Raw genomic sequence first — 107,256 nt, 5'->3', positions numbered from 1 at the left:
TGTGTGTGCACGTTTGTGTGTGTGTATTGTATATACAGGGAAGACTTGCTGGAAGATAGGATATTTGAGCTGAGTCTTGATGTTTGCCATGTGGCACGGGAATGGGGGTATGGGTGCAGCGGTACAAAGAAAGGAAGGCCGTGCAGAGCACTGTGTGCAAATGTGAATACTTACTGGAGTAAGTCATAAGGCTTAGATGTGATCTGAACCCTTTATTGTACAAATGGGAAAACGGGCTCAGGGAAGTTAATTGTTTGAGGTCACAACCAACCATACTTACAGAGAAGCAGGCTAAAATGTTGGAGGCTTCTGGCTTTTTTTTTTTTTTTTTTTTTTTGAGACAGAGTGTCGCTCTGTCGCCAGGGGCCAGGCTGGAGTGCAGTGGCACGATCTTGGCTCACTGCAACCTCTGCCTTCCGGGTTCAAGCAATTCTCCTGCCTCAGCCTCCCGAGTAGCTGGGACTACAGGCGTGCGCGCCACCACACCCAGCTAATTGTTTTGTATTTTTTAGTAGAGACGAGGTTTCACCATGTTGGCCAGGATGGTCTCGATCTCTTGACCTCGTGATCTGCCCGCCTAGGCCTCCCAAAGTGCTGGGATTACAGGCGTGAGTCACCCCGCCCAGTCAGCCTTCTGGCCTTTTAAAGGATGCCAAGACAGACAAAGGAAATGAAATCTACTGGAGTGGGGGAGGGGAAGTAGGGGACAGCCTAAAATCAGAAAGAGGGAAGGCTGCCACTAAAAATCAGGCTTAAAGAAAGAAAGAAAAAGAATAAAAAGAGTAATCAGGCGGGCGCAGTGGCTCAAGCCTGTCATCCCAGCACTTTGGGAGGCCGAGGCGGGTGGATCACGAGGTCAAGAGATCGAGACCATCCTGGTCAACATGGTGAAACCCCATCTCTACTAAAAACACACAGAAAAATTAGCTGGGCATAGTGGCGCGTGCCTGTAATCCCAGCTACTCAGGAGACTGAGGCAGGAGAATTGCCTGAACCCAGGAGGAGGAGGTTGCGGTGAGCCGAGATCGCGCCATTGCACTCCAGTCTGGGTAACAAGAGCCAAACTCCGTCTCAGAAAAAAAAAAAAAAAAAAAAGTAATCAGGTAAAGGAAGGTATGGACAAATGCACTCAGGAAGTTAGGAGCTTCCCATTTGGGAAAGGTCCTTCTTCCATTGAATTGCCCTCCCTCAATGCTGATCTATGGAGAGCTTGTTGTCCTGTTTTTAGCACCTAATATTTTCATGGTTTTTTTTTGTGAGGGATGTCTGTCTCTGCTATGGAACTCTGAGGTCCTTGACTTCAGTATAGCTGGCACAGTTCCTGGTGTAGAGCATATGCCCACTAGATGTTTGCTGACTTATTGAATGATTGAATAAATGGATGTTTTTTGGTTTTTTTTTTTTTTTTTTTTTTTTGAGACGGAGTTTTGCTCTTGTTACCCAGGCTGGAGTGCAATGGCGCGATCTCGGCTCACCGCAACCTCCTCCTCCTGGGTTCAGGCAATTCTCCTGCCTCAGCCTCCTGAGTAGCTGGGATTACAGGCACGCGCCACCATGCCCAGCTAATTTTTTTTTGTATTTTTAGTAGAGATGGGGTTTCACCATGTTGACCAGGATGGTCTCGATCTCTTGACCTCGTGATCCACCCGCCTCGGCCTCCCAAAGTGCTGGGATGACAGGCTTGAGCCACCGCGCCCGGCCCATAAATGGATGTTTTATAAAGACCTCCCAAATTCACAGGCGTGATAATGATTACAGTGGGTTAGGAAATGATTTTAGGTTAGGGTGCATGTTGGGGGAGGGATAGCTCTGAAACCTATCAATCCTGTCAAAATTCTTTGAGCACATTTGTACCTCGCCAGTGACCTCTGTGCAGTATGTGATCCTTGAAGGGCAGCAACCAGCATCCAGCACAGGGTTTGGAATAGATTAGATGTGTAGTTTACAGTTGTTGAGAATAAATGACATTATTTCTTGATTCAATCACTGTAGTTACCTAGTCTCTTCTGGACCACAGGCCATGAGTAAGGTCTGTGCCTTAGACTTCTCTCTATCATGGCTGTCAACCCATAATTCTAGCACAGGGTTGCTGGGTGCCCTTTAAACATTTATTATAGGTATTAATGAATAAACAACCAAAGTCAGTCTTTCAGGGCGTGCCACAAATTTGGTAGTACTAATACACATACTACGTTTAATCTGCCAACCTCCAATGGCTTCCCATTGCACAAATATCTTATCATGGCTCACAAAACCCTGCACCATCTGGAGCACGCCCCTTCTTTATTACACTGTAGCCATCCTGGCCTTTTTTTCAGTTCTGCTCATGCGCTTCTTCATATTTCAGGGACTTGGCACAACACTGTTCCCCTCTGCCTGAAATACTACTCCTAACTTAAAGTGGCTAACTTTCATTCATTCTTCCAGTCTCAGATCAAATATTAACTTTCTCAGAGAGCCCATCCCTGGCCTCCCAATCTAAATGAGAAAGCCCCTGTTAATCTCCTGCTCTCTTTCTTCATAGCTTCTTTGTAGCTATGTACTATTTGCCTCCCCCACTAGACTGGAAACTCTTTGAAGGTAGACTATATTTGTCTTGCTCACGTGTATAAACCCAATGCCCAGTATAGTGCCTAGCAAATGGTATTTGTTTAATCAATATTTGTTAAATGAAATGAAATGAAAAGCAAATACTTACAGGCTTGGTATCATGCTGGTTACAGTCTGAAAGCAGGAACCTAGCTTGTTACCTGCTACCTCTTGGTGTCCCAAGCCTTTTAATGGGCTTAGGTTGATGGGCACAGTGCTCAGGCAGAGGGTCAGACCAGAGAGCCCTGGCTCCCTTTCCTAAGGTCCACATCATCCTATTCTTGGTCTAGGCAGCTGCAGAAACAGGGGCATGAGGAGGGCCAGGTACCTGGAGGTAGAAGCCAGTTCCTCTGGGACCTGTCTCCCAGGCTTGCCCCTCACCACAACCCATTCACAAGACCTTTTTTTAAAAGATAATAATAATGGATTTATCCCTGCAGAATACCCCTTCTCACATATACACCTTGGTCCTCTCACCCAGTGTAAGAGTCTCCCTGGCCTGTGCCCTGGACTCCTCTGCTGTTGCTTCCTTATCACCCATAGACAGATGGGACATCTCTGTCAAAGATTAACATTTCCTTCCAGGCTCACAGGATCACAGCAGGGTCCTGAAGGAAGCTCCTGTTATGGTTGAGCTTGGGACAGGACTGATAGGTTTCAGAGCTATCCCTCCCCCAACACACACCCCAACCTAAAATAGGAATGACCATCTGGATCCACTTATGGGTTTGGCTGGGGAGGGAAGCATGCCAGAGCTGAAACTGTCAAGCTGGGAAACCTTTGAGGGTAAGATGCTGCTTGTTTGAAGGGTGAGCTTGGGGCACTTCCTCTCTTGGTGGGAGTCAGAGCACTCCCTCAATTGGCCCCATGTATAAGTTCCCAGGACTCACAAATCTCCTCTCTCAGGCTATCTCACTCTTGGCACTCAAGGCCCCTTATGGTGCCCTCAAATCTTCTTTCCAGCCTCATTTCTCATAGTCTCCTTTGGGACTTGCATGGAATTAGCCTCACTGGCCTGTTTGCCCTTCACAGAATGAGCCCTGTGCTTCATACCTCGTGTGTTTGCTCACACCGTTCCCTCATCAGGGATGTCCTTCCTCTCCTCTTCTACACTACTTTCAAGGTTTCAGGCAAATGCTCCCTCTTTGCTCCCAGAGCACGAAGTCTGTGTTTCCACCTATTGAATATTCATGTGTACTTGCATTAGCATTAGCTGTTTACATGTCTGTTGCTCCGAAGAGACTGTGAACTCCTTGAGAAGGGGACTGACTGGATCTATTGGTCCTGTATCCAACCAGGCAACTGGCAAAGAGGAAGTGCTCAGGTAATGTCACTGGAGTTATTTGTTGACTGTAGACAGTCTCCTTAAGGGCTCTGGGGAAGAATCACCTCAATCCAGGGAAAAAGCCTGAGTCAGGGGCATGCTGCAGTGTATGTAGCATGAGGGAGGGCAGCATCCTCTCTTCTGCTCAGCTCCATCATTGCCCTCTCTGGCCCCTGGAAACTGGGCTTCTCTCCATATGACTCCAAACCTTCCCATGGTGGGGAGGAGATCAAGGGGACCAACTCAATGCAAGAAACCATTTCAGAGCAAACCCACTGGCCCTTTAGACATCAGAGTTCACAAAACAACTTCCTTTTCCATTCCACTTTTTATTTTTCTTTTTGGAAATGGAGTCTCCCTTTTTTGGCCAGGTCACTGCAACCTCTGCCTCCCAGGTTCCAGTGATTCTCCTGCCTCAGCCTCCTGAGTAGCTGGGACTATGGGCATACACCACCAAGCCCAGCTAATTTTATTTTTTTCTGAGATAGAGTCTGCTCTGTCACCCAAACTGGAAATGCAGTGGTGCTATCTCGGCTCTCTGCAACCTCTGCCTCCCAGGTTCAAGTGATTCTCCTGCTTCAGCCTCCCAAGTAGCTGGGACTAAAGGCATGTGCCACCATGCTTAGCACATTTTTGTATTTTTAGTAGAGATGGGTTTCATTGTGTTGGCCAGGCTGGTCTTGAACTCCTGACTTCAAGTGATTCACCTACCTCGGCCTCCCAAAGTGCTGAGATTATAGGCGTGAGCCACTGCGCCCGGCCCCAGCTAATTTTTGTATTTTTAGTAGAGATGAGGTTTCACCATATTGGCCAGACTGGTCTTGAACTCCTGACCTCAAGTGATCCACCTGCTTTGGCCTCCTAAAGTGCTGGGATTACAGGTGTGAGCCACCACACCCGGCCTCCATTGCGTTTTATAGATGGGCTAGGTTACCCAAGGTTATAGAAAGCACAGCTAGGACCAGAATCTAAGTCTCTCAATTTGGGGTTCCAGTAAAGCATGATGGCTACACATGTGGACTCAGGAGTCAGCCAGCTCAGTGTTTGAACTTTAGCCCTGTCAATGTCTGTCATACCTTGGGAAAGTAGCAGCACCTGTTAGGGCATCAGTTTCCTCCTCTCTAAAATGAGAAACAGGCTGTGTGTGGTGGTTCACAACTGTAATCTCAACACTATGGGAGGCCAAGAGGGGAGGATTGCTCAGGAGTTATGAGTTTGAGACCAGCCTGGGCAACATACCAAGGCCTCATCTCTACTGAAAAAAAAAAAAAATAGAAAAAAAATTAGCTGAGCATGGTGGCACATGCCTGTAATTCCAGCTACTCGAGAGGATGGCTTGAGCCTGAGTGGCTGCAGAGAGCCATTATTAGTTTTATCATCCAGGTATTAAGCCCAGTACCCAATAGTTATCTTTTCTGCTCTTCTCCCTTCTCCTACCCTCCATCCTCCAGTAGACCCCAGTGTCTGTTGTCTCCTTTTTTGTGTTCATAAATTATTATTATTATTATTATTATTGAGACGAAGTCTTGCTCTGTCACCTAGGCTGGAGTGCAGTGGCACAATCTTGGCTCACTGCAACCTCTGCCTCTTGGGTTCAAGGGATTCTCATGCCACAGCCACCCAAGTAACTGGGTTACAGGTGTGCACCACCATGCCTGGCTAATTTTTGTATTCTTTTATTATTTTTTGAGACAGAGTTTCGCTCTTGTTACCCAGGCTGGAGTGCAATGGCGCGATCTTGGCTCACCGCAACCTCTGCCTCCTGGGTTCAAGCAATTCTCCTGCCTCAGCCTCCTGAGTAGCTGGGATTACAGGCACATGCCACCATGCCCAGCTAATTTTTTGTATTTTTAGTAGAGACGGGGTTTCACCATGTTGGCCAGGATGGTCTCGATCTCTTGACCTTGTGATCCACCCGCCTCGGCCTCCCAAAGTGCTGGGATTACAGGCGTGAGCCACCGCGCCCGGCATTAATTTTTGTATTCTTAGTAGAGACGGGGGTTCCATCATGTTGACCCGGCTGTTGTTGAACTCCTGGCCTCAAGTGATCCTCCTGCCTCAGCCTCCCAAAGTGCTGGGATTACCGGTGTGAGTCACTACACTTGGCCTGGTGATGACCCCTTTTAGGGCTTACTAGAGTGATGAGGGGAAGACCAGCATGAGAGTCTCTAAATCACTGTAAAATAGGTGTAAAGTATGGTCGCATTAGGACCAGGACCTTATGTAAAAAAGAACTGGGTGGGAGCAAGAGGCTGACCAACCAAGTGGCACATTCCTTCTTGGGGCTGCCACCCCTGCCAGACATGTTAATATCCCTAGACCTGACAAAGAACCTGGCACATGATGAGGCACTAAATGATGGCAGAATATACTGGGGAGGACTCATATTTCACAGTAAAATCCAGTGTTCAGCAACCATGCACAATCCCTGTATTTGCTATTCCTCCAGATAATCTAGAGGCTCCAGGAAGGCAAGGAATATGTTGTGTACAATTTTATTAAGCCAGTGCCTGGCTCAATCCCAGGCACAGAGTAGGAGCTCAAAAGTATAATGGGCCAGGCATGGTGACTCATACCTGTAATACCAGCACTTAGGGAGGCTGAGGCAGGAGGATCACTTGAGGCCAGGAGTTTCAGACCAGCCTGGGCAACATGGGGAGATCCTGTCTCTATTTAAAGAAAAAAAAGTATTGTGACCTATTACATTATAAGAAAATGGTTTAAAAAGAATTGTTCTAGGCTGGGCATGATGGCTCACACCTGTAATCTCAGCACTTTGGGAAGCTGAGGCAGGAGGATCACCTGAGGTCAGGAATTTGAGACCAGCCTGGCCAACATGGCAAAACTCCATCTCTACGAAAAATACAAACATTAGTTCGGCATGGTGGCACACACCTGTAATCCCAACCACTCGGGAAGCTGAGGCAGGTGAACTGCTTGAACTTGGGTGGTGGAGGTTGCAGTGAGCCGAAATCGCACACTGCACTCCAGCCTGGGCAACAGAGAGAGACTCCATCTCAAAAAAAAAAAAAAAATTGGACTAGGAATTAGGGATCAGGGATCCAGTCCTGGCTTTGCTTCTAATCCACAAGGGGCCTCAGGCAAGCCCATCCCTTTTCATGCCCATCTTTGAAACTCATTGTCCCATCTGTACAATGTGGAGATGGAACTAGATCAGTGGTTCTCAGCTCTGGCTGTATATTAAAATGAACCTGGGATGATTTGAAACAATGGATGCCAGCCCAGGTCAGAAATGGAGCAAGACAAAACTCCCATGCTGTTCAGTAGTGGGAGCACCTGTGAATAGCCACTGCACTCCAGCCTGGGCAACAAAGCAAGACCCCATCTCTTAAAAAAAAAAAATGGATGGATGCCTGGGCTCCACCTCAGACCAATTAAAACAGAATCTCTGGGTGGGTCATGGAAAGTTATAAGAGCATCCTGGGTTGATTCTGATTTACAGCTAGGGCTGACAGCCTCTGAGCTAGATGACTTCTCATCACCTTTTAAGTTCTGCAACAATATTTGCGCATGCTCCTAAGCAGAGACAAGAGCAGCTCTCTGGGGCCACACTTGCCCTCCACAAACACAGAAGCCCCAATTTTCAATCTCTGCTTTACTATACATTCACAGTATGGGCTCATCTGAGCCCCAGACTCTCTCATCAGCAGGGTTGGTGAACGCTTTGGATGAGTCACAGATGTGGACACTCTAAAAATGGAGCACCACTGATCTTTTTGCTGTCTCTGTAGTTTCACCTTTTCCAGGAAGTCGTATGGTTGGAATCATACAGGATGTAGCCCATTCAGTCTGGCTTCTTTCACAAAGCAATAGGCATTTAAGTTTCCTTCATTATCTTTCTGTGGCTTGATAGCTCATTTCCTTTTATCATGAATGATATTCCATTGTTTGGCTGCATCAGTTTATCCATTCACCATTTTTTTTTTTTTAATTGAGATGGAGTCTTGCTGTGCTGCCCAGGCTGGAGTGCAGCCGGCATGATCTCGTCTCACCGCAACCTCTGCCTCCCAGGTTCAAGCGATTCTCCTGCCTCAGCTTCCCGAGTAGCTAGGATAGCAGGCTCGCGCCACCACACCCAGCTACTCTTTGCATTTTTAGTAGAGACGGGGTTTCACCATGTTGGCAGCTGGTCTCGACCTCCTGATCTCAAGTGATCTATGTGCCTCAGCCTCCCAAAGTGCTGGGATTATAGGCGTGAGCCACTGCATCTGGCCTCCATTCACCTTTTGAGGGGCATCTTGGTTGCTTCTAGTTTTTGGCAATCATGAATAAAGTAGCTATAAACAATCATGTACAGGTTTTTACATGGTCATGTTTTCAACTCCTTTAGGTAAATAAAAGGAGAGTGATTGCTGCATTGTGTGGTAAGAGTATGTTTAGCTTTGTAAGAAACTGCCAAACTGTCTTCCGAAGTGGCTGTACCATTTTGCATTTCCTCCAGCAATGAATGAGAGTTCCTGTTGCTCTACATCCTTGTCAGCATTTGCTGTGGACAGTTTTTTAGTTTAACATTTTAGCCATCCTAGTAAATGTGCAATGTGCAATGGTATCTCATTGTTTTAATTTGTAATTCCCTAATGACATAATGTTAAAAATCTTTTCATATGCTTATTAGTCACCTGTAAATCATCTTTGGTGAGGTGTTCAGATCTTTTGCCCATTTTAAAATTGGGTTATTTCCATATTGTTGAGTTTTAAGAATTCTTTCTGTATTTTGGATACAAATCCTTTATCTGTGTTTTGCAAATATTTTCTCTCATTCCTTGGCTTTTCTTTTCATTCTCTCCACCGTGTCTTTTTTTATTTTAATGAAGTCCAATTTACCAATTTTTTCTTTTCATGGATTGAGGTTTTGGTGTTTTATCTAAAAACTCATAGCCAAACCCAACAAATTAAGTGGCTGGGACTACAACTGGGATTATGTTAAACCTATTGATCAAGTTGATTTTTTTTCCTATGTTATCTTCTAGAAGTTTCATAGTTTTTAATTTTAAATGTAGGTCTGTCATCTATTTTGAGTTAACTTTTATAAACAGTGTTAGTTCAGTGTTTAGATTTTTTTGCATGTGGATGTCCAGTTATTCCATCACTGTTAAGACTATCCTTTCTCCATTGAATTGACTTTACTGCCTTGTCAAAGATCAGTTGACTGTATTTGTGTGGGTCTATTCCTGGGTTCTCTATTTGTTCCATTGGCCTATTTGTTTATTCTTTTGCCAATACCACACTGTCTTGATTATTGTAGCTTTATAGTAAGCCTTGAAGTCAGCAGTGTTAATCTTCTGAATTTGTTTTTCGTTAAGTATTATGTTGGGTATTCTGGGTCTTTCTTCTTTTTCTCCATTTTTTTTTTTGAGAGAAAGTCTTGCTTTGTCACCAGGCACCAGGCTGGAGTGCAGTGGCGCAATCTCGGCTCACTGCAACCTCTGCCTCCCGGGTTCAAGCAATTCTCCTGCCTCAGCCTCCTGAGTAGCTAAGACTACAGGCGTGTGCCACCACGCCCAGCTAATTTTTGTATTTTTTAAAATAGAAACGAGGTTTCACCATGTTGGCCAGGATGGTCTCGATCTCTTGACCTCATGATCCACCCACCTCAGCCTCCCAAAGTGCTGGGATTACAGGCGTGAGCCACCGTGCCCAGCTTTTTTTCTCCATTTTTAATAAGAAGTTTATTAAACAACAAGATGCTTGACTTGAAGGGAAAACTAGGATTTTTTTTAAGAGTAATTTATCCCTACTTAAAGACAGATTGCCCTACATGTAAGAGCTATATACAAAAAAAAGTTATAAAATTGTCCTTGGTTTTACAATGATAAATGAAAAACATTAAAATTCTCTAATTGAATAAGCTTGTTTTAATCTATTTTAACAACAAAAAAAATGCAAGGATTTTTTTGTTGTTAAAATAGTGAGAGCAAAATAACTTATTGCAATATAAAGAAAAGAGTTGAATGAGCATGCCACTGATGGAGAAAGGGAGGTAACTTTCATAGAATCAGTATTTTTCCCCACGGATATGTTTTGATTGACATCCACTTGATGTCAATCAAGTGGCCACTTGGCCATTTAATATTACAAAAAGCAATATGCTTGTGCACATACACCTGTTACTATGTACAATAAAGGAATGGGTAACGGAAAAATAAAAGAATAGAGAAAACTATACTATAGTAATAGTCATAATGTGGCGGAACCAAATTGCAGTTTTCTAATTGAGAATGTAATCTTGGTCTAAGAACAAAGTTCTAAAGTAAAGAAGCAGGTTCCTTTTTCAGTAGACACTTCTTGTTTGCTGCTGAAACACATCAATTGTATCTTCATCCTCCATTTCCAGCTGTGCAGGTGTGTCTGTTTCATGGACTGGTTGCCTGTCAAACTAGAATCTGATCTGCCTCACTGACAACTCTGTCACTCACGATAGGCTTTCATTATTCTACTAAGTGGTATATGACTTATTTTTTTTTTGAGATGGAGTCTCCTTCTGTCACCCAGGCTGGAGTGCAGTGGCCCAGTCTAGGCTCACTGCAACCTCTGCCTCCTGGGTTCAAGCAATTTTCCTGTCTCAGCCTCCCAAATAGCTGAGACTACAGGCACATACCACCACGCCAGGCTAATTTTTGTATTTTTAGTAGAGATGGTGTTGGTCAGGTTGGCCTCAAACTCCTGACCTCAGGTGATCCCCCCACCTTGGCCTCCCAAAGTGCTGGGATTACAGGCGTGAGCCACTGCACCCAGCCAGTATATGACTTTTTTTTTTTTTCTTCTTCTTTTTTTGAGATGAAGTTTCGCTCTTGTTACCCTGGTTGGAGTGCAATGGCGCGATCTTGGCTCACAGCAACCTCCGCCTCCTGGGTTCAAGCAATTCTCCTGCCTCAGCCTTCCAAATAACTGAGACTACAGGCGTGCGCCACCACGCCCAGCTAATTTTTTTGTATTTTTAGTAGAGACGGGGTTTCACCATGTTGACCAGTATGGTCTCGATCTCTTGACCTCGTGATCCACCCACCTCGGCCTCCCAAAGTGCTGGGATTATAGGCGTGAGCCACCACACCCGGCCAATGACTCTTAATCTTAAACTGCACCACAGAACCATCCTGCCCTATTACCTTCAAATTAATATGATTGTTGTTCTCAGTCTTGATTCCCTCCTTGGGCTTTTCATTGGCCGTAGCGAGTGCTGGAGTCTCCTCAGCTGCTGCTTCACAAATGAGGTACCAGGTCTTCACAGAATGAATGAGCACACAAACAGCACCAGGAGCAGCAGGAGGTGTGATCCATGGGACTATTCTGAGTCTTCTACATTTTCATGTAAACTTTAGAATCAGTTGGTGATATTCACAAAATAACTTGCTGGGACTATGACCAGGATCACATGGAAGCTATAGATCAAGTTGAAAAGAAGTGACATTCTAATATTGAGTCTTCCTAACTGTGAACATGGACCATCTCTCCATTTATTTGATCTTCCTTGGTTTATCAGTTTTGTAGTTTTGCTCACACAAACCTTGTACATATGTTGTTAGAGTTATTTCTAAGTAATTTTTTGGGGAGATGCTAATGAGGGCTGAATAGGTGGAGGACAAGGTGCTTTTCTTAGAACAGTGAAACTATTCTGTATGACAATGTAATGGTGGATACAAGACATTATGCATTTGTTAAAACCACAAAGAGTGAACCCTAATGTAAACTATGGACTTCAGTTATCATAATGTATCAATATTGGTTCATTAATTATAACAAACAATACATTAATGCAAGATGTTAATAACAGGGAAAATTGAGATGGGAAAAGAGGGGTATATGAAACTCACTATACTATCTGCTCAATTTTCTGTAAGCCTAAGTCTGCTCTAAAAAGTAAAGGCTATTAATTTTTTTGAAAAATGGAGTATAGAGGCCGGGTGTGGTGTCTCACTCCTGTAATCCAAGCACTTTGGAGGCCAAGGCGGGCGGATCACCTGAGGTTGGGAGTTCAAGACCAACCTGACCAACATGGTGAAACCCTGTCTTTAAAAAAAAAAAAAAAAGAAAAATGGGAGTACCAACTCCAAATAAAAAGGAGCCCTTGGTAAAGTCTTTCAGTGCCCCGCTTGCCTACAGGATCAAGTCTATGGTCTCTCACCAGGCACAAGAAGTCCTTCACAATTTGACTGCTCCTCCAGTCTACCCTCTATAATCCGGCCAAATGGAATCACTCAAGGTTCGTGAAGGAACCTGAGACTCTGCATTACTCTCTGGTCTGAACATTGTCCCTCCTTTGCCGGGTCTGGAAATGCCTTCAAGAAGCTTCTGCAGACTTTAATTGGGGTACACAGAGGAATGATACCAGCCCACAGTACCTGCTTTATAATACCACCTACTGTTTCTGGTAGGACCTCTCAGTAGTTTCAGTAGTGAAACTACTATTCCCACAGACTAAACTCCAGTTCCCAAACTGTGCATCAAGGTACCTGAGGGCACCCATAGCAAATTCACAGGGAGCAAAGTAGGATATTTTGAGACATACTCAACATCTTTGGTTAATGAGAGAACTGCTAGCTCAAGGTAGTTCATAGTTCCATTATTAGATTATGCTACAATCTTTTTGATTATGTCATCTTTAAGAAGCTGGGTTTTTAGTGGTTGTTGTGATAAAAAGCAAATGAAATTCAATGTGGAACAGGAAATGAAGGTGGCAGTGTCTGCTTTGATTAGAAAATTTAACAAGTTGTTCAGTGTACAATGGGCGGCATAGATGCCATTAGTAATTGCAGTTATTTAAGAATGAAGGCCAAGTGCAGTGGCTCATGCTTGTAATCCCAGCATTTTGGGAGGCTGAGGCGGGTATATCACCTGAGGTCAGGAGTTCAAGACCAGTCTGGCCAACATGGTGAAACCCCATCTGTACTGAAAAAAAAAAAAAAAAAAAAAATTAGCCGGGCGTGGTAGCATGTGTCTGTAATCCCAGCTACTTGGGAGGCTGAGGCAGGAGAATCTCTTGAACCCAGGAGGCAGAGATTGCAGTGAGCCAAGATCACGCCACTGCACTCCAGCCTGAACAACAGAGCAAGACTCCATCTCAAAAAAAAAAAAAAAAAAGAAAGAAATATTGTTTCTTCCAATTTAGGTATATTTTTTAAATGTCAACTAACTTGTTAGGACATAAATATTTTTAAGTGATTTGGGCTTAATTACTTAATAAATTGAACTGTTAGGTATTTCTTTTGGCCTAGAGTTTCCATGAAAAAACTACTGAGATGGTAATGATGCTGTGAGCTAAGAAAGTTCAGGAACCTCTAGTCTAAGAGATCATCTAATCCAGGGCACATCAAAAAACTGCATATGTGAAATCAATTTAGTGGGTTATAACCAGTATTTTTTTCCCTAATAAAACAGAAAGGTAAGCAGAGCACATTGCATGTAGCAAGGGTAAATATTATTGTGTAAAACTTGTTCATTATACACACACACACACACACACACACACACACACACACACATATATATATATATATATATATATATATATATATATATATATATATATATACAAGTAAGCATGTGTATATTGGGTCACAATGTAAAACGGTTTGAAAAACCACTAAGACTCCAAGCCCCTTATTTTACTGATGAGAAAACAGCTGGAGAGTGAAAGCTGATGATTACAAATCACAGCCATGAGAGCTGGGCTCTGCACTCAGCCCTGGGCTGGGCTGGGTGGCCACTGCTCACAGTGACCCTTCAAGGCTGGCCTCACTCTGCCCAGTAGAGGTGTGGTTACTCAAAATCATATGCCCAGGTGCCCTCACTTTGATTCCAAGACCCATCTGTACCCCACAAATGCCACCAGCCACACCTAGAACAAAATGGTTTTAATCAATTGCGTCACCCTCACTCTCCTGGGAGCAGAGCAACAAAAAGGCTCGGCTCCTGCCCCCAGAGGACAGTAAGGCTTATGTGTCTCTCCATACTGCAGGGCCCAGACTGGGCAGGCAGGGGGTAGGAGGCAGGGAGTGGGGGTGGGAGGCAGGGAGAAAATGGCAGGTGGCTGGAACACAAGAAAGCAAAGGGGACCGAGCTGGTCCATGAGCCCCAGGGCCCAGCCCCAATACTCCTGCTTTCCCCTCCCTGGCTAGAGAAAGGTCATGGAGAAGAGACAGGGGAGCAAGTCCCAGCAGCAGGAGAAGCAGCAGCAGCTGTTTCCTTCACCAATAAATATACTTCATTACCAAGCTAGAGGAGAGGGGTGAGAAGAGGGACTGGGGTGGGAAGGAAGGGAGAGAAGCTGCCACCTGTGTTGCTGGGATTAAAGCAATGAGATGGTGCCAGACCCCCCACCACTATCCTCACCCTCCCCTTGTCTTCTTAAAACTGTGAAAAAGCTTTTAACATGGCCCTCCTGTCTCTAGGGCTGCTCTGAAGCCTGACTGAGAGGAGGCACCTGGCAGAGACAGGGGCTGAGGGAGGGAGGGAGGGAGTAGCGGGAGAGAAGGGAGGTTGCTTTTCCCCAGGGGCTGCAGCTGGAGGGCTGGAGCCAAGTAAGCACTGAGGGGAAGCAAGGAGGGAGAGAGAAGGAAGGACGAACCAACTACTTGGAAGAGCTGGAGCTAACAGCCAGGGGGCAGAGGGGAGGGAGGCCTGGTGAGTGGTGGGTTGATCGCTGCATCCAGTGTAAAGCTTGGGGCTGCTGGGGAGGAAGGGAGGGGCTGAGTAAGGGACTTTCCAATCTGAGTGGCTCAGGAGACCCACCCCTCTACCCTCAGAGCAGCAGGGGACAGAGAAAAGCCATCACTTCTTTGGTCTTTGTGGCGGCTCAGCATGTGGGTGGGAAGGAGGGCAGAAAGGGCAGAGACGGGCCCTTAGCAGGAAGCGCCACCTCAGCAAAGTAGGCCTGGCTGGGAGCTCTGGCAGAAAGGTCACAGTGAGGCTGAGGAGCGCCCAAGAGGAGAATGGCCGTAGTGCAGAAGTGCTGGCATGGATGGGTGGGGTAGGGTGCAGTGCCCCACCCTCTGCCAGGGCCCTTGGGAAAGACAGAGCCCCCAGAGGTGGCCAGTGAGAGTAGGTGCAGGGCCAGAGCTAGTGACCAGGAGAGGAGCGAGGCTGCTCCACTGCGACTTCAGCAGGTGGCCTGGTCTTGCCTACTCCAAGGCTCCCATCCTTCCTACTCCAGGGCTCCCATCCTTCCTTTTGCTTCCTCTCTAACACTGGTGGCTTTGGAGGGAGGGTGGGACCCATCCTTTTTCAAAACCTTTCCTGAAGACCACAGGGGAGCTAGCCTTGCAGGCTAGGGAGCAAGAGTGGCAACAGGCCAAGGCGAGCCCTTACCAACTGGGAATCCCACTCCCTCTCCTGCTGCCAGCTGAAGGGCAGGACAGTCCCTGAAGACAGTTCAGCTTGTTCCTCCCCACCTGAGGCAGAAGGGGTTTTGAGGCAGGCCAGAGCCCTCCAGAGACATGGAAGCAGGAGGTGGGGGGGGCATATGGAAAAGTGTCCCTTCCTGCTCTTTTGCTCAGGGCTGGGGATAGTCAGGGGACAATCAGCCCAAGAGTCTCAAAGCCAGCAAGTTGTAGCAACCTCCACCCCCAATGCCAAACTAACAAACAAAACAGGGGAAAGGAAAAAATGGCGGGTGGGGAAGACAAATCAAAACAGAACCCCTGACCTCCTGCCCAGGGCAGAGGGTCCAGCCAGTAGCAGGGGTTGGAGACCAGAGCTGGAGGGTCTAGCTGGGCCGGCACTGCACCTGGCCCTCGGAGCTGTCCTCATCATCAGAGGCCCCGGCACCCCCACTGCTCAGGCCCGTGATCCGGTAGCCCATGTTGAGCAGCATCACCTCCAACGGGTCCGCATTCATGCGTCGCTGGTTGGCCTGTGAAGCACCCTCCATATCTTCCACGACTCGGCCTGTGAGGTCTTCACTCTGTGGTGGAGAAAGGGGCAACACATGTGGGGCTCAAGGAGGAGGAGACACCAGGATACATGCATAGGGTCGTGGGAGGGAAATACCCAGACTAAACTATCTATTGGGGGAGGTACAGGTACATTCAAGGAGGTGTATATGAGTGGAGGGGAACACACAATCTTGGTTACATATTGTTGGTGCTCACAGTGGAATATATGTGGGGGGACATGCCACATCAGGATATACAGGCAGCTCATAACATGCTGGGATATACATGGGGGACAGTACACACCAGGGTATGTTGGACACACATACTGGGATACCTGGGGCAAAGGGCAGATACAACTCCCCCACCCCCTTCTGTTTTGTTGCCTTAACAACTCTTCCTTCATCTTTCTTTCTCCTCTCCCCTCAAGGGGAATCCTATAGGGGTCCCCTCTTTAAAAGTCACAGCTGGGAATCAGACATACTACTTGACTTTTGTTTTGCTAGTTGGGAAGAGGGAGGCAGTAGGGCAGAGGGGAAGGGGAGGCACCAAGTCAGCTTCCCTGGCTACCCACACTGGGAGTGGAGGGGACTACACTGTTCTAAGCGTCCTTGTGGGCCGGACACTTCACAGGCATCGCTTCTTTACTCGTCACCACAACCTTTCAAGGTGGTGCTGTGATTCCCATTCCCAATGTACAGATGATTAAAAGCCTGGGTCAGAGATGGTGAAGTCTCTCAGCAGTGAGTGAGGAGACTGGATTCAAACTTAGGCCTACTGGATGCCAAAGCCTGCATAGTTCCCTTGTGACCAGGGCCTCTGCACAGCTTCTGGTGAACTGCCACTGCATTTGGAGCTTCCAGAACCTGAGGACACAGCCTTGGGCCCCAGGAGAACAGCTTACTCTTCTTAGCAGCTTCCTCATTTCTCTTCCAAGCCCTAGCAGGCTCCCTAGGAGGCTTTCCACAGAGTCCCTGCCCACCTCTCTGCTTGGCTTTGGCCACCATGCCTGCACCCTCACCTCTGGTCGGGGGTTCCAGAGCCGCACAACAGGATCGATGCCGCTGGTGGCCAGGAAGCAGTAGCTGGGGTGTGGCTGCAGGCAGTTGACAATAGACTCATCCCCTTGGAGCACACGGACCAGGTTGGTCGTCTCCTTTTCCCAGATGAAGAAGGAGCCATCGTCAGAGCCACTGACGATATACTGAGCGTTGCTGGCAGGGGGGCAAAGGGCAGGGAGGTCAGGTGGGGTACTGTCCTACAGCCTCAAGTAGAGGCTGCATGGCCTAGGTAAAGGGGGAATAAAAGTCTACAGCCACTCAGTCCCCCACACGCTGGGGTCTGCACTTGACCCAGAACTCCATGTACATAGCAATCCTCTCCAGACTGCAGAGCCCTGGTCACTGTTCTCTTAAACCCAGGGCCAGCGACTGCCTGGATTTCTCCAAGGCGGTCTCCCCCAAAGTTCACTGTTACCTCCTTGGGCCAGGACCATCTTACATCTCTCAGGTCTCTAAAATACCCTGTTCTAAGCCTTCCCTGAGCAATCTCAGGCTTCTGACATCCAGACTCCCAAATCCTAAAGGACACCTCTAGGATACTACAGCCCCTCACACACCATTGACATTTAGAGGGCATCTTGATGGAGAGAGTCTTTTTTTTCTTAGAGATAGGATCTCTAAGTACTGGCTGGAGTGCAGTGGTATGATCATGGCTCACTGTGGCCTTAATTGGTCCTCCCATATCAGCCTCCTGAATAGCTGGGACTACAGGTGTATGTCACCACACCCAGATAATTTTTAAATTTTTTTGTAGAGATAGGGGTCTATGCTGTCCAGGCTGGTCTCAAACTCCTGGGCTCAAGCAGTCCTACTGCTTCAGCCTTCCCAAGTGCTGGGATTACAGGCGTGAGCCACTGTGCCCAGCCTATGGAGAGATTCTTGATTCATGTTCATGTGTCTCACCTACCCAAAGAAAGTGCAGCTACAAATGAGGGGTGGGGGTGATGGTGTCTGAAACACAGAGTTTGTCTCTTAGTACCCAGGGCAGTTTTAAGCACACAACAGATGTGCCAAGATTCCCAGCCTTGGAGGGCTGCTGCCTCATACTCCCAAGCAGAGGGAGGCTCCTTGAATGCAGATAAAGAAACCAAGCTCTGGACCATGCAGACAGAGGGAGAAGGAGGTAGGAGATAAAGAAGTAGTCCAGGCACTGTGCTGGAGGTTCTATTTGGATTATATTCTTAGTCCCTGTTATGGCCTCATAAATGGGTATGGTAGGTTGGTCACTTCATAGATGAAAAACCTGAAGCTGACAAAGGTGAAGCCATTTGCCCAAGGGTACAGAGGCAGAGCAGGGATTTGAGATTCTTCTCTAAAACCATTATGCCCCAACACTCCCCACTCAATCTCCTGCTGCCAACTGGGCTGCCCCCTCCTTCTCTTCAGGGCATCAGACCTGCCAAAGAAATTGGCCTCCTTGATATCCGTGGTGGTGTTACAGTGGCCACAGTAGCGGAACTGATAGTCGTAGCTTCGCTCCCGCAGCACCATTTCATCCTCTGAGATGGAATCCTTGCGGCTTGTGCTTCGGAGGCGGACTGGGCCACCGCCACCAGGTCCCTTCTTCTCCTCTGGGGGCAGATATCCAGAAAATATAAGAGTCTTGTTCCTTTCTCTCCTTCCCTATTTTCCCCACCCATGGCTGTTTTCAGTCCAAAGTCTGACAACATAGAGCTACCTGCCTCCACCCTTATCCTGGAAAATTAGGGAAAGGTTGTGAGGAAGATACATCTTTGAATCCAGCCTCTGAGGATGTTCAAGAGGAGAACTTTGATGCCTTCTCTTTGATGCCTCCTGGTTCAGGTCCCTAAATGAGGGCCTGGAAGCCCCAAGGATGCAGAGACTCAAGGTCTGTTTCTGTGGAGGTGAGAGGCAGGGCAGGGTACAGAGTAAGGCACTAGCAAAGACAGAATGGGTGCCTTTTTTTAAAAATTATTTGTTTTGAGACGGAGTCTCACTCTGTCACCCAGGCTGGAATGCAGAGATGCAATCTCAGCTCACTGCAACCTCTGCCTCCCAGGTTCAAGCGATTCTCATGCCTCAGCCTCCTGAGTAGCTGAGACTACGGGCGTGTGCCACCACGCCAGACTAATTTTTGTATTTTTAGTAGGGACAGTGTTTCACTATGTTGGGCAAGCTGGTCTTGAACTCCTGACCTCAGGTGATCCACCTGCGTTAGCCTCCCAAAATGCTGGGATTACAAGCATGAGCCACTGTGCTCGCCCTGGGTGACTTTTACAAACAGATTCATAGTGCTTAAGGCAGTAAGGATCATGCCCTTACCCTCTGGAAGACAAGTTATTAGGGTCCCAAATGAGACACTGATCAGTTAAGTGACAGGCAAAAATCACACAAGTTTTCTCAGTTCCTTAAAAGTGACTCACTCCTGCCTGCTTCAGGGCCTTGGAGTATGATGGTCTGTATGCCAGGAGCTCTGCATCTCCCACAACTATACTTTGTTGTTGTTGTTGTTTGAGACAGGATTTTGCGCTGTCACCCAGGCTGGAGTGCAGTGATGTGATAATGGCTCACTGTAGCCTTGACCTCCTGGGCTCAAGTGATGCTCCTGCCTCAGCTTCCCAAGGAGCTGGGACTACAAGTGTGTGCCACCACCACTGGCTAATTTTTTAAATTTTTCTTTTGTTGAGATGGAGTCTTTCTATGTTGTCCTGGCTGATACTGAACTCCTGGCCTCAAGCAATTTTCCCACCTTGGTCTCCCAAAGTGCTGGGATTATTAGTGTGAACCATTGTGCTAAGCCACACAGCTATATTTTATATCTAGTTAATGCTTCCTTTGGATCCTTTAGATCTTAGCTTAAATGTTTCTTCCTAGAGAACCCCAGAATGCTATTAAGCTCCCCCCAAAACCTATACCATTCAGGTCCCCTTGGCACTTGTCATACTTTTTGTTTCTCTTTTATCACTTGGTTCCTTCAGTAGGCTGCAAATGCCATAAACACAGAAATTCCATGTGACTTAGTCACAGCTCTGTTCCCAGGACCCAGCACAGTGCCTGGCACATGGCAGGTTTCTGATAACTATTCATTAAACAAATGAATTGATCACATGGCTGGTAAATGGCAAAGGAGAGAGGTGAAGATCCATGTCTGCCTCCCATGAATTCACTGTTCATGTTTACAGACAACACGCCAACGGCCCAGTTCATTCTCCAGCACACTGAGGTAAGGTGGGCAGGGCTTCGTGCTCTTTGTGTACTAGTACACTTGGAACAAACACAACGACCAGTTCTGCCTCTCAGATGCCCACGCGGAACCACCAGGGCCCTGTTTGAGCAGGTGAGAATGCCTAGCGGGAGTCTTACTGAGCTTAGCTTCCTCCTATCCTGGACACCAGGCACTCCCCCAGTGCTTTCAACATGCCATTTAAACATGCTGATTCTCAACAGAAATGCTCAACGGGAGGTGTTGGCCTGTCTCCTTTTCAGACAAGGAAACAGAGAGAGATCAAGTAACTGCCCCAAGGTTGCATAGTTTCTGAGTCAACAGCTGAACCCAGGCCTCTCCAATCCCAGAACCATGACCTCTCCAGAATGTCATGCAGCACCTCAAAGAGAAACAGTAACAGCACCCCTCCTCAGTGCCCACTCACCACCATCATTTTTGGAGAAGAGGGCAGCTGTGATGTCGCGGCCCAATGCATCACAGGCGCTGCTGTGGGCCTGCTCCGGAAACTTCCCTTTGAAGTCATCCAGGCACTCCAGGGCTTCAGCCACATACTTGAGCTCAAAGAGGCAGCGGGCCAGGCGAAAATGTGCCTTCAGGTGGCATGGGTTTAGGGAGATGGCCTTGAGGCAGTCCCTCAGGGCATCATAGTGGTCACCATCCCTGGGAAGGCAGGGAAGAGTGGCTCGGAGGTGGAGCAAGGGGTAAGCGAGGGGTCCCCACTCAGTTTCCTCTGCTTCCTGTGGTCACCCCAGCCCACCGCTGACAAGTCTCATGGCAAGGGGACTTGGGGATGAAGACAATCCTGGCTCAACCCAGGCCTCCCCCATCAGGAGACAGTATGTTAAGGAGCAAGCCAGGAAACCCTAAGGTCTTGAGGGTGGCAAAAGCTGGTGTCAGGCTGCCCTCTGCTGGGCACAGAGTGCAACTGCATACTGGCTCACCCCAGGCACCCGCAGCTCTGCAGCAGAAGGCCTGGCACCTTGCCCACCACAGGCTCCCCAAGCCTTCCTTCTCTCTTCCTCCATCCACCTCCTCAAATCACCCCCAGCTAGCCTTCAAAGCCATGTCCAAGGCAGGGGGCCCTCAAAGACAGTTCTGTGGTCTGGGGAAGCCAGAAGTGCCAGGCTGGGGACGAAGGGTCTGACCAGCAGGCAGCAAGCCCTCAGCCAGACCCCCCTCTGTCCTGGCTGACTGATCCACAGCAGCTGTGGCCTCTACCTCCTGGGGCTGGAGGATGGGGCCTGACAGTCTGGCAGAGTCAGCTCTCTGGAAGCTGATGGTGAGGGGGGTTGTGCACACCAGGAGCTCCAAATCGTCCCCACTCACTTCTCCAACCTCCTAAAGCATGGATGAAGGGAAGTGGGAGTGCTTTTGATGAGGAAGTGGGGAAAGAGGAAGTGAAAGGAGGTCAGAGAAGCCCCTCCTTCTCCCACCCTGTGCCAGAATATAGGAAGCACACTCCTCCAGCACCCACAGACCTGTCCTCGCCTCTTGTCTGGAGAGCAAGATGGGCCACAGGAGCTGCTTCTTCAGAAACCATTGTTTTTTTCTTTTTTTCCAGCTGGGCTGGGGTAGGCCTAGGACCCAACTATGCCAAGCAGCAGTAAGAGGCACTCCCTAGAGCTAATGGCCCCTCCACCAAAGGCATGGCTCACAACAATCCAGCATGGCTAAAGCAGGCCTGACATGGGAAGATCCTTCCTGAGCCTCCTTCTCCTGCAGCACTCAGAGGGAGCACCCAGTCCTCGGAGCAGCCATGCTTAGACCAGGAACCAGCAACTCAGCCCATGTGGGGGCAGGCAGGAAACAGAGCTGCTTCAATGGCGTGGCCTGCGTCAGGATGAGTGGCTGTGACGAAGGAGCAGGCACTGTTTGGAAACCCAATTACTGTCTGCAAGGTGCCCCTCTGAGCTCCTGGGGAGAGCCAGACCAGAGGCCAGCCAGGAGCCAGAGGGTGACAGCTCCCACTGCATCCAGGAGCAGATGGCAGCCCTGGGGAGACTGGCCTAGGACAGAATGTGACATTCTAGGGGTCACTGGCAGGCATGTGGGATGGGGGTAGACAGCAGGCTGGCCCCAGGGCTCACCCTTCCTAGACTCGCTGCCAGATCAATCTCCCTGAAAGGACAGCCCTCGGCACATCCCTCTCCTGCTCAGAACTCTCCAGTAGCTGCCCATCATGCACTGAATCGAGGCCAACGTCACCACTCTGCATTCCAAGCCCTCCCTAGGCCGGCCCCAGGCTACCTCACAGACTCATCTCCTGCCAGTCCCTTTCCGAACCCTCTGCTCCAGCCAAATGGATTTGCTGTTCTGCAAACAAGCTCTCAGGCAGTCCCCCGCCCCCACGCCTTTGTTCACACCATTTCATCTCCCTGGAATGTCCTTCCCCCACAGGCCCCTCCTCTCCTTCATCTCCTGTCTAAGCCTGCCTACACTTAAAGCCCATTCAGACACCATGTCTTTCTGATGCTTCCCTGCTCCCCAGCTAAAGCGACCCAACTTTTCTTGATGCCCACAGCCCTTTACCTGACCATTCACAAGATTCACTGCTTCCTGCCTCTTTAATGCTGAACTACGTCCACCACTTTACCCCGTCCAGAGGCTGGGTGGTCAAGCACAGGAACTCAGAGTGACAGAACTTTGTGTTCCTAGTACTTAGCACATAGTAGGAGCACAGAGAACATGCTAAGGGCACATATGGATTAGGAAATCACCAACCTCTCTTAGCGAGAATGCAGGAGTAAAGCTGAGCTCTCAGCCTACAACCTGGATGAGGACTACTGAGTTCTACCCAACTGTTGGACAGAGAGGTAAATCAGCTCAGGATTCTCCCAAAACAGTCATCTTCTGGGTTTGGCTGCCACCTGAGCCCCTGGCCAACTCCTGATGCTTCAGCTAAGGTGGGGGGATAGCATCTTCCCCACCCCCACCTAGCACTACCATCCTGCTGACTTGGGTGGGTTTCTTAAGCTTCCCTCTCTGGCCTGCCTAGTTGCAGCCAGACGATGGCACACCAGCTGGCCTGTCTGTCTGGGCAGAGCCGACGGATGCCAGACGGAGCAGAAATGGCTGTGGGCCCAGCTCTATCCATCCTCAGTCCTGGCCCTGGCTGGGGGGTGTGTGGGGGGGTCTGTATGTCTGCTTGCCTGCTGGTGCTGCAGGCAGAAGGGCTGGGGGCCCTGATGGTCTCCAAAGATGAGGGGTTCTTTAGGATATGGATCTATTTCTTTATTACCAGGCACCATACTCTAGTGTGACCCATAGCCAGCTTTGGATCTCCGGGATCTGGTTTGTATTCAGTCCAAAGGGTCTAAGTACACAGAAAGCAAGCCTTAATGGGGCAAGGGACTGCAGAATATTTTAGACACATACTTACTGAATTCACCAAACACCTCATTTCCACTTAGCAAGATTCCACTGCTCTTCAAAGTCCAATTCTCTAACAGTTGGGACTAACAATCCTCAACTCCTACTTCCCCAGGGGCCACAGCAACTTTATAATAATATGCCATGTAGGAACTAGCTTTGAACATGCTCCACATAACTGTGAGCTTCCTTAGTGCTTGAGACTTCCTGATTAATGGGTCAGGCCCCTGCCCACCATTAGCCTGGAGGTGGGGAGGAGAGGCCAAGAAGCCCTAAGAGGCAGCAGTATGTTTTTGCCACCTTCCCTGGACGCCTTGGCAACTTGGCTCCATCAGGCCCCTGCCTTTTGGTCCAGTCGCTTTGTCCCTTATCCTGACCCGTGTCCCCCCTGCAGTGGCCACTCACCACTTGCGCTTCATGTAGGCTGCTGCTCGGTTTCCATAAAGCATGGCATTGTGAGGGGCCCTCTGCACAGCCTTGCTGTAAAGCTGAATGGCTTGGGTCCACTGCTGGCAGGCAAAAGCCTCATTGGCTTGCTGTTTCACACGTTCCAGGTATGGGGGTAGCTCTACTTGGGGGCTGCAGAGGAAATACAGCCAAGTCAGAGCAGTCAAAGAAGGTCAGAGCAGCCCCTCAGGGAGTCTGTAACATGGCCTGAAGGCCACCCAGGTTTTCTTGGCCCCTAGAATCTGACTGCCATCTGGAAGAGGGGATCACTGCCTTGGCCTGGGCTATTACCTATTGCTGTGATAGGGAATAGGTGCCACTACAAATACTCTCAGTCAGTGAAAAGAAGAAGGGCAGAAATGAAGCTGTACTTAAACTCCTGGGCATGACAGTAGCTGACACCACCTGCCTCCATGCTGAGCTGAACTTTATGACCACTTGAGTCCCTCCTATGGATCGCTGTCTAGAGAATTCTATTTCTCTCAAGGCTAGGGAATTTGAGTGCCTTTGTATTCAAAGCCCAGCAGAGTGCCTGGCAGAGAATAGAGGCAAGGATCTGCTATAGGATGGGGAATAATATATGGGAAAATCCATTCATATGCAGCCCTTTTTTGGAGAGAGCTCAGTGCTAAGAGGCAGCTAGCCCCTGGGTCCTGACCCAGTTACTGGTACCAAGAGACTAAAGCTTCAGTCTGAGCATGACTAGTGTTCTGCCAGGCAGAGGGCCACTGGAAACACTAGCCACCCTCCTTGGTCCTTTCTCTCTGGGATGCATGACTAGGTGTGGGTCAGGAAGATTTACAGGCTATGTCCCTCCCTCCAGCCTATATGGTATAACTGGGGCTTGGAGGGCTGGACAAGGCAGTTGACCTTACCTGATGTGTCCCCTACTCTCTGGCAGCCGGAAGCCATTGCTATGAAGGTGCAGGCCATTGGACACACCGTTGGACACACCGTTGGTGGACATCTTGCCATTCTGGACTTCTGGCAGGAGATAGAGAGAAAGTGAAAGCAACAACTCAGGAAGAGGTCCCATTTCTTCTTGGCAGCCCTCCAGCTTCCACCATGGGGTCTGATGGTTCCATTGTGGGATTATTCTCCCAGAATAAGATCCATTCCCAGAAAGCAAGTTCTGACATAAAGAAAAGCCTATGCGCCCTCTGCTGGCTTGCGAGGGACACAACTTCACCGTGGCATTACTCAGCTGGGGCTGGGGGTGGGAATGGAGTGAGAAGGTGCCTAAATCAAGTGTAGGCCCCAGGAAGAAGTCAGTGAGAAGACTGAGCCAAGATACAAAAGGGAGGGGAACTACTTCAGGTTCTCAAGAGCCAAGCCATGGAAGGAGCCTGTCTTTTCAGAGGGAAGCAAAAAGGGCAGTGATGAAAAGCTCTTGAAGAGATCTCTGCTCTACTGTCATCTTTCTTACTGCATAGACAGGGTTATTTCAGAGACCCGCTCTTTTTGGAGGATCACAGTCCAGAGTAAGGGACAGGCTTCTCAGCAGGTGTAGCACACACTGAAGCTCCCCTACACCGCCTCAGCAAGATACCCTAAGGGAGAACTTACCCCCTGAGGAGTGGCATTTTCTAGGCAAGAGGAAGGTGTATGGCCGCTGCTTGTAAGTCAAATCAAACAAATAGACCTAGAGTTGAGGGGGCAAAAAAAGAGACAAAGGCTGTGAGGAAAGGATGTGGTTGGACCAGTAACCAGGCCTTGGTGGCTTCTCAAGAACCTAGCTAGGTCTTGGAACACAGTGAGTGTTGAGCATGGAACCATCAAGCTACCCCAGGAGGTGTCTTCCGCAAACCTCAGGCTGGAAAATCTTCCTAGCTCTGGCATTCAGGGTGGGCTTTCTGATCTACCCAAAGCCCTGCTTGAAATACTGTCATTAATTAGAATCACATTTGGTTGGGCATGGTGGCATAGCCTGTAATTCTAGCACTTTAGGAGGCCAAGGTGGGAGGGTGGTCACTTGAGCCCAGGAGTTTGAGACCAGTCTGGGCAACATGGCGAAACCCTGTCTTTACAAAAAATACAAAAATTAGCCAGGTGTGGTGGTGTGTGCCTGTGGTCCTAGCCACTCAGGAGGTTGAGGTGGGAGGATCACTTGAGCCTGGGATGTCAAGGCTGCAGTGAGCCAAGATCGCACCACTGCACTCCAGCCTGGGTGACAGAGTGAGACCCTGTCTCAAAAAAAAAAAAAAAAAAAAAAAGAAGAAGACCGGGCACAGTGGCTTATGCCTATAATCCCAGCACTTTGGGAGGCCGAGGTGGGTGGATCACCTGAGTTCGGGAATTCAAGACAAGCTTGACCAATGGTGAAACTCGTTTCTACTAAAAATACAAAATTAGCCGGGTGTGGTGGCACATGCCTGTAATCCCAGCTACTTGGGAGGCTGAGGCATAATTGCTTAAACCTGGGAGGCGGAGGTTGCAGTGAGTCGAGATTATGCCAGGCACTTCAGCCTGGGCAACAAGAGTGAAACTCTGTCTCAAAAAAAAAAAATCACACATCATAGGTTTAAGGTGAAGAAGTCCTCAAAGGTCACAAAGCCAAATGTCTCATTTTACATTTACCCTAGCACTACCCTGAGCTTTTAATGAGTCCTCAGAAAGGTGCAGGAATGTCTGGCTTATCCTCATCTATTCTGCTTCCCATTTCCTTTGTATGTATTCAGGCCTTGTCTTGTAATGTCATTAACTGTTTCATTTGCCATGTCTCCTATCAGCCTGAGGATGAATCATATTTCCCATTTGTCTTTCTTATGTTTATAATAATGCTAGTCTCAGAGTAAGTGCTCCGTGTTGGTAAATAAACATATGCCAGGCTTATGAAGTACCCAGAGAACACCCAAACAGAAAGTTTAGCAACCCATTATTATCAAAGAACACTTCCCAAAGCTGGCCCTAACCCACAGCTTGCTCTGAGCTGCATGCTCTGAGCCCCAGGGATTTCCTCCTAGGAAAATAGCAGATGAGGAAACTGAGGCTCAGAAAAATAAAGAGATTTGCTCAAAGTCACAGTAAACACCTAGTAAACAGCAGGCCAGTATTTGAACAGAAGTCTGTCAATTCCAAAGTCTATATTCTTAACCAAAATACCATACTATCATATTTCTATCTATATCATTAAAGAAAAAATGAAATAAAAAGACTGAGCTAGGACACCTTTCTGGGAACTACAATGATACCACATCACCCCCACATTTCACTGTAACATCATTTGCCATAAGGCTCTTGTGTCTTGTTTGCCTCAGCAGTGAATGTAAGGTACACGGCCCTGGCTGCTAGAATGGTGATAGGGTAGAGCCACCTTATGCTGTGCATACCTGTTCCCCTCCCATGTTGACTAGCAGCTCTGTGCCATTGGGGCTGAAGGTCACATAGGTGGCAACCAGCACTCTCAAACGGTTGTTGTAGTCAGGAAGCTTCACTGGCAGATGACCTATAGGGAATAGCCCAGTCATACTAGGGTCCCAGTCCCCCTGAAAGGGACATGAGATTGTGTGAAGTCAGACATATCAAAAATGATACCAATCAACTTTATCATAAAAGCAGCTACAAGTGTTGAGCCCTTGCTATATGCACTGGGATAATTGCTTTATATACTTTATCGCATTTAGTCATTATGACCTAATTTTACTTAACCTTAATGAGTTTCTTTTCTGTAATGTGCTGAAGGTCACATAGCTTGTCAGTGGTAGAGCTGGGATTAAAACCCAGGTCTGCCTGACCCTAAAACCCTTGCTCTTGATCACCATGCCATGCTGTCTCCCTGCACTGCCCCCAAAAGAGTCAGCATCTAGCCATAAGTTTGGGGCCAGAGCTGTGCTGAGTCCTACCTGCTACGTAATATTGGGCTGCACCATCTGGAAGGGGTTTCTGCCGGTCACAGAAGGTGTGCACACCTGCTGAAGGGCTCTGCTTCATGCTCTTTCTGGTGGGAAGGAAAATCATAGGTTAAAGTCCCAGCACTGCCCCTGGTTAGACCAGACCACACTCACTAGAAGAAAACTTATATTTGTATCTGAGAAACAGGAGGTATTTTTCTTCCTTACCTAAGCAACCCTAAAGGCCCACCAACTAGACAGCTATACAGTGCTTTACCAAGTAGGTCCTATAAGCTCTCTGGGTCCTCATGATCACCTTATCTTTCCCATTTTACAAACAAGCAAGCTAAGGCTCAAGACCCACTCCAAGACATGCAGTGTGTGTGGGGCAGCAGTGGTTACCAAGCCCATGAATGAAAGTAAAGCAGGTCAGACATTCCTGCATCCATCACAAGAATCATGGAAAGCCCAGGCTGGAGAGGCAACTCAGGTCTGGGAGTGCTGTGGGGGTTCTGAGTATTATAAGAACTAGCAGGAAATATTACATCAGTGATTTCTTTCAGAAGGACACTATAAAAGATTTATGTAAGAAATTATAAGAATATACAAATATAAGGAAATTATAAGGGATTTATATAAAAGATTACGGGTAATTTCTTTATATTTTATGTTTCATATTTTCCAACATAAGCAAGGATTAAGTTTTTTAAAAATCACAAAATTAAAGAAAGCCCATTTCATAAAGAAGAAAGGGCCAGGCTGGTGCAGTGGCTCATGTCTGTAATCCCAACACTTTGGGAGGCCAAGGCGGGTGGATCACCTGAGGTGAGGAGTTCGAGACTGACCAACATGGTGAAACCCTATCTCTACTAAAAATACAAAAATTAATCAGGTGTGGTGGTGGATAACTGTAATCCCAGCTGCTTGGAAGGCTGAGGCAGGAGAATCGCTTGAACCCAGGAGGCAGAGGTTGCAGTGAGCCAAGATCACGCCACTGCACTCCAGCCTAGGAGGCAGAGTAAGACTCCATCTTAAAATAAAAAAATAAAAAAAAGAAGGAGCCAGGCACAGTGGTTCATGCTCGTAGTTCCAGCACTTTGGGAGGTCGAGGTGGGAAGACTGCTTTAGCTCAGGAGTTTGAGACCCAGCCTGGGCAACATGGAAAGACCCCACCTCTACAAAAAAAATTTAAAAAGTAGCCAGGCAAGGAGGCATGTGCCTATAGTTCCAGCTACTTGAGAGGCTGCGGTGGAAGGATCGCTTGAGCCTGGGAGGTTGAGGCTGCAGTGAGCTGTGATAGAAGAGGGCATTGCAATGGCAGTGAAGGAAAGGTGCAGCAGGTTCTCCAGGTCTTACCCACAGGAAACAGGAGGCTGAACTATTCATACCTGTGGTTATGGATCATGCGGATGTCATAGAGCCTCACAAAGGGTCCGCTGGCCCCGACTGCAAGGCAGTTGTTGTCCTGGGGGTTGACGGTGAGGCACTTGGCCTCCACCAGCTGGCCACAGTACTCTGTCAGGTCAATCAGCACTTCCGAGTGCTTGCTATTCTCTCGAAGGTCATACTGGCTGTGAGAGAGGACAGAGTTAGGGAATTGGGGTTTGGGGTCTTTGTGTGGAAGGCAGGGGAAAAGACAAGTTCTTGTTATGCAAGAGGATTGGGAGGGACTTTGGACATATTTCTAAATAAGAATGTGAAAAAACCTCCCATTTCTTGAGTGCCCACAGTGTGCTAGACACCTGTAGTAGGCTTCTCACACATTGCATTTTATTCTACTAGAACTCCTAAGGTAGATACTACTGTACCTATTCTACAGATATCAGTATTATTGCTACTATTATGCTACTACTGATTACCAACACTTAGTGAAAATGTGCTTTATGTACAGTATTGTCCCTTAATTCAATCCTAATGTCATCCCTAGGTATCATTAGAAACTGATGTTCAAAGATGTTGAATAACCTCCCTGGGATAACACTGCTAGTAAGTGCAGAGCTGGGGAAGCTTTCTAAGACTGTATCTTCTAATGTAGTTTTTTTCATGAAGCAAGGTATGGAGGTGACAGAAAAGAGAATCTGCAGATCATCTAAGAGCTATCTAGATATACCATGGGCCAAGGCAAGCCTAAAAGTCTCATCCATGCAGTAAAGATAATGCCAAAAAGTCAACCAAACAGCAGCAAACTCCCACTGCTCCAGACGGGGAAACTGTGCTGCCAATACACAGGTATCCTCAGAGAGTGGTGGGTAGGGGGACATCACTCATATGCTCACGCCTCGTGCCTAGATATCTGTTATCACCTCTTTGCTGTTCACCTTGTCTTTCTAAGCCATCTTCACCAGGTTGCTCTACCTAAAATATTGTTTTACATCACTCTCCTGCTCAAAAAATTGCAGAGATTCCTCAATACTTTTAGCACAAGTTTACTTTTACCAAACTCCTCAGTCTGGTTTTCAAGACTCAATTTCACAGCTCTCTCCAACCTTATTCCTCAGTTTTCTAAATGTGGGTCAATTATAACTACAGAATTCTTTATCCTGCACATGCCATGTTTATTTCTGCCTTTGCAAACTCTGCTCAAGCTGGGGAATACACTCTGCTTTTCCTTGCCCATCCAAATCTTGTCTGTTCTGGAAGGCCCAGCTTATGTTCACCTTCTGCTAGGACACCTTCTCTGACTGTGCCTATGCCTAAGCACTTAGGATCCTACCCGATGCGCTAGACGCTCAGCTTCTACCAGCTGGCCCTGGCACAATCTGGTCAGCCAAGGTCAACAAGTGCTACATAGAGTTGGACCTGCCACTGACCAAGTGCATTCTGTCTTCTGAGGTTCAGGGATGAAGTGACTTGCACCAGTCAAAAACTGAGGGAGAGAGCTAGGATTTGACCCCAGGTCTATCTGACTTTATTGCCTTGCTCTTGACTACGTTATACTTTATATATGACTTAGATATTCGTCATTTGTAAAAGGAAAGAGGGTACAAAGTCCTACAGGCACTCAAGGGAGACAGATTAAAGCAGGCTGGGGAGATAAGGAAGAAGTTCTAAGGCCACATCTGAAGAAAGGAGTTAAAGAAGGGCAACGACACCATTTTAGAATGAAGGGAAGTAGAGGCAAATGTGTAACAATGCAGGGCGCTGGAAAAGGAGACAGTCCATTTTACCATTTCCATCTGGCTTGCCCCGCCCAGGCATATGGCCGCTGACCAACTGTTCAAGAGAAATGTATCAAGTGCCTCTATGTGCCAGGCATTGTGCTGGGTTCTAGGGACACAACCAAGAACAGGACAGACATGGAGTTGCTCTAACAGAGTTTACTTTTACTATTTAGTGAGGATACAGACAAAAAAGTAAACCAATAAGTAAAAATAAAATAAGGCCAGGTGTGGTGGCTCACACCAGTAATCCTAGCACTCTGGGAGGCCAAGGAGGGAGGATCACTTGAGCCCAGGAGTTGAGACCAGCCTGGGCAACACAGAGAAACCCCATCTCTCTCTCTCTCTATTTTTTTTTTTTTTTTTTTTTTGCTGCTACTGTTTGCCAACTCACTGAGCAGAAAAACCCCATCTCTACAAAAAAATAGAAAATTTAGCCAAGCATGGTGGAGTGTGCCTATAGTCCCAGCTATTTAGAAGGCTGAGGTGGGAGAAATACCTGAGCCCAGGAAGTTGAGGCTATAGTAAGCCATGATCACGCCATTGCACTCCAACCTGGGCAATGGAATGGATTGAGAACCTATCTCAAAAAAAAAATTAATAAAAATAAAGTAACTACAGGTGACGATTAGAGTTATAAAGGATACAATTAGTGTGTTAAGACAAGGAATAGCTCTTTTCCGTGGTGCCTCAGAGGCATTCAGCTGCTTCAAAATGAAGTTGAACATCTCTTTCCCAGCCACTGGCTGCCAGAAACTCATTGACATGGAAGATGAACGCAAACTTCATACTTTTTATGAGAAGCATATGGCCACAGAAGTTGCTGCTGATGCTCTGGTGAAGAATGGAAAGTTATGTGGTCCGAATCAGTGGTGGGAATGACAAACAAGGTTTCCCCATGAAGCAGGGTGTCTTGACCTATGTTTGTGTCTGCCTGCTACTGAGTAAGGGGCATTCCTGTTACAGACCAAGGAGAACTGGAGAAAGAAAGAGAAAATCATTTTGTGGTTGCACTGTGGATGCCAATCTGAGTGTTCTCAACTTGGTTATTATAAAAAGGAGAGAAGGATATTCCTGGACTGACTGATGCTATGGTGCCTCGGTGCCTGGGGCCCAAAAGAGCTAGCAGAATCCACAAACTTTTCAGTCTCTCTAAAGAAGATGATGTCCGCCAGTATGTTGTAAGAAAGTCCTTAAACAAAGAAGGTAAGAAATCTAGGTCCAAAGCATCCAAGATTCAGTGTCTTGTTACTACACGTATCCTGCAGCACAAATGGTGGTGTATTGCTCTGAAGAAGCAGGATAGGAAGAAAAATAAGGAATAGGCTGCAGAATATGCTAAACTTTTGACCAAGAGAATGAAAGAGGCTAAAGAAAAACACCAGGAACAAATTACAAAAGACGCAGACTTTCCTCTCTGTGAGCTTCTACTTCTAAGTCTGAATCCAGTCAGAAATAAGATTTTTTGAGTAACAAATAAATATGATTAGACTCACAAACACAAAAAAAAAGACAAGGAATAACGTCTGTCTACTTTAGACAGGATGGTCAGAGAAGGTGCTTCTGAAGAGGTAACTCAAGCTGACCTCCTCAAAATAAGAAACAGTCTGATATAGGAAGAGCTGGGGACAGAGAATCTCAAGTAGAAGAAATGGTAATGTGAATGCCCAGAGGCAGCACAGACCCTGGAAACCTGAGGTGGTGAGAGGAGGCTTGTGGGCCTAGAGGTAGTATAAGGGAGGGTAAAGAGAAAGGAAGGTGAGGGCAGGGTAAGCAAATGTTACCAGTGGAATTTGTACACAGACAACTGCCCTTGACCTACAAAGGAGGCTGGACCTCTGCTGGGGGTAAAGAGCTAGGCCTGTAGAAGGAAACACTACAGTATGATGGGATGGGGGAGCCACAGGCCCCATTTGATGCACCAGACTCTTACCGGATAAGCCCATCCTCAGCAGCACTCCAGAATGTGTTGGGCCACATGGGCGCTGTGGCGATGCGCTTCACCCGGTTTGTGTGGTCTCCAAACATGTGGATGGTCTCTTTTACTGTCAGGTCGTGCACATGCACCTTGGAGTCAGCTGCCCCCGTGATCAGGATGCGGTCCCCAGCATGAGGCAGGAACTATTCAGGAGAAATGGAGGAAGGGGTGGGTGGTGAAAGTAGAAATGGCCACGGAAGGAGGATAGCCTTGATGTCTGTACCATTTTCTCTTTCCATGTCATATAAGAGAATGAGCCCATTCAGGCTGGGCGTGGTGGTTCATGTCTATAATCCCAGCTGCTTGGGAGGCTGAGGCAGGAGAATCACTTGAACCCAGGAAGCAGAGGCTGCAGTGAGCCAAGATCACGCCACTGCACTCCAGCTGGGTGACAGAGTGAGACTGTCTCAAAAAAAAAAAAAAAAAAAAAAAGAGAAAATGAGCCCATTCAAGACAATCCACCAAAAAACTTTGGATGCTGAGCAGCAGCCTATAGGCCTAAAGGTCAAAATTGAGACACACATCTTTACTTTGCCAGAGTGGTCCTGACCTATGCCAAGTCAAACTAGCTGAGGAACCCTTTTCCTTTGTGTCTTCCCCAAGTAAGAGCTCGGTGGATGAGAATCATAGCTATTATTATTTATTAAACACTTACCATATATTTGACACCAGGGCAGCTACTTTATCTTATTGATACTTAAAACAACCCCATTAAAAATTGAGGTTCAGGTTAGCACACTGGCTCACGCCTGTAATCCTAGCACTTTGGGAGGCTGTGGCGGGTAGATCACGAGGTCAGGAGTTCAAGACTGGCCTGGCCAGCGTGGTGAAACCCCATCTCTACTAAAACTACAAAAATTAGCTGGGCATGGTGGTGTGTGCCTATAGTCCCAGCTACTTGGGAGGCTGAGGCAGGAGAATCGCTTGAACCTGGGAGGAGGAGGTCACAGTGAGCTGAGATCGTGCCACTGCACTCCAGGCTGGGCGACAGAGTGAGACTCTGTCTCAAAAAAAAAAAATTGAGATTCAGGCTAGGTGTGGTGGCTCACACCTGTAATCCTAGCACTTTGGGAGGCGGAGGTGCGGGGATTATTTGAGGCCAGGAGTTTGAGACAAGAATGAGCAACACAGCAAGACCCCTGTCTCTAAAAAAATAAAATTAGCTGGGTGTGGTGACACACGACTGTGGTCCAAGCTACTTGGGAGGCTGAGGTGGGAGGACTGAGCCCAGTAGGTTGAGGCTGCAGTGAGCCATGACTGCGCTACTGCACTCCCTCCTGGGCAACACAGTTTTAAGACCTTGTCTCAAAAAAAAATTGAGGTTCAGCAGTGATAAGTAGCAGGACTGTGTTCAAGCCCAAGTCTATCTGACTCCCACATGCCCTACTGCCTCATGATGACTATTTAGTAACCTAGAGATTAAGTAACAAATTAGTCCTAAGGTGAAAAAGACTTTCAGTGTTTTAAGGGAATGGGCGTATTTTTTTTTGGCTTTTTTTTTTTTTTTTTTTTTTTTTGATAGAATCTTGCTCTGTCTCCCAGGCTGGAGTGCAGTGGTACAATCTTGGCTCACTGCAACTTCCACCTTCTGGGTTCAAGTGATTCTCCTGTCTCAGCCTCCCGAGTAGCTGGGATTACAGGCGTGCACCACCGCACCTGGCTGATTTTTGTATTTTTAGTAGAGATGGGGTTTCACCATGTTGGCCAGGCTGGTCTCGACCTCCTGACCTCAGGTGATCCACTTGCCTTGGTCTCCCAAAGTACTGGGATTGCAGATGTGAGCCAGGAATGGGTGTTTTAAATTAGTTTGATAGTTTGTGAAAAACAATCTGGCAATAGTAACAAAGATTAAAAATAATTTCTATCTTTTGACTCAAAACTTCCACTTCTAAGAAATAATCCAAAAAGAAAAAAGGGACCTGGTCAGAAATGCTTGAATGCTTCTTATAATAGCAAATATTGGAAACAGCTCAAATGTTGGACTGCAGGGGAGGGCTGAGCATTGAGAGGATACATCTCTATGCAGGATTTATGAAAAAAAAAATAATAAAGGCTTGGTGCAGTGGTTCATGCCTATAATCCCAACACTTTCAGAGGCCAAGGTGGGCAGATCACCTGAGTCAGGAGTTTGAGACCAGCCTGACCAACATGGTGAAGCCCCATCTTTACTACAAAGACAAAATTAGCTGGGCACGGTGGCATGTACCTGTAATCCCGGCTACTCGGAAAGTTGAAGCAGGAGAATCACTTGAACTCAGGAATTGGAGGTTGCAGTGAACTGAGATCACACCACTGCACTCCAGCCCAGGCAACAGAGCAAGACTGCCTCAAAAAAAAAAAAAAAGCCCACCTCATGCTGATAAAGACCAACAACAAAATGCTCCACATGACATCTGATAAGAACAAAACAGTGCAACCATAGCTTCAAATAATGAAAAAAGGAAGTATGCAATTCTGGGCCAGACACTGTGGCTCACACCTGTAATTCCAGCACTTTGTGAGGCCAAGGTGGGCAGATGACCTGAGGTTGGGAGTTCAAGACCAGCCTGACCAACAAAGGAGAAACCACGTCTCTATTAAAAATACAAAAAATTAGCTGGGTGTGGTGGCACATGCCTGTAATCCCAGCTACTTGAGAAGCTGAGGCAGGAGAATTGCCTGAACCTGGGAGGTGGAGGTTGCAGTGAGCTAAGATCATGCCATTGCACTCCAGCCTGGGCAACAAGAGCTGAGACTCCATCTCAAAAAAAAAAAAAAAAAAAGAGAAAGTAAGCAGTTCTATCACATAGCTTTGAGGATGAAAAATATTTGGGAATGGTGTTACTTGAGTTCTTCTGTGAGTTCAAAAGATTGAAATATCTTTTTTTTTTTTAACTGAAAAGTTCCTCCCTACCCACAACAAGGCTGAGTGGTAGTGTTGGGGGAGGGGCATTATTCTATATTCTCCACTGAAACAGCTGACTTCCCACTTGAGTTTAAATGTTCACAAAGAGCAACAATTTACTCTTTCCACATAAGCTTCTCTAAGGGCTCATTAGAACAAGGTCTAGCTGGGTGCGGTGGCTCACGCCTGTAATCCCAGCACTTTGGGAGGCTGAGGTGGGTGGATTGCCTCAGGTCAGGAGTTACAGATCGGCCTGGCCAACATGGTGAAACCCTGTCTCTACTAAAAATACAAAAATTTGCCAGGCATGGTGGTACACACCTGTAATCCCAGCTACTCAGGAAGCTGAGGCACAAGAATCACTTGAACCCAGAGGTAGACATTACAGTGAGCCAAGATTGCGCTACTCACTGCACTCCAGCCGGGGTGACATTGAGTAAGACTCTGCCTTTAAAAAAAAAAAAAAAAAAAAAGAACAAGGTCTAGATGAAATAGACACGATTTCATCATTTTTAGGGACAACCAGTAGGCCTTAATCCTGTCTAGAGACAGCATACACTCAATGCACAGCAGAAATAAACTTGGGAGCCCTTGTCACGATCCTGTGGCTGCCGCCACACTCATCACACACCATAGTCACCACCAGGGGGAGCGCATGAGTTAAACACATATATATCAGCGGTGTTTCCACTACCTGAAGAGAGAGGAATCCTCTTCCATTTTTTTTTCTTTTGTTTTCTTTTCTTTTTTTTTAACAGAAGAGGAGGCTGAGAGTCTGCGTGTAAGTGCCTTTCCCAAGGTCTTACCATTAGGGAGTATCAAGACCATTGTCAAATTCTGGTATCAGAACTCAATGTCTTGTGCTCTGGTGTTAAACTGATGGCTTAGGTCCCCTTCCCCAGGTCTGAATGTATGACTAAAATTGGACCTAAATGCTTTGCAGGGGCAGAAAGCAGTTTCTTTAGTCATGTAAGAGGTAAATCATCATTACCCTGTCTCTAAAGGCGAGAATCACAGCTTGAGAAAGAAGGGTTTAGGAAAACAAGGTTTGGAGTTATTGTCTGGTTCATTTTGTAATTCCTCTTGATATTAATTAGGAAAATATTTCTTAGAATAGTGAGGTTTTCCAAAGGACAACTTCATTCTCACATCCATCAATTATAGAATCTCAGAGCTGGAAAGGCCTTTCCTTACAGGCCATTTCTTCCAACTTTAAACTTGGGAGATAAAGCACCTAGTGAGTGGACAAGTGCAGGGACAGGACATTTACTCATCTCCTCCAAAGGCCGATTCTACATTTTTCAGATAGCTCTAAGCATTAGACAATTCTTTCTTTCCTCAGGCCCACATTTAATTCTATGGACTTATAGCCACTAGTCCTAGGTCTGTTCTCCGCAACAAAAAACACGTCTTGGCTGGGTGCGATGGCTCATGTCTGTAATCTCAACACTTTGGGAGGACGAGGCAGGCGGATCACGAGGTCAGGAGTTTGAGACCAGCCTGGCCAAGATGGTGAAACCCTGTCTCTACTAAAAGTAGAAAAATTAGCTGGGCGTGGTAGAGAGTGCCTATAATCCCAGCTACTCAGAAGGCTGAGGCAGGAGAATCACTTGAACCCAGGAGGCAGAGGTTGCAGTGAGCTGAGATCCCGCCACTGCATTCTAGCATGGGCGACAGAGCAAGACTCCGTCTCAAAAAAGCAAACAAACAACAACAACAAAACCCACGTCTCATATCACTTCCAGGGCTTCAATAGGGCTTCAAAGGTCTGAAAACACTTGTAAGTCTCCTTCCCACCTCTCCTCAGCTCAAGTCTCCTCACAACAAATCAAAATATTAATTTCCTATGAAGAGGTAGAACAGATAAAAGTACTGCACATAGGCTTTAGTTTTATCAATTATCTCACTGAACTGTCACATCAATCCTGTGGATTGTTACTTCCTTTTTAAAAAAATCATTTGTTTACAAATCTAGGAGTTTTTCCTTTGCTATTTCCTTTTTACAGATGAGCAAACAGGCTCAGAGAGGTCAGGTGATTTTCCCAGTTCACACAATGCCAAAGAAGCAGGTAAGACAGTCAAACCTGGGTCTGCCTGCTCTCTAAGTTCATGTTCAGAACTATACCCCCCACCACTACTACTCACATAAATTCATCTAGAATTAGCCTCTTAGCTCTAAAAGAAGAAGAACAACATGGAAGAGAAGTGAGGTTTCAGGAATTACCAACAGATACTTAGATCATAAGGCTGTCTGTGACCCTAGGTGGTATATGGGACATACACATATCAACATGGCGCGGCCACAGCGCAGTCACTCTTGTGCTTGCTCTGTGGCTTGTCCTGCTCACCTTGACAGAGAAGATATTTGCAGTGTGTCCTGTGTGCATGGAGAGCAGCTTCTTGTGGTGCAGTGGGTCCCACACAATTGTGTGTTGGTCGTCAGAACCAGAGGCCAGCAAGCTGAAAGCAGAGTGAGAGATTGTGACCTCTCCTCCAATTCCTAGGCACCCTTTCCCAATCCCATGTTCTCAGTTTATAAGGAGTTAGGCCACAAAACTTGAAGAACAGTAGATGTCACAGAATTTAAGGTTATCTCGTAAACAGCTGATTCTCTTCTATTTTGTCCTGAGAAATTTCCATTATTCTTGAACTCATTAGCTTATTTAAAAAACAGGATTTTGTGCTGGGTATGGTGCTTCATGCTTGTAATCCTAGCACTTTGGGAGGTGGAGGCAGATGGCTTGCATGAGCTCAGGAATTTGAGACCAGCCTGGGCAACATGGCAAAACCCCATCTCTACTAGAAATACAAAAAATTAGCTGGGCATGGTGGCATGTGCCTGTAGTCCCAGCTACTTGGGAGACTGATTCAGGAGAATCACTTGAACCTGAAAGGCGGAGGTTGCAGTGAGCCGAGATCACATTATTGCCCTGTAGCCTGGGTGACAGAGTGAGACTCTGTCTCCAAAAAACAAAACAAAAGAAAACAAACAAAACAAAAGAAAACACAGGGTTTGGATGGTCATCCAACTTTCCTTCTGAAATTAATTAATTGTGTTGAAAATTATGGGCTAAACTGAAGAACAGCAGAAAGCAGCAGTCTCTCTTCACTTGGGTCCACTCTTCCTTGGATCCACTCAGGAGGAGCCCTGTCTTCCACCCTCCTCACTTGCTTCCGCAGCACCCTTCAGGTGCTCTAGCTCATACTTACTCTCCTTTCTCATTCCACTCCAGACAGTTGACACATCCTGAGTGACCCTGGGGGAGCAAATGAAAAGAGACAAGAAGAGAGTTGGTTAGGGGTTCTCCTGGGGAACTCAACACTAAGAAGTGGAACTGAACAGGCAAACCAGTCTTTCCATTTTCAATATTTTCCAAGTGCATGTGAATGGCCAGAGTGGACTTAAACTGACTAGCGTCTTACAGCATATAAAGTATATTCATATTCATGATATCATTTGATACTGGGCACTTCTGAGCCATAAAGGTCAGGTTTAATTGATCCCATTTTGCGGAAAAATAAACTGAAGTTCAGACAGTAAAAAGTAGTAAAAGTGAGATCCAAACAAATTTCTGCTTTTACCATTAGAAGGGGTATGTCAGCCAGGCACAGCAGCTCACACCTATAATCCCAGTGCTTTGAGAGGCTGGGGTGGGCAGATTGCTTGCACTCAGGAGTTGGGATCAACCTGGGCTACATGGTGAAACCTCGTCTCTACAAAAAATACAAAAACTAGCTGGGTGTGGTGGCATTTGCCTGTAGTCCCAGCTACTCAGGAGGCTGAAGTGGGAGGATGACTTTGAGCCTGGGAAATGGAGGTTGCAGTAAGCCGAGATTTTACCACTGCACTCTAGCCTGGGCAACAGAGCCAGACCCTGTCTCAAACAAAACAAACAAAAACAGAAAAAGAGATATGTCTGAAACAGTACCTTCAAGGGACATCCTCTCAGCCATAGAAAATTCGCCTAGAAAACATTCAGTCCAAGGGCAGCCAATTAACTAGAAGGCTAATTTTTTATTCACCCAGCATATTGTTCATCAAGCACCTACTGCATTCCAGGTACTGTTCAGATGCTGGGGGTACAGGAGTATAAAAACAAAGTCCTTGGATCTTCTAGAGCTTACTTCAAATAGGTAGAGCCTAGTAAAGTAAGTTAAATTAGGTCAGAGTCTTTATCTTGGGGATTTGAATTGAGAAGCATGAAGAGACTGAGACAGTTAGCAGATGCTGAAACTGTAAGCGTGCACAGAGAAAAATCATGGCTGGGGTGCAGGATCCATGAATACACAGGAGATCTGAAGGAGCAGAAACGGGTCTTACATGGTAGAAGAGAATAAGTCATGAGGCATTCCTACATACTGTTCTTTCTGTTCCTTCACCCTCTCCTCATTCCCAACAGCACCTTGATTTACCTTTAATTAACTCCCCGCACCAGATCAGACCATGTGTTTTAGGACGCATAAGTTCAGTCTCCTTCTTGCCACAGTGAGAAGTTCAGGAACTTAGACTTAGACCAAATAGGACGTTGCATTCACTTGGCCACAGGGATTGGAAATGAGCCTGTGACCCCAATCAGATGCAAGGGGGCACAGTTGCTGGGAGCTTCTGGAAAAGGAGTTTTCTCTTTCTTAGGAGAGAGTCTGTGGAAGAGATGCCTTTCTTTCTCTGGATGAGCCACCTGGAATTGCTGCACAGTTTGCCACAATGAGAGAAGCCAGCCTGAGAGTGAAATCAATACACAGAGAAGAGCCCAGCCCAGAGAATCACACAAAAATGGAGCCAGAGTGACCAGAGTAACCAATCCAGTCACCTACCCTATTCTCGCACTTCCAGTTAAATGAGACAGTTAAGCAAGTCAGTTCATTATTGTTTAAGGCAATTTGAGTTGGGCTGTTATTTGTGGGCCATGGCATTCTAACTAATGAATTCCAACTCATTCTTCAGGTCTTGGTTGACAGGCATTTCCTTTGAGATGCCTTCCCTGCCATGTAGATTTGGAAGGAAGGCGTGCCCTTCCCATGGGATTCTACTGTCAAACTGCATTACAGTACTTTGTCAGTGTGATTGCTTTCTTTCACCAGACCCAGCCCTGAGAAAGCAGACTTTGTGGATCATAATAATTGTATCTCCAAGGCTAGGTACAGTGCCTGGCATGTATCTGTTGCCTAAATGAACAAATAAGTACAGTGAAACTACTGGGAAAAGCTGAGAGATATGAACCTATTTACTTTCCCAACTGTTTAGTCAGAAAATGCCCCACCACCACTCTTTTTCAAACCTCAGTACACACCACAGGATTTGTTTTTGTTTTTGAGAGACAGGGTCTTACTATGTTGCCCAAGCTGGCCTTGAGCGCCTGGGCTCAAACCACTGCCCCTCCCACCCCAGCCTCCCAAGTAGCTGGAACTATAGGTGTTTACCACTGTACCTGGCCTCCCTCCCTCTTTACTCTTTGTCCTGTAAAGACGCTCATCTGAGGTGAAACTCATTTCTTCCCAGGCTATCTACTTATATACATTACTGCTTTGTCCAAACCTGCCTGATTGCTTACTGACCTAAGGTCTTTTACCTTCCCACGGCACTTGGATCAAACCTCACACATGACTTAACTTTATTAAATACTGATTATAATTACTATTTGGTGGCTCATGCCTGTAATCCCAGCACTTTGGGAGGCCAAAGCAGGAGGATTACTTAAGCCCAGGAGTTTGAGACCAGCCTGGGCAACATAATGAAACTTTGTCGCTACAAATAAAAAAATCAGCTGGATGTGGTGGCATGCGCCTGTGGTCCCAGCTACTTGGGAGACTGAGATGGGGGAGGATTACTTGAGCCCAGGAGGTTGAGACTGCAGTGAACCCTGATCATACCATTGCACTCCAGCCTGGGCGTCAGAGGGAGACCCCATCCCCCTGAAAAGAAGTTTTTCAGAGTTCTGCCTAGAGTTTTCCAGGTAGCATTGTGTTAGGGAGAAAGAGGAGGCAGGGAGAAGTATTTTATCACTGACATTGCTTAGAATTGTAGGTGCATAATGATGGTAAAAGCAGATGGACTTTTAGTTGGTTTTATTACCACCTTTAAATTCCTTATAGACTATGCACCCCCTTAAAGCCTGTACTACTGTACCCTCCTTGGTATGATACTACAAGGTAGAATACCAAATATTTATATATATTATGTTATTATTACTCCCTTTTAAAAGGTAAGACCCAAGTCTCAGAGATATTAAATAACTTATCCAATATCATACATATTTTAAATGCTGTTACCTTGATAAGAACCCAGGTCAATTTGGCTCAAAGGGTTTCTGTGCTGGTCTACCGCAAATACCACCCTTACTCTCACCTGTATTAAGAGAATATCTTGGCCAGGCATAGTAGCTCTAATCCAGGCAAGGTAGATTACACCTGTAATCCCAGCACTTTGGGAGGCTGAGGTGGGTGGATTACCTGAGATCAGGAGTTCGAGACCAGCCTGGCCAATATGGTGAAACTCTGTGTCTACTAAAAATACAAAAATTAGCCAGGCATGGTGGTGCATGCCTACAGTCCCAACTACTCTGGAGGCCAAGGCAGGAAAATTGCTTGAACCTGGGAGGCAGAGGTTGCAGTGAGCAAAGATAGTGCCACTGCAATCAAGCTTGGGAAACAGAGCAAGACTGTCTCAAAAAAAAAAAAAAAATGAGCTGACTATGGTGGCTCACACCTATGGTCCCAGGTACTCAGGATGCTGAGGCAGGAGAATTGCTTGAACCTGGAAGGCAGAGGTTGCACTAAGCTAAGATTGTGCCCCTGCACTCCAGTCTGGGTGAGAGAGAGAGAGAGAGACTCTGTCTCAAAAAAAAAAAAAAAAAAAAATTAAGAAAAAGAAAAAGGAGAGAGCTATCAAACAAACCCAGAAGAAGATAGGCATGTCGGGCTTTAGGAACCAGCTTAAAGGATCTTTGAGAACATTCTGATTTTCAGGCGAAGCCTGTGATCCAGTTTGTTGCGACATATAAGGACACTCTCTTAACTACAACCCCATGAGATTTATCATATACACATTTAACGTACCTGCTAACTTCAGACCTAAGCCCTTGTGTAATGAGGCTCAACCTAAAGGGTCAATGTCAAAGGGCATGAAAGTTACAGATGTTTAACAACCCTCCACAAAACAACGCCAACTAGGAAAGATAGGAAACAGACAGCCAAGTGCTTCTAACTTCTTAAAAAACAGCATGAATGAGTCTGAACAAGCAAGATTTAGATTAAAGTCCAACAAAATTAACAGAACACTTACTAAATGCCAGGGTAGATGCTACGCTTTCACATTTGTCAATTCATTTAAGCTTCACAATACACATTAATTTCCATGTATTAAGGTTACGTAGGTGCAATATTATAACAGAATCAAGTAAGTTCTGACAGCAAATAAAACTCTTTAAAAAATTCCTTACTCTAATAAAAAAAGAGAGAAAAAAAATTCCTTACTCACTATCCATTCACTTAATGAGATGTTGTCTTAAAGGCAGAATGATTTGAATATCCAGACACTTCCACAAAAGTTTTCCTTTTGTTCCTTCTTTAATCTAGCTCAATGGCTTCTCAAATTTTAGTATGCCTAAGAATTACTTATATGGAGCAGTAATAATTATAAAAATAGCTAAAACTTAGCTTACTATGTGTCAGACCCTGTCCTAAGTACTTCACATAATTACCCTGGAAAATCCATTAAGTTGTCCATAAAATACAACAAATACAGTTTTATGCATACAAGCTGTGTTTCCTTGAGCAAGTTCTTTAACCTCTCTGTCTCAGGCTCTACATTAGAAAAAAAGATAATAACTATACATAGCCTCATAGGGTTGTTGTGGGAAACGAACAGTATTTGTAAAGCACTTTTGAGTGTTTACTTTGATAGCTAAGTGGCAGAATCAGAAATAAAATCCAAATATGCCTTTTCCATTGCACCAAGAGTTCAAGACTTATAGCACAGGTTGAGCATGGTGGCTCACACCAGTAATCTCAACACTTTGGGAGGCTAAGCAGGAGGACTGCTTGAGCCCAGGAGTTTGAGACTAGTCTGGTCAACACAGTGAGACGCTATGTCTACAAAAAATTTTAAAAATTAGCCAGGTGTGGTGGCGTTCACCTGTAGTCCCAGCTACTGGGGAGGCTAAGGTGGGAGGATCACTTGAACTCAGGAGGTGAAGGCTACTGTGAGCCATAATCATGTCACTGCACTCCAGCCCGGGGAACAGAGCAAGGCTCTGTCTCACAAAAACAAAAACAAAAACAAAAAAAACCCAATTAACAAAAAACATACAGAAATCTTCCTGCTGGGCATGGTGGCTCACACCCAGCACTTTGGGAGGCCCAGGTGGGCGGATCATCTGAGGTCAGGAGTTCAAGACCAGCCTGATCAACATGGAGAAACCCCATCTCCACTAAAAATACAAAACTAGCTGGGTGTGGTGGCAGATGCCTATAATCCCAGCTACTCAGGAGGCTGAGGCCAGAGAATTGCTTGAAACCGGGAGGTGGAGGTTGCGGTGAGCTGAGATTGCGCCATTGCTCTCCAGCCTGGGCAACAAGGGTGGAACTCCATCTCAAAAACAAAAGAAAAAGAGGCCGGGCGCGGTGGCTCACGCCTATAATCCCAGCACTTTGGGAGGCTGAGGCGGGTGGATCACAAGGTCAAGAGATCGAGACCATCCTGGTCAACAAGGTAAACCCCGTCTCTACTAAAAAATACAAAAATTAGCTGGGCATGGTGGTGCACGCCTGTAGTTCCAGCTACTAGGGAGGCTGAGGCGGGAGAATTGCTTGAACCCAGGAGGTGGAGGCTGCGGTGAGCCGAGATCGCGCCATTGCACTCCAGCCTGGGTAACAAGAGCGAAACTCCGTCTTAAAAAAAAAAAAAAAAGAAAAAAGAAATCCTCCTAAAAGTCATGAAAAGGAGCGATTATATTTCTGGTAAGTATCCAGCGGTCCTCCCACCTCAGCCTCCCGAGTAGCTGGGACTAGAGATGCTACGTGCCACCACACCTGGCTAATTTTTGTATTTTTTTGTAGAGATGGGGCTTTACCATGTTGACCAGACTGGCTGGTTTGGAACTCCTGAGCTCAAGTGATCTGCCTGCCTCAGCCTCCCAAAGTGCTGGTATTATAGGTGTGAGCCACTATGTCCAGGCTTAATTTAACCTTTTAACAATTATTTGAGCACCTATTATATACTAGGCTTTCTTACACATGCAAAGGTTGTTGTGGTAAATAAGACAGAACTCTAGTTAGGTACGAGAGAAAATAAACAAACATATAAATGGGTAAGATGAATTCAGATGGTGGTAAGTGTGATGAATATAACACAAGTGGTAGTATATACTTTATTTATTTTTATTTTTATTTTATTTTATTTCTTGAGACAGAGTCTCACTGTGTCACCCAGGCTGGAGTGCAGTGGCGCAATCTCAGCTCACTAGAACATCTGCCTCTCAGGTTCAAGTGATTCTCCTGCCTAAGCCTCCCGAGTAACTGGGGTTATGGGCATGCATCACCATGCCCGGCTAATTTTTGTATTTTTAGTAGAGACGGGGTTTCGATATGTTGGCCAGGCTGGTCTTGAACTCCTGACCTCAGGTGATTCACCTGCCTCGGCCTCCCAAAGTGCAGGGATTACAGGCATGAGCCACTGAACCTGGCACGATATACTTTAGGTATAGTGGTCAGGGAAAACCTCTCTGAGGAATTAATATTTGAGGTGAAATCTGAATGCTGAGAAGTAGCAAGTTACACAAAGATCTGAAGGAAAAGCATTTCAGGCATATGGAAGAACAAGGATAAAAATAAGAACAGGCTTGATAATGCTGAAGAAACAATGAAAGCCAATGTGGTTAGAGCATAGGGATGAAGGGACAGAGTAAGATGAGCAAGATGAGCTCAAGGAGGTGAGCAGAGGTCAGATCCTAAGGGTGTTTTACAGGCCATGGCAAGAAGTTCATGGGGCCAGGAACTGTGTCGGTCTTATTCACTGCTATATTATTTTCCCAGTGTCTAGAACATTTCTGTCATATAGTAGACATTTAATATTTGCTTGAAAATATGACTGAATTAATAAAGAGCTCCTAGTTCTGCCCTCTGGTACTTCAAAGCATGAGTTTACTCCATCATCTAAAGCAGAGGTTAGCAATCTTATCTGTAAAGGCCCAAACAGTAAATATTTTAGGTCTTACAGACCATATGGTCTCTATCACTACTACTCAATTCTACCATTGAATCACTAATGCAAACATAAGCAATACATAAATGAGCATGCTGTGTTCCAATAAAACTTTATTTATAAAAACAGGGGGCAATAAATTTGAATTTAAAGCTCATATGGGCCGGGTGCAGTAGCTCACACCTGTAATCCCAGCACTTTGGGAGGCCGAGGTGGGCTGATCATTTGAGTCAGGAGTTCAGGACCAGCGTGGCCAACATGGTGAAACCCCATCTCTACTAAAATACAAAAAAAATTAGCTGGGTGGCATGATGCGTGCCTGTAATCCCAGTTACACGGGAGACTGAGGCAGGAGAATCCCTTGAACCCAGGAAGCAGAGATTGGGGTGAGACACAATCATGTCATTGCACACCAGCCTTGGCAACACAGTGGGACTCTGTCTCAAAAAAAAAAAAAAATTAAAATAAAATAAAGCTCATATGGAAATACCAGAGACTATGAATAAAAAAAAATCTTGAAAAGGATGAATGAAGTTGGAAGACTCCTACTTCCCAACTTCATAACTTACTACAATGCTACAGCAATCAAAACAGTGTGGTACTGGCATAAGGACAGACATTTAGATCAATGGACTAGAGTTGAGAGTTCATAAATACATCTTTAAATTTACAGTCAATTATTTCTGATACGAGTGTCAAGACAGGCTGGGCACAGGGGCTTGCACCTATAATCCCAGTTATTTGGGAGGCTGAGGCAGGAGGATCACTTGAGACTAAGAGTTTGAGACCAGCCTGTGCAACACAGCCAGACTCAGTCTCTTGGAAAAAAGAAAAAAAAAAAAAAAAGAGTGTCAAGCAATTAAGTAGAAAGAAAAAAATAGTATTTTCAGCAAATGGTGCCGGGACAAGTGGATGTTCATATGTAAAAGAATGAAGTTGGGACCAGGCGCGGTGGCTCAAGCCTGTAATCCCAGCACTTTGGGAGGCCGAGGCGGGTGGATCATGAGGTCAAGAGATCGAGACCATCCTGGTCTACATGGTGAAACCCCGTCTCTACTAAAAACACAAAAAATTAGCTGGGCATGGTGGCACGTGCCTGTAATCCCAGCTACTCGGGAGGCTGAGGCAGGAGAATTGCCTGAACCCAGGAGGCGGAGGTTGTGGTGAGCCGAGATCGCGCCATTGCACTCCAGCCTGGGTAACGAGCGAAACTCCGTCTCAAAAAAAAAAAAAAAAAAAAAAAAAAAGAATGAAGTTGGATCCCTACCTCACACCATACATAAAAATTAATTCCAAATGGATCAAAGACCTACATATAAAATCTAAAACTATAAAACTCTTAGAAGAAAACATAGGTGTAAATATTCATGACCTTGGATTAGGCAATGTTTTTTAAGACACAACACCAAAAGCACCGGCAACAAAAGAAAAAAAGTTTAGTCGGGCATGGTGGTGTGTGCCTGCAGTCCCAGCTACTCAAGAGGGTGAGGCGGGACGAATACATGAGCCTGGGAGGTTAAGGCTGCAGCAAGCCATGACTGTGCCACTGCACTCCAGTGAGGGTCACAGAAAGAGACCCCATATCAATTTTTAAAAAAAGATAAAAGATAAATTGAATTTCATTAAAATTAAAACTTTTATGCAAAGGCACCATTAAAAAATGCAAAGACAGCCAGTCGTGGTGGCTCACACCTATAATCACAGCACTTTGGGAGCTGCAGGCAGGCAGATCACGAGGTCAGGAAATCGAGACCATCCTGGCTAACACAGTGAAACCCCGTCTCTACTAAAAATACAAACAATTAGCCAGGCATGGTGGAAAACACCTGTAGTCCCAGCTACTCAGGAAGCTGAAGCAGGAGAATCACTTAAACCCAGGAGGTGGAGGTTGCAGTGAGCTGAGATCATGCCACTGCACTCTACCCTGGGTGACTCTACCCTGGGTGACAGAGAGAGATTCTGTTAGAAAAGAAAAGAAAAGAAAGAAGGAAGGAAGGAAGAAAAGACAACACACAAAGGAATAGAAAAAAAAATTAAATCACACACATCTTAAACTCAACAACAAAAAGACAACCCAATTAAAAAATGAGTAAAGGATCTGAATAGACATTTCTCCAAAGAAAATACAAAAATATGGACAATAAGCAAATGAAAACACGTTCAACAACATTAGTCATTAGGAAAATGAAAATAAAAACCACAATAAGATATCACTTCACACTCACCAGGAGGGCTATAATCAAAAACATTGATAATAAGAAGTGTTGGCAAGGATGCAGACAAATTAGAACCCTCATACATTTCTGTTGGGAATGTAAAATGGTGGTGCCACTTTGGAAAACAGTTTGGCATTTCCTCAAAAAAGTTAAACACTGAGTTACCATATAACCCAGCAATTCCACCCTTGAGTATACACTAAGACAAGTGAAAAAAACATGTCTACACAAAAACTTGTACACGAATGTTCATAGCAGCATTATTCATAATAGCCAAAAAATAGAAACAACCCATGTTCCACCAACTGATGAATGGATAGACAAAATGTGGCATATCCAAATGATAGACTGCTATTTGGCCACAAAAAGAAAAGTATCGATTCACGCTATCACATGGATGAACCTTAAAAACATTATGCTAAACAGCCACATATTTTATACTTCCATTTACGCAAAATGTCCAGAATAGGAAAATCCATAGCAACAGAAAATAGATTAGTGGTTTCTGGGGTAGGGCCAGTATGGAGAGGGGAGTGACTGCTAAGATGGGTAAGACGTTCCATTTTGGGATGACAAAAACATTCTAGAATTAGATAGCAGGGATGGTTGCAAAACTTTGTGAATATAGTTTGTGAATAGTCAACACCACTGAATTGTACACTTAAATAAAATAACAAACAAGCAAACAAGTGGCATTCTGAATTTGGCCCACTGGCCGTAATTTGCTGATCCATGATTTAAAGAAAGTCCTCACAAAAGGAACTCTCTCACAAAGTCAGATCTCCGATCCATCTTTTTCTTTTTCTTTCTTTCTTTTTTTTTTTTTGAGATGGAGTCTTGCTCTGTCACCCAGGCTGGAGAACAGTGGTGTGCTCTCGGCTCACTACAACTTCCACCTCCAGGGATTAAGCAATTCTCCTGCCTCAGCCTCCTGAGTAGCTGGAATTACAGGCGTGCGCCACTGCGCCCAGTTACTTTTTGTGTTTTTAGTAGAGACGGGGTTTTACCATGTCAGTCAGGCTGGTCTTGAACTCCTGATCTTGTGATCTGCCGGCTTCAGCTCCCGAAGTGCAGGGATTACAGGTGTAAGCCACTTTGCCCAGCTTTTTTTTTTTTTTTTTGAGATGGAGTCTTGTTCTGTCTCCAGACTGGAGTGCAGTGGCGTGATCTCAGCTCACTGCAACCTTGGCCTCCCGGGTTTAAGCAATTCTCCTGCCTCAGCCTCTCGAGTAGGTGGGACTACAGGCATGCGCCACCACACCCAGCTAATTCTTTTTTGTATTTTTAGTAGAGATCGGGTTTCGACGTATTGGCCAGGCAGGCTGATCTCGAACTCTTGACCTTGTGATCTGCCTGTCTCGGCCTCCCAAAGTGCTGGGATAACAGGCATGAGCCACCGTGCCTGGCCTATTTTTTTTATTTTTTATTGAGACAGAGTCTCACTCTGTTGCCCAGGTTAGAGTGCAGTGGTGTGATCTTGGCTTACTGCAACCTCTGCCTCCTGGGTTTAAGAAATTCTCCTGTCTCAGCCTCCTAAGTAGCTGGGATTACAGGTGCCTGCCATCATGCTCAGCTAATGTTTTGTATTTTTAGTGGAGACGAGGTTTCACCATGTTGGCCAGGCTGGCATCCTTTTCTTTAAACATGACTGTTTAATGAACTTGGTATCTAGTTTATTTCTCTAATATGTTATTATTTTAAAAAAGTGCTGACAAGTGTTCGTTAGAATCAGGTTACACTATGCCCATGGACCTGCTCTGGTCTACCAATGCTATTCAAAAAGGAAATCAGTCTAGTTTCATATGACTTGTTTCCATAAATTCATAATTTGAATTTATGCTAAAATGATATAAGAAACAAAATGGAAAAAGCAAGCAGGCCAGACTGTAAAGGTGAGATACATAATGTTTGCAATTGTTTAAGGATAATATTAAGAAAACTAATAAGGCAAGAGAATAAATCCACCAAGCCAGGAACTATCTATTAAGCCCTTTTTAAAATACACACATGGTTGAGGGGGAAAGAATAGGAACTCTGGAGCCAGATAAGCCTGATATAAATCTTTTAAATCTTATTCCTACCACTTATCTGACCTTAGAAATGCTCAGTTTTACTCTGATTTGTAAAGTGAGATTCCTTTCCTCTTCTCTCTACCATGTGTCTAATACTGTGCCAAGAAATCCCACAAGTGAATGAAATAGGAGGTATCAAAGTGTGATCACAACTTCCAAGGTGATCTTGGAAGATCCTTGGTGACACATATAAAATGAAAACAAGCAACTCCCCAAAAAAGTGAGGACTGCAGGCCATGGCTGGAATCCCAGGATATGTGGCTCTTGTCCAGTTGTGACAATAAAACTCATGAGATGAGCTGGCACATGTAACTAAAGAAGGATGTGGAACGCTCAGCAAAAATGTCCAAGGAAAGTGGAAAACTGATTGGGTCTTAAACACCAGAATGGATTAAAATTAATCCTAATTAATTTAAATTTAAATTGTTTAATCTCAGCCTCCCTTCTGGCTCTCTTACTTGGTTGCAGCCACTACAACAGTTCTTTGTATTTTCTTTTACTTTTAAAAAATGTTTAATGGAGATGGGGTCTTGCTATGTTGCCCAGGCTGGTCTCAAACTCCTGGCCTCAAACGATTCTCCTGCCTCCCAAAGTGCTGGGATTATAGGCATGAGCCACTGTGCCCCAGCCAGTTCTCTGTGTTTTCTTTTTTCTTGTTCTTTCTTTTCTTTTTTTTTTTTGAGACAGGGTGTCCCTCTGTTGCCCAGGCTGGAGTGAGTGGTATGATCACAGTTCACTGCAGCCTCAATCTCCTAGGCTCAAGCAATCCTCCCACGCCAGACTCCCTAGTAGCTGGGACTACAGATACACACCGCCACACCTGGCTTTTTGTATTTTGTAGAGATAAGGTCTTGTTATGTTGCCCAGGCTGGTCTCAACTCTGGGCTCAAGTGATCCTCCCATCTCAGGCTCCAAAGTGATGAGATTACAGGCATGAGCCACTGCGCTCAGCCGTTTGTTATTTTCCTAATGAACAATTTAAACTTTCTATTTTGAAACAATTTCAAACATAAAAAAGTTTGCAAGAATAGAAGAATGCCCATATATACGTTTTACTTAATTCATAAATTAATCTTTTTCCCTCCCTTTCTCTTTATACCTACAGACACACACACACACACACACACACACACACACGTGCAAAGTACTTTTTTTCCTGAACCATTTGAGAATCATAGACTTCAGGACCTCTTACACTTAACTACTTCAGTATATAATTCTTGAGAACATTGGTCATTCTTTTATTTAACCAGAACATATTTATCAAAATCAGGAAATATAACACTGACACAATACTGTTGTCTAGCATACAGTCCATATTTAAATTTCACCAACTGTCCAATAGTGTCCATTTTATTTTCCTCATTCAGAATCCAATCCAGGATCACACACTGCATTTGGTTTATGTTTTCTTAATGTCATTAAGAAAATTAGTCATTTTCTCTGTTTCTTTTAATCTGGGAGAGTTCCTCAGCCCTTTTTTGTTTCTTATGACACTGACATTTTTGAAGACTGTATCAATTTTGGCCCCTTCCCAGCCCTAGAATTAGTTATTTCTCCAAGGATCCCTGGTTCCTTTTAATAGAGAATGGTATTTAGAAACTAGCAACTCATAATTACTAAGGCATCACTGTTTCTAAATTACCTTTGAGTGGACAGAGCTGGAAATAATAGATAAATACAAATTTCTATATATGTGGTTTATTTTTATTTTTTTTAGAGACAGGGTCTCACTCTGTTGCCCAGACTGGGGTGCAGTGGCACAATCATAGCTCACTGCAGCCTTGACCTCCCGGGCTCAACCTCCTGAGTAGCTAGAAGTACAGGCAAGTGTCACAGTGCCCAGCTATTTATTATTTTTTATTTGGAGAGATAGAGGTCTCCCTATGTTACCCTGGCTGGTCTCTAGCTCCTGGCCTCAAGCTATATGTGTTTTTAAAATCATGAGTTTACATTGAAACAGGCTAATTCTAATCCAGTACCTCAGAGTTCTTCCTTGTCTTTCCCTATTCCATATTTGAATTCCCCTTCTACAGTGAGAACTCTGGCTCCTAACAACATTGACTTATTTATTCAATTCTATGACATATACAAAGAGTTACAGAATTGCTATGGCAATACTACTACAAATGATAATTCTACTAAGTAGTCACACCTGCAATCCCAGCACTGTGGGAGGCCGAGGTGGGTGAATCACAAGGTCAGGAGTTTGGGAGTTGCCTAGCCACATGGTGAAACCTCGTCTCTACTAAAAATACAAAAAAATTAGCTGGGCATGATAGAGGGTGCTAGTAATCCCAGCTACTCAAGAGGCTAAGACAGAAGAATTGCTTGAACCCAGGAGGTGGAGGTTGCAGTGAGCTGAGATCACGCCATTGCACTCCAGTCCTGGCGACAGTGTGAGACCCCACCTCAAAAAAAAAAAAATTGGCTGGGCATGGTGGCTTATGCCTGTAATCCCAGCATTGTAGAAGGCCAAAGTAGGATCATTTGAGCTCAGGAGTTTGAGACCAGCCTGGGCAACACAGCAAAACCTTGTCTCAGTCTTTTAAAAAAATAAAAAATAAATTACATGAGTTAGTTGGCATCCCACTTCCCAACTTTGTTGATTTAATTTTACTTTTTGAAAACGTTAAGGCTCAATGTGGTTCTAAAAGTAAAAATGGGCCAGGTGCAGTGGCTTGTATCTGTAATCCCAACAGTTTGGGAGGCCGTGGCAGGCAGATCACTTGAGGCCAGGAGTTGAAGGCCAGCCTGGGAAACATAGTGAAATTCCGTCTCTACTAAAAATACAAAAATCAGCTGGGCATGGTGGCGCATGCCTGTTGTCCCAGCTACTCAGGAGGTTGAGGCACAAGAATTGCTTGAACCCAGGAGGTAGAGGTTGCAGTGAGCCAAGATCACGCCACCGCACTCCAGCCTGGGTGACAGAGAGAGGCTCTGTCTCAAAAACATAAAAGAAATAAAAGTAAAAACTACAAAAAGGTCCAGAGAAGAGTTACTCACCTTTCTCTACCCTTCCACCTCATACCTCCTGCCCGCTGGAGTGAACAATTTCATTAGTTTCTGCTTATCCATCCTGTGCTTCTGTTTACAAAAACCATGCAGGTACACATTTCAATTCTTGTTCTTCCTCCTTTGTTACACCAAAATTGGCAAAAATTATACCAAAATGGCCCTCAAGCATATGGAATATATATTAAACTTCATGCAAAAGAGAAATGTAACTTAAAACTATACTGAGACACTCTTCACCAGTTAGAAGGATAAGAAACATTCAAAAGCTCAACCACACAGTCTATTGGTGAGTTATGGAGAAACAGGCACATTCATGCATTGCTAGTGCTAGTGGGAAGGCAAAATGGTGCAACTCCCATGGTGGAGAATTTGGTAGCATTTTTTTTTTTTTTTTTTTTGAGATAGGATCTTACTCTGTTGCCTAGGCTGGAGTGCAGTGGCATCATCTCAGCTCACTGTAGCCTTACCCTCCCAGGCTCAGGTGATCCTCTCACCTCAACCTCCCAAGTAGCTGGGACTACTGGCACATACCACCATGTCTGGCTAATTTTTATGTTTTTGTAGAGATGGGGTCTTGCTATGTTGCCCAGGCTGATCTTGAACTCCTGAGCTCAAGTGATTCCACCCACCTTGGCCTCCCAAAGTGCTGGTATTACAGGTGTGAGCCACTGTGCCCGCCCAGCAATATCTAAAAAAACCACATATATATTTACTCTTTTGACTAGTACTCTTTTAAGTTTTTTACCCTTAAGACATATCTCCAGCAATACTAAACTACCTATGTAATTAATACAGGATATTATTATAATTACACACTCTTAGAAACACACTACATGCCTACACATGGGAAATTCAATGAATACATCTTGGTGTATCTACACAATGGTGTGTGTACTCTACAGCTGTAAGTTGTAGAGTATGTTACCCTGGCTTGCTATGTTACCCTGGCTATTTTACCATTTGTGGTAAAATAAGGAAGGGCCGGGTGTGGTGGCTCCCATCTGTAATCCTAGCACTTTGGGAGGCCAAAATAGGACTGCTCGAGGCCAGGAGTTTGAGACCAGCCTGGTCAACACAGCAAGACGCCATCTCTATTTTTTAAAAAACACAAAAATTAGCCAGGCATGGTAGAGCATGCCTATAGTCACATCACCTTGGGAGGCTGAGGTGGGTGGATTACTTGAACCTAGGAGGTCAAGGCTTCAGTGAGCTGAAATCGTGCCACTGCATTCCAGCCTAGGCGACAGTGAGACCTTGCCTCAAAAAAAAAAAAAAAAAAAAGGAAGAACTCTGTGAACTGATACGAGATGATTTTCAAGATATATTGGTAAGTGAAAAAAACAAGCAAAGCACAGGCAACCTTTCTCTCTCTCTCTCTCTCCCTGATCCTCAAAAGTTCACCAAGCCCAGTCCAACCCATCTACTCTCTCCTTATATGCAACCTCACGTCTTTACTTGCTTCCCTATCCAGCTAAGGATTGATGATTCATTATTACAATTGCCCTCTTAACAATATTCACCTGACAAATCCCCACTCTGGATGATCTTGCTTTCCTGTGTCTTCAGCTTTCCCTTTCTATACCAGTTATTTCCTCTTGAGATTACACATGCTTGAGTTCTTTTCTTTTTTTCTTTTCTTTTGTTTTCTTTTTTTGAGATGGAGTCTCACTCTGTTTGCCCAGGGTGGAGTGCAGTGGCACAATCTCAGCTCACTGCAACCTCCAGCTCCCAGGTTTAAGCCTCAGCCTCCTGAGTAGCTGGGATTACATGCACACACCACCATGCCTAATTTTTTTGTATTTGTAGTAGAGATGGGGGTTTCACCATGTTGGTCAAGCTGGTCTTGAACTCCTGACCTCATGATTCGCCCACCTCAGCCTCCCAAAGTGCTGGGATTACAGGCGTGAGCCACTGCACCTGGCTGAGTTTCTTCAGTTTATAAAAGTCCTTCCTTGATGCCAACTTCATACATACCTAGCTATGGCCTACCATTTCTCTCCCCCTTCCTTCATAGCCAGACCGAGAGAGTAATCTATTCTTGACATTTTCACTTCTTCACTTTCCAATAATTCCTCAACCTACTTCTATCTATCTATACCACATTCCACAGAAATGGCTCTTGCCAAGGTTACCACTATAGTTTCTTTGCTCTAAATCAATGAAAACTTCTTGGTCCTTATTTTACTTTTCCCCTGGCAGTAATGGCAGTACTGACCATTTCCTTCTCAATCAAACTGTTTCTTCTGTGTTCTGTGACACCACCCTCTCTGTTTTCCCTCCTACATCTCTGGCTGCTCTTTCTTGATACCCTTTTGCATACACATTCCTCTTTGTCCTTGATTGGTGGTCTTCTTTACTTACCTATGTATTTAATACATATGTGTACCGTCCTAGATTTCTTACTCCATACATTCCCCATGCGCAATCACAACTCACTTTCAAGGCTCCAATCTACATGCTGCTCACTAATCCCAAACTGACATCTCTAGTGTCTACCTCTATCCTAAGCTCAGACCCAAATATTTTACCTCTCCAGACAGTGCTAACTGGACAATCTACAGCATACAGCTCCAAAATATCCATACCTAAACTAAACTCATCACCTTTCCCCTCAAATCTATTCCTTCTCCAGTGTTCCCTAACTCACCAAATGATACCATCTATCCTGTCACCCAGGCCAGAAGCTTGATCTTCATCCTTTTCTCTTTTTTTTTTTTTTTTGAGAAAGGGTCTCATTCTGTCTACCAGGCTGGAGTGTAGTGGCATGATCAGAGCTCAGTGCAGCCTCAACCTCCCTGGGCTCAGATGATCCTCCCACCTTAGCCTCCCACGTAGCTGGAAATATAGCCGTGCACCATCATGCCTGGCTCTATTTTTTCTGTAAAGACCAGGTTTTGCCACGTTGCCCAGGCTGGTATCAAACTCCTGGGCTCAAGGGATTTGCCTGTCTTGGTCTCCCAAAGTGCTAGGATTATAGGCGTGAGCCACTGCACCTGGCCTAATTCTACCTCTTTTTTTTTAATTTTGATTTTTAATTTTTTGAGAGAGAGTCTTACTCTGCTGCCCAGGCTGGAGTGCAGTGGCACAATCTTGGCTCACTGCAACCTCCACCTCCCACGCTCAAGCAATTGTTGTGCCTCAGCCTCCTAAGTAGCTGGGACCACCGGCGTGTGCCACCACCCCCGGCTAATTTTTGTATTTTTAGTAGAGATGGGGTTTCACTGTGTTAGCCAGGCTGGTCTCAAACTCCTGAGCTCAAGTAATCCACCCACCTTGTTCTCCCAAAGTGCTGAGATTACAGCACTTGCTCTAATTATACCTCTTAAATGTCTCTCAAATCCACTGACTCCTCTCCATCCAAATTACTGTTATTTTAGTTCAGATAACCCATCACCTCTTCCTGAATCACTGTCATAACCTCTTAACTAGTTCTGTCTGTCTCCAGTTTAAACTCCTGCAATCTATTCTTCATTTTGAAGCCAACATTAATTTTTTAAAAAGCATAACTCTGCCCAGGCATAGTGGCTTATGCCTGTAATCCCAGCACTTTGAGAGGCAAGGTGGGTGGACTACATGAGCCTACGGGTTCAAACCGGTCTAGGCAACATGGTAAAACCCTGTATCTAACTGGCTGGGCATGGTGGTGCATGTCTGTAATCCCAGCTACTCAGGAGGCTGAAATGGGAGGATCACCCTAAGTCCAAGAGGTCAAGGTTGTAGTGAGCCATGATCACGTTACTGCACTCCAGCCTGGGTGACTCTATCTCAAAAAAAAAAAAAAAAAAAGCTAACTCTAATCACGTTGCCCTTATGTTAAAAACCATTCAGTGCCTCTCCATTGTCCACAGTCTTCCACGTAGCTTACAACCTCCTTCATTACGAACAGCCCACCCACACTTACCTCACCAACCTCATTTCTCATCCCTCTTCCACTTGAATTCTGCAACTAATTGTTCTCTTGAACTGAGCATTCTCTGTTCTCTCTTGCCACACTCATATGTTAGCCTAACATATTTACTGTTTTGTACTTTTTTTTTTGAGGCAGTCTGGCTCTGTTGCCCAAGTTGGAGTGCAGTGGTGTGATCACGGTTCACTGCAGTCTCAACCTCCTGGGCTCAAGCGATCCTACTGCCTAAGCCTCCCAAGTAGCTGAGATGATAGGCATGCGCCTCTATGCCTGGCTAATTTGTTTTTTTTTTTTTTTTTTTTTGAGACAGGGCCTCCTTATGTTGCCCACGCTGGTCTTGAACTCCTGGATTTGCCATCCTCTCAACTCAGCCTCCCAAAGTGTTAGGATTTACAGGCGTGAGCCACTGTGGCCAGCCTATATTTTTAATTTAACAAGTATCTTGGGCTGGGTGCAGTGGCTCACGCCTGTAATCCTGGCACTTTGGGAGGCCAAGGAGGACGGATCACCTGAGGTCAGGAGTTTGAGACCAGCCTGGCCAGAATAGTGAAACCCCATCTTTACTAAAAATACAGAAAATTAGCTGGGCATGGTGGCACGCACCTGACTCCCAGCTACTCAAGAGGCTGAGACAGGAGAACCACTTGAACCTGGGAGGTGAAGGTTGTAGTGAGCCAAGATCGCGCCACTGCATTCCAGCCTGGGCGAAAGAGCAAGATTCCATCTCAAAAAAACTTAAAAAAGAAAAAATTGGCCAGGTGCAGTGGCTCACACCTGTAATCCCAGCACTTTGGGAGGCCGAGGTGGGCGGATCACAAGGTCAGGAGATCGAGACCATCCCAGTCAACATGGTGAAACCCCATCTCTACTAAAAATACAAAAATTAGCTGGGTGTGGTGGCACGCATCTGTAGTCCCAGCTACTTGGGAGGCTGAGGGAGGACAATTGCTTAAACCTGGGAGGTGGAGGTTGCAGTGAGCCGAGATCACGCCATTGCACTCCAGCCTGGGCAACAAGAGCGAAACTCTGTCTCAAAAAAAGAAAAATTGAAAAGCATCTTGAAAGCCAACCTGTGATCTCTCTGGCCTATCATTCTGCACTCATCTGTGAAATTCCTCTTTTTTTACGTTTTGATTTTTTGTTTATTTATTTATTTTTGAGACGGAGTTTCACTTTTGTTTCTCAGGCTGGAATGCAATGACGTGATCTCGGCTCACCACAACCTCTGCCTCCTGGGTTCAAGCGATTCTCCTGCCTCAGCCTTTCAAGTAGCTGGGACTACAGGCATGCACCACCATGCTTGGCTAATTTTGTATTTTTAGTAGAGACGGGGTTTCTCCATTTGGTCAGGTTGGTCTTGAACTCATGACTTCAGGTGATTTGCCCACCTCGGCCTCCTAAAGTGTTGGGAATTACAGGCGTGAGCCACTGAGCCCGACCCCATGTTTTCATTTTTTAAGGCATAGAGACAGGGGTCTTGCCATGTTGCCCAGGCTGGTCTCAAACTCCTAAGCTCAAGCAATCTGCCTGCCACGGCCTCACAAAGTGTTGAGATTACAGGTGTGAGCCACCATACATGGCCTGTGAAATTTCTCAAAATGATGATGGGCACACTGGGGTCTGAGAGGGAATATTTGTTGAGTATTATGTTTGATAGAAGAGTGAAGGAGTATGATAGGAGTAAAAGTTGGTACAAACACCATGAAAGGCAATTTTGGTTATATTTATCAAAATCACAGATGCATATATCCTCTGACCGACAAATTCCACCCCAGGTATTTATCCGACAGAGATATACCTCGAATGTGCCAAATGATGTCATAAGGAATGACCTCGTACATGCAAAAATTGGAAGTAATCTACATGTCCATTCGTAGGGACAATTTGATTATGGGTCCACATACACAACAGAACACTCTGAACCATGAAATAATTAGAAATTAGAAATATCTTTATGTATGAATATGGCAAAATTATGAAAGTATCTTTTCAAAGATACTTCATTGTTTTAGACCTTACTTTTTTAGTAAGTTGTTGATCTTCTTACTAAAACAGCAAATATGTTAGGCTAACATTTGTGAGAAAAGTAAGAATTTTATGCATAAAATTTATCTGAAAGAATACTAAAACTGAGTATATTAGTTGATTGCATGTAAGTGGATTAGGTAGCTGGGAAAAATAATGAGATGACTTTTTAAACTTTTTGAATTTGAACTGTATGAATGTTGATCTATTAATATAAGGTGGGTGGATCACTTGAGAACATGGGTTTAAGACAAGCATGGCCAACCTGGCAAAATTACATCTCTAGCAAAATTTAAAAATTAGCTGGGTGTGGTCTTGCATGCCTATAATCCCAGCTACTCAGGCTGAGGCACAAGAATTGCTTCAGCCCAGGACGCAGAGGTTGCACTGAGCCAAGATCAGTCACTGCACTCCAGCCTGGGTGACAGAGTGAGACCCTGTTGCCAAAAAAAGAAAGAAAGAAAAGAAAGAGCTGGGCTTGGTGGCTCACACCTGTAATCCCAGCACTTTGGGAAGGCAAGGTGGGGAGATCACGAGGTCAAGAGATCGAGACCATCCTGGCCAACATAGTGAAATCCTGTCTCTACTAAAATACAAAAAAATTAGCTGGGCATGGTGGTGCGTGCCTATAGTCCCAGCTACTCAGGAGGCTGAGGCAGGGGAATCATTTGAACCTGGGAGGGGGAGGTTGCAGTAAGCCAAGATCGTGCCACTGCACTCCAGCCTGGTGACCAGAGCGAGATTCCGTCTTAAAAAAAAAAGAAAGAAAGAAAGGAAAGGAAAGGAAGGAAGGAGGGAGGGAGGAAAGGGAGAGAGACAGAGAGAGAAAGAAGGAAGGAAGGAAGAAAGGGAAGGGAGAGACAGAAAGAGAAAGGAAAGAAAAAGGAAAGAAGAGAAAAAGAGAAAAAGAAAAAAAGAAGAAAGAAAAAGAAAGAAAGAAAAAGAAATCCAAGTTAACTTGGAGACTTTTTAAACAGTCATCTCTGTAGGTACAAATTCTATCAACATACAGGAATGAAAACAAATATCAAGACTAGCTAAAGTCTGAATTTTAAACTGACACGAAATGTAAACTATAAAGTCAAAAAGTAAAAATCAGATCATATTATTAAGGCAGAAGCTAGAGAAATTGCATGGTTGAATAGAGATAGGGTTATGAAAGCTACCTCTAATGTAGAAAATAAAAAAAAGCCAACCAAACTAACAGATTTTTATTGAGCATCTACTAAATGTTCAACACTATGTCATAACAGTTCTCTTTCAGCTTCCCTTTGCATTTTTTCAAAAGCATACAGTGGAGAAAATTAGAAAACCTAGGAAAAAATGTTTTGCCTACATTGTAAAGAAAACATCATAATCAGTAACCACCAAAAGGCAGGAGCTTGTACTGTTGATTTTCCCTCTTATCGCACCGTTACCTCCTGCTAATCACCTTTCCTTAATGTCAGAGATCATCTATTGTTAACTAACATGAGGTTCATATGTAACAATGATGGAAATAAAATAGGGAAGGAAATGACTGAAGAAGTTTTAAACAGTTAGATGCCATCAAATAAGCATCTTGGGACTGGCAACTTAGGAAACTTTAAGAGCGTTCTATAAATAACAACAATAATAGCAGCTGTTTGTTGTATGCCATGGACTTCTACAATATACTAGACACTGTACTAGGTACTTTACATAAACTAACTAACTTACTCCTCTTCATACACCTAAGAGACATTATTTTACAGATGAAGAAATGGCCTTTAGAAGTTAAAGGACTTTGTCTATGGAATATTGTTCTGGAAGCTCGAAGAAAAAAAAAGAAGCTAAAGGACTTCTCCAAGTTCATATTGCTTATAGAGATATTTTAATTACTATTTTGGGTAATCCAAATAGTATTCCCTTCAACTCCAAACTAAGAAAGAGGGAAATAGATAGATTTTTGGGAGTTAGACTGTAAAAATCAACACAATTGAGCTTTCTCTCCTCCTTGGCTACCATGATACCATGTTCTCCTCAGACCTCTATGGCTATCCTTTCTGTCTCCAGTGGGTGGAGGAAGAGGAAAAGTAGGTACTCTCTAAATGTTGAAACACCTTGGTTCTTGGTCCTGGAACCTTTTCTTGCTCCTCCTAATTTTCACCTAGGTGATATTATCCAGGCATCCTATTCCATGGCTCTATAGGGCAGTGGTTCTTAACATTTTTAGTTTCAGGACCCCCTTACACAACTAAAAATTATTGAGGATCCCAAAGAGCTTTTGTTTATATGGATTATATCTAACAATATTTACCATATTAGAAATTAAAACAATTTAAAAAACAAAACAAAACAGGGTCTTGCTCTGTCACCTAGGCTGAAGTACAGTGGCACAATCACAGCTCACTGCAGCCTTAACCTCCTGGGCCCAAGTGGTCCTCCTACTTCAGCCTCCCAAATATTGGGACAAGTATGCACCACAATGCCTGGCTAATTCATTTTTTTAAAAAATTTTAGGCTGGGCGTGGTGGCTAAAATTTAAAATTATACGCCTGTAATCCCAGCACTTTGGGAGGCCGAGGCGGGCAGCTCACTTGAGGTCAGGAGTTCGAGACCATCCTGGCCAACATGGCGAAGCCTCATCTCTAAAAAAAAATTTTTTTAGTAAAGACAAGGTCTCACAATGTTGCCTAGGCTGGCATATTATTAATTCACTAAAAAACAACAACAAAAAACACATTTAAAATGAAAAAACTATATTTTCCAAGGCAAAAGAATTTAATGAAAAGAGTGGCATTGTTTTATATTTTTGCAAACTTCTTTAATGTTTAGTTTAATGGAAGACCAGTAGATTCTCACCTGCTTTTGTATTGAGCCCATTGCAATGTCATGTCATTTTTAGTTGAAGTATATGAAAACAAAATCCAGCCTCACAAAGAAGTTGGAATTTGAAGGAGTATTTAAGTAGCCTTTACAGGTAACTGTGTATTTCTTTCTTTGATACTATGCCAAAATTCAACAAGTACTGATTTCTTTAGGATTACAATGTGGCCCAGGCACAGTAGCTCACACCTGTAATCCAAGCACTTTGTGCAGTTAAGGTGGGATGGCTTGAGCTCAGGAGTTTGAGACCAGCCTGGGCAACATGGTGAAACCCTGTCTCTACAAAAAAATACAAAAATTAGCTGGGCATGGTGGTATTTATCTGTAATCCCAGCTATTCAGGGGGCTAAGGCAGGGGGATCACTTGAGCCCAGGAAGTTGAGGATGCAGGGAGCCATGATGGCACCACTGCATTCCAGCCTGGGCAACAATGCAAGACACTGTCTCAAAAAAAAAAATATTCAAAATGTGATCTTGGCTGGGTGAAGTGGCTCATGCCTGTATTCCCAGCACTTTGGAAGGCCAAGGTGGGAGAACTGCTTGAGGCCAGGAATTGGAGATCAGCTTGGGCAACATACCAAGACCCCATCTCTACCAAAAACAAAAAACAAAAAACCCACACACAAAACACATGTTGAGGAAGGAAAAAGAATGAAACTAACATTATAGAGTCTCTGTGTCAGACACAATAACAAAGCTGAATTTATGGACCAAAGACAGGACAAACTTGAACAAGGTTTTTGTTTTTAAACATTTTATTATTTTACTTTAATTTTTAGAGATGAGGTCTTCTGTATTGCTCAGGCTGGACTTGAACTCCTGGGCTCAAGCAATCCTCCTGCCTCAGCCTCCCAAACAGCTGGGACTATAGGCATGTGCATGGAACCTGGCTTTCTTTTTTTTTTTTTGATACGGAGTTTCACTCTTGTTACCCAGGCTGGAGTGCAATGGCGCAATCTCGACTCACTGCAACCTCCGCCTCCTGGGTTCCAGCGATTCTCCTGCCTCAGCCTCCTGTGTAGCTGGGACTACAGGTGTGCGCCACCATGCCCAGCTAATTTTTGTATTTTTAGTAGAGACAGGGTTTCACTATGTTGACCAGGATGGTCTCGATCTCTTGACCTCATGATCCACCCACCTCGGCCTCCCAAAGTGCTGGGATTACAGGTGTGAGCCACCGCGCCTGGCCATGAACCTGGCTTTCATTTTTTTCTTTTTTGAGTCTGAGTCTCGCTCTGTTGTCTAGGCTAGGGTGCACTGGCGCAATCTTGGCTCACTGCAACTTCGGCCTCCTGGATTCAAGCAATTCTCATGCCTTAGCCTCTTGAGTAGCTGGAATTACAGGCAGGCACCACCATGCCTGGCTAATTTTGTAGTTTTAGTAGAGACGGGGTTTCACCATGTTGGCTAGGCTGGTCTCAAACTCCTGGCCTCAAGTGATCCGCCCTCCTTGATCTCCCAAAGTGCTGGGATAACAGGCATGAGCCATCATGCCCAGTCTCTTTTTTCAAAATACCTATTCTTAGTCTATATCCCCATAGCATTGCTTTGATGCTAAAATAAGAAAGTGTGGGTGTTTGTATATCTTTGCATGTATACATTATGTGTATGTGTATAAGAAAACACTTTAAATTCTATATTCCTGTATACAGGTAGGAATCTGTATTCACTATCCAAGCCAATAGTAAAACTAGTGGTATGGAATTCAACAAACTTTTTTAAAGCACAAAGCAAATAATATGTCCAAAAAAAATAATTTATATGTGACTATGTCAAACACTGATCTTGACTCAGATTTAGCTGCCTATTAAAGGAGAAGTAACCTTCAGATATAGCCTGCAGAGAAACACTTGTTTATGCCTTGATAAGGCCAAGAGGCTTTCTGCAGACAGAGAACAGAGAGCAGGCCATGGGCATCTAGGGTGCAAACTGGACCTCTTACCTGCAGCTCTGCTTCCAAGCCCAGCCGCCGGATAAAGGGGTCAGTGACATGGTAGCGCCGCTCAAAGCTCAGGGCACCCCGCTCCTAGGGGACAGAAACAAACTCATGATTTCATTGATTCAATTAAATATGATTTATTACGTGCCTATTATATATCCAGCCCTTTGCTGGGCACCACAGGAGCTAGAGAAGACAATAAGGAACTGTCCTACAGGACCTTGTATTATTCTTGGGCAAGGATTAGAGAGTAATAGGAGATAGTCGTATGTAATTAAGCACTAAGTTGTACTGTTCAGTTTTTTTTATTTTAAAGGAAGCAAAAAAATTTTAAAAAGGAAAGAAGAAAAATTGGAAACAACAAATAAGGAATAGTTACATATTTAGGTTGGACAAGGTGGGCATCATCTTTAGGACACATATTGTATACAAAGGGAAAAAAAACCCTGCTGATTCTATGCCTTTAGGAAATGGCCTCTGTCCTTGACGACCACTCAGTCTGATGAAATCACACACAAAGAACTCCCACAAATGGACAAAGCTAAAAGGATTCAGGGGCTGGGCGTGGTGGCTCACGCCTGTAACCCCAGTACTTTGGGAGGCCCAGGAGGTAAGGATTACCTGAGGTCAGGAGTTTGAGACCAGCCTGGCCAACATGGTAAAACCCCGTCTCTACTAAAAATACAAAATTAGTTGGGTGTGGTGGCACGTGCCTGTAATTCCAGCTACTCAGGAGCCTGAGGCAGGAGAATCACTTGAAACCAGGAGATGGAGGTTGCAGTGAGCCAAGAGCGTGCCATTGCACGCCAGCCTGGGCAACAACAGCAAAACTCCATCTCAAAAAATAAAAATAAAAAATAAATAAAAGGATTTAGGGATGCAGGGAAAAATAAACAAATGTGCCAAGCACATGGCTCATGTAGAGGCACACACTCAATCCTAAATGGTGACCACAGCTTATGCTTCGTGCCACTTGATTTTTAAAAAATTTTCTTGTTAAAATTTTTTTAGCACTTTTTAGCACTTAACTTTCAAAGAACTTTCTCAAGCTCATTCAGATTTCATTCTCAAGGTCAGCCTACAGGCAGACAGTCATTATCGTCATTTAACAACATAAAACTGAGGCACAGGAGGTAAAATGACTAAAAACCTATAGGTAGTTAATTAGGGCAGTGGTGAAATTAAGCTCCTGACTCCAACTGGGGATTCTTTACAGTGCTGGTGCACATCACGCCTTGGTTTAATGTATTCCATTAAACCTCTATGGCTCCTTTATTGAGGGTTTTCCTGACAAAGCCTGGGGCTACTTCAGTAACTGAACTTGACTGCCCAGTCATCCATTCATCTCACAGGTATCAGAGTGTCTTTACATACAAACTGCAGTGGACAGGCTTCAGCACAGGAAGTCTCGAAGAGAATCCAAGCTGAACTGGATTAAGACTCTCCCAGGATTTCTTACATACACAACATGGCAGCTGGAGCAACATGAAGAAGTTATACCTACTCTTGCGCACCACCTGCCCAACACACGGATGTGTATGCGTCTGCACAGCACACTGACAGCTTCCCTCCCTCGCCAGCCTGCATTAATCTTAGCAGTCCAGGCACAAGTATGTGGACAGAGCCTCCATGAAATGCATGTTCTTAGACTATACAAGATGGAGACGTAGGGACCTTAATTCTAGTTCTGGGTCTGCCAGTAACTAGCTATGTGACTTTTGGCAAGTCACAGACTGTAGATCTCAGTTTTTTCATCTGTAAAATCAATCTGTGGGAATGAAAGGATCTCATGATCTGGTTCAGAAGTCTGAGCTGCTTACCTTGATCTGCCTACGGATAAGGTCTCTAGTTATGTTGACTTTTGCCATCTTTTCTTAATGGGTTCAACAGAAGGAAGCTATAGGAGGATTTTCAGGACCCTGAGCATTCCAGCCAAGCCCAGGTCCACAAAACACACATTTAATTACCTGGAGAAAAAAAAAAATCATCAAACTTTAGAGGATGGATAATAAAGTGGCTCCCAAGACCTAATTCCACCCCTAAAACAGCCCACCCCTAAAACAGTGAACTGGCTATTGCCTGTCCTTTGTGGCATGGTGAGCTGGCCCTGCTCCACAGTGTTGAAAAACCTCTAACGGGTGAAGTGGGTAGGGAGAACAGTAGCACAGCCCCAGTAAGCGGTGGAACAAACATGGAAGGAGTATGCTAAGCTTCATCAGAAAATGGCAGGTTGAGTATAAGTATGAAGGATGATGGTAGCATGTCCTTAAAGTTAGAACAAGGCAAAAGCTAGAAAGACATCAAGTTTCACTTGCTCAGTATGCATCTGCGGCAGCTCGTCTGAACTTTTAGTTATGTTTCAAATCTCTGATCCTAGGCTTGGCTCTCCCTGAAACCAAATCAGTATCACACACAGAACTCTCAAGCCTCTAATAGATTCACAGAATCAAACAGTGTAAAGGAAATGTAATGGTGACTTGTGTCCAAGACCCACCCTAATGAAGAAATCCTCCTTTAACATCCTTTTGGGTAGGCTTTTAGTCTCACTACTCCTTTTTTCTTTTTTGAGATAAGGCCTCACTGTCACCCAGGATGGAGTGCAGTGGCACGATCAGGGCTCACTGTAGCCTCAATTTCCAAGGCTCAGGTGATCCTCCCATCTCAGCCTCCTGAGTAGCTGAAACCACAGGTGCACACCACCCCTTCCAGCTAATTTTTTCTTTTCTTTTTTTTTTTGTAGAGATGGGATCTCGTCATCTTGCCAAGGCTGGTATTGAACTCCTGAGCTCAAGAGATCTGCCCACCTCAGCTTCCCAAAGTGCTGGGATTACAGGCGTGAGCCATTGAGCCTGGCCTCCTCTCACCACTCGTCAAAGCAACCTACTCCTGTGTTATACAACTCTGATGCTTAGAAATAACAAGCAATCGGCTGGGCGTGACGGCTAAAACTACAAATTAGCTCATGCCTGTAAACCCAGCACTTAGGGAGGCCGAGGCAAGAGGATCACCTGAGGTTAGGAGTTCAAGACCAGCTTAGCCAACATGGTGAAACCTTGTCTCTATTAAAACTACAAAAAATGAGCTGGGCATGGTGACACATGCCTGTAATCTCAGCTACTCAGGAGGATGAGGAAGGAGAATTGCCTGAACCTTAGAGGTGGAGGTTGCAGTGAGCCAACATCACGCCACTGCACTCCAGTGTGGGCCACAGAGCGAGACTCTGTCTCAAAAAATAAATAAATAAATAAATAAAAAGAAAAAGAAATAACAAGCAATCCTATTTCTGAGGATTTGCCATAAGAAAAAGAAAAGTCAGGTGTGGTGGTGCAGTGGTGTGCCCCTGTAGTCCCAACTACTCAGGAGGCTGAGACAAGAGGATCACTTGAGCCCAGGAGTTCAAGTCCAGCTTGGGCAACATAGTGAGACTGTCTCTAAAAAAGAAAAACAACTTTATCATAAGGAAACTCTAAATATGTCCGGGCTGGTGGCTAAGGCCTGTAATCTCAGCACTTTGGAAGGCCGAGGTCGGAGGATCACCCAAGGTCAGGAGATCGAGACTAGCCTGGCCAACATGGTAAAACACTCTCTATTAAAAATGCAAAATTAGGCCGGGTTCGGCGGCTTCCGCCTGTAATCCCAGCACCTAGGGAGGCCGAGGCGGGCAGATCACAAGGTCAGGAGTACGAGACCAGCCTGGTTAATATGATGAAACCCTGTCTCTACTAAAAATACAAAAATTAGCTGTGTGTGATGGTGGATGCCTGTAGTCCCAGCTACTCAGGAGGCTGAGGCAGGAGAATCGCCTGAACCCAGGAGGCAGAGGTTGTAGCAAGCCAAGATCATGCCACTGCACTCCAGCCTGGGTGACAGAGCGAGACTCTGCCTCAAAAAACAAACAAAAAAACAAAAAACAAAAAACAAAATTAGCTGGGCGTTGTGGCACATGCTTGTAATCCCAGCTACTTGGGAGGCTGAGGCAGGAGAATCGCTCGAACCCAACAGTGAGCCAAGACTGCGCCACTGCACTCCAGCCTGGGCGACAAGAGTGAAAAAGGAAAACTCAAAATATAAGAAATAAGATTCCGGAGACAGATCCAAGATGGCTGATCACTAGCAGCTCGGGATTGTAGCTCCCAGAGAAAGTGTACAGAACGAGAGAATGCCACACTTTCAGATGAATTTTTGTCACCCACAGACCGGAAGATTCCCAGCGGAGGAGCCCCACGGGTTGCCAGGGCGACTCTTGTGGCCAGCATGGCAGTTTTGCTGGCACCCTGGCGCAGCGGTTCTTGGTGCAGAGTATACAGGACTGGGTCCCCTTTTGGTCGACGTTTGGAGCTCCGGGAAGGCAGAGTTGCCCATTTACCTGATTGAAGAAGGGACTCAAGAGGGAAGCCAGACTGGAGATTCCTGGGCAGAAAAGCACCATGAATCTTAATGCCGCTGTTTTGGCTGGTGCAGTGGGTTGCTCAGATTTCAGAGCTGGGAATCAGCAAGTTGGACGTCCACTCAGAGACCTAATTTGAAAGTAGGCAATTACAAAGATGACAGGTAGATGAACTCACAATGATGGGAAGAAACCAGCGTAAAAACGCTGACAATACCCAAGATCAGAATGCCTCTCCCTCTACAGGGGATCACAGTTACTCATCAACAAGAGAACAAGGCCTGATGGAGAACGAGTGCGTTCCATTAACAGATTTAGGCTTCAGAAAGTGGATAATAAGGAACTTTAGTAACCTAAAAGAACATGTTCTATCCCAATGTAAAGAAACTAAAAACCTTGAAAAAAGGTTTGACGAAATGCTAACAAGAATAGACAACTTAGAGAGGAATATAAGTGAATTAATGGAACTGAAGAACACAATACGAGAACTCCGTGAAGTATGCACAGGTTTTAACAGTCGACTTGATCAAGCAGAAGAAAGGATATCAGAGGTCGAAGACCAACTTAATGAAATGAAACGAGAAGACAAGATTAGAGAAGAAAGAGTAAAAAGGAATGAGCAAAGTCTCCAAGAAATATGGGACTATGTGAAAATACCTAATTTACGATTGATAGGTATACCTGAATGTCATGAAGAGAATGAATCCAGTTGGAAAACATTCTTCAGGATATTATTCAGGAAAACTTTCCTAATCTAGTAAGGCAGGACAATACTCAACTCCAGCTAATCCAGAGAACACCACAAGATATTTCTCAAGTAGAGCAACTCCAAGACACATAATTGCTAGATTCACTAGGGTTGAAATAAAGGAGAAAATTCTAAGGGCAGCTAGAAAGAAAGGTCACGCTACCCATAAAAGGAAGCCTATCAGACTCACAGCAGACCTCTCACAAGAAACCCTACAAATTAGAAGAGAGTGGGGGTCAATATTCAATATCCTCAAAGAAAAGAATTTTCAACCCAGAATCTCATATCCAGCCAAACTAAGCTTCATAAGCGAAGGAAGAAGAAAATTTTTCGTGAACAAGCAAGCACTCAGAGATTTCATCACCACCAGGCCTGCTTTACAAGAGCTTCTGAAAGAAGTACTACAAACAGAAAGGAACAACCAGTATCAGTCATCCCAAAAACTTACCAAAACTTAAAGAGTATCTCTATAATGAAGAATCTACATCAACTAATGGACAAAATAGCCAGCTAGCATGAAATGACAATATTGAACTCACAAATATTAATATTAATTCTAAATTTAAATGGATTAAATGCCCCAATCAAAGACACAGAGAGGTAAATTGAATAAAAAGTCAAAACCCATCGGTACTCTGTATCCAGATCTATTTCACAAGCAACGACATACAAAGATTCAAAACAAAGGGATGGAGGAAGATTCACCAATTAAATGGAGAGCAAAAAAAAAAAAAAAAAACCAGGAGCTGTAACTTTTGTCTCTTACAAAATAGACTTTAATAGTAACAAAGACTAAAAGAAACAAAGAAGGACATTACATAATGGTAAAAGGATCAATGCAACAACAGGAGTTAATGATTATAAATATATATGCACCCAATACAGGAGCACCCAGATACATAAGACAAGTTTTTAATGACTTATAAAGAGACCTGGACTCCCGCACAATTATATCGGGAGATTTTGACACCACATTGTTAATTTTCGATGGATCAACGACATAGAAAATTAATAGGGACATCTATGATTTGAACTTAGACCTGGAATAAGTAAACAGTGAATATTTATAGAATTCTCCACCCCAGGTCCACAGAACATACATTTTTCTCAGTATCATATTACACCTATTTTGAAAGTGACTACATAATTGAAAGTAAATCACTCTTCAGCATTTGCATAGCATTTCACAGACTTAAATAAAATATTGATTGGCTGTTTGTTTGTTATTTTTTTCCCTTATTCCTTCCTGTCTCCGTTGTTAAGCACAATTATCGGCATAAAAGAGGTTTTTAATACCTATTTTTAGACTGCATTCCAGCCTGGGCAATAGAGCAAGAATCCTGTTCTCTCTCCCGCTTTTTCTTTCTTTCTTTCTTTCTCTCACAAAAAAAAAGATTCCATACCCAAGCATATTCATCATAGATTTTGTAACAGCAAAAAAATTAAAGCTAACCAAATTTCTAATAATAGAGGAATGACTAAATAATGTATAGTATAGCCATATATCATACAGAGATTAGAAATCAAACTATGAAAAACAAAATGTTTATGTCTTATTACAATGTTTATATAACATGCTGCTTTTTCCACAGTTATCACAGCTATGTTTATAAAAGGAAATATAGGCTGGATATAGTGGCTCACACCTGTAATCCCAGCACTTTGGGAGGCTGAGGTGAGTGGATCACTTGAGCTCCTAAGTTCCAACCCAGTCTGGGCAACATGGCAAAACCTTTTCTCTATAAAAAATTAGCTAGGTTGTGGTGGCACATGCCTGTGATCCCAGATACTAAGGAGGCTGAGGTGGGAGGATTGTTTGAGCCTGGGAGGCAGAGGTTGCAGTAAACTAAGACCACACCAATGGACTCCAGTCTGGGCAACAAATGAGACCCTCTCTCTCGAAAATATATATATATATGTTTTTAAAAAATAGGGCCAGGCATGGCTCACAGCTGTAATCCCAGCACTTTGGAAGGCTGAGGAGGGAGTACTGCTTGAAGCCAGGTGTTTGGGACCAGTCTGGGCAGCAAAGTGGGACCTTATCTGTAACAGCAACAACAATAAAAATAGTTGGGCATGGTGGCATGCACCTGTAGTCCCAGCTACTCAGGAGGCTGAGGTGGGAAGATCACTTGAGCCAGGAGTTTGAGGCTGCAGTGAGCTATGGATGGCTCTACTGCACTCCAGCCTAGATGACAGAACAAGATCCTGTCTTTAAACAAATTAAAAATAAGTAAAATAATGAAAATAATAGCTATCTCTGGATAATAATATAACCGACTTTTTCTACTTTTTAATATTTTAAAAATTATTCTATAAAAGCACACTTTTATAATCAGATTTAAAAATATTAGACTTTCAAGGAAAGTTCTGCCTCCTGTCATTTTCACCTTTTAGTCCTGCTTCCACCTTTGAAGCTACACAGAAGAAGTTTGGTCTTTTTGCCCAATCATGGCCCTTTGTCCTCAGAAGATGGCTCTCAGGGTCCACCAGTTCTCTCTGCCAACCCTGCCAGCCATTAGAACCTCACAATGCCACCTTTCAATCTCTCACCAGCTGGCCTCCTGTAGATTCCTAGCACACCCTCCTGAAATCACACGTTTTTCACCTGATCTGTGAGTAGACTTCTTCCTTTCCTCTGTCACTTAACCACAAAAGAAAACTCTACACCTAAACATTATGTTATTGCAGATTTTTTTTTTCCCTTTAGTGCTAGGCATGCAGTAGGACAGTAAAAAAAAAAAACTTGCTGCCAAATTAGATATTCTCATTCAGCCCAAGTTCTTTGGGACTAATACCTCCATAATCAATTTTGGGATCACAAGCTCTTTTCTTCTTCTTTTTTTTTTTTTTTGAGACAGAGTCTTGTCCTGTTGTCCAGGCTGGAGTGCAATGGTGCAATTTTGGCTCACTGCAACCTCTGCCTCCTGGGTTCAGTCGATTTTCCCGCCTCAGTCTCGTGAGTAGCTGGGATTACAGGTGCCTGCCACCACACCCAGCTAATTTTTCAATTTTTAGTAGAGATGGAGTTTCACCATGTTGGCCAGGCTGATCTTGAACTCCTGACCTTGTGATTTACCCGTTTAGGCCTACCAAAGTGCTGGGATTACAGATATGAGCCACCGTGCCTGGCCCTTTTTTTTTTTTTTTTTTTTTTTGAGGTAGAGTCTCGTTTTGTTGCTCAGGCTGGAGTGCAGTGGCACAATCTTGGCTCACTACAACCTCCACCTCCTGGGTTCAAGTCAAGTGATTCTTATGTCTCAGCCTCCCGAGTAGCTGGGACTACAGGCACCTGCCACCTGGCTAATTTTTGTATTTTTAGTAGAGGTGGAAGTTTCACCATATTCATAAGGCTGGTCTCGAACTCCCAACCTCAGGTGATCAGCCTGCCTCGGCCTCCCAAAGTGCTGGGATTACAGGTATGAGCCACTGTGCCCAGCCATTTTTTTTTTAAATTGAGATTGGGTCTCATTATGTTACCCAGGCTGGTCTCAAACTCCTGGGCTCAAGTAATCCTCTCACCTCAGCCTCCCAAAGTGCTAGAATTACAGGCGTGAGCCACCATGCCTGGCAGGATCATGAGCTCTTAAAAAGGCAAGAACCTTCCCTTACAACATGAAACCATTCAGCACTGCCATCTTAGTGTCATTACAAGGGAGATATGGCAGTTGCTGGCATTTTTAAGGGTGAGCATCAAGACCACCAGGAATACCACCTGAGAATTATAGTTTCATGGTGATTTTTCCAGAGCTCTTTGGCCATCAAATTAAAAAAGTGAATTTGAACAAATTAATGTAAGTTAAACACTAGCCTGAAATTGTGTCTATAGCTCTGCTTTGTGATATACTGGTCAAAACCAAAACAACAACAACAACAATTTCCCCACAATCACCAAGCATATGAGGTGAGGATGATTATATTGGAAATAACACCAAAGAAGTGACTATATCTGGTATTAAGAACAGTTTTGTGACCTTGCTTAAGTCTTTTAGTCTTTCCAAGTAGGCACTCATTCCTGTGACTCACTGGCATAGGATGCACTGGAACAAACACTGATGGCATTATGTACGCTTCACCCAAAAAAGGCTCATTCCTTACCCAAAATACGCTTTTTCCTTGAAAGACTGCTGTGGAGGTGAAATGAAATAATGTAAGTCAAAAGGTTTTTCTTTTATCCTAAAAATACAGCTACTTGGCTGGGCACAGTGGCTCACACCTGTAATCCCAGCACTTTGGGAGGCCAAGGCAGGCAGATCACGAGGTCAGGAGTTTGAGACCAGCCTGGTCAACATCGTGAAACACGTCTCGACCAAAAATACAAAAACATGGCCGGGCGCGGTGGCTCACGCCTGTAATCCCAGCACTTTGGGAGGCCAAGGCGAGTGGATCAGGAGGTCAGAAGTTCAAGACCAGCCTGGCCAAGATGGTGAAACACTGTCTCTACTAAAAATACAAAAATAGCCAGGCACAGTGGCAGGTGCATGTAATCCCAGCTACTTGGGAGGCGGAGGTAGAATTGCTTGAACTTGGCGGCAGAGGTTGCAGTGAGCTGAGATCGCACCACTGCACTCCAGCCTGGACAATAAAATGAGACTCCATCTCAAAAAAAAAAAAAAATTAGCTGGGCATGGTGGCAGGCACCTGTAATCTCAGCTACTCAGAGACTGAGGCAGGAGAATTGCTTGAACCTGGGAGGCAGAGGTTGGTGAGCTGAGACCGCGCCACAGCACTCCAGCCTGGGCAACAGAGTGAGACTCCGTCTCAAAAAAAAAAAAAAAAAAAAAAAAGAATATAAATGTTTTTATTTGCTAAGAAATATATGTTGCCAAATACTAAGCACTTACTATGTGCCAGGCATTGTGCTAAGGGTTTTAGAGTCATCCATTCAACAAATGAACATAAGGAGCTTTTACTACATGCCAGGTGCTATTCCTGGCACAGAATGAAGGGCACAGTGAGCAAAACAGGCAATGTCCTTGCTCTCATGGTACTTACATTCTAGCAGGAGGGGACAAACAATAAACAATGAAATAAATAAAACAAAGAAAATATCCAGTAGTGGAAAGTGCTATGATGACAATAACACAAGTTGAAGTGACAGGGACTGGTGAGCTACTTTTAGACTTGAGGTCAAATAAACTGTAGTGGACATTTATTGAATTTTCTGGCTTTTCACCATTTGAACCCTTCTTAAATTTTTGGGAATTCCCCTTCTGAGTCTAGTGGGAAGCAGAGCCCCTTACCACTATAAAGTGAGAAAGGAGGTGACTGAGATTCTCTTTCTGAGGCTCCCTTGAAGCTACAGTGTGAATATATGGCCCAGGTTACGCCAACCAGACACAACACCCCTAAATCTTGAACTAGAATCCAGTGTTTCAGAGTCAGAGGACAACAGAGAGTCCACTTGGAGTGTAGCCAGGGGTGACCACAGTGGTCATTAAGTCCAGTGCAGCTGATGGTGTTAGCTGTGTAAGTAGTGGTGGCAACAATGTCTTCACCAGGCTGAGTCTATGAGTGATTTTACTTGTGGGTCCTGCCTGCTGCTCAGTTTCTCTTGTTCTAGCATTCTTCAAGCATGACTCTATGACCTTCCCTGATGTTTTATGAATTTCCTCAATATCCTTTCAATAATCAGCCAGAGTTGGTTTCTGTGGCATACAATTACAAATCCTGCCTGATATAGAGGGGTTCTCTGAGAAGAGGACATTTAAGCTGTAACATGAATGACAAGAAGCAGCAAACAACTGGGGGAAATCCACTTCCAGAAAGAGCGTACTAAGATCACAGAAGACTGGTTCAAAAAGTTTTGGCCGGACACAGTGGTTCATGCCTGTAATCCCAGCACTTTAGGGGGCTAAGATGGGCAGATCACCTGAAGTCAGAAGTTTAAGACCAGCCTGGCCAACATTAGTGAAATCCCATCTCTACTAAAAAAAAATAGAAAAATTAGTCAGGTGTGGTGGTGCATGCCTGTAATCCCAGATACTCAGGAGGCTGGTGCAGGAGAATCGCTTGAACTTGGGAGCCAGAGTTTGCAGTGAGCTAAGATGGCACCACTGCACTCCAGCATGGGCGACAGAGCGAGACTCCATCTAAGAAAAAAAAAAAAGTTTTATGGGCTGGTCTGAACGTAGCGAGTTATCTCAATTGATTACAGATCAAACTCTTTGTTCTACTCTTTCCCCTCTTCTCATTACTGCACTTGAGTAGTCTTAAACAAAAAAAGCTTGTATGGTAGATGCTCTTACTATCAGAATTTTACATATAAGGAAACATATTCATAGACATGCAACAATTTTCACAATGTTACACAGCTAAAACTGGAGTTGGAGCAGGAACTCAAACCCAGGGCTGTGAGATTCCAAAGTCCATTCTCTTGACAACTACGATATGTAATTTCCTAGAGTAGCGATCAATATGAGTATCCACCAAAAGAGCCCACTAAATTGCCACCACTTATTCATTAATTTCCTTAAAATGTTAACTGGGGGCCAGATGCGATGGCTCACACTTGTAATCCCAGCACTTTGGGAGGCCAAGGCGGGTGGATCATAAGGTCAAGAGATCAAGAGCATTCTGGCCAACATGGTGAAACCCCATCTCTACTAAAAATACAAAAATTAGCTGGGCATGGTGGCACGTGCCTGTAGTCCCAGCTACTGGGGAGGCTGAGGCAGAAGAATCACTTGAACCCGGGAGGGCAGAGGTTGCAGTGAGCTGGGATCATGCCACTGCACTCTAGCCTGGCAACAGAGCAATATTCCATCTCAAAATCAAAACAAAACAAACAAAAACGTTAACTGGGTATTTACCTAGCACCAAGCACTGGGAAAGACAAGGGGGAATATGAGATGAAATACATAGTACCTATACTAAGAGAGCTCAGTATCAAAGGCAAGGGGCTTTTAGCTAACACTGGTGTGTGGCTTGGAAATACTAAAAGGAACAAGAGTAGGGGGAAAAAGAGAAACCAGACAAGCAGGAAACCACAATTCAGATAAATGGTAAAATGGTAAAATGGAAATTGGGATCTGATTGGTAGACCGAAATTTAAAAAAAACCAAAATGTCAAAATTTGGCCAGGTGTGGTGGCTCATGCCTGTAATCCCAGCACTTTGGGAGGCGGAGGTGGGCAGATCACCTGAGATTGGGAGTTCAAGACCAGCCTGGCCAACATGCTATCTATCACTTCTTCTCAGAATGGGAGAAGAAACCACGTCTCTATTAAAAATACAAAAAAATTAGCAAGGCGTGGTGGCACATGCCTGTAATCCCAGCTACTCGGGAGGCTGAGGCAGGAGAATCATTTTAATCCGGGAGGTGGAGATTGTGGTGAGCTGAGATTAAGCCACTGCATTCCATCCTGGGTGACAGACGAAACTCTGTCTCAAAAAAAAAAAAAAAAAAAGTCAAAATTTAATACAACTGATGCTTAATCGGCATTCTTTTTTTTTTAAAGACAGAGTCTCACTCTGTCACCCTGGCTGGAATGCAGTGGCGTGCCCTCAGTTTACTGCAACCACCACGTTTTGGGTTCGAGCAGTTCTCGTGCCTCAACCTCCCAAGTAACCGAGATTACAGGCGTGCATCACCATGTTCAGCTAATTTTCTTGTATTTTTTTGTAGAGATAGGGTTTCACCATGTTTGGCCAGGCTGATCTTGAAGTTCTGACCTCAACTGATCCACCTGCCTCTGCTTCCCAAAGTGCTGGGATTATAGGTGTGAACCAACACGCCTGGCCTAACTAGCATTCTGGTGAATATTTCGGCTCCCATCCTAAGAAGAAATGATAGATAGCATACTGGCAGAAAGCTCATCTTGGAGCATGCTTGTCTTCTCTCCTCTCAAGAAAAAAGGGATTCAGTGCCTTTCTACAAACTTTTACAGACAAGCATAACTGGAAACACTTTATTTTTTAAAATCTTGTTTTTTCTTTTTTGTTTTTAAAACTTTTTTTTTTTTTTTTTTTTTGAGACAGAGTTTCGCTCTTATTGACCAGGCTGAGTGCAATGACACAATCTCAGCTCACTGCAACCTCTGCCTCATGGGCTCAAGCGATTCTCCTGCCTCAGCCTCCCGAGTAAATGAAATTACAGGGATGCGCCACCACATCCGACTAATTTTGTATTTTTAGTAGAGATGGGGTTTCTCCATGTTGGTCAGGATGCTCTCGAACTCCTGACCTCACGATCTGCCCGCCTCAACCTCTCAAAGTGCTAGGATTACGGGTGTGAGCCACTGTGCCCAGTCTAAAACTGGAAACACTTCTAAGCAGAGATTATTTAAAAGGTTCACATCAGGAAGGAAATATCTTTAAATCTACCAAGGGGCATAACAAGTTTCATACTTCAGTCCAAAGTTTCTCAAACACAAATAATCAGATCAATAAATCAACAGTTATTTGAGGATGAAAAGATTTAATTATAATCAAATTTTAAAAGTATTATTTTATGGAGGGCTTTGAGCTCAGATATGAAACGATATATGAGAGATTTGGAATTGACACAACAAAGTTACATATATGATTAAACACTAGAAAAGACTACAACAAGAGGATTTCTGTCTGGAGCAGTATGCAAATTACATAATGTTCAGTTCTGCAAAGAGGCAAAAAGGCTGAAATTAGGGACTTTAAGAATTCATAAAATAGGCCGGGCGCGGTGGCTCATGCCTGTAATCCCAGCACTTTGGGAGGCTGAGGTGGATGGATCACTTGAGGTTGGGAGTTTGAGACCAGCCTGACCAACATGGAGAAACCCCATCTCTACTGAAAATACAAAATTAGCCAGGCGTGGTGGTGCATACTTGTAATCCCAGCTACTCGGGAGGCTGAGGCAGGAGAATCACTTGAACCTGGGAGATGGAGGTTGCGGTGAGCCGAGATTACATCATTGCACTCCAGTCTGGGCAACAAAAGCAAAACTCCGTCTCAAAAAAAAAAAAAATTCCTAACATAAAATTTCTAATGCCTATTATGCCAGGCACTGTGATGAACTTTGAAAATATAGCAGATGGCTGGGTGTGGTAGCTCACGCCCGTAATCCCAGAATTTTGGGAGGCAGAGGTAGGAAGATCACTTGAGGCCAGGAGTTAGAGATCAGCCTGAATAACACAGCAAGATTTTGTCTCTTTAAAAAAAAAAGGGGGGGCCGGGCACAGTGGCTCACGCCTGTAATTCCAGCACTTTGGGAGGCTGAGGAGGGTGGATCATAAGGTCAGGAGTTCGAGACCAGCCTGACCAACATGGTGAGACCACGTCTCTTTTAAAAATAAATTAATTAATTTAAAAAAAAAAAGGCCGGGCACACCTGTAATACCAGCACTTTGGAAGGCCGAGGCGGGCGGATCACAAGGTCAAGAGATTCAGAACATCCTGGCCAACATGGTGAAACCCTGTCTCTACCAAAAATAAAAAAAAATTAGCTGGGCTTGGTGGCACATGCCTATAATCCCAGCTACTCAGGAGGCTGAGGCAGGAGAATCGCTTAAACCCAGGAGGCAGAGGTTGCAGTGAGCAGAGAGTGCACCACTGCTCCAGCCTGGGTGACAGAGTGAGACTCAGCCCCGCCTCAAAAAAACAACAATAACAGTAAAAAACAAAGAGAGGCAATACAGTTGTTCTTCATTGACTATAAGGCCATTGTAATCAGAGCACCATAAAGAGACTAAAAAAGGGAAATGTAACCAAACGACCAAAAGAAATAGGTAGGACACTAAATTCAGAAAGAACAACATGAATTAATAAGTTAAACCTTCTTTATACTCTCATTTGTTCCTACATCTTAGAAGCACCAAAAATTACACTGAGGGAAACAAACTAAACACATCATACAGAATAAGAAAGACAACTTGGAAAACCCTAATGGAAAAAGGGGACCACAGGGACCATAACAGACCACAAATAACTTCTTTTTTTTTTTTTTTTTTGAGACAGAGTCTCGCTCTGTCACCCAGACTGGAGCGCAGTGGTGCAACCTTAGCTCACTGCAACCACCACCTCCTGGATTTAAGCGATTTTCATGCCTCTGCCTCCCAAGTAGCTGGGACTACAGGCATGCACTACTGAGCCCAGCTAGTTTTTGTATTTTTTGTAGAGACAGAGGTTCACCATTTTGCCCAGGCTGGTCTTGAATGCCCGGCCTCAAATAATCTGCCTGCCTCAGCTTCCCAAAGTGTTGAGATGTGCCCGGGCACAAGTAACCTTTAACGTGCATTCTTCTTCATTGTAAGGAGAGCACAGTTAACAATAAACCCTGATTTGCATACTTGAAGCTCTAATACATTAATGGCTAATTTGTCTGAAAAATATAAAAACTCAACAAAAACTTTCTCTAGCTAGAGGACAAAGGTTTTTCAATTTTATTTTTGTATTTTTTTTTGAGACAAGATCTTGCTTGGTTGCCTAGGCTGGAGTGCAGTGGTGCAATCACTGCCTCACTGCACTCTAGCCTAGACTTCCTTGGCTCAAGTAATCCTGCCACCTCACCCTCCTGAGTAGCTGGGACCACATGTGTGTGCTACCATGTCCAGCTAATTTTTTTTATTTTTTGTAGAGATGTGACCTCACTTTGCTGCCCAGGCTGGTATCCAACTCCTGGGCTCAAGCAATCCTCCCATCTCAGCCCCTCAAAGTGCTAGGATTTATAGGCATGAGCCACCACATCTGGTGGGTTTAAAATTTTTTTTTAATTTTTGAGACTGAGTCTTGCTCTATCACTCAGGCTGGAGTACAGCAGCATGATCTCGGCTCATGCCTCAGCCTCCCTCGTAGATGGGATTATAGATGCCCCCCCACCATGCCTGGCTAATTTTTGTATTTTTAGTAAAGACAGGGTTTCACCATGTTGACCAGGCTGACACATCTGGCAGGTTTTTTTTTTTTTTGTCCCCAAGGTCACTTCTGATACCAAAGGTTATTTTTTTAATAGAGGCAGGGACTTACTCTATCACCCAGGCTGGAATATAGTGGTGCAACTAGAGCATACCATAACTTTGAACTCCTGTGCTCACACAATCCTTCTTCCCACCTTAGACTCCCAAGTATCTAGGACTACAGACTTGCACCAACATTTCCAGTTAATTTTTTTTTCTCAATTCAGGGTCTTGCTATGTTGCCCAGGTTGGTCTCGACTGCCTAGCTAGCTTCAAGCAGTCCTCCTACCTTGGCTTCCCAAAGTACTGGAATTACAGGCATGAGGCACTGTGCCCAGGCCCCAAGGTTTACTATACATTAGGGTATTGTGGATCAGCTCTAGTAGATACTGAATGAATTAAGGAGAAAGAAGGAAGCCAATTTCTGGGAGCTGGGATTATGAAAAATATAAAAATACCTCAGGTACTGAGGAAAACACACACATAATGTTACAAAGAAAATATGAGCTGCTATGCAGATGTTATACTTCCCAAAAGGTATTCTATTCCTGGAGCTCTAAAATGCCTAGCATGTCACCATTTAACCCCATCATTTCTACAAACTTTTAACCTAGGCTACTGGAAAACTTTCTTCTACAAGCCTATCTATGATTTTAAAGGATGCTAACAAGAAAATAAAAGTCTGGCTAGGCATGGTGGCTCACACCTGTAATCCCAGCACTTTGGGAGGCTGAGGCAGGTGGATAATGAGGTCAGGAGTTCAAGACTAGCCTGGCCAACATGGCGAAACCCTATCTCTACAAAATGAAGAAAATTAGCCGAACATGGTGATCAGGTGAAACCCTGTCTCTACTAAAAAAATACAAAAAAATTTGCCAGGAGTGGTGGTGCGCACCAGTAACCCCAGCTATTTAGGAGGCTGAGGCAGGAGAATCATTTGAACCCAGGAGGCAGAGGTTGCAGTGAGCCAAGATCACGCCACTGCACTCCAACCTGGGTGACAGAGTGAGACTCTGTCTCAAAAAAAAAAAAGTTAACAGCTCAATTTGGAGGAATTAGTCTACTCATAATGCCAAGGTGACCAGTAATGTAATAGCCTGAGGTTAACGTGACTTAGAACAAAGTACATCTGTGAAGATCACATATCTAGAACGAAGAATTGAATGGTAATATCCAAATATGAAGAACCACCCCTTTCATGTGTGCTACAGTTCTTGTTTGGCTCTGGATAATGTAGCAGAAAGAGAAAAACATACAACACATAGGCACCTGGGCCTGAACTGCAGCTTCCCCCTCAGTGTGCCAATTAGTACCTACGTAGGCAAGTTACTTAAATTTTCTGTTTCAATTTCCTCATTTGTAAAATGGGGATGCTAACATCTACTTTAATGGGTTGTTGTGAATACATAAAATATGTATGAAAGTATATAACAGGGCTGGGTGTGATGGCTTACATCTGTAATCCCAGCACTTTGGGATGCTGAGATGGGCAAATCACCTGAGGTCAGGAATTTGAGACCAGCCTGGCCAACATGGTGAAACCCCATCTCTACTAAAAATACAAAATTGAGCTGGGCATGGTGGCACGTGCCTGTAATCCCAGCTACTTGGGAGGCTGAAGCAGGAGAATTGCTTGAACCTGGGAAGTGGAGATTGCAGTGAGCTTAGTTGGCACTACTGCACTTCCAGCCTGGGGAATAGAGTGAGACTCTGTCTCCAAAAAATAAAAATTAAAAAAAAAGTATATAACAGTACCTAGATTGTAGTCGGTGCTCAATAAATGTTAGCCAAATTTGAATTCTACTAAAACCTGGTAACCCCTGTTACATTTGCTCAGTAGCATGGATCATAACATTTCCCCTCTAATTTCCTACCAGAGATGAAGCTGACAAGGGAGATTTCACTGTAGGATGGAGGGGGCAGAATATAGGATGTCTTTATCACTTGTTAGGTTTGAAATGCAAGATTAGAAGGAAAACTGTGACTTTGTTAAAAGCGAAGAAATGCCACACAAAATCTGTACAAGAATGTATTTACAGCAAGGCTAGGTGCACTGGCTCATCTGCAATCCCAGCACTTTGGAAGGCCGAGGAGAAGGATCACTTGAGGCCAAGAATTTAAGACCAGCCTGGGCAACACAGCAAAACCTCATCTCTAAAAAAATAAAATTAGCCAGGTGTGGTGGCATCCATCTATAGCCCTAGCTACTGAGGAGGCTGAGGCAAGAGGATTGCTTGAACTCAAGAGTTTGAGGTTACAGTGAGCTATGATCACGCCACTCCAGCCTTAGTGAGAGTGAGATTCAGTCTCAAACAAAAAAAGTTTATAGCAGTATTATTCATAATAGCCAAAAGGAAACATCCATCAACTGATAAATAAACAAAATGTGGCATATCCATACAACAAAATGTTATTTGGCCATAAGAAGGAATGAAGTACTGATACATGCTACAACATAGATGAACTCTGAAAATATTATGCCAAGTGAAAGAAGCCTAAATATTGTATAATTTCATTTATACAAAATAAAACAAAATAGAATAGAAATAGGGAGTAGATTAATGGTTGCTTAGGGCTGAAGGGAATGGGGGGATAGAGAAGTGACAGCTAAAGGATATGGTTGCCCCCCCACTTTTTTTTTTTTTGACAGAGTCTCGCTCTGTTGTCCACGCTGGAGCACAGTAGTGTCATCTCAGCTCACTACAGCCTCTGCCTCTCAGGTTCAAGAGATTTTCGTGCCTCAGCCTCCAGAGTAGCTGGGATTACAGGCATGTGCCATCACGCTCGGCTAATTTTTCGTATTTTTAGTAGAGATGGGGTTTTGCCATGTTGGCTTAGCTGCTTGAGCTACTGGCCTCAAGTGATCTGCCTGCCTCAGCTTCCCAAAGTGCTGGGATTACAGGCGTGAGTCACTGAACCCAGCCAGGATATGGTTTCTTTTTAAAAAATTTAAGGCTGGGCATGGTGGCTCAAGTCTATAATCCCAGCACTTTGGGAGACCAGTATAGGAAGATTGCTTAAGCCCAGGAGTTTGACGCTGGCCCAGGAAACATGGCGAAACCCCGTCTCTAGAAAAAGTATAAAAATTAGCTGGGCATGGTGGCACACCTATAGTCCCAGCTACGTGGGAAGCTGAGGTGGGAGGACTGCTTGAGCCCAGGAGGTTTTGGCTATAGTGAACCATGATCACACCACTGCACTCCAGCCTGAGTGACAGGGCAAGACTCTGACTCCAAAAAGTAATTTTTAAGTGAAATTCACATAACATTAAATTAATCATTTTAAAGTGTATCATTAACAGACAACCTATAGAATGGGAGAAAATATTTGCAAACTATGCATCTGCCAAAAGTCTAATATCCAGCATCTATAAGGAACTTAAACAAATTTACATGAAAAAAAATCCCATTAAGTGGGCAAAAGGACATGAACACTTTTCAAAAGAAGACATACATGTGGCCAACAAGCATATGAAAAAAAGCTCAGTATCGCTGATCATTAGAGAAATACAAGTCAAGCTGGGCGCATGGGATCACACCTGTAATCGCAGCACTTTGGGAGGCCAAGGCGGGCGGATCACCTGAGGTTGGGAGTTTGAGACCAGCCTGACCAATGTGGAGAAATCCCGTCTCTACTGAAAATACAAAATTAGCCGGGTGTGGTGGCGCATGCCTATAATCTCAGCTACTAGGGAGGCTGAGGCAGGAGAATTGCTAGAACCCAGGAGGCAGAGGTTGCGGTGAGCCAAGATCACTACATTGCACTCCAGCCTGGGCAACAAGAGTGAAACTCTGTCTCAGAAAACAAACAAACAAACAAAAAATCCGAGTCACGGTACCAAAAAAAAAAAAGAAAAAAAAGAGAAATGCAAGTCAAAACCACAATGAGATATCATCTCACACTAGTCAGGATGGCCATTATTAAAAAGTCAAAATAACAGACACTGGCAAGGTTGCAGAGAAAAGGGAACACTATTACACTGTTAGTGGGAGTGTAAATTAGTTCAACCACTGTGAAAAGTAGTGTGAGGATTCCTCAAAAAGCTAAAAATAGAATTATCATTTGCCCCAGCAATCCTATTACTGGGTATATACCCAAAGGAATATAAACTGTTCCACCATAAAGATACACACACATGTGCAGTATGTTCATTGTGGCACTATTCACAATAGCCAAGACATGGAATCAAGCTAAATGCTCATCAACGGCAGAATGGATAAAGAAAATGTGGTGCAGGCCAGGCACAGTGGTTCACACCTGTAATCCCAGCACTTAGGGAGGCCAAGGCAGGCAGATCAGCTGAGGTCAGGAGTTCGAGACCAGCCTGGCCAACATGGTGAAACTCTGTCTCTACTAAAAATAAAAAATTAGCCGGGTATGGTAGCAGGCACCTGTAATCCCAGCTACTTGGGAGGCTGAGGTGGGAGAATCGCCTGAACCAGGGAGGCAGAGGTTGCAGTGAGCCAAGACCGCACCATTACACAATGGCAACAAGAGCAAAATTCCATCTCAAAAAAAAGAAAAAGAAAATATGGTACATATACATCATGGAATGACTATTTAGCCTTAAGAAAGAATGAGATCCTGTCTTTTGCAGGAACATGGATGGAGCTGGAGGCCATTATCCTTAGCAAACTAAAGCAGGAACAGAAAACCAAATACAGCATGTTCTCACTTGTAAGTGAAGTTAAATGGTGAGACCTCGTGGACACAAAGAAGGGAACAGACAGACACTGCAACCTACTTGAGGGTGGAGGGTGGGAAGAGGGAGAGGATCAGAAAAAACAACTATGGGGTACTAGGCTTAGTACCTGGGTAACGAAATAATCTGTACAACAAACCACCATGACATGAGTTTACCTATATAAAAACCCTGCACAAGGCCAGGCACAGTGGCTCATGCCTTTAATCCCAGCACTTTGGGAGGCTGAGTCAGAAGGATCACTTGAGGTCAGGAGTTCAAGACCAGCCTGGCCAACATGATGATACCCCATCTGTACTAAAAAAATACAAAAATTAGCTGGTGCTGGTGTGGTGGCAGGTGCCTGTAATCCCAGCTACTGAGGAAGCTAAGGCAGGAGAATCGCTTAAACTCAGGAGGCGGAGGTTGCAGTGAGCTAAGATCGTGCCACTGCATTCCAGCCTGTGCAACAGAGGGAGACTCTGTCTCAAAAAATTAATTAAATAAATAATAATGCAGAAATAGGCTGGGCGTGGTGGCTTACGCTTATAATCCCAGCACTCAGGAGGACTACCTGGGAGTTTGAGGCTACAGTGAGCTACGTTTGTGGCACTAAACTCCAGGCTGGGTGACAGAGTGAAACCTTGCTTCAAAAAAAGAAAGAAAGAAAATATATGTCCATACATAAACTTGTACATGAATACTCATAGTGACATTATTCATAGTAGCCCAAATTAGAAACAACCCAAATGGCCATCAACTGATGAATGAATAAATACAATGTGGTAATATCCACTGTAATGGAATATTATTCAGCCATAAAAAGAAATGAAATACTAATTCATACAACAACATGGAAGAAACTTCAAAACATTCTGCTAAGTAAAGGAAGCCAGTCACAAAAGACCACATATTATATGGTTCCATTTATGTGAAATGTCAAGAATAGGAAAACCTACAGAGACGGAAAGTAGATTTGTTATTGCCTAGGGCTAAGGGAGGAAATGGGGTGTTGGGGAGGAATGTGAGCTAAAAGGTATGTGTTTCTTTTTTAAGTGATGAAAATGTTTTGGAATTAGATAGTGGTGACAGTTGCACAACATTGTCACTATATTAAAACTAATGAGGCCGGGCGCTGTGGCTCATGCCTGTAATCCTAGCACTTTGGGAGGCTGAGGTGGGTGGATCACCTGAGGTCAGGAGTTCAAGACCAGCCTGGCCATCATGGTGAAACCACATCTTAAAAAACAAAAACTAATGAATTCTATAATTTAAAAGAGTAGATTTTATGGTACATGAATTGTATGTCAATAAAGAAGAAAGAAATACCTTAAAACCCTTTGTTTTCTCTACCTCAAAATCACAGATTATGAAAAGAAAATTTCATTCTTAGCCTTTCCTTCATCTGTCTCCTACCTTCAGCTGTGGTTATTTATGTGGCTTCTCTTTCTTAGATGATTAAAAGCATGCTGAGGGCCTGCTCTTCATCCAATTCATCCACTGATCCTCCGGTCTTCCAGGAGTAATATAAGCTCAGCAGGCACCAATAAATATTTGCTGAATGAATAATGGCATGACACCTTGCATACACACAATGTTTTATACCTATCAAACTACTTTTGTTCAAGCTTTTAATTTGAACTTTGCAATAATCCTTTGAGGAAGCTAGAAAGCTAATATGAAGTTGCTATGAATAATGCTGCTATGAGTGCTCATGTACAAAAATAGTCCCCATTTAACAAGGGAGAGCTGAAGCACAACACTACATGATACTGAGGAAGAAGCACTGGACTGGGATATACAAGGTCTTGGGCTCCACGCCAGCCTCTGCCTTTAACTGGCTGCATAACCCTGAGTGAGGCATTTTGCTCTCTGTCTATTCTGCCATTTGTAAATGAGAGGTGGACTCTAAGATAAGCTACAAAACCCCTTCCAGGACACTATCCTGCAATTTTTTTTTTTGAGATGGAGTCTCGCTCTATCACCCAAGCTGGAGTGCAGTGGCACAGTCTCAGCTACTGCAACCTCCGCCTCCTGGGTTCAAGCAATTCTTTGCCTTAGCCTCCTGAGTAGCTGGGATTACAGGTGACTGCCACCACACCTGGCTCAGTTTTGAATTTTTAGTAGAGATGGGGTTTCACCATCTTGGCCAGGCTGGTCTTGAACTCCTGACCACATGATCCACCCACCTCAGCCTCCCGAAGTGCTGGGATTACAGGTGTGAGCCACCGCACCTGGCCTATCCTGCGATTTTAACACTACTGGTTAACAGCAGACCAGACAGAAATGGAACCTAAAACATTTGTATTCTCTTTCCTTTAGACATACTACCTCTCATAGCAGGGAAATGCTCCCAACCAGGGTGACAACTGAACCCCTTTCAACATTCTGAATTATGCAAAGATGCATGCAAGTTTCCTTTCACTCTATTTATAGTGGTTCTACTGGAGCAATCCTACAAAAAAAGATGAAAGATGCAACGAAGTGAGAACTGAACTTCACTCTTGATGCATAAAGGTCATTTGAAATAGCATAAAGCCAGATATGGTAGCTCATGCCTGTAATCTCAGTGCTTTGGGAGGCTGAGGCAGGAGGATCACCTGAAGGCCAGGAGCTCAAGAGCAGTCTGGGCAACAGAGTAAGATCCTGTCTCTACAAAAAAATTTTTTAAAAAATTAGCCAGGCATGGTGGCATACTCCTGTAGTCCTAGCTACTAGGAAGGCTGAGGAAGAAGGGAGGAGGGAAGGGGGAGGACTAATTGAGCCCAGGAGTTTGAGGTTATATTGAGCTATGATTGTGCCTCTGCACTCCAGCCTGTGTGACAAAGTGAGGTGCTGTCTCAAAAACAAAACAAAATAAAACAAAGAGATAGAGATAGCCTAATAAAATGAAGAGTGTAGCTGTGGACATACAGATCTTAGGTTCAAATCCCAGCTCTGCCACCTATTTTCTGTCTGACTTGACATTTCTTTTATTTATTTATTTTTTTATACATGGGGTTTCACCATGTTGGCCAGGCTGGTCTTGAACTCCTGACCTCAGGTGATCCACCCACCTTGGCCTCCCAAAGTGCTAGGATTATAGGCGTAAGCCACCGCGCCCGGCCTGACTTGACATTTCTTTTTAATTTTTTTTCCTTTCTATATCTCTTACATCTCTTCATCTTTTTAATTTTATTTGTTTATTTGTTTATTTGTTTTGAGACAGAGTCTGGCTCTATCACCAGGCTGGAGTGTGGTGATATCATCTCAGCTCACTGCAACCTTGGCCTCCCAGGCCCAAGAGATCCTCCCATTTCAGCCTCCCAAGTAGCTGGGACCACGGGCATGAGCCACCACACCTGGCTAATTTTTGCATTTTTTTTTTTTATAGAAATGAGGTTTCGCCATGTTGCTCTGGCTGGTCTCAAACTCCTGGGTTCAAGCAATCTGCCCACCTCAGCCTCCCAAAGTGCTGGGACTAAAGGCGTGAGCCACTGTGCCAGACCCTGACTGACATTTCTAAACCTCAGTTTCCTATTCTGATAATACCTACCTCTGCAGGGTGAGGAGGAACAGAAGCACTTGCATGTAAAATGCCTGACACTGATCCTGTTAAATAGTATTTATTGAACAGTCTAACATTTTGCAAGTGTCATCTCATAGACTCCTCATAATAATCCTATGAGACAGGTGCTATTGTTATCCTTATCTTACAGATGCAGGATCTGAGGTACAGAAAAGTGAATTTGCCAAAGTTACACAGTTCTTAGAGAGTCAACCTATACAGTCTGACTCTAAGGGCCAAACCATTGGCCACTAAAAAATAATTACCGAGCCAGGCGTGGTAGCTCACATCTGTAATCCCAGCACTTTGGGAGGCCAAGGCGAACAGATCACTTGAGGTCAGGAGTTTGAAACCAGCCTGGCCAACATGGTGAAACCCTGTCTTTACTAAAAATACAAAAATTAGCTGGGAACAGTGGCAGGCAGGCACCTGTAATCCCACCTACTCGGGAGGCTGAGGCAGGAGAATCACTTGAACCTGGCTCACACCTGTAATATCAATATTGATAAAATTTCAGGAAGCTGCTGAAACTTTTTCCCTTACCATTCCTTACGGTTAACTTGACTTGACTCTGCTGATCTCAAACATAAATTTAAAGAGTCCATTTCAGGGTCATGGACTAAGTTGGCACAAGGACAGGTTCTGGGAAAGGTTTGCCTGGTAGACAGACTTATCACTAAAGCATCTTTGGGAAACTTCTTAGCCATGTTTGAGGCTCCTGGCTTAAATAATCCCATGTAGGACTGCCTGAATTTTTATCTGTAGAAGAGAGATGCTTCTAAGCAATGCTTCATTTTCTGGGAAGCTTTAGATAAAAACTCACCTTGATGTCTCCTCCCCTGCTCGATGGGCTCTATATTGCTGACTGAGCTTTTAAGACAAGGTAGGCTGGGCACGGTGGCTCACGTCTGTAATCCCAGCACTTTGGGAGGCTGAGGTGTGTGGATCACCTGAGGTCAGGAGTTCAAGACCAGCCTGGCCAACAAGGTGAAACCCCATTTCTACTAAATACAAAAAATTAGCTGGGCATGGTGGTGCATGCCTGTAATCCCAGCTACTTGGGAGGCTGAGGCAGGAGAATCACTTGAATCCAGGAGCCAGAGTTTGCAGTAAGTCAAGATTGCACCATTGCACTCCTGCCTAGTCAACAAGGGTGAAACTCCATCTCAAAGAAAAAAAAAAAAGAGAAATTCATGGTCTCTAGTTCTGCTGCCCAGGCTGGAATGGAATGTAGCACTATCACAGTTTACTGTAACACCGAACTCCTAGGCTTAAGAGATCTTCCTGCTTCAGTCACTCGAGTAGCTAGGATTACAGGTGCAAATCACCATGCCTGGCTAATTGTAATTTTTTGTAGAGATGGGGGTCTCATCATTTTGCCCAGGCTATTCTCAAAGTCCAGGCCTCAAACAATCCTTTCACCTCACTCTACCAAAGTGCTGGGGTTACGAGTGTGAGCCATCTGGCCAGGCACAGTGGCTTATGCCTATAATCCCAGCACTTTGGGAGGCCAAGGCAGGAGGATCACTTGAGGACAAGAGTTTGAGACCAGCCTGGTCAACATGGTAAAACCCCATCTCTACTGAAAATAGAAAAATCAGTCAGGCACAGTGGCATGCACCTATAATCCTAGCTACTCGGGAGGCTGAGGCAAGAGAATCACTTGAACCCAGGAGGCCAAGGTTGCAGTGAGCGGAGATCGCACCACTGCACTCCATTGTGGGTGACAAAGGGAAAAGCTCAAAAAAAAACACAAGAAAAACAAAAAACAAGTGTGAGTCATCACACCCAGCCACTTGTTTGAGCTTTGTGAAAAATTTTTCTGGATGTTTTCAGAACTTTGTTTTCCAGTGATCACAGCGAATTTTCCTGTCTAGTCTTAGGCCCCGTAATTACCTTAAGATAGTGGAAGGAAACAGAGAAAGGGGAGCATATTTTGATAATGCTATACTCTTTCACTATTTAAAAGCATCTGCAGTCTTGGATTTTGCTTTAACTTGCATCCTGACAAATCCTGCCACAGTTCAAAATACCTCTTGTAGAGAAGGCTCTGAAGTTTCATCCTCTAACTCTACTACTGCTGAAAGGTCAATGAAAACTCCACCAGTCAATTTGGAAATGTTTCCTTTCTAACTCAGTGACAGTTGTGTTACATCCAGATGTGTGACTCAAAAGGGAGCCAGGTAGGCCATCAGCACCCAAACACTAGCTCCCATTCTCAGAAAGTCTCCCGAAGAAGTTCAAGGATAAGTAGTTTTATAAAATCTGGGGGTTAGGAATAAGGACAAAATTTTACAAAAGTCCTGATCCTAACATTGCCCTCAACAGCCTCTGGATAGCTCCCTGGGCAAGGTCTGATCCTGTTCTCCACCCCACCCCCAAGAAAATGGGGTTAATACCTCCCCAGATGGCTACAGGGAGGATTAAGGGTCATTATTCTTGGCATTGAGCTCTTTCACAGCTCTAGCAGTTGTGACCTTGTATCCTAAAAGAAGATAATAAATATAAAAACGCCAACGGTGACCCTTAAATCTGGCTCTGCAGTAGTAGCTGAGAATCACTTCCTCCTATACTCTGGGTTTTTGGCTGCATCCTCCCCTTATTCAGGCTTAAAGTTTTTGTTTGTTTGTTTTTTTGAGATGGAGTCTCGCTCTGTCACCCAGACTGGAGTGCAGTGGCATGATCTCGGCTCACTGCAACTTTTGCCTCCCAGGTTCAAGCAATTCTCCTGCTTCAGCCTCCTAACTGGGACTACAGGTGCCCACCACCACGCCAGCTATTTTTCGTATTTTTTAGTAGAGATGGGGTTTCACCGTATTGGCCAGGCTGGTCTCGAACTCCTGACCTTGTGATCCGCCCACCTCGGCCTTCCAAAGTGCTGGGATTACAGGCGTGAGCCACGGGAGCCCAGCCTAGGCTTAAAGTTTTTAAGGTATTAGTCACTAATGCCACAAAGCCCTTCAAGGAGTCAGCACTATTACTAATAGCACAAAGAATGGGCCCCAGAACGCTCAGGGTTGCACTTAGGCCTGAGTTTACCCAGAAGAAGCCAACTAAGTGGTACCCCTTTACACCCAAGCCCTGGTTCTTGAAGGCAATCAATGAGGTCTAGTAAAAAGGATGTATTTCATCATTTAGTTCTCATAAACCCACTGCAACATAGGTGAAACTATAGCTCTGAGAGGACACATGATTTACCCTAGGTCACACAGCTAAGAAGGAGCAGGCATGGGTTCAAATATCAGCCCTATCACTATTAGCTGTATAACCTCCAGCATATTCCTTAACTTTCTAGACTCTCAGTTTCTCATTTGTAAAGTGGAGCCACCGTGCTCAGCCATGTTAGTTTTTACAGATCAGACAGGGAGGCTGGGCATGGTGGCTCACACCTGTAATCTCAGAACTTTGGGAGGCTGAGGTGGATGGACTGCTTGATCCCAGGAGTTTGAGAGCAGCTTGAGCAACACAGTGAAACCCCGTCTCTATAAAAAAATTTAAAAATTAGCAAGGCGTGATGGCATGCACCTGTATTCCCATCTACTTGGGAGGCCAAGGCAGGAGGGTCACTTGAGCCCAGGAGGCAGTGGTTGCAGTGAGTCAAGACTGCCCTACTGAACTCCTGCCTGGCCAACAGAGTGAGACCCTGTCTCAAAAAAAAAAAAAAAAAAAAAAAGCCGGGAGTAGCAGCTCATACCTATAATCCTAGCACTTTGGGAGGCCAAGGCAGGTGGAGCTCAGGAGTTCGAGACCAGCCTGGGAAACATGGCAAAACCCTGTCTCTACTAAAAACACAAAAAATTAGCCAGGGCCGGGCTCGGTGATTCACATCTGTAATCTCAGCACTCTGGGAGGTGGAGGCTGGTGGATTATCTGAGGTCAGGAGTTCAAGACCAGTCTGGCCAAGATGGTGAAACCTTGTCTCTGCAAAACTACAAAACTTAGCTAGGCGTGGTGGTACATGCCTGTAATTCCAGCTACTCAGGAGGCTGAAGCATGAGAATCATTTGAACCCGGGAGGCAGAGGTTGCAGTGAGCTGAGATCAGGCCACTGTACTCCAGCCTGGGTGACGAAGTGAAACTCTGTCTCCAAAAAAAAAAAAAGGCTGGGTGTGGTGGCTCATGCCTGTAATCCCAGCACTTTGGGAGACCAAGACAGGCAGATCATGAGGTCAAGGGTTTGAGACCAGCCTGGCCAATACGGTGAAACCACGTCTCTACTAAAAATACAAAAATTAGCCAGGCATGGTAGCGCATGCCTGTAGTCCCAGCTACTCAGGAGGCTGAGGCAGAAGAATCGCTTGAACCCGGGAGGCAGAGGTTGCAGTGAGCTGAGATCACGCCACTGCACTTCAGTCTGGGCAATAGAGTGAGACTCTGTCTCAATAAAACAAAAATTTAAAAAAAATTTTTAAGAGATGTGGCAAGCCCTCTGCTTGAATATCTGCAACGATGGGTAACTGACTCCTTCACAAGGCAGCCAATTTTCTTTTTAGAAAGCTACAATTTCTCCTATCAAACCAAAGTCTACCGTTTTGGAATTTATGTCATTTAATCCTGCGACTCCTTCTAGCACAGAGAACATCCAGTTTCCTTTCCCCATGACAATTCTTCAAGTATTTGAATGAAGTATCATTTTCCTCCAGGCTCTTAGCCTTGGTCCTTTCAGTTCTTCCTCATGTGTCACAGTCCCCGAGGCAATTCAGTATCATAGAGCAGATAGACCTGAGTTTGAATTCCAATCCTTCCTCTTACTAGCTGTGTGACCTTAAGCAAATTACTTAATCTCTCTGAATCTGTTTCTTCACAGGGAAAATGATTCTCACCTCACAGGACAGACATGACGGTTACCCTGGATAAAGTAAAAATACTAACTAGCACTGAGCCCAAGACATACCAGGCCCTGAATAAAATGTCAGTCACTTTTTAGGACATATCCCAACTGGCAAATAACTCTCAAATTAAACATAACACCAAGGAACTGGTTTCTGATGGCAACTGCCAGAACTTTGGCTTCTGAAGAGATGATAGCTAAGACAGAACAACTGAAGAGTTTTGTGGGTCCAGCAATCTGCAATGGCAGCCTAAAGATGCAGTGGAGCATCTGGAAAGGTGAGGAGGAAAGAAGAAAGGAAACAGGACAGATAATTAAACCAGTGACCCAAAGAAAAGACAAGTATCACCGGGTTTACATGTTCTGTTTGACTTCCTCTCTGAGACTCAGAACTGCACATGTGAGACACATTCCTTAATTTAAAAGGAGAGATGAGAGCTAGTCATGGTGGCTGTGTCTGTAGTCCCACTACTAGGGAGGCAGAGACACGAGAATCCCTTGAGCTCAGGAGTTCAAGACCAGCCTGGGCAACAGAGTGAGACCCCATCTCAAAAAATAAAAGGAGAGAAAAAAAATAATTAAAGAACGAGTTATAATCTAGATCTTCCTTAGCAATTGGTCCCTCAAGATCCACAAATGTTTGGCAGTGAACTTTAAGATTTTCAGTTGTGTTTCCAGATCCTAAAGTCTAGGTGTGCAAAAAATACCCTACATAAGATGTCCAATGAGTCAATACTGAACTCCTCCCAGCTAGAAAAACTGCCAATTGTATGAAACTGGTAAACAGCCGTTAACATCATCATCATCATCATCATCATACTCTTTACACATGTTCTCTCTTTCCCTTGTGCCAGGCAGGGAAGGTGTCCCAGGCAGAAATACGGACTGCTGCTCAATTATTCTGCAGAGTTGATCTAAAAGCACTGTTTCTTCAAATCAAAATAAGACTTGAACATAAGTGCTCCTACATAGGTCAAAAAAGGAAAGGAGAGCAGGACTCCAGACTTAAAGCAGCAGGATCACAAACTATGACAGAAAAGGTCGTTTCTTAACTGCCAATGAACTACAACAACCTGCAATGAAGAAATCTCAGTAAGTCTCAGACTTGGCCCAAAGAAGCCCCAATAGTTACTCCCTGGTCTGTTACAGAGGATCTGGTTGTTACACTCAACAGCAAAAATTCAATTCAATCCCACTAAAGATGTAAGAATCACAAGGAAGAATAAGCCAGAACTCAAGACAGAAATAGCATTAAGTAGTTCCTTCAGTACAGTGAGCAGAGGCTGGCCACTCACCGACTCTAAAAGACACAAAAAAGCTTAGTACAGACCACTGGGCATACCAGTGTACTAAGTGGAGATCTCATATTCTTTGAGTCAGAAGCTGCCCTCAAAATAGTTTTCTTCTCAAAACGGTCAGGCTTTGTTAAAAAGAGAAGACTTCGCTGCCACTTTACCTAGATCATCTACCCCATCCTTGGAAAGAATGGGGAAGCATCAACCACCCTACCAGGCTCCTAAAGTCACCAACTTGAGAGAAAAACTACAACGTTGCTCTAACTACTTCAGGAGGTTAAAGTCATAGAAGAAAAGAACTTTGGGGGAAACAGTCAAATTCGGCTGTTAGATATTAGTCATAGGCCCCTGCACTCTTCTCTAGAAACCATGGGAGTACACACGCAGAGGAGAGAGAGCCCAAGGCACCAAGTAAAGTCAACCAGGCCGGCAAGGGGGTGTCTCACTGCGGCTTTCAGTCCAAGAATTGGATCCTGCTGGTTCGCAGTCTCTTCTATCTCCTCACTTCCTATTTACCCTTTGAAGTGGGTACTGAATAGCCCATTTCCAAGCAGAGGCCCTTTGTATACGGGGTGCTACAGTCGCCTGGTGGAAACACCTTGGCAGAGTTCAGTTTGGTGCCAGGATGGGCCACTGAAGGCATCTGCGGTGGACGGACGGACACACACACACACACACACACACACAGAGACAGAGAGAGAGAGACAGAGAGACAGACACTAAGAAAGCAAGTCAGGCCGGCGTTGCCCTCCCGGCACTTACACCTGCCCCTTCTTCCTGACTCCGGCGCCAGATCAGATGTCAAACAAAAACTCCGCAAAAAAGTCCCGTGATGGAACGACTTCCACCTCTCCCTCGCCAGAGAACTCCCACAGTCTCCCCCTGCGTCCCGACCAGCCCTCCGCCCCCACCCCGCCCCTGGCCCACTCTGCCCTCCGCCCCGGAGAGGCCTGGCCCTTCTCGGGACACCCGGGGCCCCGAGGCGGGCGGGCGCAGGCCCCCAGGCCGGCAGGGCTGAAGCCGGCCCAGAGAGGGCGGCCAGGGCGCTGGGACTGCGGGAGCCGGTCCCCGCCTGGGCGCCAGCGGAGAGCAGGGGGCGGCGACGGCGACGGCGGCGGCGGTGGCGACCCGTACCTGTCAGGTCTCTTCCCCCGACCGGCGGCAGCGCAACTTCAGGAGCCCATGTCCGTCCGGGGGGGCGGCCCCTCTCCCGGGAGGGGGGGCGCGGATCCCGGGGAGGGGGCTGGGGGGCCCGAGCAGCTCTAGCCCCTTCCCATGCTCCCCGCCCGGCGCCTGGCCGGGGCCGGACAGCGCCTCCGCCCGCCCCTGCGCACCGCCTCACACCCGCGCTCACACACACTCACACTCCCTCGCGCGCTCTCACACACGCACTCCCCTCCCTCCTCCTCCTCTGTTTATCTCCTCCAGCTGTCTGGGGACCCAGGAGAAGCCCAGCAACGCGCATGCGCCACGCAGTCTCCGCCTCCGCCCCGCGCCTCACAGCCGGCGGCTACGCTACGGAGACCGCGCCCGGCCGCTTCCAGAATGGCTAGCCTGGCCCCCTACTAACCCGCCCCCCCCACCCGCACCCGGTCAACGTCTGCTGCCGGCGGCGCCCACTAACCTGCTAGTGGGGAGCCCCTCACCTTCGTGGCCAATGGGCTTCGCCGCTCGCGGGACCGGCAGCCAGTGGGCGGGCGGGAAAGCTGGGCTAAGCCCCGGGGCACCCTGGGAGTCGTAGTTTTTCGCCGTCGAGGAGTTCCTGCTGAGCGGGCTCACCCCACCCGGTTGCCATTAGTTACCCGGACGCACCTCCCACCCCGCCACCGGGTGAAACGCTCCTCACACAGCTTCTGGGACACCCGCTCACATGCTCGCCCACTGGTCCCCAGGCCCCCGCACAGTGTCTTAAGCGCTCCTTAAGACTTCCTCTGAACCCCCGAATCGTGGGACCTCTCAGTCTAGGGCCCCGAGGCTCTCCAGAACCGAGCCTCAGCCCACTGCTTTCTGCTCTGGGGGCGCTGCTGAAGTCGCAGAGTCCTTACTCGCGTCTCCTGGGCCTTAAGGAAGAGGATGAAAGAATCGGTCCTACACTGAGTAGACTGGCAGCCACACACACTCTGGCTGCCCCCGGGGTAGGAGGAAAGACTAGGTCCATCTGACCCTGTCGGAGACACTGCTGCTCCCACCTCTGAGGAAGAGACGCAGTTCCAGCTTTGTGGAGTCCTAGGTATGATGGAGGAGACACCCTCCTCTTTATTAAGGAAGTACCCAAGGTGACCAGGGTGGCACTAAGCCTATCTTCTTAAGGCAGAGACCAGGCCCCACCCATGAAACCTCAAGTCAGAAAGGGAAGACAAGTGTCATCACCTTCTGACAAGGGAAACTTGTCACTCACTCATAGGGTGCCCTTTGTCAGATAATAACAACAATTCACTTTTATTCGCACTGGATTGGGCACAGTCCCTTAGGTATTATTGCTGTTGTGTTTTGCAGAAAAGGAAAGAAGCTAAAACAGAAAGCTTAAAAGCAACTTGCCTCTGGGGTCCTGATAAGGAGGCAAATTGGGAATCAAACCCAGATCTGCCTGACTCCAGAGTCTGAGCCTTTGAACACTGCCTGTCTTTCCTGTGAAAACCAGACAGCACCTGCTCTCAGTAAGGACTGAATATATGTATTTGGTATTTATAGTGTTTATTACTCCATGCGTTTCTTGTTTTTTTCCAATTCTGCTCATGAGTACGAATTTGTCTGTGAATACCTGAATACTCCCAGAAACCAAGGTAGTATTCTAGTTGCTGGTGATTTCTCCCCAAGGGAGATTTCTCCCCATTTAGAGGAGTAAATCTAAAGGGTGATTTATCTCCTATTTAGAGGAGTAAGAACTGAAAAAAAAGTAAAAAAAAAAGTAAAAAGAAGAAACTACCCTTGTGAAATCAGCCCACAAAACCTTTTCTTTCTCCTAAAAATGTTGTGGGCCATTCCTCTTGACCTCTCCCCCACAGCTGTTCCACTGAATATAAAAAAATCATAGACTTTGGGACTAGAAGAAAGCTTTTAGATCATCTATCTGTAGCTCCCTGGGTTCAGGCTGCAACCTTGGTTAGGGTCATTGGGTTAATTAAATAATAGCTAACGTTTATTGGGCCGGGCGCGGTGGCTCACGCCTGTAATCCCAGCACTTTGGGAGGCCGAGGCGGGTGGATCATGAGGTCAAGAGATCGAGACCATCCTGGTCAACATGGTGAAACCCTGTCTCTACTAAAAATACAAAAAATTAGCTGGGCATGGTGGCGCATGCCTGTAATCCCAGCTACTCAGGAGGCTGAGGCAGGAGAATTGCTTGAACCCAGGAGGCGGAGGTTGCGGTGAGCCAAGATCGCACCATTGCACTCCAGACTGGGTAACAAGAGCGAAACTCCGTCTCAAAAAAAAAAACAAAAAAAACAAAAAAAAAAAAAACTAACGTTTATTGAATACTTACCATGAGAGATAAATGCGTACTAGTGGATTAAGAAACACTCCCAGCCATACATGGTGGCTCACGCCTGTAATCCCAGCACTTTGGGAGGCCAAGGCGGGCAGATCACGAGGTCAGGAGTTCAAGACCAGCCTGACCAACACGGTGAAAACCCATCTCCACTAAAAACACAAAAAGTAGGCGGGCATGGTGGTGCGTGCCTGTAATCCCAGCTACTCAGGAGGCTGAGGCAGGAGAATTGCTTAAACCCGGGAGGCAGAGGCTGCAGTGAGCCTGAGATTTCGCCACTGCACTCCAGCCTGGGCAACAGAGCGAGACTCTGTCTCAAAAAAAAAAAAAAAGGAAGGAAGGAAGGTGGGAGGGAGGGAAGGAGGGAAGGAAGAAAAGGAAGGAAGGAGGGAGGGAGAGAAGGAAGGAAGGAAGGAGAAAGGAGAAAGGAAGGGAAAGGAGGGGAAGGAAGACTCCCACAATCACATAACAAGGAGGTGGTACAGTTGGGATTAAAGCCTAGACTATTCAAATCCAGAACCCCCATTTTAAAATTATTTTAGCATCCTGTTTTAGTTGTGGCAGAGAAACCCCATTTTAGACTCTTGTTTAATGCTGGCGAGGTCACAGATGATCTTAGATATACCGACAGAGAAGAGTGGGTGATGTTTCTGTGACTCCTAGCACAGTCTATGGCACATAGCAGAAACTCAGTAAATAATTGTTGTTAGAATGAACTTTTGTTAGTAGAGAGGAGGTGGAGGTTGTGGTAAGCCAAGATTGCGCCACTGCACTCCAGCCTGGGCAACAGAGCAAGATTCTGTTTCAAAAAAAAAAAAAATTAGGGCAGACATGGTGGCTGGGCTGGGTGTGGCTCATGCCTATAATCCTATCATTTTGGGAGGCCAAGGTGGCAGGATTACTTAAGGTCAGGAGTTTGAGACCAGCCTGGCCAACATGGCCAAATCCTGTCTCTGCTAAAAATAAAAAAAAAAAAAATTAGCTGGGTGCGGTGGTGCGTGCCTGTAGTCCTAGCTGCTTGAGAGACTGAGCCAGGAGGATCACTTAAGCCTAGGAGGCAGACGTTGCAGTGAGCCAAGATGGCACCACTGCACTCCAGCCTGGGCCACAAAGTGAGACCCTGTCAGAAAAGAAAAAAAAAAAAAAAAAGAGGAGAAGGAGAGGAAAGAAGACCAAGATGGTTAAGTTCAAAATCAGACACACACTTCCCAACCACCGGTGTTTTCAGATTATGAGATAGTTTTCTAACCAACAGAGCTGGACTACTTTGAGAGGTTGTAAGTTCTTTGTTTCTAGTAGTATTCAAGTACAGGCTTATATACACATGTGTCCAAGATACTCTAGAAGCAATTATTGCATTAGGTAGATATTTAATTAAATGACCACTTCCGGTATTTTTTTATTTGGCTTTTGGAAACAGAGAAGGATTATTCAAATAAACCTGTGGCAGTGAATGCTGCTACTTTTTCTCTCCTAAGATAATGAGATGATGCCTCAACTGATTACTAGCTCTGCAGAGGCAGTCACTGAAACCACCATTTTCATCTCTTAATTGGATTCCTAGGCAAAAGTGGGCATATTCAACCTCCAATTAAAGATGCTTATATTTTACAACCCAGCAATTCTACTTCTGATACGTTAGGGGAACTACTGCATGTGTGCACAAGGAGACATTGGCAAGGATACATCTTGCAATTGTATTATAATAGCAAAAATGTTGAAACAACCTGTCTTTCTGTAGGGGAATCAATGGATGAATTGTGGGTTATTCATACAGTGGAGTACCATACAACCAGTTAAATGATTTACATGTAATTGAGAAAGATAAATCTTAAAAACATAATGAGTGAAGGCAGGAAGTTTAAAGATAATACATTCAGTATGGCATTTATGTAAAATTTAACACAAAAATGTCATATATTTATAGACATATATGTAGAAAAGTACAAAAAGTTAAATGGGAAAGACGCAATTTTGGGAGAGTGCTTACTTTTTTAAAAAAAACTTTTTTTTTAACAGTACTACTTCTGGCCAGGCTGGGTGGCTCACCCCTGTAATCCCAGCACTTTGGGAGGCTGAGGCAGGGTGGATTGCTTCAGTCCAGGAGTTTGAGACCAGCCTGGGCAACCTGGCAAAACCCCTTATCTACTAAAAAAAAAAAATTAGCTGGGCATGGTGGTACACCTGTAGTCCCAGCTGCTAGGGAGGCTGAAGTAGAAGAATCACCTGAACCTGGGAGTTTGAGGCTGCAGTGAACCCAGATTGTGCCACTGCACTCCAGCCAGGGCAACTGGAGTGAGACCCTGTCTCACAAAACCCCCACAAACCCCTCCAAACTGTACTGCTGCTTGTGGAGCACAGCTAACTCATAGGCAGTGCATTCTGAGTCAACTAGTGAGTGTGCTCACTTCTTTTTTTTTAGATGGAGTCTCACTCTGTCACCCAGGCTGGAGTGCAATGGCGAGATCTTGGCTCACTGCAACCTCCGCCTCCCAGGTTGAAGCGATTCTCCTGCCTCAGCCTCCTGAGTAGCTGGGATTACAGGCATATGCCACCACGCCCAGTTAATTTTGTATTTTTTTTTTTGAGATGGAGTTTCACTCTTGTTACCCAGGCTGGAGTGCAATGGTGAGGTCTCAGCTCCTGAGTAGCTGGGACTACAGGCATGCACCACCATGCCCAGCTAATTTTTTTGTATTTTTAGTAGAGATGGGGTTTCACATGTTGACCAGAATGGTCTCAATCTCTTGACCTCATGATCCACCCACCTCGGCCTCCCACAGTGCTGGGATTATAGGTATGAGCCACCGCGCCTGGCCTTAATTTTGTATTTTTAGTAGAGGCTGGGTTTCTCCATGTTGGTCAGGCTGGGCTCGAACTCCCAACCTCAAATGATCCACCCACCTCAGCCTCCCAAAGTGGTAGGATTACAGGTGTAAGCCACCATGGCTTCCCGGGAGTACAATCTAAGTCACCATGAGAAAAGATAGAGACCCACCGATTTCATTAGCTCCTTCATTTAATCAAGGAGAAAACTATGGCCTAGAACAATTTGGTAACTTGTCTTTTTTTTTTTTTTTTTTTTTGAGACAGAGACAGAGTCATGCTCTGTCTCCAGGCAACAGGCTGGAGTGCAGTGGCACAATCTTGGCTCACTGCAATCTCTGCCTCCTGGGTTCAAGCAATTCTCCTGCCTCAGCCTCCCAAGTAGCTGGGACTACAGGGGGGCACCACCACGACCAGCTAATTTTTGTATATTTTAAGTAGAGACAGGGTTTCACCATGTTGGCCAGGATGGTCTCAATCTCTTGACTTCGTGATCCACTGGCCTCGGCCTCCCAGAGTGCTGGGATTACAGGCGTGAGCCACTGCACCCAGCTGGTAACTTGTCTTAAAGTCACAAATCACCAAGAGCCCAAACTCTACACTCCAGTCCAACTCATTGAGAGCTGCCAAATTTCTCTTATGCGTACTATACCTGTGTTCAAGCTGCTCCTTCCACTTGGAATCACTCTCCTACTCCCATTCAACTTAGTGATCCTCCGTTCTTTCTCTAAAACCCTACTTAGCTAGGCTAAAAAAGAATTAGCCAATCTTATTCCCCAGACTTGAGTCTGAATCTTAGGTTTGAGTGGGCCCTAATCAGCTTCCCTTCTCTGTTCAGCCTTTCCCAGGAAAACAAGTTCTCTGTCTCACAGGTGACACATTTTAAAATTTTTATTTATTAAAAAAAATTTTATTTTTAAAGACAGGATCTCCCTTTTTTTGCCCAGGGTAGTCTTGAATTCCTGGCCCGAAGCAATCCTCCTGACTCAGCCTCCCAAACTGCTGGGATTAAAGGTTGAGCCACTTTACTCCATCAGCAGCAGGTTTTCTTGTTGGAACTATTCCGATCATTAAGCAGTTCTTCTTAATGATAAAGTTTTAATTTCCACTTACTTGTCCCAACTCTGTTATTTGTGGCAAGATAGATTTTGTATATTAAATGAGGTGATATTTGCATAAACTGTAAAGGTCTGGGCTAATTTGGGGGGAGTAGCAGGAGTGGTAGTCATAAAGATCCCTTTTGCCCTTAATAAAGCTTCAGGGGCTGGGTGCAGTGGTTCATGCCTGTAATCCTAGCACTTTCAGAGGCCGAGGCAGGAAAATTGTTTGATCCCAGCCTGGGCAACACAGCAAGAGCCTGTTTCTCCAGAAAAAAAAACAAACCAAAAAAAAACCTTCAGGGTGTGGCAGGTTACACCTGTAATCCCAGCTACTTGGGAGGCCTAGACAGGTAGATAGAGGCCAGAAGTTTGAGACCAACCTGGACAACACGGAGAGACCTTGTCTCTGAAAAGATTTTTTGTTTTTGAGACGGATTCTTGCTTTGTCACCCAGGCTGAAGTGCAGTGGCAAGATCTTGGCTCACTGCAACCTCCACCTCCCAGGTTCAAGAGATTCTCCTGCCTCAGCCTCCCCAGTAACTGGGATTACAGGCACCCGCCACCATGCCCAGCTAATTTTTGTATTTTTAGTAGAGACAGGGGTTTCACCATGTTGTCTAGGCTGGTCTCAAACTCCTGATCTCAGGTGATCCACCCATCTTGATCTCCCAAAGTGCCGGGATTACAGGCGTGAGCCGCCACGCCTGGCCTGAAAAGACTTTCTTAAAGATTAGCAGGTGTGGTGGCATGTGCCTGTAATCTGAACTATGTAGGAGGATGCCTTGAACCCAGGAGTTCAAGGTTACAGTGAGCTATGATCATGCCAGGGCACTCCAGCCTAGGTGACAAAGTGAGAGCCTGTTTCTAAAATAAAAATAACTTTGAACAATGAAACTCTCATGTCCCCACTAAGCCTTCTGTTTCTTAAGCTAAATGTCTCCATTTCCTTCCAATCCAGCCAACAAAGGCAAAGATTGCCACCAGTGAAGACATTCAAGAGACTATGTTAAGAAATCCTGGCCGGGCGCGGTGGCTCACGCCTGTAATCCTAGCACTTTGGGAGGCTGAGGTGGGTGGATCACCTGAGGTCAGGAGTTCAAGGCCAGCCTGGCCATGATGGTGAAACCCCATCTTTAAACAAAAAAAAAAAAAAAGAAAAGAAAAGAAAAAAATCAAATGCTGACCAGGTGTGGTGACTCACACCTGTAATCCCAGCTCTTTGAGAGGTAGAGGTGGGCAAATCACTTGAACGCAGGAGTTTGAGACCAGCCTGAGCAACATGGGGAAACCCTGTCTCTACCAAAAACACAAAAAATTAGATGGGTGTGATGGCATGTGCCAGTGGTCCCGGCTACTCGGGAGTCTGAGGTCGGAGGATAATCTGAGCCCAGCAGGCAGAGGTTCCAGTGAGCTGAGATGGTGCCACTGCACTCCAGCCTTTGAAAAGAAGTGAGACCCCTATTCCCCCTCTCACCCAGAAAGTCAAATTCCTATCTATGTTCAAGGTATTTATGCACAAGGTAGTATGCACAAGAATACAACATGCTTCCTTCACTCAACGTTGAAATAAACTGTGTGTGTCTGAGATTTAAAAAAAAAAGAAATCCTGTGGCATTTCCAGGAGTCATTCCAAAGATGTCTACGCAATTATGGCCCCATTAGAATAGTTAGATCGGTTCAGACTGTTTTCAGTTGCAAATAACATCTAACCTGACCAGCAGTGGCTTAAACACATGAGGTTGAATTTTCTCACACAGCAAGGAAGTCCTGAGGTGATTATTGTGATTAGTTCAGCCATTTGACATAGTTTATTTCTATTTTTTTCTGTTCCGGAATCCTAAGTTTTAGTTTTTCACTATAGTTACAAAATGGCTGCTGTGGCACCAAGCATCTTACCTATGTTCAAGGCAAAATGAACAAGAGAAAGGTAGAGGCACTAGCTGCTTTTTATTAAAAAAGCAGAAGCTTTCTAGAAGACTCAAACAGATTTCTGTTTATATCTCACTTGCCAGAGCTATGTCTTGTAACAACCTCTATCTACAAGGTAGAGCTGGAAAGCAATTATTTAGCATTTCTATCCTCTATATAGCAAGAGGAGGCAAAAGAAAAGAAATTGAGGAATGGATTTGAGCTAGCCAATGAGGAATACCTGCCACAGAACATTTCAAGGTGATAATTTTGGGCAGAACTCAGGTCCAGGGCTCAAGGCTAGTTCCATATGGACAACTCTCAGCCATGTCAGTCAAAATCAGGGGGGATAGGCCAGGCACAGTGGCCCACACCTGTAATCCCAACACTTTGGGAGACTGAGGTAGGACGATTTAAATCCAGGAATTCAAGACCAGCCTGGGCAACATGGCAAAAGCACATCTCTACAAAACAAAACAAATCAGGGGGATAACTCTGCTAGTCAAACTCAGAAAGGCCATATCAAATAGAATTCCAAGGGTCAGGCATGGTGGCTCACGCCTGTAATCCCAGCACTTTGGGAGGCCAAGGCAGGTGGATGACCTGAGGTCAGGAGTTCGAGACCAGCCTGGCCAACATGGCAAAACTCCATCTCACTAAAAATACAAAAATTAGCTGGATGTGGTGCTCACACCTGTAATCTCAGCTTCTCTGAAGGCTGAGGCAGGAGAATCACTTGAACCCAGGAGGCAGAGGTTGCAGTGAGCTGAGATCATGCCATTGTACTCTAGCCTGGGTGACAGAACGAGACTCTGTCTAAAAAAAAAAAAAAAAAAAAAAAAGCTGCAATAATCAAGACAGTGTGGTATAGGTGAAAGAATAGGCAAATATAGACAAATAGATTAATGGAACAGAACTCAGAAATAGACCCACACAAAGACAATTCAATTAAGAAAGGATTTTTTTTTTTGAGACAGAGTCTCACTCTGTCACCCAGGCTGAAGTGCAGTGTCATGATCACAGCTCACTGCAGCCTCAACTTCCCAGGTTCAGGTGATCCTCCTACCTCAGCCTCACAAGCTGCTGGGACTACAGGCATGCACCACCTCACCTGGCTAATTTTTGTAGTTTTTGGTAGAGATGGGGTTTTGCCATGTTGCTCAGACTGGTCTTCAACTCCTGGGCTCAAGCAATCTGTCCACTTCAGATTCCCAAAGTGCTGGGATTACAGGCATGACTACTGTGCCCAGCCTGAAAGGGTAGTCTTTTCAAGAAATAATGCTAGAACAACTGGACATCCACATGCAAAAAATGAATCGAGTGCTATGATTTGAACATTTGTGTTGCCCCAAAGTTAGTATGTTGAAATCCTAACCCCCAAGGTGATGGTATTAGAAGGTGGGGCCTTTGAGAGGTGATTAGGTCATGAGAGTAAAGCCCTCAGGAGTTAATGCTCTTATGAAAGAGATCCCAGAGAGCTCCTTTGCTCCCTACTGCCATGTGAGGACACAGCGAAAAGATAGTGAAAGTACCAGGAAGTGGGACTTCACCAGACTCCAAATCTGCCAGCGCCTTGCTCTTGGACTTCCCAGCCTCAAGAACTGCAAAAAATAAATTTCTGTTGCTTATGAGCTATCCAGTCTACGTTATAGCAGCCCAAAAAGACTAGGACATCCGGACACTAACTTTATTTTATAACTTTGACAAAAACCAGCCGGGCATGGTAGCTCACACCTGTAATTCCAGCACTTTGAGAGGCCAAGGCCTGTGGAGCACTTGAGGTCAGGAGTTTGAGACCAGCCTGGCTGACATGGCGAAACTCCGTCTCTACTAAAAATTAAAAAATTGGCCAGGCGTGGTGGCACGTGCCTGTAATACCAGCTACTCAGGGGCCTGAGGCAGGATAATCCCTTGAACCCAGGAGGCGGAGGTTACAGTGAGCTGAGATCACACCACTGCACTCCAGCCTAGGGAACAAATCGAGACTCTGTCTCAAAAAAAATTTTTTTTTCATAAGGCCGGGCATGGTGGCTCAAGCCTATAATCCTAGCACTTTGGGAGGCTGAGGTGGACAGATCACAAGGTCAGGAGTTTGAGACCAGCCTGGCCAACATGGTGAAACCCCATCTCTACTAAAAATACAAAAAAATTAGCCATTCGTGTTGGCACATGCCTGTAATCCCAGCCACTTAGGAGGCAGAGGCAAGAGAATTGCTTGAATCCAGGAGGCAGAGGTTGCAGTGAACTGAGATCTTGCCACTTTACTCCAGCCTGGGCGATGAGAGTGAGACTCCATCTCAAAAAAAGAAAAAAAGTTTCATAAAAATTAACTCAAAGTGGTTCATAAACCTAAATGCAAAATGCAAAAACATAAACTTCTTCAAGATAAGATAGGAGAAAATTTAGGTGACCTTGAGTTTGATGATGAATTTTTAGATCCATGAAAGGAAAAATTGATATGTTGGATTTCATTAAAATTTAAAACCTGCTCTATAAAAGATGTTGTTAGGAGTATATAAAGACAAACCACAACTGGGAAAAAACATTTGCAAAAGACAAAGTACTCTTAAAACCCAACAAGAAAACCGGGAATGGTGGTTCATGCCTATAATCCCAGCATTTTGGAAGGCCAAGGTGAGAGGATTGCTTAAGGCCAGGAGTTCAAGAGCAGCTTGGTCAACAGTGCAAGATCATGTCTATATAAAGAATTTAAAAATTAAAAAAAATTACCCAGGCATGGTGGCACATGCCTGTAGTCCCAGCTACAGCAACTATTCAGAAGACTGAGGTGGATCACTTGAGCCCAGGAATACAAGATTGCAGTAAGCTATGATCATGCCACTGCATTTTAGCCTGGGTGACAAAGCAAGACCCAGTCTCAAAAAAATAAAACAAAGCAAAACAACAAAAAACCTCAACAATAAGAAAATAACTCAATTTAAAAATGGGCAAAAGGTCTAAACAGACATCTCACGAAAGAAAATATACAAGTGGCAAATAAGCATATGGAAAGATGCCAAACAATATATGTCAACATGGAATTGTAACTTAAAATGAGATACCACTACGCACCTATTGGAATGGCTAAAATAAAAAAAACTAACAATAACAAATGCTGGCAAGGCTATGGAGCAACAAGAACTCTCATTCATTGCTGGTGGAAATGTAAAATGGTACAGCCACTTTGGAAGACAGTTTGGCAGTTTCTTACAAAGCTAAAAATAGTCTTACCCCACAATTCTGCAATTGCACTCCTAGGTAAATATCTAGGAGTATTTACTAGGGTAAATAGTAAATAGTTTATTTACCTTAATAAATACCCTAATGAACCAAAAAGACTTATATCAACATAAAAACCTGCATGTGAACATTTATCTAGCTTTATTCATAATTGCCCCAAACTGGAAGCAACCAAAATGTCTTTCAAAAGATGAATGGATAAACAAACTGTGGCACATTCATATGACAGAATATTATTCAGTGATAAATGAGCTATCAAGCCACAAAAAGATGTGGCGGAAACTTAAATGCATATTGCTTTCTGAAAGAAGCCAATCTGTAAAGGCTTCCTATTGTATGATTCTAAATACATGACTTTCTGGAAAAAGCAAAACTGTAGAGACAGTAGAA

The 107,256-nt window shown here is 44.8% G+C and overlaps 1 protein-coding gene and 1 pseudogene across 3 annotated transcripts; one reads left to right on the top strand and one right to left on the bottom strand.

The window, feature by feature from the left end:
• Positions 1–15,374: 15,374 nt before the first annotated feature.
• WDTC1 (WD and tetratricopeptide repeats 1) lies at positions 15,375–95,532 on the bottom strand. Of its 3 annotated transcripts, none has more exons than XM_012439789.3 (16): positions 95,437–95,532; positions 65,761–65,907; positions 63,944–64,027; positions 38,926–38,972; positions 38,064–38,175; positions 32,787–32,974; positions 29,084–29,266; positions 27,708–27,802; positions 27,195–27,310; positions 25,432–25,507; positions 24,741–24,849; positions 23,824–23,997; positions 20,474–20,709; positions 18,259–18,433; positions 16,823–17,015; positions 15,375–15,833 (listed from the first exon to the last, which is right to left on the bottom strand). In XM_012439789.3, exons 2-16 carry the CDS (start codon positions 65,806–65,808, stop codon positions 15,636–15,638), a joined length of 2,034 nt encoding a protein of 677 aa, XP_012295212.1. In that variant the 5' UTR covers positions 65,809–65,907; positions 95,437–95,532; the 3' UTR covers positions 15,375–15,635. The 3 variants fall into 3 exon arrangements, with proteins under 3 accessions (XP_012295212.1, XP_064219599.1, XP_012295211.2); XM_064363529.1 differs by lacking the exon at positions 95,437–95,532 and adding an exon at positions 68,307–68,429; XM_012439788.3 differs by lacking the exons at positions 65,761–65,907; positions 95,437–95,532 and adding an exon at positions 53,211–53,340 and having other exon boundaries at positions 63,944–64,029.
• LOC110567786 (small ribosomal subunit protein eS6-like) lies at positions 31,568–32,312 on the top strand (annotated as a pseudogene).
• Positions 95,533–107,256: the final 11,724 nt, after the last annotated feature.

This window comes from Aotus nancymaae, unplaced genomic scaffold, assembly GCF_030222135.1.
Source record: "Aotus nancymaae isolate 86718 unplaced genomic scaffold, 86718_ANA_hifiasm-v0.15.2.pri h1tg000053l, whole genome shotgun sequence".
NCBI classification, from domain to species: Eukaryota; Metazoa; Chordata; class Mammalia; order Primates; family Aotidae; genus Aotus; species Aotus nancymaae.
Note: the sequence above shows the minus strand (reverse complement) of the source record. Positions and strands in the feature narration are given on the sequence as shown.

Bases quoted from the DNA above. Each gene is read 5' to 3' on its own strand.
- WDTC1 (XM_012439789.3), bottom strand. From the start codon at position 65,808: ATGGCAAAAGTCAACATAACTAGAGACCTTATCCGTAGGCAGATCAAG. The intron at 23,998-24,740 runs GTAAGGTCAACT...TTTCCTCTGCAG, and splicing joins GAGAGTAGGGGACACATCAG to CCCCCAAGTAGAGCTACCCC. The intron at 20,710-23,823 runs GTGAGTGGCCAC...CTGCCTTCCCAG, and splicing joins GCCTACATGAAGCGCAAGTG to GGATGGTGACCACTATGATG.